The 142,841-nt window shown below is 44.0% G+C and overlaps 6 protein-coding genes and 1 long non-coding RNA gene across 7 annotated transcripts; 4 read left to right on the top strand and 3 right to left on the bottom strand.

The window, feature by feature from the left end:
- Positions 1-18,361: 18,361 nt before the first annotated feature.
- Positions 18,362-19,823, bottom strand: LOC126086316 (interferon lambda-3-like). The gene is made up of 5 exons (XM_049902468.1): positions 19,650-19,823; positions 19,151-19,228; positions 18,742-18,885; positions 18,554-18,637; positions 18,362-18,460 (listed from the first exon to the last, which is right to left on the bottom strand). Exons 1-5 carry the CDS (start codon positions 19,821-19,823, stop codon positions 18,362-18,364), a joined length of 579 nt encoding a protein of 192 aa, XP_049758425.1.
- A 42,440-nt stretch (positions 19,824-62,263) lies between these two features.
- On the bottom strand, positions 62,264-63,793 carry LOC126086315 (interferon lambda-3-like). Its single transcript, XM_049902467.1, has 5 exons — positions 63,500-63,793; positions 63,071-63,148; positions 62,649-62,792; positions 62,456-62,539; positions 62,264-62,362 (listed from the first exon to the last, which is right to left on the bottom strand). The coding sequence occupies exons 1-5, from the start codon at positions 63,791-63,793 to the stop codon at positions 62,264-62,266; spliced, it is 699 nt and encodes a 232-aa protein (XP_049758424.1).
- Positions 63,794-67,165: 3,372 nt separating this feature from the next.
- LOC126085802 (interferon lambda-4-like) lies at positions 67,166-68,789 on the bottom strand. Its single transcript, XM_049901491.1, has 5 exons — positions 68,622-68,789; positions 68,160-68,234; positions 67,940-68,083; positions 67,645-67,719; positions 67,166-67,486 (listed from the first exon to the last, which is right to left on the bottom strand). Exons 1-5 carry the CDS (start codon positions 68,787-68,789, stop codon positions 67,388-67,390), a joined length of 561 nt encoding a protein of 186 aa, XP_049757448.1. The 3' UTR covers positions 67,166-67,387.
- A 23-nt stretch (positions 68,790-68,812) lies between these two features.
- Positions 68,813-70,333, top strand: LOC126085803 (uncharacterized). Its single transcript, XR_007519351.1, has 3 exons — positions 68,813-68,861; positions 69,987-70,110; positions 70,202-70,333. It is a non-coding gene; the product is annotated as an uncharacterized LOC126085803 (long non-coding RNA).
- Positions 70,334-75,424: 5,091 nt separating this feature from the next.
- On the top strand, positions 75,425-78,868 carry LOC126085801 (interferon lambda-4-like). The gene is made up of 5 exons (XM_049901490.1): positions 75,425-75,592; positions 75,981-76,055; positions 76,132-76,275; positions 76,498-76,572; positions 76,731-78,868. The coding sequence occupies exons 1-5, from the start codon at positions 75,425-75,427 to the stop codon at positions 76,827-76,829; spliced, it is 561 nt and encodes a 186-aa protein (XP_049757447.1). The 3' UTR covers positions 76,830-78,868.
- A 465-nt stretch (positions 78,869-79,333) lies between these two features.
- LOC126085799 (interferon lambda-3-like) lies at positions 79,334-81,828 on the top strand. Its single transcript, XM_049901489.1, has 6 exons — positions 79,334-80,222; positions 80,345-80,526; positions 80,842-80,919; positions 81,198-81,341; positions 81,452-81,535; positions 81,629-81,828. The coding sequence occupies exons 1-6, from the start codon at positions 80,153-80,155 to the stop codon at positions 81,725-81,727; spliced, it is 657 nt and encodes a 218-aa protein (XP_049757446.1). The 5' UTR covers positions 79,334-80,152; the 3' UTR covers positions 81,728-81,828.
- A 7,875-nt stretch (positions 81,829-89,703) lies between these two features.
- Positions 89,704-142,188, top strand: LOC126086314 (interferon lambda-4-like). Its single transcript, XM_049902466.1, has 8 exons — positions 89,704-89,871; positions 90,257-90,328; positions 90,405-90,548; positions 90,769-90,843; positions 140,636-140,713; positions 141,668-141,811; positions 141,913-141,996; positions 142,090-142,188. The coding sequence occupies exons 1-8, from the start codon at positions 89,704-89,706 to the stop codon at positions 142,186-142,188; spliced, it is 864 nt and encodes a 287-aa protein (XP_049758423.1).
- Positions 142,189-142,841: the final 653 nt, after the last annotated feature.

The raw sequence follows: 142,841 nt of genomic DNA, 5'->3' as shown, positions 1-142,841 counted from the left end.
TGGAAGTCCTAGCCAGAGCAACTAGGCTAGATAAAGAAATAAAGGGCATCCAGATTGGCAAGGAACAAGTAAAAGTGTCTCTATTTGCAGATGACATGATCTTATACACAGAAAACCCTAAGGAATCCTCAAGAAAACTACTGAAACTACTAGAAGAGTTCAGCAATGTATCGGGATACAAGATAAACATACAAAAATCAGTTGGATTTCTCTACACCAACAAAAAGAACATCGAAGAGGAAATCACCAAATCAATGCCATTTACAGTAGCCCCCAAGAAGATAAAATACTTAGGAATAAATCTTATCAGAGATATAAAAGACTTATACAAAGAAAACTACAGTACACTTCTGCAAGAAACCAAAAGAGACTTACATAAGTGGAAGAACATCCTTGCTCATGGATAGGAAGACTTAACATTATGAAAATGTCTGTTCTACCAAAAGCGATCTATACATTCAATGCAATTCTGATCCAAATCCCAGCGACATTCTTTAATGAGATGGAGAAACAAATCACCAACTTCGTATGAAAGGGCAAGAGGCCCTGGATAAACAAGGCATTACTGAAAAAGAAGAATAAAGTGGGAGGCCTTACTTTACCTGATTTTAGAACCTATTATACTGCCACAGTAGTCAAAACAGCCTGGTACTAGTACAACAACAGATACATGGACCAATGGAACAGAATTGAGAATCCACACATAAATCCATCCACATATCAGCAGTTGATATTTGACAAAGGCCCCAAAACAGTTAAATGGGGAAAAGACAGTCTTTTTAACAAATGGTGCTGGCATAACTGGATATTCATCTGCAAAAAAAATGAAACAGGACCCATACATCACTGCATGCATAAAAACTAACTCAAAATGGATCAAAGACCTAAATATAAAATCTAAAACGATAAAGATCACGGAAGAAAAAAAGGACAAGGTTAGGAGCCCTAATACATGGCATAAACAGTATACAAAATATTATAAAGAATGTAGAAGAAAAACTAGATAACTGGGAGCTCCTAAAAATCAAACACTTATGCTCATCCAAAGACTTCACCAAAAGATTAAAGACTACCTACAGAGTGGGAAAAAGTTTTCAGCTATGACATTTCTGATCAGTGCCTGATTTCTAAAATCTACATGATACTGCAAAAACTCAACTGCAAAAAGACAAATAACCCAATTAAAAAATGGGCAAAAGATATGAATAAACACTTCACTAAAGAAGACATCTAGGTGGCTAACAGATACATGAGGAAATGTTCACGATCATTAGCCATTAGAGAAATGCAGATCAAAACTACAATGAGATTTCACCTCACTCCAACAAGGCTGGCATTAATCCAAAAAACACAAAATAATAAATGTTGGAGAGGCTGTGGAGAGATTGGAACACTTCTACACTGCTGGTGGGAATGTCAAACGGTACAACCACTTTGGAAATTGATTTGGCGCTTCCTTAAAAAGCTAGAAATACAACTACCATAGGATCCAGCAATCCCACTCCTTGGAATATATCGTAGAGAAATAGGAGCCTTTACACGAACAAACACATGCACACCCATGTTTATTGCAGCACTGTTTACAATAGCAAAAAGATGGAAGCAACCAAGGTGCCCATCAACGGATGAATGGATAAATAAATTATGGTATATTCACACAATGGAATACTATGCATCGATAACAAACAGTGATGAATCCATGAAACATTTCATAACATGGAAGAACCTGGAAGGCATTATGCTGAGTGAAATTAGTCAGTTGCAAAAGGACAAATATTGTACAAGACCACTATTATAAGAACTTGAGAAATAGTTTAAACCAAAAAGAAAACATTCTTTTGTGGTTACGAGAGGGAGGAGGGAGGGAGGGTGGGAGAGGGGCATTCACTAATTAGATAGTAGATAAGAACTACTTTAGGTGAAGGGAAAGACAGCGCACAATACAGGGGAGGTCAGCCTAACTGGACTAAACCAAAAGCAAAGAAGTTTCCTGAGTAAACTGAGTGCTTTGAAGGCCAGTGTAGCAGGGGCAGGGGTCTGGGGACCGTGGTATCAGGGGACATCTAAGTCAATTGGCATAATAAAATCTATTAAGAAAACATTCTGCACCCCACTTTAAAGAGTGGCATCTAGGGTCTTAAAAGCTAGCAAGCAGCCATGTAAGATGCATCAATTGGTCTCAACCTACCTGGATCAAATGAGAATGAAGAACAGCAAGGACACAAGGTGATTTTGAGCCCAAAAGACAGAAAGGGCTACATGAACCAGAGACTACATCATCCTGAGATCAGAAGACCTAGATGGTGCCCAGCTACAACCGATGATTGCCCTGACAGGAAACTCAACAGAGAACCCCTGAGGGGGCAAGAGAGCAGTGGGATGCAGACCCCAAATTCTCGTAAAAAGACCAGATTTAATGGTCGGACTGAGACTAGAAGGACCCCTGTGGTCATGGCCCCCAGACGTTCTGTTGGCCCAGGACAGGAACCATTCCTGAAGCCAACTCTTCAAACATGGATTGGACTGGATAATGGTGTGAAGAGGGATGCTGGTGAGGAGTGAGCTTGGATCAGGTGGACACTTGAGACTATGTTTGTGTCTCCTTTCTGGAGCAGAGATGAGAAGGGTGGAGGGGGTTAGAAGCTGGCGAAATGGACACGAAAAGAGAGAGTGGAGGGAGAGAGCGGGCTGTCTCATTAGGGGGAGAGTAATTGAGAGTGTGTAGCAAGGTGTATATGGGTTTTTGTGTGAGAGACTGACTTGATTTGTAAACTTTCACTTAAAGCAGAATAAAAATTAAAAAAAAAGAAAAGACTAGTAGAAGCAAAAAAAAAAAAAAGAGGTATGGAACATATCCTTTGGGCCCAGGATCCCTCTGCTGAGAAGCTCCTAGGCCAGGGGAAGATTGATGACAAAGACCTTCCTCCAGAGCCAACAGAGAGAGAAAGCCTTCCCCTTGGAGCTGGCATCCTGAGTTCAGACTTTTAGCCACCAAGACTGTGAGAGAATAAATTTCTCTTTGTTAAAACCATCCACTTGTGGTATTTCCGTTATAGCAGCACTGGATAACTGAGACACTGCCCTTAGAGTAGGACCTGGCCCTTGGTGGGTGTGATGTGAGCACATGCCACCATTATTATGAAAGCCCTTAGCACAGCGTTTGGCACATAGTGAGGGCTCAGCAAACCTAAACCATAGCAAAGACACAAGGATCGATCAGATTGTGTTGTTGCTATGGTCACACAGCTAACCTTACTCCCTACCTTCCCCCCAAACACTGTGTCTTCTGCCTTGGACAGGATAGTGCAGTGGTTAAGAGCCTGGAAACCCTCAGAAGTGGATTCAAATTCTGACTCTACCACCTGTTTGCTGATGGACTTTGGTCAAGCGAACTCACCTTTCGGAGCCTCAGTTTCTTCATAACTTCAGTGGGATAATATATATATGAGGTCACTATATGAAGTCATTTATAATTATTATAATAGAATGTGATTCATAAACATTATGAACAAGCCATATCAAAATTGTTATTTCTAAATATAAATATCAACATATAATATTGGATAGTGAAGAGGACTCGAAGCACTTACTGATGAAGACTGAAGACTACAGCCCTCAGTAGGGATTATACCTCAATGTAAAGAAAACCAGAAATCCTCACAACTGGACCAATAAGCAACATCATGATAAATGGATCCATTTTACTTGGATCCCCAATCAGCACCCGTGGAAGCAGCAGTCAAGAAATCAAAAGATGCATTGCATTGGGCAAATCTGCTGCAAAAGACCTCTTTAAAGTGTTGAAAAGATGTCACCTTGAGGACTAAGGTACTCCTGACCCCAGCCATGATATTTTCAATCACTTCATATGTATGTGAAAGCCGGACAATGAATAAGGAAGACAGAAAAAGAATTGAAACCTTTGAATTATGGCGTTGGCAAAGAATATTGAATATATGTTGGCAGAAGAATGAATAAATCTGTTTTGGGAGAAGTACAGCCAGAATGCTCCATAGAAGCAAGGACGTCAAAACTTTTCGTCTCACGTACTTTGGGCATGTTATGCGGAGGGACCAGTCCCTGGAGAAGGGCATCTTGCTTGGTAAGGTAAAGGGTCAGCCAAAAAGAGGAAGACCCTCAACGTGATGGATTGACACAGTGGCTGCAACAATGGGTTCAAACACAGCAATGATTGTGAGGATGGTGCAGGACCGGACAGTGTTTGATTCTGTTGTACATATAGTAGTATTAAATATATAAAGCATTAAGGACAATGCCTGACACATGGTTGATGCTCAATAAATGGGGTTATGATTATTCTTAAAGGACTCTGAGACCCTATTCCCTGGCCTGGCCCCGCCCCAGGCCAGACCTGGATCCTTCTCCTTCTTTCCCTTCTCGTGACCCCATGAAATCTAATCTCTAGCTGACAACTTCCCAGCAGACCTCCTTGACCTCTGGGACAGAGTCCACAACCCGCAGCTCTGCAAGGGCCTAGACACAGGGAAGGAGACATGTATGAAACACAGTCATGTATAGTCACTTAGAGTGCCACCCACCCAGGATGACCATGAGCCTCAGACAAGGGCGTGAAGAATCTGGTGGGAAGGCAGCACCAGGGACCCACTGGGCCACAGCATATGGACAGGAGACCCAGGACCGTGGATAGAGCTTCCACAGGCCAGGGCCACATGGGCAGGGAGCAAAGGACAACTCTTCACATAGTCAGCCACTGATGGCCACTAGTTCTCAGTGGTGAGTTCTAGAGAGCGGCAGGCATTGAGCTGGAAACCCTGGTGGTGTAGTGGCTAAGAGCTACGGCTGCTAACCAAACAGTTGGCAGTTCAAATCTACCAGGTGCTCCTTGGAGACTCTATGGGTCAGTTCTTCTCTGTCCTATAGGGTCATTATGAGTCAGAATTGACTCGATGGTAATGGGTTTGGTTTTTGGTTTTTTGGGAGGCGTTGAATGTGGACTTGTGCCAGAGAAAAACAGTCACAGTCACAGATTACTCTCCCCCAATCACACACCCACGATTACAGGCAAGTCCTCAGTCCTTGACTCTGGCACCCTACACCCCACACTATCTCACACGGGCAAAACCCCACACCAACACACACCTGACATGCCCATGCACACACGCACACTCGCACACAGCAGCCTCATCCGGAAATAAATTTCCTCACGGTTTATTAACACAAACTTGACAAATAGTAGAAAAATAAATGGCTCCGTATTTACACTCTATTTTTTCTTTAAATAGAAAAATGTTCTGCCCTTGAGGAACCTGAGGGACCTTGAGAAAGTCAGACGGTAAATCAATAATCGGAACACAATGTGAGAAGGGTTATAACAGGAGCACCGCAAAGGACTCTGGGAAAGCAGTGAGAAGAAAAACTGGATTTTTTTTTTTTTAATATCCACGGATACTTATAATAAGAAATCCTCTTTTCAGATCTCGCAACCTTGATTCCATATTTTTCACCAGACCATAAAAAAAGGAGATTGCTATACCCACAAAATTGTCACTATAAGAAAAAAAGAAATTATTTGTCTCAATCAGGGTGGTACCTGAACATAAACATTAGAGGTGGCACATAATTTAAATGAAAATGCTAAGTATGTTGCATACATACAGGAAAACATTCAGATCAGTCCTTAAGCTCACACGGGGTTGTCAGACTTACTGCAGTTGTGTAAGGACTCAGCGGCACCTAACAACAACACCACCACCACAACAATGATACATTACAGGAAAGGATTGTTATCTATATAACCTTTAAGGGTTAATATGCTCACCCCACCCCCAGGCAGTGATAACCACGTGGTTTGCCAGCAGTGCTTCTCCAAGTGTAGGCCCTGGGCCTACAGTATCAGCACCCCTTAGGAATTTGTCCCACCCCACACCTTAGGAATTCTGGTGGCATGAACAGTGAAGTGCATGGCTGCTAACTGAAAGGCTGGCGGTTTACCCACCAGTAACTCTGGGGGAGAAAGGACTGGCGATCTGCTTCCACAAAGATTATAGCCAAGAAAACTCTATGGGACAGTTCTACTCTGTCACACGGGGATGCTATCAGTCTAAAGCAACTCAAAGGCACCCAACAACAACCCCAGAACTACTGAATCAGAAACTAGGGGATAGACCCACTCATCTGATTTTAACAAACCCTCCTGGTGATTTGGAGCCCTGGTGGCACAGTGGTTAAGAGCTCAGTTGCTAACCAAAAGGTTGGCAGTTCAGATCCACCAGACGCTCCTTGGTAAACCTTATCGGGCAGTTCTATTCTGTCCTGTAGGGTTGTCCAGATTGACTCCATAGCAATGGGTTTGGTTTTGTTACCAATCGCCAATCTGACACAAAGGGTCCTTGTCTTTTCCCGAGTAAGAATACATGCGAAAGACAAACTTATCTTCAGCAAGCTTTATTTTGCTTGAGTCAAGCAGGAGTCAGGGGGGATCTAAGCCTCTCCAAAAGACTGACTCAAAAAGGGAAGCAAGGCTAGGGCTTATATGGGTTTGATGGAGACAATACAGTAATGAATATTTAGTGGGCTTCTTTCAAGGGGTGGGTACTTCTCAGAATGGTGGTGCATGTTAATTAGGTTGCCCGTGCATCTGGAATCCAAGATGGACCCCTCTGATGTTCAAGATGGAGTCCTCTGTGCAACCCTTGGCATCACTTATTGTGGGATATAGTGCAAGCGCACTGATCGTTGGCGCTACATCGCCATCTTTGGAGGGCTAAGGAAGGTTAAACAGCGGTCACACTTTGCTCTTCTGTGCGTGCTGGGACCTGTAAAGGGGGAAGGGACTAGAAAAACACTAAGAAGGAGATAGTAATTCACGGGTTGTTTCAACCTTAATCTCAACTTGACAGGGTGTGGTTCCTGTTTACCCAGCTTTTGGATGGTAATCTTTTAACAGCTCTTTTGTTCTGTGAGCACAGTTAACCTTATCCGTCCCAGTTTTTTTGTTTCCTGGTGATTCTGATTTATAGGGTCCCTATGAGTCAGGATTGACTAGACGGCACTGGGATTTTGGGGTTTGGTGATTCTGAGGCAGGCTCGAGTTTGAGAGCCATGGCGTTAGGGATTTGGATTAGGCTTCGTTTTTCACTGGTTGTTTATTACATCTAGAATTTTCTGTATTGATGCCTCTATTTGCTCAGCTTCTACAAAAGCTTATTTCATGTAATTTTCCTGATTGAAATAAAAATTCTATTAGCAATACAAGAAGGAACATTTCTTGGGGTTTCAGGTAGAGCCTCATAAGACAGTGCCTGGTAAACAAATGCCTGGAATTTGAATTTTGTCCAACGCAGATAAAAGATCAGCCATCATCTAACTTCAGGAAATGGTTGAAGACTATTTTTTCACGTACACCTGCCCCAGGTGAGGCGCCTTGCCTTGAAGGTTTCCTGGGTCTCATGCTGTCACTAGCTGTCGTTGAGTCTACCTGATTCGGTGCCGGTGCACAACGGAACTAAATGTGCCCAATCCTGGAATACCCCCATGATCGGCTGGAGATTGGATCTTTTGTGGTCCATAGGGTTTTCACTGGCTGCTTTTTGGAAGTAGATGGTCAGGCTTTCCTAGTCTGCGTTAGTCTGGAAACTCTGATAAGACGTGTTCACCATCATAGCATCACCCAAGCCTCCACTGAGAGATGGATGCTGGCTGTACATGAGGTGCACTGACTGGGAATGGAACCCCAGCTTCCTGCTTGGAAGGTGAGATCCATAGGCCCCTTGGTCCAGGCAGAGCTTCTCAATCTTTAATGTGCAGCGAAACCACCTGGGTGGGGAGGGTGTGTCTTATTAAAATACAGATTGCGATTAGCAGATCCGGGGTAGGGTGGGACTCGGAGCCCTGGTAGCGCAGTGGTTAAGAGCTCAGGCTGCTAATGAAAAGGTCGACAGTTCAAATCCACCAGCCATTCCTTGGAAACCCTCCGGGGCAATTCTACCCTGTCCTGTAGGATCGCTAAGAGCCGGAATCGACTGGACAGCTACCTGTTTGTTTTGGGGTGGGACTCGGGTACTGCATTTCCTACAAGCTCCCAGGTGATGCCAGGCAGCCTTTCCGTAGGCTATGGTTTCAGTAGGGCCGCTCTCCACAGAATGAATTCCAACTGAGACCGACAAAATAAGAATACAGCCCAAATTTGGTCCTTGCTTTTAGGAGAAAGGATTTTAGGAAAAGAGGTGAGCAAGGCCAGGAAAAAAAGGGCAAGTGGTTAAGACTGAAAGAAAAGCTCACATGAAATGTCAAAAGGAAGCCTACGGAAGAAGCTAAGTCTTAAACCCCTACGGGCTGGAACTACTTCAACCCTAGGGCCCCTGCGGGAGGGCTGCCGAAAACCCAAAACTAAATCAAGGAATGGGGCGGGGCTTCTCTAACAGCCAGACAGGGGGAGGGGGATCCTGGAAGCACTCACAAGGTGGCGCCATAGCGCAGAGATTGAGCAAACTGGCTCTAGCCATCATGAGACCTGGGTTCAAGTCCTGTCTCCACCAGCTATGTGCTCTGCTAACTTGGGTAAGTTACTCAGCCTCTCAAAGCTTCAGTTTGAATAATGATGCCCTCTTATTATAGTTTTGAGGCTTGTAGGGAGGTTCCCCTATTTAATTGCTTATATTGGTCACTGGTACATTCTCATTTTTTCTTTTATAGTTTTGGGATATAATTACAACCGCCTTATTAGTCTTTTCAAATTACTGGTAACTTGTTTTTCTTTAATTTGATCTCATTTCACTAACAGTAATAAATGCCGTTAGTGTCCATCGTTTATTATCTGGAGCCCTGGTGGCACAGTGGTTAAGAACTCGGCTGCTAACCAGAAGGGCAACAATTTGAATCCCCCAGCCGCTGCTTGGAAACCCTATGGGGCAGTTCTACTCTGTTCTCTGGGGTCGCTATGAGTTGGAATTGACTCGATGGCAACTGGCTTGGCGTGTATTATTTCTTTCGTTCCTTTTTTTAAATTCTCTTCTTTTCCTAACATTTGAGATAGATGTTAGCTCATTAATTTTCAGCCTTTTTTCTTTTCCCACGTTTGTATTTACGGCTTTGCATTTCCTTTGTAGTGCTGTTGTATGGTTTACATCAGAGAATAAGTGTGGCATGGTGAGATTGGTCAGGCAGAAACTGCCCAGTATAAACTATTCATGTCCTTTCATTATTGTTATTTCACTAGGAGCCTTAGAGACAGAGAAAGATTCAGGCAGGAGGTTAGTGGGTATACCTGTGAACATAATTTCATTTAGAAGTAAGGTTTTCTTTGTTATGTTAATGAGGCTAAATCAGTATAGGGTGTGTCCTAACCTAATCAATTCTGAGTGACATAAGGAGCAGCATAGACAGAGACAAAACCCAAACACATTCCCTTTGAGTCGATTCATAGTGACCCTACAGGAGAGAGTAGAACTGCCCCATAGAGTTTCCAAGGAGCACGTGGTAGATTCAAACTGCCTACCTTTTGGTTAGCAGCCATAGCTCTTAACCACTACACCACCAGGTTTCTGAGCAAACGCAAATGGGAAAGACACATATCATGTGGGGCTCACCAGAGAACCAAGAAATGCCAGGTGAAATGGACCAAGAAGAACCTTCCCCTAGAGCCACTTTCTGAATTTGAACTTCTAGCCCTCTAGACTGTGAGAAAATAAATTTCTATTTGTTAAATGCCACCTACTCATGGTCTTTCTGTTACAGCAGCACTGGGTAACTAAGACACACAGGAACATGTGTACTCTCACACATAAATTGCCAGGAACACACGCAGTCACTACACTCCAACTCATACACATAGAGTTATAGCTACTCAATAAAACAGCCCTTCATGCAAATTTCCACACACACAGAGGATTATTGTAGTGGTTTGTATAGTTACTAAGACTGTCATCCCAGCAAGTTTTCTAGTACATAGACCTTGCTTCCTTGGCCACTTGGTTAGGCACATGACATGAGCCTAGCCAATCAGAAAGTCCTCAGTTTTGTGGCAATATGATTGGTCGAAGGGAAGAACATATAAACCAGCAGAGCCAGTAAGAATCATGCCTACATTTATATCTGATATTTGCTAGAGCAGCTGTTTCCATTGGCAGGATTTCTGAGTGGCAAGCAACAGAGGCTTAAACTGACGGTTTAAACATAAAAGAAATAGATCGAAAGAATCTTGTTTTTTTTTTTTTTAATTTTGGTGAAAATACACACAGCAAAACCTACTCCCATCCTATGGTTTCTAGGCATAATGATCAGTGACATTGGTTGAATTCTTCACATTGTGTTAATATTCTCATTATTTCTGTTCTAGTAGTCTCACTTCATTGACCTACTCTCCCTGCCCCCCAACCTTTCCGTTCATGCTTTAAAATAGCTGTTGACCCTTTCTTTGGTCTTATGTAATTTTTTTTTTTTTTAGGTCTTGCAGTACTCAAGGGTGGCAATTTTTACTCATTCAGCTAAACTGTTACTTAGTTTAAAGCTGACTTCAGGGGATAGTTTCCATTCAAGATTTGAAGAGCAACTTGGGGTCATAGTCTGGGGATTCCTCCAGAGTCAACAGATTCACTAAGTCTGGGTTCTTTAAGAATTCCAAGTCCTGTTCCTCATTTTTCTATGTTGGGGTTTTTATTTGCTTGTATATACATAAAACATCACTGCTAAACAGGCCCTCTTGTGGCCTCTGCAATCATGGCATTTTGAGTTCACTATGACCACAACCAGAAGGCAATTCCTAGCCCTACTGTTTGAGTCACCAGCGCCAGATTCAAATTCTGGAGACCACGTCCCAGAGCTTTGTGAACAAGATATCTGCTCAGCCTAATCCAGTTTGTTAAAGCTACTCACTTTGAGGGGTATCGTGTGCCTGATGCAAGCCATGATATTTTCAATCACCTCATATGCATGCGAAAGTGAATTAAGAGGACCGAAGAATTGATGCTTTTGAATTATGTGTTGGCAGGGAATCCCGAATATACCATGGACTGCCAGAAGAACGAACAAACCCGTCGTGGAAGAAGTACAGCCAGAGCACACCTTGGAAGCGAAGATGGTGAGACTTTGTCTCAAGTATTTTGGACATGTTATCAGGAAGGACCGGTCCCTGGAGAAAGATATCATGCTTGGTAAAGTAGAAGGTCAGCAAAAAAGAGGAAGACCCTAATGAGATGGATTAACACAGTGGTTACAACAATGGGCTCAAGCATAACAACGATCATGAAGATGGCACAGGACTGGGCAGTGTTTCATTCTGTTGTACATATTGTCACTATGAGTCAGAACCGACTCGATGGCACCTAACAACAACAACAACAACAATCCATTTTGAGCTAAGCTGTAGTCATTTGCAAGCTATGGAGTCCTCCCTTCTACAGTCACAGACTTATACCCACCTCCAGTCTCATACTGGGACCCCAAAGTTACACAGTGCATTAGTTCAAGTTAAGCTGCTGCAGTAAGATACTGCCCCAAAATTAATGCCTCAAAGAAGGTAGAGTTTTATTTCTCTGTCACATCATAGGGAGCCCTGGTGGCACAGTGGTTAAGAGCTTGGCTGCTAACCAAACAGCCAAAGGACCGCCATTTGAATCCATCAGCTGGGTGAGGTGGGGCCAAGATGGCGGACTAGGTGGACGCTACCGTGGATCCCTCTTGCAACAAAGACTCGGAAAAACAAGTGAATCGATCACATACATAACAATCTACAAACCCTGAACAACAAACACAGATTTAGAGACGGAGAACGAACAAATACGGGGAGGCAGCGATTGTTTTCAGAGCCTGGAGCCAGCGTACCAGTCAGCGGATTTTCTGGAAAAACTAGTTTCCCAGTGATGGCTCGGAGACAGCAGTCCATATCAAACCACATAAAGAAGCAGACCATGACAGCTTCTCCAACCCCCCAAACAAAAGAATCAAAATCTTTCCCAAATGAAGATACAATCCTGGAATTATCAGATACAGAATATAAAAAACTAATTTACAGAATGCTTCAAGACATCACAAACGAAATAAGGCAAACTGCAGAAAAAGCCAAGGAACACACCGATAAAACCGTTGAGGAACTCAAAAAGATTATTCAAGAACATAGTGGAAAAATTAATAAGTTGCAAGAATCCATAGAGAGACAGCATGTAGAAATCCAAAAGATTAACAATAAAATTACAGAATTAGACAATGCAATAGGAAGTCAGAGGAGCAGACTCGAGCAATTAGAATGCAGACTGGGACATCTGGAGGACCAGGGAATCAACACCAACATAGCTGAAAAAAATCAGATAAAAGAATTAAAAAAAATGAAGAAACCCTAAAAATCATGTGGGACTCTATCAAGAAGGATAACTTGCGGGTGATTGGAGTCCCAGAACAGGGAGGGGGGACAGAAAACACAGAGAAAATAGTTGAAGAACTCCTGACACAAAACTTCCCTGACATCATGAAAGACGAAAGGATATCTATCCAAGATGCTCATCGAACCCCATTTAAGATTGATCCAAAAAGAAAAACACCAAGACATATTATCATCAAACTCGCCAAAACCAAAGGTAAACAGAAAATTTTAAAAGCAGCCAGGGAGAAAAGAAAGGTTTCCTTCAAGGGAGAATCAATAAGAATAAGTTCAGACTACTCAGCAGAAACCATGCAGGCAAGAAGGGAATGGGACGACATATACAGAGCACTGAAGGAGAAAAACTGCCAGCCAAGGATCATATATCCAGCAAAACTCTCTCGGAAATATGAAGGCGAAATTAAGATATTTACAGATAAACACAAGTTTAGAGAATTTGCAAAAACCAAACCAAAGCTACGAGAAGTACTAAAGGATATTGTTTGGTCAGAAAACCAATAATATCAGATACCAGCACAATACAAGGTCACAAAACAGAATGTCCTGATATCAACTCAAATAGGGAAATCACAAAAACAAATTAAGACTAATTGAAAAAAAATAATACACATAACAGGGAATCATGGAAGTCAATAGGTAAAAGATCACAATAATCAAAAAGAGGGACTAAATACAGGAGGCATTGAACTGTCAGATGGAGAGTGAATCCACCAGCTGCTGCTTGGAAACCCTATGGGGCAGTTCTACTCTGCCCTATAGTGCCACTGAGTTGGAATCCACTAAACAGCAACGGGTTTAGGTTTGTTACATAATAGTACCAAGCCTGCCAGGTGGCATGGGGGTGTCAAATGGAGCCAGTTGAGGGCCTTCTTTCCCACTGCGCCCCACTCTTAGGGAGTGACCTTATGTGCATGGTCAAAACCAGCCCAGTGACAACAACATAAATACAAACAACCCAATCAAGAAATGGGCAAAGGAATTGAAAAGACATTTCATTAAAGAGGATAAACAAATGTCCAACAAGCAGAGGAAAAGATGGTCTACATTATTAGTCATTATCCTAAACCAAATCAAATCAAATTCATTGCCATTGAGTCGATTCTGATTCATAATGATCCTATAGGACAGAGTAGAACTGTCCCATAGGGTTCCCAAGGAACAGCTGGTGGTTTTGAACTGCCAATCTTTTAGTTAACAGCTGCGCTCTTAACCACTGTGCCACTAGGGCTCCCATTAGCCATTAAACCAAAAAAAAACCAAACCCATTGCCATCGAGTCAATTCCGACTCATAACAACCCTATAGGACAGAGTAGAACTGCCCCATAGAGTTTCCAAGGAGCGCCTGGTGGACTCATACTGCCGGCCTTTTTGTTAGCAGCTGTAGCACTTAACCACTATGCCACCAGGGGTTCCCATTAGTCACACACACACACAAAAACCTGTTGCCATCAAATCGATTCCAACAACAGGGACCGTATTAGACAGAGTAGAACTGAACCATAGTGTTTCCAATGAGCACCTGGTGCATTTGAACTGCCGACCTTTTGGTTAGCAGCCATAGCTCTTAAGCACTATGGCACTAGGGTTTCTGATTAGTCATTAGGGAGACGCAAATCAAAACCACAATGAGATGCAACCTCACCCCTACCAAAATGGCTATGATTAAAAAAAAAAAAACCCTCAAAATAACAAATGTTGGGGAGGATGTAGAGAAATTGGAACCCTCATCCATTGCTGGTGAAAATGCAAAACGGTACAGACACTGTGGAAAACAGTTTGATGGTTCCTCAAAAAGTTGAAAATAGAACTACCGTATGACTTAGCAATTCCAGTCCTAGCTATGTACTCAGAAGAACTGAAAGACAGGAATGCAAATAGAAACCTGTAAGCTAATGCTCACCGCAGCACTGTTCACAATAGAAAAAGACAGAAACTACCTCGATGCCTATCGACAGATTAATGGATAAACCAAATGTGGCATATACACACAATGGAATATTGTTGTTGTTGTTAGCTGTGGCAGAGTCACTTCCAACTCACAGCGACCCTATTTACAACAGAACTAAACACTGCCCGGTTCTGCGCCATCCTCACAATCATTGTTACGCTTGAGCCCGTTGTTGCAGCCACTGTGTCAGTCCATCTCGTTGAGGGTCTTCTTCTTTTTCACTGACCCTCTACTTTACCAAACACAATGTCCTTCTCCAGGGACTGCTCCCTCCTGATAACGTGTCCAAAGTATGTCAGATGAAGTCTTGCCATCCTTGCTTCTAAGAAGCGTTCTGGCTGTACTTTTTCCAAGACAGATTTGTTTGTTCTTCTGGCATAGACCATAACTCAAAGGCATCAATTCCTCAGCCTTCCTTATTCATCATCCAGCTTTCACATGCATGAGTCGATTGAAAACACCATGGCTTGAGTCAGGAGCACCTTTGTCCTTAAAGTGACATCTTTGCTTTTCAACACTTTAAATCGATCTTTTCCAACAGATTTGCCCAATGCAATGCATCCTTTGATTTCTTGACTGCAGCTTCCATGGCTGTTGATTGTGAATCCAAGTAAAATGAAATCCTTGACAACTTCAATCTTTTCTCCGTTTATCATGATGCTGCTTATTGGTCCAGTTGTGAGGATTTTTGTTTTCTTTATGTTGAGGTGCAATCCATACTGAAGGCTGTGGTCTTTGATCTTCACCACAAGTGCTCCAAGTCCTCTTAGCTTTCAGCAAGCAAGGTTGTGTCATGTGCATACCACAGGTTGTTAATGAGTTCTCCTCCAATCCTGATGCCACATTCTTCTTCATATAGTCTAGCTTCTCAGATTATTTGCTCAGCATATAAATTGAATAAGTATGGTGAAAGGATACAAGCCTGACGCACACCTTTCTTGATTTTATCCCCTTTTTCTGTTCAAACGACTGCCTCTTGGTCTAAGTACAGGTTCCTCATGAGCACAATTAAGTGTTCTGAAATTCCCATTCTTCGTAATGTTATCCATAGTTTGTTATGATCCACATAGTCGAATGCCTTTGCAGAGTCAATAAAACATCTTTCTAGTATTCTTTGCTTTCCGCCAAGATCCATCCGACATCAGCAGTGATATCACCGGTTCCGTGTCCTTTTCTGAATCTGGGTTGGACTTCTGGCAGTTCCCTGTCCATGTACTGTTGCAGCCACTTTTGAATGATCTTCAGCAAAATCTTACTTTTGTTTGGTATTACTGATATTGTTAGATAATGTCCACATTCTGTTGGATAACCTTTCTTTGGAATGGGTACAAATATGGATCTCTTCCTGTTGGTTGTCCAGGTAGCTGTCTGGCAAATTTCTTGGCATAGGTAAGTGAGTGCTGCTGGTGTTGCATCCATTTGTTGAAACATGTCAAATGGTATTCCATCAATTCCTGGAGCCTCGTTTTTCCCCGGTGCCTTCAGTGCAGCTTGGACTTCTTCCTTCAGTACCATCAGTTCTTGATCATATGTTACCTCCTGAAATGATTGAATGTTGACCAATTCTTTTTGGTACAGTGACTCTGTATATTCCTTCCATCTTCTTTTGGTGCTTCCTGTGTTGTTTAATATTTTCCCCATAGAATCGTTCAGTATTGCAACTTAAGGCTTAAATTTTTTCTTCGGTTCTATTAGCTTGAGAAATGCCCAGTGTGTTCTTCCTTTTTTGTTTTCTAACTCTAGGTCTTTGCGTGTGTCATCACAATACTTCACTTGGCCTTCTCTAGCGCTTTGAAATTTTCTGTTCAGCTCTTTTATTTCATCATTTATTCCTTTTTCCTTAGATGCTCTATGTTCAAGAGCACCTTTCAGAGTCTCTTCTGACATCCATTTTGGCCTTTTCTTTCTTTACTGTCTTTTTAGTGACCTCTTGCTTTTTTCATGTATGACATCCTTGATGTCGTTCTACAACTTGTCTGGTCTTGAGTCTTTAGTATTCAATGTGTCAAATCTGTTCTTGAGATGGTCTCTTAATTCAGGTGGGATATACTCAAGGGATATACTGTGGCTCTCGTGGAATTATTCTAATCTTCTTCAACTTCAATTTGAATTTGCATAGGAGCAATTGATGGTCTGTCCCGCAGCTGGCCCTTGGCCTTATTCTGACTGATGATTTTGAGCTTTTCCATCATCTCTTCCCACAGATTCCTGTGTATTTCATCTGGTGAGGTCCACATGTATAGTCGCTATTTAAGTTGTTGAAAAAAGGTATTTCCAGTGAAGTCATTCATCTTGAAAAATTTTATCATGTGGTCTCTGGCATTGTTTCTATTACCTTGGCTGTATTTTCCAATTACTAATCCTTCTTTGTTTCCAACTTTTGCATTCCAGTCACCAGTAATTATGAATGCATCTCGATTGCATGTTTGATCAATTTTAGGCTACAGAAATTAGTAAAAATCTTCAATTTCTTCATCTTTGGCCTTAGTGGTTGGTGCATAAATATGAATAATGGTTGTATTAACTGGTATTCCTTGTAAGTGTATGGATGTTATCCTATCACTGACAGCATTGTGCTTCAGGATAGATCTTGAAATGTTCTTTTTGACTATGAACGTGAAGCCATTCCTCTTCAGTTTGTCATTCCCAGCATAGTAGACCATATGATTGTCTGATTCAAAATGGCCAATACCAGTTCATTTCAGTTCAGTAATGCCTAAGATTTGCAGTGAATAGGAATCAACTCGACAGCAATGGGTAATGTCTAGGTTATTGATGTTTATGTATTCCATTTCATTTTTGATGGCTTCCAATCTTCCTAGATTCATATTTCTTACATTCCACTTCCCAATTATTAATGGATGTTTGCAGCTGTTTCTTCTCATCTTGAGAAGACCACTCGTCTGTCAGTGTCATACTGTGGTGGCTTATGGGAAACCCTGGTTTCGTAGTGGTTAAGCGCTACAGCTGCCAATGAAAAGGTCGGCAGTTTAAATCCACCAGCCACTCCTTGGAAACCCTATGGGGCAATTCTACTCTGTCTTATAGGGTTGCTATGAGTTAGAATCAACTCAACGACAATGGGTTTAGTTTGGTGGCTTACGTGTTACTGTGATGCTGGAAGCTATGTCACTGGTATTCCAATACCAGCGGGGTTACCCATGATGGACAGGTTTCAGCTGAGCTTCCAGACTAAGACAGACTAGGAAGAAGGTCCTGGTAGACTAATTCCGTAAAAGATTGGCCAGTGAAAACCTTATGAATAGCAGTGGAACATTGTCTGGTATAGTGCCGGAAGATGAGCCCCTCAAGTTGAAAGGCACTCAAAATACAACTGGGGAAGAGCTGCCTCCTCAAAGGAGAGTCAACCTTAATGACATGGATGGGAAGTCCTGATACATGCTATGAAATGGATGAATCTTGAAAACATTATGTTGAGTGAAATAAGTCAGTCATAAAAGAACACGTGTTATATGATCTCACTTATATGAAATAAGCAGTGTGTAGAGATCAAAGCTGATTAGTGGTTAGTGGGGGTGGGAGGAAGGAGGAAAAGGGGATTCATTGCTTAAAGGACACTGGGTTTCCGTTAATGGGGGTAGAATAATTTGAAAATGGATAGTGGTAATGGTTGTACAACGTGATGAACGTAACCAACGTCACTGAACTATACATGTAATAAATGTTAAATTGGAAAATGTTTTGTTATACATATTTTTACTAAAATAAAACTTTAAGAAAAAAAACCAGCCCAGTGTCCTCATTCTGTACTGTAGAAAGAGGAGAGAGGAAGCAGAGCGTATGCAGCTTCCCTTTAGTCACAGAGCCACAATCACACACACACACTCGAGGACTCATCTGTCACAGAAGGTTTCAGTTCCTCACTGTTTATTTGTGAATATTGTACAAAAGTAGAAAAAAAAAATTTCTCCTGGGTCAGAGTCAGGGCTGCAGCCCCATAAATAGGGGGAAAGGGAAGAAAGAAATTAAGGCAAGGGTGGGGCTTGGTGCATAAATAAGGTCTGGGGTCTCAGGTGGGTCGGGGTGGGTCCAGTTCTCAGGCACACTGGTCTCTGCTGGCGACACATTTCAGGTCCCGTGTGAGGAGACGGAAGAGGTTGAATGTGACAGAGGCCTCGAGGCAGGTTCGGGACTCCTGTGGGGGAGATGAGTTGGTGGTCTCCCACTGCCCGGCATCTGCCTCCTCCCTTACGCAGGGCCCTGGCATCTGCCCCTTCCTGTCACATACCTTCTTTGTGGCCTCCTGGAGCCTGTGCAGCCAGCGGTGGAGGCGGCTCTGGGGTCCGGAACCTGCTGTGGGGTTAACTGGGACCTGTAGGCAGAGGAGAGGGGTGTGTGAGAAAGGGCCTGGGCAGAGGGGTGGGGTCCCGCAGGGCCAGGGCCCACAGAAGGGTCTTGGGTGCCCTGAGGACTCACACAGGCCCGGAGCTTGGCGTGGATGTGGTGCAGCGTGTGAAGGGGCTGGTCCAGGATGGCCCGCAGGGCTGAGTCGACCACGGTCTCCAGAACCTTCAAAGTCAGGGCCAGCTCAGCCTCCAAGGCCACAGGGCGCTCCCACACCTGAGGAGAGGAGACAGAAGACAGGTGAACATTGCACTTGAGAGAGAACAGGTGAGGTGGGGAGAGGAGTGGGGATAGAGAAAGGAGCAGGTGAGGGGGACAGGTGAGGGCATAGCTAGTGTGCGCAGGTGAGGGGAACAGGTAAGAGAGTACTGGGACAGGGGAAGAAGAGAGGGACAGATGAGGAGAGGTGAACGGGCCACATAAGGTGCAGGAGGAACAGGGCCAGGTGAGGGCAGGAGTGGCCCTGACTCTCCCAGCTCACCTGCAGCTGCTTCAGGTCCCAGGTCCTGGGGAAGAGACGGGAGCTGCAGCTCCCGTTCTTCAGCAAGAGTGACTCCTCCTAGAGAGCAAGAGTGGAGGTTAGCCTACAGCAAGAAGGTGAAGGTTAGACCACTCTGGGAGGACTGAAGGATGGTTAACAACAGGAGGAGTGGAGATTAACTCACAAAAGGATGGCAGGACACCTCTAGTGCAGTAGGACATGGGTTAGCCCACTGCAGTAAAAGCAGATCACCCAGTGAGGGAAGGGTGGAGGTTAACCCAGTAAAGGAACAGTGGAGGTTAGCCCAGTAAACACGGAGTGGAGGTTAGCCTAGTGAAGGAAGAGTGGAGGTTAGCACAGTGAAGTAGGGTGGAGATTAGCCTATTGAAAGGAGGGTGGAGGTTAGCTCGCTGAAGGAGGCAGCAGGGTGCTGCAGGGTTAACCCACAGAGGGAGGGGTGGAGGCTAGCCCACAGCAGAAGGGACAGAGGAAGACTCACAAAGGCATCCTTGGCCCTCTTGAAGGCCTGCAGCTCCTGTGGGGATAGAGACTTGAACTGGGCAATGTGGCAGCCCCTTGCATCCAGAGGGGCTCTGCTCGGTGTGGGGGTGGGAACTGTTTCTGTCATGGTCAGCATGGTGGCCATCAGCATCAGTACCAGCAGGCAACCCATGGACTTGTCTGTGTAATGGAGGGATGGAGAAATGAGGGGATGGAGAGATGGGGCAATGGAGAGATAAGGGGATGGAGAGATGAGGTGGTGGAGAGATGAGGGGATGGGGAGATGAGGGTATGGAGGGACGAGGGCATGGAGAGATGAGGGGACAGGAGACCAGGTGCTGAGCATGGGGACCAAGGGGAGCTGAGGGTCATGGGCAATAATAGAGTGGTGGGCTCACCCAGCTTCATTCCTCCTCTCCTCTCTGTCAGCAGCGTGGTGACCCAAGTTCTGCTCTGCAGCTCTGGCACCCGGGCTCCGTTACTTGGTCTTGTTCGAGGTCTCTGACTTCCGTCTGCTCCTCTAGGTCTTAGCCTACTTCTTTGTCTCCGGCTCTGTGACTGAACTTCCAGCTCTGTCTGCGATACAACTGCTGCTGGAGCCCCATGGTGCAGCTTTTAGCCTGAATAGACGGACAAACCAGGCTGAGGTAGGAAAAGTGAAAACAGCCTTAGGGTGACACCCGCCACGAGGGGAAGCCCCAGGCTGGGAACATCCAGAGCAGGGCGGGGCCAGGTGTGGTAGGTGACTCTGGAGCGAAAGAGAAACTGACACGGACTCTGTTCGCTCCACGATGGTGAGGTAAGGTTATGTTCAGGACCATTCTCATGGCTGGGGCAGCTTCAGCCGGAACAGGAGGGCCCTTAGGTCCTCCGATAGGGAAGGGGTGGGGTGGGGGTAGAGGCTTGTCTTCCTGCAGGCCACCCAAATGTGGGGAGGGAGGGTGAGGAGACGCCCAGGAGGTATCTCCATGAAGGGGCTGGAGACTCCTAGAGAGGAGGTGCTTAGGGGGAGGGACTGGAAAGACGACCCAGGGAGAGGGACAGTGTGGGGCGGGAAGAGAGAGGAAGTCAGAAAGGACAAGATACCCAAGTACCAGGAAAGGAGCAGACCGCCCCCGTCCTCCCTCGCCTGACACCAGTAGTGGGAGGGGAACTGAAGAGCCTGCTGAGAAATTCAGGTGCAGCTGAAGTCTTTGGAAGAACCAGATTGAGCAGGACCAGCCCATTCCTTTATTCATTCATTCATTAAATCAGCAAGTATTTAACGATCAGCTATTATGGGCTGGGCCCTGTTCTGGACACTGGGGTCCTGGTAGTGAACAGATCACAAAAACTCCTGCCCCTCATGGCATTTACATTCTTGTGGGAGGGTCAGACAATAGCAAAATAATAAATCGAATATATGTGACATCAGGTATTTAGAAGAGCTTTTGAAAAAAAGTAAACAGGGGATGGAGTCTACAGTGAGGTCAGAGGTGGCCTGTTAAACAAGACAGTTGGTGAAGGTGAGGTCTGAGTGAAGACTGAAGGAGAGGTGGGAGGGAACCATGAGGACGTCTGGGGTACAGCCTCCCAGGCAGTGGGAACAGCCAGTGCAAAGTGAGCACACTGACAGGTTCTCTCTTTGACATCTCCCTATTCTCTTAGATGCTATTGTAAATGGAGTGGTTTTCTTAATCTTTTCAGATTTCTCATCACTGGTGTATAGAAATTCGACTGATTTTTGTGTGTTGACCTTGTGTTCTGTAACTTTTTGAAATTCCTCTATTAACTCTAGAAGCCTTCTTGTGCAATCTTTGGGATTTTCGATGTCTAGTATCATGTCAATTGCAAATATAGTTTTACTTTTTCCTTTCCATCTTGAACACCCCTTATTTCTTTTTCTGACCTTATTACTCTGGTTAGGGCCTCCAGTACAATATTAAATAAAAGTGGTGATAGGGGGCATCCTTGTCTCATTCTCATTCTCAAGGAGAAGGCTCTCAGGCTTTCTGCATTGAGTATACTGTTGGCAGTTAGTTTTTCATATATGCTTTTAATTATGTTAAGAAATTTCCCTTCTCTTCTTCTCTTGCCGAGAGTTTTTATGAGGAAATGGTGTTGGATTTTATCAAATGCCATTTTTGCATCGATTACATGAGCATGTGGTTCTTTTCCTTTGTTTTATTAACATGGTGTATTACATTGATTTATTTTCTAATGTTAAACCATCCTTGATTTCCTGGAATAAATCCCACTTGGTTATGGTACATAATTTTCTTAATATGTTGAAACCTGCTTGATAGAGTTTTCCTGAGAATTTTTGCATCTATATTCATGAGGTTTCCACTGGCTAATTCTTTTCAGAAGTAGACCGCTGGGTCCTTCTTCCTAGCCTGTCTTAGTCTAGAAGCTTCGCTGAAACTTGTCCACCATGGATGGCCCTGCTGGTGTTTGAATACCAGAGGCGTAGCTTCCAGCATCACAGCAACACACAAGCCCCCACAGTACAAGAAACTGAAGATCATTCAAAAGCAGCCGCAGCAGTACATCGACAGGGAACGGCCAGACATTCAGGCTGGATTCAGAAGGGGACGCGGAACCAGGGATGTCATTGCTGATGTCAGATGGATCCTGGCTGAAAGCAGAGAATACCAGAAAGATGTTTATCTGTGTTTTATTGACTATGCGAAGGCATTCGACTGTGTGGGTCATAAAAAGTTATGGATAACATTACGAAGAATGGGAATTCCAGGACACTTAATTGTGCTCATGAGGAAACTGTACTTAGACCAAGAGGCAGTTGTTCCAACAGAACAAGTGGATACTGTGTGTTTTAAAGTCAGGAAAGGTGTGCATCAAGGTTGTATTCTTTCACCATACCTATTTAATCTGTATGTTGAACAAATAATCCGAGAAGCTGAACCATATGAAGAAGAATGCAGCATCAAGATTGGAGGAAGACTCATTAACAACCTGCGTTATGCCGATGACACAGTCTTGCTTGCTGAAAGTGAAGAGGACTTGAAGCACTTACTGATGAAGATCAAAGACCACAGCCTTCGGTATGGATTACACCTCAACATAAGGAAAACAAAAATCCTCACAACTGGACCAACAAGCAGCATCATAATAAATGGAGAAAAGATTGAAGTTGTCAAGGATTTCATTTTACTTGGATCCACAATCAACACCCATGCAAGCAGCAGTCTAGAAAACAAAAGATGACTTGCATTGTACAATCTGCTGCAAAAGGCCTCTTGAAAGTGTTGAAAAGCAAAGATGTCACCTTGAAGACTAAGGTGCGCCTGACCCAAGCCATGGTATTTTCAATCGCATCATATGCATGGGAAAGCTGGACAATGAATAAGGAAGAACTGACGCCTTTGAATTGTGGTGTTGGCGAAGAATATTGAATACACCATGGACTGCCAAGAGAACGAACAAATCTGTCTTGGAAGAAGTACAGCCAGAATGCTCCTTAGAGGCAAGAACAGCAAGACTGTGTCTCACATACTTTGGACGTTATCAGGAGGGGTCAGTTTCTGGAGAAGGATGTCCTGCCTGGTAGGGCAGAGGGTAGGGGAAGGGGAGGAGGACCCTCAGTTAGATGGACTGATACAGTGGCTGCAACAATGGGCTCAAGCACAGCAAGGTTTGTGAGAACGGCGCAGGACTGGGCAGTGTTTGGCTCTGTTGTACATGGGGTCTCTAGGAGTCGGAATCAGCTCTAGGGCATCTAACAACAGCATGTTCATGAGGAATGTTGGCTCTGATTTTCTTTTCTTGTCATGTCTTTGTCAGGCTTTGTTATTGGGGTGATGCTGTCTTCATAGAAGGCGTCAGGGAGTATTACTTCCTCTTCTATGTTTTGGAAGAGTTTGAGTAGAATTGGTGTCAATTCTTCTCTGAATATTTGGTAAAATTCCCCAGGGAAGTCATTTGGTCCTGGACTTTGTTTGTCTGTTGGGAGGTTTTTGTTGACTGGTTCAATTTCTTCTCTTGTCATGGGTCTGTTGAGATTTTCTACCTCTTGTTGTGTTGAGTTAGTTAAGTTATGTGTTTCTAAGAATTTGTCCATCTCATCTAAGTTTTCAAGTTTGTTGGAATACAATTTTGCTTAGTGTTCTGTATGATCCTCTTTCTCTCAGTGGAATCTGCTGTAATGTCTCCAAATTCGTTTCTTATTTTGGTTATTTGCATCTTCTCACTTTTTTTCTTTGTGAGCCCAGACAGTGGTTTGTCTATTTTACTGATCCTTTCTAAGAACCAATTTCTGGTCTTGTTGATTCTTCCTATTGTTTTTGACTTCTCTAATTCATTGATTTCTGCTCTAATCTTTATTATGTCTTTTTTCCTGATGGCTTTGGGCTCCTTTTTGCTTCCTTCTCTAGTTCCTCAAGTTGTAGAGTTAAGCTATTGATTCGAGATCTTCTTTTTTAATGTTGGCATTTGTTGCTATGAGTTTCCCTCTGAGCATTGCTTTTCCTGAGTTCCAAAGGTTTTGGTATGTTGTGTGTTCATTTCATTTGATTCTAAGTATTTTTTAATTTCTTTCTATACCTCATTGGTTTAAAAAACCAAAACACCAAACTCTTTGCCGTCGAGTCGATTCCAACTCATAGTGACCCTATAGGACAGAGTAAATCTTCTCCATAGAGTTTCCAAGGAGCGCCTGGCGGATTCGAACTACTGACCTTTTGGCTAGCAACCACAGCACTTAACCACGATGCCACCAGGGTTTCCAACTCATTGGTTTAGTAGAGTATTATTTAGTTCCCACGTTTTGTTTTGTTTTTTCCTTATTCTTCCTGTTGTTGATTTCTAGCTTCATGCCGTTATGGTCAGAGAAGATGCTTTGTAGGATTTCAATCTTGTAAAATTTATTGAGACTTGCTTTGTGTTCTAAAATATGGTCTATCCTGGAGAATGATCTATGTACATTGGAGAAGCATATATATTGTGCTGCTGTTGGGTGGAGTGTTCTACGTATGTGTTAGGTCCAGTTGGTTAATAGTGTCATTTAAGACTTCCGTGTCTTTACTGAGTTTCTTTCTAGTTGCTCTATCCATCACTGAAAGTGATGTATTAAAGTCTCCTACTTCTATTGTAGACCTGTTTCTCCCTTTAATTCTGTTATAGTTCGTTTTATAAATTTGGGGGCTCTGGATTAGGTGTGGAAACCCTGGTGGCATAGTGGTTAAGTGCTATCGCTGCTAACCTAAAAGTCGGCAGTTCAAATCCGCCAGGTGCTCCTTGAAAACTCTATGGCAGTTCTACCCTCTCCTATAGGGTCGCTGTGAGTCAGAATCGACTCGAGGGCAAAGGGTTTGGTTTTTGGTTTTTTGACATTAGGTGTGTAGATATTATAATACTTATATCCCCTTGATGAGTTAACACTTTTGTCATTATATAGTGTCTTTGTCTTTTATAATGGATTTTGACTTAAAGTCTATTTGTCAGACATTAATATTGCCACTCCTGCTCTCTTTTGGTTACTGTTTGCTTGGAATGAATTTTTTTCATCCTTTGACTTTTAACCTGTTTATTATGTCTTTGTACCTAAGGTGTGTCTCTTGTAGGCAACATATGGATGGGTCATTTTTTTTTTCAATCCATTTTACCACTCTCTGTCTCTTGACTGGAATGTTTAATACACTTACATTCACTGTAACTATCTATAGGGGAGAATTTACTTCAGCCATTTTATCATACTTTTTTTTGTGTGTGTGAGATTAATAGCTTCTTTGCTCCTCTTTACCTTCAGTGTTGAGCTCTTTTTATATAGAGATTTTTTTTTCCTTTTTTAACTATTATTATTATTATTTGATTATTGAGTCTTTTTATTTCCCTTCTTGTTTATTTTGATGAGTAGTTTTATTTGCTTTCTTTGTGCCTACCGTGAAGATTACATTTCAAATCCTGCATTTTAAACAACCTGTTATATCTTGAAACTGCCTTAACTTCCTCAACATATGAAAATGCTGTATCTACACCAATTATCCCCCCTTTTATTTTGATGTTATCAATTACATCTTTGTATCTCAATTTCCCTGTAATCTAAGTTTAAATTTATTTCACTGTTTTATGTATTTAGTTCCTATTTTCTCCTTTTAAAAAAAATTCTTCCCTATAATTTTTTCATTGTAAAGCATGAAGGACATGCCCTTTGTATTTATCAACCAAAAGTAACTTAGGTCTGATCTCTGTATTTTCAGTGGCTTCCCTTTAATGGCATTCCTTCCACAACCTCTCATACCCCTCTGCCCTGAGTATATATTATTACAGGTGACTGTCAAGTGTCATTATTTTCTTTCTGGAGTGCTTCCTTCAGTGTTTCTTACAGAGCCAGCTGGTAGTAACAAATTCGCTTAAGTTTTTTTTCTTTTCTTTTTTTATTTTACTTTAAATGAAAGTTTATAGAGCAAACTAACTTCTCATTAAAAAATTAATACACATATTGTTTTGTGACATTGGTTGCCAACCCCGTGACATGTCAACACTCTCCCCTTCTCGACCTTGGGTTCCCCATTACCAGCTTTCCTGTCCCCTCCTGCCTTCTAGTCCTTGCCCCTGGGCTGCTGTGCCCCTTTAGTCTCGTTTTTGTTTTTGTCTAATCTTTGGCTAAAGGGTGAACCTTAGGAGTGACTTCATTACTGAGCCCTAAGGGTGTCTAGGGACCATACTCTTGGGGTTTCTCCAGTCTCTATCAGACCAGTAATTCTGGCCTCTCTCTCTCTTTTTTGGGGGGGGTTAGAATTTTGTTCTACATTTTCCTACAGCTCTGTCCGGGACCCTCTATTATGATCCCTGTCAGAGCAGTCAGTGGTGGTAGCTGGGCACCATCTAGTTGTGCTGGACTCAGTCTGGTGGAGGCCGTGGTAGCTGTGGTCATTTAGTCCCTTGGACCAATCTTTCCCTTGTTTCTTTGGTTTCCTTCGTTTTCTCTTACACAAATTCTATTAATTTTTGTTTATCTAGGAATGACTTAATTTTGCTTCATTTTTAATGATAATTTTTCTGGATATATTATTCTTGGCTGACAATTCTTTTCTTTCAGCACTTTAAATATATCATCCCATTGTCTTCTTGCTTGTATGATTTCTGAAGAGAAGTCAGCACTTAATCTTATTGGGGACCCCTTGTATATGATACTTTGCTTTTCTTGTCCCACTTTCAAAATTTTCACTTTGTTCTTGGCTCTCAAGAGTTGGATTATGATATGCTTCAGTGAGTTTCTTTTAAAATTCATCCTGTATGGAGTTTGATGTACTTCTTGGATGGGAAAATTCCCATCTTTCATGATGTTTGGGAATTTTTCTGCCATTATTCATTGGGTGAAAAGGGAGGGGAAGGGGGAGTCATTGCTCAGGGGGCACTGAGTTTCTGTTAATGGCAGTGGAATAATTTGGAAAAGGATAGTGGTAATGGGTGATGGACGCAAAACATGATAGATGTAACCAATGTTCCTGAATTGTACACATAAAAATTGTTGAATTGGCAAATGTTTCGTTACATGTATTTTTACCACAATAAAAAATAAACAAATAAAAATTAAGTTATATAAACTTACTATTAAGAATTACATTAAAACAGAGTCAATACTCAAAAACATCACTTCCTAATTATTTTACTACATTGTACTATTACCTATGCTCTTGAGGTTATATAAAACTATAAAACTGCATATCTCTTCCCAATTCCATGCTCAGTGGCGTCATGTTGGTAACTTGAAATTGGCCATGTGGGAGCATTTACACCGTGGAAATTGGCAGACACTACAAATCAGAATTTTTCCTTTGAGAGAGACGAAACATTTAACGACACACTACTGCCAATGGCCATTTTCCTTGGGTAATTGTGCACTGATAAAGGTGACAGCCCAGACATTTTTGAGAATTCACAGACTCTGAATTAATATTGATGCTGGGGACATAGGTGCCAACAAGGTCCTCATGTTATAATAAGGGTCATGTAGAGGCAGTTAATAAATAGAGCCCTGGCCCAGGTCTGCCTCAGAGACCTACCATATTAGGGACAGGCCAAGCAGCAGCCTTCGAAACTGGTTTCTTCCCATCCCTGTCACTGTAGTAAAAGAAAAGAAAATTAACACAGGTTATGGAAGAGATTAGTGCCACCCTCACAGACTTACAGGATGCAGCCTATGACAGTTTCTGTCATATCCTCTATTAATCACCTGTCTGCCCCTTCAGATGAATCATGGTGGATGATAGAGGACTCTGAAAACTTAAGTAGTGGCCTTGTGCTGGGCCTTACAGCTATTGTGCTGGGTATGATCTTTGCTAGAGCAGATTAACACAGCCTCACTATGTGATATAGAGTGACTGACCTGATGAATGCAAGCTTTCCATCGCTACCAAAAAGGAGGATCATAAACAGTTTACATTTACTGTATTTTACACAAACACCATGCACCTTCTACATTTGCCAACCACACCCTCTCCTTCGCCCCACAAATTATTTTGTAAGTATGCAATGCCAAAATTTTTTTTTTTACAGCAACATGCAAAAAAAAAAAAAAATTGGCATAGCGGTGCTTAGGAAAATACCTCGTGGGGGAGAGGGCACAGTTGGCAAACAAACTTAGAAGACATGAATTATTTGTGTAAAAATACAGTACTTAGGATGGATAAGTTGAACACTTAGATTCTTCCACCACTGTTATGTTAGCCCTCTTGCCCTCCATCATAATATCGGCAGCAAGGACTTGAACCATCTAGATCTTGCACAGAACATCACATTTGATCCACTTGTCAGAATGAATGAGAAGAAGTAAAAAAAAAAAAAAAATACATTGAAAGACATAAGCTCCAGAGGGTAGGAGATAGATCCTTCAAGATTTCAGATGACTGACACATGAGTGAAGTGTTTAGGGGTCCAGTGGTCTGGGATATGTCAGGATATCCCCTTCAAAATCAAGTTATTGCTGTTCACACCTCCCAACACTAAGAAAAACACACATGCTTGTCAGGTATCTTTGGTTTCTGCAGACAGCGTATTCCATACTTGGGAGTAGTGCTCCAAACCATGCACATGGAAGAATGTCAACTTTGAATTGGGTTCAGAGAAGAAAAGCACTCTTCAGCAGATCCAGGCCGTGGTGCAAGCAGTTCTGTCACTTCAACCATATAATCCAACAGACCTTATGTAACTGGAGACATCTGTAGTAAGAAAAGATCCCCTGTGGAGTTTATGCAAACCTCAATAGGAGAGTCACAATGCAGTCCACTAGGGTTCTGGAACAAAATCAAGGTGTTTACAGCAAAGAAGTATACACCATTCATATGACTGTGCCTGGCGTGCTGTTGGTTCCTGGTAGAGATGGTGTGCTTGACTATGGGCCATCAAGAGACCATGTGGCCAGAGCTTCCCAATCATGAGATGTCTGACCCACAAAATCACAAGATCAGTGAGCCAAGCAGCAATTCTTTTTAAGATGGAAGTGGTACATCTAGGATCTAGCACAGCCAGGGCCAGAAGGCAAGTAAGCCACATAGCAGTTGGTCCAGGCTTCCATGTCATCCATCACTGTTTCATCAGTGACTATTCCTATGGCGGGGGTCCTTTATGACCAGCTAATGAAGAAAGAGGCTCTATTAGTTTCCGAGGGCTCCATAACAAAGTATCACAAACTGAGGGCTTAAAATAACAGAAATTTGCTTTCTTCCAGCTCTAGAGGCTAGAAATTTAAATTCAGAGTCAATTGGGACATGCTATTTCCAAAGTTTCTAGGAGAAGATCCTTCCTTGTCTCTTCCAGCTTCTGGTAGCCCCAGGCATCCTTTGGCTTGTGGAAGCATGACTCCCATTTTTGCCCTTGTCTTTTTTTTTTTTTTTGTACTTCCGATGAAGGTTTACAGAACAAAGTAGTTTCTCATTAAACAGTTAGTACACATTTTTTTAATGACATTGATTAACAATCCCATGACACATCAACGCTCTCCCTTTTCAACCTTGGGTTCCCTATTACCAGTTTTCCTGTCCCCTCCTGCCTTGTAGTCCTTGCCCCAGGGCTGATGTGCCCCTTTAGTCTCGTTTTATTTTATGGGCCTGTCCAATCTTTGGCCAAAGGGTGAACCTCAGGAGTGACTTCATTACTGAGGTGAAAGAGTGTCTGGGAGCCATACTCACAGTGTTTCTCCAGTCTGTCAGGCCAGCAAGTCTGGTCTCTCTCTTTTTGAGTTAGAATTTTGTTCTACATTTTTCTACAGCTCTGTCTGGGACCCTCTTTTGTAATCCTTGTCAGAGCAGTCAGTGGTGGTAGCCGGGCACCATCTAGTTGTACTGGACTCAATCTGGTGGAGTCCATGGTAGTCGTGGTGCATTAGTCCTTTGGACAAATCTTTCCCTTGTATGTACGGTTTTCTTCATTCTTCCTTGCTCCAGAAGAGGTAACACCAGTGGAATATCCTAGATGGCCACTCACAGACCTTTAAGACCCCAGATGCTACTCACCGAAGTAGGATGTAAAACATTTGCTTTATAAACTATGTTATGCCAGTTGAGATAGATACTCCCCAAGACCATGGTCCCCACAGACCTCAGCCCAGCAGTTCAGTCCCTCAGGGAGTTTGGATGTGTCTATGAAGCTTCCATGGCCTTCCTCTGTACAAGCTGCGCTGACTTTCCCAGTATTGTGTACTGCCTTACCCTTTACCAGTGTTACCACTTATCTATTGTATATTCAGTGTTTTTCCACCCCTACCTCTTCCCTCCCTAGTAACCATTAAAGAGGTAAACCTTTTCATGAGTTTTTATAGTAGTGGTCTCATGCAATATTTGTCCTTTTGTGATTGACTTAATTTCACTCAACATAATGCCTTCCAGGTTCATCCATGTTATGAGATGCTTCACAGATTCCTCGTTGTTCTTTATCATTGCGTAATACTTCATTGTGTGTATGTACCACAGTTTGTTTAACCATTTATCTGTTGATAGACATCTAGGTTGTTTCCATCTTTTTGCTATTGTGAACAATGCTGCAATGAACATGGGTGTGCCTATGTCTATTTGTGTGACGACTCTTATTTCTCTAGGATATAATCCTAGGAGTTGGATTGCTAGGTCATATGGTATTTCTATTTCTAGCTTTCTAAGGAAGCACCCTATCATTTTCCAAAATGGTTTTATCATTTTGCATTCCCACCAGCAGTGCGTAAGAGTTTCTGATCTCCCCGCAGCTTCTCCAACATTTGTTATTTCCTGTTTTTTTTTGATTCGTGCCAGTAATGTCAGGGTAAGATGGTATCTCGTTGTGGTTTTGATTTGCATTTCTCTAATGGTTAGTGATCGAATTTCCTCATGTGTCTGTTGGCCACTTGAATGTCTTTTTTGTTGAAGTGTCTTTTTAGTTCTTTACCCATTTTTTAATTGGATTATTTGTCTTTCTGTTTTAGAGGTGTTAGATTTTCTTGTAGATTCTAGAGGTTAGACCTTTGTCTGGTTTGTAATAGCCAAAAACTTTTTCCCAGTCTGTAGGTTCTCTTTTTGCTCTTTTGGTAAAGTCTTTTTTTTTTTTTTTAATTTTTACTGTGCTTTGAGTGAAAGTTTACAAATCAAGTCAGTCTCTCACACAAAAACCCATATACACCTTGCTACACACTCTCAATTACTCTCCCCCTAATGAGACAGCCTGCTCTCTCCCTCCACTCTCTCTTTTCGTGTCCATTTCACCAGCTTCTAACCCCCTCCACCCTCTCATCTCCCCTCCAGGCAGGAGATGCCAACATAGTCTCAAGTGTCCACCTGATCCAAGAAGCTCACTCCTCACCAGCATCCCTCTCCAACCCATTGTCCAGTCCAAACCATATCTGAAGAATTGGCTTCGGGAATGGTTCCTGTCCTGGGCCAACAGAAGGTCTGGGGGCCATGACCACCAGGGTCCTTCTAGTCTCAGTCAGACCACTAAGTGTGGTCTTTTTACGGGAATTTGGGGTCTGCATCCCACTGCTCTCCTGCTCCCTCAGGGGTTCTCTCTTGTGTTCCCTGTCAGGGCAGTCATCGGTTGTAGGCAGGCACCATCTAGTTCTTCTGGTCTCAGGATGATGTAGTCTCGGGTTCATGTGGCCCTTTCTGTCTCTTGGGCTGGTAAATACCTTGTGTCCTTGGTGTTCTTCATTCTCCTTTGATCCAGGTGGGTTGAAACCAATTGATGCATCTTACATGGCTGCTTAGATGCCACTCTTCCAAGTAGGATGCAGAATGTTTTCTTAATAGATTTTATTTGGCCAATTGACTTAGATGTCCCCTGAAACCATGGTCCCCAGACCACTGCCCCTGCTACACTGGCCTTCGAAGCACTCAGTTTACTCAGGAAACTTCTTTGCTTTTGGTTTAGTCCAGTTGTGCTGACCTCCCCTGTATTGTGTGCTGTCTTTCCCTTCATCTAACGTAGTTCTTATCTACTATCTAATTAGTGAATGCCCCCTCCCACCCTCCCTGCCTCCCCCTCTCGTAACCACGAAAGAATGTTTTCTGCTCAGTTCAAATTATTTCTCAAGTTTTTATAATAGTGGTCTTAGACAATATTTGTGGGATATACTCAAGGTCATATTTTGGCTCTTCAGGACTTGCTCTGATTTTCTTCAGTTTCAGCTTGAACTTGCATAGGAGTAATTGATGGTCTGTGCCACAGTCGGCCCCTGGTCTTGTTCTGACTGGTGATATTGAGCTTTTTCATCATCTCTTTCCACAGATGTAGTCAATTTGATTTCTGTGTGTTCCATCTGGCGAGGTCCATGTGTATAGTCACCATTTATGTTGGTGAAGGTATTTGCAATGAAGAAGTCGTTGGTCTTGCAAAATTCTATCATTCAATCTCTGGCATTCTTTCTATCACCAAGGCCATATTTTCCAACTACTGATCGTTTTTCTTTGCTCCTATGCAAGTTCAAGCTGAAACTGAAGAAAACCAGAGCAAGTCCACAAAAGCCAAAATATGACCTTGAGTATATCCCACCTGAATTTAGAGATCATCTCAAGAAAAGATTTTACGCATTGAACACTAGTGACTGAAGACCAGACGAGTTGTGGAATGACATCAAGAACACTATCCATGAAGAAAGCAAGAGGTCACTGAAAAGACAGGAAAGAAAGAAAAGACTAAGATGGATCTCAGAGGAGACTCTGAAACTTACTCTTGAGCGTCGAGGAGCTAAAGCAAAAGGAAGAATTGATGAAGTAAAAGAACTAAACAGAAGATTTCAAAGGGGTCTCGAGAAGACAAAGTAAAGTATTATAATGACATGTGCAAAGAGCTGGAGATGGAAAACCAAAAGGGAAGAACACGCTCGGCGTTTCTCAAGCTGAAAGAACTGAAGAAAAAATTCAAGCCTCGAGTTGCAATAGTGAAGGATTCCATGGGGAAAATATTAAATGATGCAGGAAGCATCAAAAGAAGATGGAAGGAATACACAGAGTCATTATATCGAAAAGAATTAGTTGATATTCAACCATTTCAAGAGGTGGCATATGATCAGGAACCGATGGTACTGAAGGAAGAAGTCCAAGCTGCTCTGAAGTCAGTGGCGGAAAACAAGATTCCAGGAATTGATGGAATATCAATTGAGATGTTTCAACAAAGAGATGCAGTGCTGGAGGTGCTCACTCGTCTATGTCAAGAAATATGGAAGACAGCTTCCTGGCCAACTGACTGGAAGAGATCCATATTTATGACTATTCCCAAGAAAGGTGATCCAACTGAATGTGGAAATTATAGAACAATATTATTAATGTCACACGCAAGCAAAATTTTGCTGAAGATCATTCAAAAATGGCTGCAGCACTATATCAACAGGGAACTGCCAGAAATTCAGGCCGGTTTCAGAAGAGGACGTAGAACCAGAGATATCATTGCTGATGTCAGATGGATCCTGGCTGAAAGGTGAGAACACGAGAAGGATGTTTACCTGTGTTTTATTGACTATGCAAAGGCATTCGACTGTGTGGATCATAACAAATTATGGATAACATTGTAAAGAATGGGAATTCCAGGACACTTAATTGTGCTTGTGAGGAACCTTTACATAGATCAAGAGGCAGTTGTTCCAACAGAACAAGGGGATACTGATTGGTTTAAAGTCAGGAAAGGTGTGTGTCAGGGTTGTATTCTTTCACCATACCTATTTAATCTGTATGCTGAACAGATAACACAAGAAGCTGGACTATATGAGGAAGAACGGGGCATCAGGATTGGAGGAAGACTCATTAACAACCTACGTTATGCAGATGACACAACCTTGCTTGCTGAAAGTGAAGAGGACTTGAAGCACTTACTAATGAAGATCAAAAACCACAGCCTTCAGTGTGGACTGCACCTCAAGATAAAGAAAACAAAAATCCTCACAACTGGACCAATGAGCAACATCATGTTAAATGGAGAAAAGATTGAAGTTGTGAAGGATTTCATTTTACTTGGATCCACAATCAACAGCCATGGAAGCAGCAGTCAAGAAATCAAAAGACGCATTGCATTGGGTAAATCTGCTGCAAAGGACCTCTTTAAAGTGTTGAACAGCAAAGATGTCACCTTGAAGACTAAGGTGCGCCTGACCCAAGCCATGGTATTTTCAATCGCATCATATGCATGTGAAAGCTGGACAATGAATGAGGAAGGCTGAAGAAGAGTTGACACCTTTGAATTGTGGTGTTGGCGAAGAATATTGAATATACCATGGACTGCCAAAAGAACGAACAGGTCTGTCTTGGAAGAAGTGGGGCCAGAATGCTCCTTAGAGGCAAGGATGGCGAGACTGCGTCTTACATACTTTGGACATGTTTCTAGGAGGGATCAGATCCTGGAGAAGGACATCATGCTTGGCAGAGTACAGGGCCAGTGGAAAAGAGGAAGACCCTCAACGAGGTGGATTGACACAGTGGCTACAACAACGAGCTCAAGCATAACAACAATTGTAAGGATGGCACAGGACTGGGCAGTGTTTCGTTCTGTTGTGCACAGGGTTGCTATGAGTCAGAACCGACTCAACGGCACCTAACAACAACAACACACAATATTTGTCCTTTTGCAACTGACTAATTTCACTCAGCATAATGCCTTCCAGGTTCCTCCACATTATGAAATGTTTCACAGATTCCTCACTGTTCGTTATCTACACGTAGTATTCCATTGTGTGAATATACCATAATTTATTTATCCATTCATCCATTGATGGGCACCTTGGTTGCTTCCTTCTTTTTGCTATTGTAAACAATGCTGCAATAAACATGGATGTGCATATATTTGTTCGTGTAAAGGCTCCTATTTCTCTAGGATATATTCCAAGGAGTGGGATTGCTGGAGCCTATGGTAGTTGTATTTCTAGCTTTTTAAGGAAGCGCCAAATCAATTTCCAAAGTGGTTGTACCATTTGACATTCCCACCAGCAGTGTAGAAGTGTTCAAATCTCTCCACAGCCTCTCCAACATTTATTATTTTGTGTTTTTTGGATTAATGCCAGCCTTGTTGAAGTGAGGTGAAATCTCATTGTAGTTTTGATCTGCATTTCTCTAATGGCTAATGATCGTGAACATTTCCTCATGTATCTGTTAGCCACCTAGATGTCTTCTTTAGTGAAGTGTCTATTCATATCTTTTGCCCATTTTTTAATTGGGTTATTTGTCTTTTTGCAGTTGAGTTTTTGCAGTATCATGTAGATTTTAGAGATCAGGTGCTGATCAGAAGTGTCATAGCTGAAAACTTTTTCCCACTCTGTAGGTAGTCTTTTTATTCTTTTGGTGAAGTCTTTGGATGAGTGTAGGTGTTTGATTTTTAGGAGCTCCCAGTTACCTAGTTTTTCTTCTGCATTGTTAGTAATGTTTTGTATAATGTTTATGCCATGTATTAGGGCTCCTAACGTTGTCCCTATTTTTTTCTTCCAAGATCTTTATCGTTTTAGATTTTATATTTAGGTCTTTGATCCATTTTGAGTTAGTTTTTGTGCATGGAGTGAGGTATGGGTCTTGTTTCATTTTTTTGCAGATGGATATCCAGTTATGCCAGCACCATCTGTTAAAAAGATTGTCTTTTCCCCATTTAACTGTTTTGGGGCCTTTGTCAAATATCAACTGCTCATATGTGGATAGATTTATGTGTGTATTCTCAATTCTGTTCCATTGGTCTATGTATCTGTTGTTGTACCAGTACCAGGCTATTTTGACTACTGTGGTGGTATAATAGGTTCTAAAATCAGGTAGAGTAAGGCCTCCCACTTTGTTCTTCTTCTTCAGTAATGCCTCATTTATCCGGGTCCTCTTTCCCTTCCATATGAACTTGTTGATTTGTTTCTCCATCTCATTAAAGAATGTCACTGGGATTTGGATCGGAATTGCATTAAATGTATAGATCGCTTTTGGTAGAATAGACATTTTTATAATGTTAAGTCTTCCTATCCACGAGCAAGGTATGTTCTTCCACTTATGTAAGTCTCTTTTGGTTTCTTGCAGAAGCGTACTGTAGTTTTCTTTGTAAAAGTCTTTTACATCTCTGATAAGATTTATTCCTAAGTATTTTATCTTCTTGGGACTACTGTAAATGGCATTGATTTGGTGATTTCCTCTTCAATGCTCTTTTTGTTGGTGTAGAGGAATCCAACTGATTTTTGTATGTTTATCTTGTATCCCAATACTCTGCTGAAGTATTAGTTTCAGTAGTTTTCTTGAGGATTCCTTAGGGTTTTCTGTGTATAAGATCATGTCATCTGCAAATAGAGATACTTTTACTCCTTCTTTGCCAATCTGGATGCCCTTTATTTCTTTATCTAGCCTAATTGCTCTGGCTAGGACTTCCAGCACAATGTTGAAAAAGAGTGTTGACAAAGGGTATCCTTGTCTGGTTCCCGATCTCAATGGGAATGTTTTCAGGGTCTCTCCATTTAGGGTGATGTTGGCTGTTGGCTTTGTATAAATACCCTTTACTATGTTGAGGAATTTTCCTTCTATTCCTATTTTGCTGAGAGTTTTTTTTTATCATGAATGGGTGTTGAACTTTGTCAAATGCCTTTTCTGCATCAGTTGATAAAATTGTGTGATTCTTGTCTTTTGTTTTATTTATGTGATAAAAAAAAAGGATTACATTAATTGTTTTTCTAATGTTGAGCCATCCCACTTGGTCATGGTGAATTATTTTTTTGATATGTTGTTGAATTCTATTGGCTAGGATTTTGTTGAGGATTTTTGCGTATACGTTCATGAGGGATACACTTCTGTAATTTTCTTTTCTTGTGGTGTCCTTACCCAGTTTTGGTATCAGGGATATGGTGGCTTCATAGAATGAGTTTGGTAGTATTCCATCCTTTTCTATGTTCTGAAATACCTTTAGTAGTAGTAGTGTTAACTCTTCTCTGAAAGTTTGGTAGAACTCTGCAGTGAAGCCGTCCGGACCAGGGCTTTTTTTTGTTGGGAGTTTTTTTGATTACCTTTTCAATCTCTTCTTTTGTTATGGGTCTATTTAGTTGTTCTACCTCTGTCTGTGTTAGTTTAGGTAGGTAGTGTGTTGCTAGGAATTCATCCATTTCTTCTAGGTATTCAAATTTGTTTGAGTACATTTTTTCATAGTAATCTGATATGATTCTTTTAATTTCAGTTGGGTCTGTTGTAATATCACCCATCTCATTTTTTATTTGGGTTATTTGCTTCCTCTCCTGTTTTTCTTTTGTCATTTTGGCCAGTAGTTTATCAATTTTGTTCATTTTTTCAAAAAACCAGCTTTTGGTCTTGTTAATTCTTTCAATTGTTTTTCTGTTTTCTATTTCATTTAGTTCAGCTCTAATTTTTATTATTTGTTTTCTTCTGGTGCCTGTGGGTTTCTTTTGTTGCTCTCTTTCTATTTGTTCAAGTTGTAGGGATCATTCTTTGATTTTGGCCCTTTCTTCTTTTTGGATGTGTGCATTTATTGATATAAATTGACCTCTGAGCACTGCTTTTGCTGGGTCCCAAAGGTTCTGATAGGAAGTGTTTTCATTCTCATTGGATTCTATGAATTTCTTTATTCCATCCTAAATGTCTTCTATAGTCTAGTCTTTTTTGAGCAGGGTATCTTTCAGTTTCCAAGTGTTTGATTTCTTTTCCCTGCTTTTCCTGTCATTGATTTCCACTTTTATGGCCTTATGGTCAGAGAAGATGCTTTGTAATATCTCAATGTTTTGGATTCTGCTAAGGCTTGCTTTATGACCTAATATGTGGTCTATTCTAGAGACTGTTCCATGTGCACTAGAAAAGAAAGTATACTTGGTTGCTGTTGGATGGAGTGTTCTGTATATGTCTACGAGGTCAAGTTGGTTGATTGTGCATTTAGATCTTCCATGTCTTTATTGAGCTTCTTTCTGGATGTCCTGTCCTTCACCAAAATTGGTGTGTTGAAGTCTCCTACTATTATTGTGGAGCTGTCTAGCTCACTTTTCAATGGTGGTAGAGTTTGTTTTATGTATCTTGTAGCCCTGTCATTGGGTGCATAAATATTTAATATGGTTATATCTTCTTGGTATATTGTCCCTTTAATTATTATATAGTGTCCTTCCTTATCCTTCCTGATGCATTTAAGTTTAAAGTCTATTTTGTCAGAAATTAATATTGCCACTCCTGGTCTTTTTTGATTGTTGTTTGCTTGATATATTTTTTTCCATCCTTTGAGTTTTAGTTTGTTTTTGTCTCTAAGTCTAAGGTGTGTCTCTTGTAGGCAGCATATAGACAGGTCTTGTTTTTTAATCCATTCTGCCACTCTCTGTCTCTTTATTGGTGCATTTAGTCCATTTACTTACATTCAGGGTAATTATGGATAGGCATGAATTTAGTGCCATCATTTTGATGTCTTTTTTTGTGTGTTGTTGTTAGTTTCTTTTTCCCACTTGATTTTATGTGCTGAGTAGATTTTCTTTATATATTGTCCTTTCCTCATATTTGTTGTTGTTGATTTTGTTTCTGCTGAGTCCGCAGTTTTTCCTTGTATTTTATTTTGATAAGTAGGATAGTTTGTCTCCTTTGTGATTACCTTATTATTTACCCCTATTTTTCTAAATTTAATACTAACTTTTATTTCTTTGTATCGCCGTATCTTCCTCTTCATATGGAAGGTGTATGACTACATTTCTTAGTCCCTCTTTATTATTTTAATGTTGTCTTCTTTTATATAATAGCATCACTGTTACCCAGTTTTGAGCTTTTTTTTTTTTTATATAATCTTGCTTTGTTTTTTTGGATTTCCATGTCTTGGTTGACTTCTGGTTGCTCTGCCCAGTGTTCTAGTCTTGGGTTGATATCTGATATTATTGATTTTCTAACCAAAGAACTCCCTTTAGTATTTCTTGTAGTTTTGGTTTGGTTTTTATGAATTCCCTAAACTTGTGTTTATCTGGGAATGTCTTAATTTCACTCTCATATTTAAGAGACAGTTTTGCTGGGTATATGATTCTTGGCAGGCAATTTTTTTCCTTCAATTTTTAAAATATGTCATCCCATTGCCTTCTTGCCTGCATGGTTTCTGCCAAGTAGTCCGAGCTTACTCTTATTGGCTTTCCTATGTAGGTGACTTTTCATTTATCCCTCGCTACTCTTATAATTCTCTCTTTGTCTTTGATTTTGGCAAGTTTGATTATAATATGTCTTGGTGACTTTCTTTTCAGACCTACCTTATGTGGAGTTCGATGAGCATCTTGGATAGGTATCTTCTCATCTTTCACAATATCAGGGAAGTTTTCTGCCAACAAATCTTCAAGAATTTTCTCTATATTTTCTGTTATCCCTCCCTGTTCTGGTACTCCAATCACTTGTAGGTTATTTCTCTTGATGGAGTCCCACATGATTCTTAAGGTTTCTTCATTTTTTTTAATTCTTTTATCTGATTTTTCTTCAAATATATTAGTGCCAAGTGATTTATCTTTGAGTTCAGAAATTCTAGCTTCTACTTGCTCATTTCTGCTCCTCTGACTTTCTATTGAGTTGTCTAATTCTGTAATTTTATTGTAAATCATCTGTATTTCTGATTACTGCCTGTCTATGGATTTTCCCAGCTTATTAAACTTTTCATTAGGTTTCTGAATAATCTTTCTAATTTCTTCAGTTGCTTTGTGTGTTCCTTGTCTTGTTCTGCATATTGCCTCATTTCCTTCCTGATGTCTAGAAGGGTTCTGTATATTAAACTTTTGTATTCTGCATCTGGTAATTCCACGAATGCACTTTCATCTAGAAGATCCCTGGATTCTTTGTTTTGAGAGCCTGTTGAGGTGATCATGGTCTGTTTCTTTATGTGACTTGATATTGACTGTTTTCTCTGAGCCAGCTATAAGTTATTGTATTAGTTTATCCTTGCTTACTGTGTTGTAGTTGCTTGCTTTGTTTTGTTTTGGTATACCCCTATGGGTTGCTTCAGTGAGCTAGCTTAATTATTTTTGCCTTTGGAGCTCTGGTGTCCTGTCCCCAGCTGGCTAGAGCTGTTATCAGGTATGAGTCTAGGAATCCATTCAGTTTTCTTTTATGAATTCAGCTCAGGTTTCCAGGTAGCTGATATCAAGTGTGTGGTACAGGCTCTGTCCTACAGTCCTAGAGGGGCAGGGGTGATTGGTGTATATACCAGTACCTGATTGCAGCAGGGGGTCACGCTCTGAACAAGGCAGGGGGCTGAGAACCGACCCCCAAGTGTCTCTGAGGAAAATGCGTCTCTGTTCCCTAGAGTGTGCAGGTGGGTGGGATCTGCAGAGGGACCATGGGCACCCAAAGTTTTTGGTTGTAAGGACTGGGAGGTACCAGTTATCTTTGGACCCGTGTCGCGGGTGGCTGGGTGACCTGAGTGGAGCTACCAGCCCTTAGGTCCCTGGTGTGGGTAGGTGAGGACCTTGTTTAACAGGCAAAGCAATGTCAAATGTCAAACCCCCACCTCTCCGCCACACAGCTGAAATGGTTGGAGTTTGCCAACAAGGGCCTATTCTCCCTCAATAGGCCCACAGAGGTCCATGCAGAAGGGAAAGGTGCTCAAGGTCCACAGATGGTTTATGCCTGGACAGGAGGCGCTTCTATCCTGAACTCCCCCGGTTAATGGAGCTAGCAAATTATCTTTTCCCCCCAATTGCAATTTTTTTCCTTCCCAAGGCCAGGAGGATGGCTCTGGGGGCTCACCAGGGTCTATCTCAGGTCCAGGGAATTCACCCGCTGAAGCTGGCTGGGGGTGAGGGGTCGCAGTAAAATTCATGCAAGTACTTAGCTTTTGCCGAGAGCACAGTTCTCCTCAGGCTCCGGAGGTGTGAGTGGGCTGTGTGGCTACTGCTTCTCCCTGAGGAAACTGTGGCCGAACGTTAGGACCAGCCCGCTGCTGCCCCGGGAGTGGTACCTGAGGGCTCTCCGCGATTCAGGTCCGGTAACTCCTCTCCACTTCTGAATGGTTTCTTCCTCCCCCTGCCCCTCAGTTCGCTGTCAAAGCTTGCCTTTGATGCTCAGGGCTCCCAGCTTGTTTTTTCAGGTCTTTGTTGTAAAGAGGGCTCACCGGAAGCATCCATCTATTCCGCCATCTTGGCTCCGCCTCCTGGTAAAGTCTTTTGATGAGCATAAGTGTTTAATTTTTAGAAGATCCCAGTTATCTAGCTTATCTCCTGGAGTTTGTGTGTTGTCGGTTCTGGTTTATATCCTGTTAATGCTGTGTATTAGGGCCTCTAGCGTTGATCCTATTTTTTCTTCTATGAACTTCATAGCTTTAGCCTTTATATTTAGGTCTTTGATCCATTTTGAATTAGTTTTTGATTATGGTGTGAGGTGTGGGTCCTGTTTCTTTTTTTTGCAGATGGACATCCAGTTTTGCCAGCACTGTTTGTTAAAAAGACTGTCTTTTCCCCATTTAATGGACTTTGGACCCTTGTCGGAGATCAGGTGACCATAGGTGGATGGATTTACATCTGGGTTCTTAGTTCTGTTCCATTAGTCAATGTGTCTATCATTGGACCAGTCCCAGGCTGTTTTTTTTTTTTAATTAATTTTTATTAAGCTTCAAGTGAACATTTACCATTCCAATCAGTCTGTCACATGTAAGTTTACATACATCTTACTCCCTACTCCCACTTGCTCTCCCCTATTGAGTCAGCCCTTTCAGTCTCTCGTTTCGTGCCAATTTTGCCGTCTTCCCTCTCTCTCTATCTTCCCATCCCCCCTCCAGTCAAGAGTTGCCAACACACTCTCCAGTGTCCACCTGATTTAATTAGCTCACCCTTCATCAGCCTCTCCCCCCCCCCCCCCCCCCGCTGACCAGTCCTTTTCATGCCTGATGAGTTGTCTTCGGGGATGGTTCCTGTCCTGTGCCATCAAAAGGTCTGGGGAGCATTGCCTCCGGGATTCCTCTAGTCGCAGTCATACCATTAAGTATGGTCTTTTTATGAGAATTTGGGGTCTGTATCCCATTGGTCTCCTGCTCCCTCAGGAGTTGTCTGTTGTGCTCCCTGACAGGGCAGACATCGATTGTGGCCAGGCACCAACGAGTTCTTCTGGTCTCAGGATAATGTAGGTCTCTGGTTCATGTGGTCCTTTCTGTCTCTTGGGTTCTTAGTTGTCGTGTGACCTTGGTGTTCTTCCTTTGCCTTTGCTCCAGGTGGGTTGAGACCAATTGATGTATCTTAGGTGGCTGCTTGTTGGCATTTAGGACCCCAGATGCCGCATTTCAAAGTGGGATGCAGAATGTTTTCATAATAGAATTGTTTTGCCCATTGACTTAGAAGTCCCCGCAAACCATGTTCCCCAGACCCCAGCCCCTGCTCCGCTGACCTTTGAAGCTTTCATTTTATCCCGGAAACTTCTTTGCTTTTAGTCCAGTCCAATTAGACTGACCTTCTTTGTATTGAGTGTTGTCTTTCCCTTCACCCAAAGCAGTTCTTATCTACTGATTGATCGATAAAAAACCCTCTCCCTCCCTCCCTCCCTCCCCCCTTTGTAACCACAAAAGTATGTGTTCTTCTCCGTTTTTTTCTATTTCTCAAGATCTTATAATAGTGGTCTTATACAATATTTGTCCTTTTGCCTCTGACTAATTTCGCTCAGCATAATGCCTTCCAGATTCCTCCATGTTATGAAATGTTTCACAGATTCGTCACTGTTCTTTATCGATGCATAGTATTCCATTGTGTGAATATACCACAATTTATTTACCCATTCATCCGTTGACGGACACCTTGGTTGCTTCCAGCTTTTTGCTATTGTAAACAGAGCTGCAATAAACATGGGTGTGCTATATCTGTTTGTGTGAAGGCTCTTGTATCTCTAGGGTATATTCCGAGGAGTGGGATTTCTGGATTGTATGGTAGTTCTATTTCTAACTGTTTAAGATAACGCCAGATGGATTTTCAAAGTGGTTGTACCATTTTACAATCCCACCAGCAGTGTATGAGAGTTCCAATCTCTCCGCAGCCTCTCCAACATTTATTATTTTGTGTTTTTTGGATTAATGCCAGTCTAGTTGGTGTGAGATGGAATCTCATCGTAGTTTTAATTTGCATTTCTCTAATGGCTAATGATCGAGAGCATTTTCTCATGTATCTGTTGGCTGCCTGAATATCTTCTTTAGTGAAATGTGTGTTCATATCCTTTGCCCACTTCTTGATTGGGTTGTTTGACTTTTTGTGGTTGAGTTTTGACAGAATCATGTAGATTTTAGAGATCAGGCGCTGGTCTGAGATGTCATAGCTGAATATTCTTTCCCAGTCTGTAGGTGGTCTTTTTACTCTTTTGGTGAAGTCTTTAGATGAGCATAGGTGTTTGATTTTTAGGAGCTCCCAGTTATCTGGTTTCTCTTCATCATTTTTGGTAATGTTTTGTATTCTGTTTATGCCCTGTATTAGGGCTCCTAGGGTTGTCCCTATTTTTTCTTCCATGATCTTTATCGTTTTAGTCTTTATGTTTAGGTCTTTGATCCACTTGGAGTTAGTTTTTGTGCATGGTGTGAGGTATGGGTCCTGTTTCATTCTTTTGCAAATGGATATCCAGTTATGCCAGCACCATTTGTTAAAAAGACTATCATTTCCCCAATTGACTGACACTGGTCCTTTGTCAAATATCAGCTGCTCATACATGGATGGATTTATATCTGGGTTCTCAATTCTGTTCCATTGGTCTATGTGCCTGTTGTTGTACCAGTACCAGGCTGTTTTGACTACTGTAGCTGTATAATAGGTTCTGAAATCAGGTAGAGTGAGGCCTCCCACTTTCTTCCTCTTTTTCAGTAATGCTTTGCTTATCCGGGGGTTCTTTCCCTTCCATATGAAATTAGTGATTTTTTTCTCTATCCCCTTAAAATATGACATTGGTATTTGGATCGGAAGTGCGTTATATGTATAGATGGCTTTTGGTAGAATAGACATTTTTACTATGTTAAGTCTTCCTATCCATGAGCAGGGTATGTTTTTCCACTTAAGTATGTCCTTTTGAATTTCTTGTAGCAGAGTTTTGTAGTTTTCTTTGTATAGGTCTTTTACATCCTTGGTAAGATTTATTCCTAAGTATTTTATCTTCTTGGGGGCTACTGTGAATGGTATTGATTTGGTTATTTCCTCTTCGGTGTTCTTTTTGTTGATGTAGAGGAATCCAAGTGATTTTTGTATGTTTATTTTATAACCTGAGACTCTTCCAAACTCTTCTATTAGTTTCAGTAGTTTTCTGGAGGATTCCTTAGGGTTTTCCATGTATATGATCATGTCATCTGCAAATAGTGATAGCTTTACTTCCTCCTTGTCAATCTGGATACCCTTTATTTCTTTGTCTAGCCTAATTGCCCTGGCTAGGACTTCAAGTACGATGTTGAATAAGAGCGGTGATAAAGGGCATCCTTGTCTGGTTCCCGTTCTCAAGGGAAATGCTTTCAGGTTCTCTCCATTTAGAGTGATATTGGCTGTTGGCTTTGCATAGGTGCCCTTTATTATGTTGAGGAATTTTCCTTCAATTCCTATTTTGGTAAGAGTTTTTATCATAAATGGGTGTTGAACTTTGTCAAATGCCTTTTCTGCATCTATTGATAAGATCATGTGGTTTTTATCTTTTGTTTTATTTATGTGATAGATTACATTAATGGTTTTTCTGATATTAAACCAGCCTTGCATACCTGGTATAAATCCCACTTGATCAGGGTGAATTATTTTTTTGATGTGTTGTTGGATTCTATTGGCTAGAATTTTGTTGAGGATTTTTGCATCTATGTTCATGAGGGATATAGGTCTATAATTTTCTTTTTTTGTAATGTCTTTACCTGGTTTTGGTATCAGGGAGATGGTGGCTTCATAGAATGAGTTGGGTAGTATTCCGTCTTTTTCTATGCTTTGAAATACCTTCAGTAGTAGTGGTGTTAAGTCTTCTCTGAAGGTTTGGTAGAACTCTGCAGTGAAGCCGTCTGGGCCAGGACTTTTTTTTTGTTGGAAGTTTTTCGATTACCGTTTCAATCTCTTTTTTTGTTATGGGTCTATTTACTTGTTCTACTTCTGAATGTGTTAGTTTAGGTAGGTAGTATTTTTCCAAGAATTTATCCATTTCTTCTAGGTTTTCAAATTTGTTAGAGTACAGTTTTTCATAGTACTCTGAAATGATTCTTTTAATTTCATTTGGCTCTGTTGTGATGTGGTCCTTCTCATTTCTTATTCGGGTTATTTGTTTCCTTTCCTGTTTTTCTTTAGTCAGTCTAGCCAATGGTTTATCAATTTTGTTAATTTTTTCAAAGAACCAGCTTTTGGCTTTGTTAATTCTTTCAATTGTTTTTCTGTTCTCTAATTCATTTAGTTCAGCTCTAATTTTTATTATTTGTTTTCTTCTGGTGCCTGATGGGTTCTTTTGTTGCTCACTTTCTATTTGTTCAAGTTGTAGGGACAGTTCTCTGATTTCTTCTTTTTGTATGTGTGCATTTATCGATATAAATTGGCCTCTGAGCACTGCTTTTGCTGTGTCCCCGAGGTTTTGATAGGAAGTATTTTCATTCTCGTTGCTTTCTAAGAATTTCCTTATTCCCTCCTTGATGTCTTCTATAACCCAGTCTTTTTTCAGGAGGGTATTGTTCATTTTCCAAGTATTTGATTTCTTTTCCCTAGTTTTTCTGTTATTGACTTCTAGCTTCATTGCCTTGTGGTCTGAGAAGATGCTTTGTAATATTTCGATGTTTTGGATTCTGCAAAGATTTGTTTTATGACCTAATATGTGGTCTATTCTAGAGAATGTTCCATGTGCACTAGAAAAAAAAAGTATATTTTGCAGCAGTTGGGTGGAGAGTTCTGTATAAGTCAATGAGGTCAAGTTGGTTGATTGTTGTAAGTAGGTCTTCCGTGTCTCTATTGAGCTTCTTACTGGATGTCCTGTCCTTCTCCAAAAGTGGTGTGTTGAAGTCTCCTACTATAAACGTGGAGGTGTCTATCTCACTTTTCAATTCTGTTAAAATTTGATTTATGTATCTTGCAGCCCTGTCATTGGGTGCATAAATATTTAATATGGTTATGTCTTCCTGATCAATTGTCCCTTTTATCATTATATAGTGTCCTTCTTTATCCTTTGTGGTGGATTTAAGTCTAAAGTCTATTTTGTCAGAAATTAATATTGCTACTCCTCTTTTTTTTGCTTATTATTTGCTTGATATATTTTTTTCCATCCTTTGAGTTTTAGTTTGTTTGTGTCTCTAAGTCTAAGGTGTGTCTCTTGTAGGCAGCATATAGATGGATCGTGTTTCTTTATCCAGTCCGTGACTCTCTGTCTCTTTATTGGTGCATTTAGTCCATTTACATTCAGCATAATTATAGATAAGTAAGTTTTTAGTGCTGTCATTTTGATGCCTTTTCATGTGGGTTGTTGGCCATTTCATTTTTCCACATACTTTTTTGTGCTGAGACATTTTTCTTAGTAGATTGTGAGATCCTCATTTTCATAATGTTTAACTTTATGTTAGTTGAGTCTTTACGTTTTTCTTGAGTTATGGAATTGATATTCCTTTTTGTGGTTACCTTATTATTTACCCCTATTTTTCTAAGTAAAAACCTAACTTGTATCGTTCTATATCGCCTTGTATCACTCTCCATCTGGCAGTTCAATGCCTCCTATATTTAGTCCCTCTTTTTGATTATTGTGATCGTTTATCTATTGTTTTCCATGATTCCCTGTTATGTGTATTATTTTGTTTATTTATTTATTTTTTAGAATTAATCTTAATTTGTTTGTTTTTGTGCTTTCCCTATTTGAGTTGCGTTGATATCAGGACGTTCTGTTTTGTGACCTTGTATTGTGCTGGTACCTGATATTATTGGTCATCAGGCTAAACAATCTCCTTTAGCATTTCTTGCAGTCTTGGTTTAGTTTTTGCAAATTCTCTAAACTTGTGTTTATCTGTAAATATCTTAATTTCTCCTTCATATTTCAGAGAGAGTTTTGTTGGATATATGATCCTTGGTTGGCAGTTTTTCTCCTTCAGTGCTCTGTATACGTCGTCCCATTCCCTTCTTGCCCACGTGGTTTCTGTTGAGTAGTCTGAACTTATTCTTATTGATTCTCCCTTGAAGGAAACCTTTCTTTTCTCCCTGGCTGCTTTTAAAATTTTCTGTTTGTCTTTGGTTTTGGCAAGTTTGATGATAATATGTCTTGGTGTTTTTCTTTTTGGATCAATCTTAAATGGGGTTCGATGAGCATCTTGGATAGATATCCTTTCGTCTTTCATGATGTCAGGGAAGTTTTGTGTCAGGAGTTCTTCAACTATTTTCTCTGTGTTTTCTGTCCCCCCTCCCTGTTCTGGGACTCCAATCACTCACAAGTTATCCTTCTTGATAGAGTCCCACATGATTCTTAGGGTTTCTTCATTTTTTTAAATTCTTTTATCTGATTTTTTTTCAGCTATGTTGGTGTTGATTCCCTGGTCCTCCAGAAGTCCCAGTCTACATTCTAATTGCTCGAGTCTGCTCCTCTGACTTCCTATTGCATTGTCTAATTCTGTAATTTTATTGTTAATCTTTTGGATTTCTACATGCTGTCTCTCTATGGATTCTTGCAACTTATTAATTTTTCCACTATGTTCTTGAATAATCTTTTTGAGTTCTTCAACGGTTTTATCGGTGTGTTCCTTGGCTTTTTCTGCAGTTAGCCTAATTTCATTTGTGATGTCTTGAAGCATTCCGTAAATTAGTTTTTTATATTCTGTATCTGATAATTCCAGGATTGTATCTTCATTTGGGAAAGATTTTGATTCTTTTGTTTGGGGGGTTGGAGAAGCTGTCATGGTCTGCTTCTTTATGTGGTTTGATATGGACTGCTGTCTGCGAGCCATCACTGGGAAACTAGTTTTTCCAGGTAATCAGCTAAAAAAAAATGCAGTCAGATCCCTATCTGAATTCTCCCTCTGGCTCTGGGTATTTGGATGTTAATGGAGCCGCCTGGGGAGGGTGGGGGAGGGATCAGAGAGCTAGAAGTGTAGCACCTCAGAATATAAAGCTGATTCCCGCGTTCACGCTCCGCCCACGCCTGCCAAAATCCCGGCGGGACGGCTCCCCGGCTGGGATGCTGCTTTCCCCGCTCCAAGACCAGTCACTTCCTCTCGGGGACTTCTCCCTCTGGCTCGCAGCTCCGCTCGCGAGAACTGGGTGGGCGTGCCTGCACTAACGGCTGGGCCCGCCCCCGGGGTCAATTCAGGGAAATATAACTGGTCTCTGCGCTCACGCCCCGCCTGCACCCGCGCCCACCACAATCCCAGCAGGATGGCTCCCCGGCTGGGACGCTGCTCTCCCCGCTCCGAGACCAATCACTTTCTCCCGGGGACTTCTCCCTCTGCTGCGCCGCACCGCTTGCGCGAACTGGGTGGGCGTCGCCCTCACGAACAGCTGGGCCCGCCCCCCGGGTCTATTCAGGGGAACGCGCTCACACCCCGCCCGTGCTCGCCAAAATCCCAGCGGGATGGCTCCCCGGCTAGGACGCTGCTCTCCCCGCTCCGAGACCAGTCACTTCCTCCCAGGGACTTCTCCCTCCGGTGCGCCGCACGGCTCGCGTGAACTGGGTGGGCGTCACCCGCACGAACGGCTGGGCCCGCTCCTGGGGTCGCTTTAGGGAAATACAGCTGATCCCCATGCTCGCGCCACGCCCGCTTCCCGCCAAACTCCCGGCGGGATGGCTCCCCGTCTGGGACGCTGCTCTTCCCGCTCCAAGATCAGTCACTGCCTCCCGGGTGCTTCTCCCACCGGCTGCGCCGCTACACCGCCCGCGCCAACCAGCTAGGCTCCCTCCCAGGATGAGTTAGGGGAGGTAGGGCTGGGCCCCTTGTCTGTGCCGTCTGCCCCCCTGGGCTCTGCCCCAGATCGGGCTCCGAAAGTCACCTGCCTGGTACGCTGGCTCCTGGTTCTGAAAACGATAGCTGTCTGCCCGTATTTGTTCGTTCTCCATCTCTAAGTCTGTGTTTGTTGTTCAGAGTTCATAGATTGTTACGTATGTGATCGATTCACTTGTTTTTCCAAGTCTTTGTTGCAAGAGGGATCCGCAGTAGCGTCCACCTAGTCCGCCATCTTGGCCCCGCCTCCTCTCCCAGGCAGTTTTGACAACCATAGCTGTATAGTAGGTTCTGAGGTCAGGTAGTACGAGTCCTCCTACTTTATTCTTCTTCAATAGTGCTTTAGTTATCTGGAGGTTCTTCCCGTTCCAGATGAAGTTGATGATTAGTTTTTCCATCTCTTTAAAGAATGCTGTTGGTATTTGGATTGGGATTGCATTGTACTTATAAAATGCTTTGAAGAGAATTGTCATTTTCACAATGTTGAGTCTACCTATCCATAAGCATGGTTTGTTTTTCCATTTAGGTAGATCTCTTTCGGTTTCTTGCAGTAGCGTTTTGCATTTTTCTTTGTATAGGTCTTTTACATCCCTGGTTAGATTTATGCCTAAGTATCTTATTTTTTTTAGAAGCTATTATAAATGATATTTTTTTCCTGATTTCCTTTTCATTGTTCTCTTTATTGGTGTATAGGAATCCAACTAATTTTTTTGTTTATCTTGTATCCTGCTAATCTGCTGAATCTTTCTATTAGTTCCAGTAGTTTTCTTATGGCGTCTTCTGGGTTTTTTTCTATGTATAGTATCATATCATCTACAAATAGGGACACTTTAACTTCTTCATTACCAATTTAGATGCTCTTTATTTCTTTTTCTTGCCTTACTGCTCTAGCTAGCGCTTCCAGCACAATGTTAAATAGGAGTGGTGATAAAGGGCATCCTTGTTTTGTTCTTGTCCTTAGGGGGAATGCTTTCAGCCTTTTTCTGTTAAGAAGGGTGTTGGCTCTTGGTTGTGCATAGATGCCCTTTATTATGTTGAAAATTTCCCTTCTATACCTATTTTATTGAGAGTTTTTATCAGGAATGGATGTTGGACTTTGTCAAATGCCTTTTCTTGGTCGATTGAGATGGTCATGTGATTTTTTTCTTTCATTTTATTTATGTGGTAGATTACATTGATTAATTTTCTAATGTTGAGCCATCCTTGTATACCTGGTATGAATCCTACTTGGTCATGGTGTCTTTTTTTTTTTTGATATGATGCTGAATTCTATTGGCTGGAATTTTGTTGAGAATTTTTGCATCTATATTCATGATAGATATTGGTCTGTAATTTTCTTTTTTTGTGGTGTCTTTGCCTGGTTTTGGTATCAGGGTTATGCTGGCTTCATAGAATGAATTCAGAAGTATCACTTCCTTTTCTATGTTCTGAAATAGTTTGAGTAGTACTGGTAGAAGCTCTTCTTTGAACATTTGGTAGAATTCTCCAGTAAAGCCACCTGGGCTGGGGCTTTTTTTGTTGGGTGTCTTGTTTTTTTTTTTTTTTACCTTTTCGTTTTCTTCTCTTGTTATGGATCTGTTCAGATTTTCAACATCATTTTGTGTTAGTTCGGATAGGTAGTGTGTTTCTAGAAATTTGTCCATTTCCTCTAGGTTTTCAAATTTGTTGGTGTATAGTTTTTCATAATACTGTCATGATCCTTTTTATTTCAGTTGAGTCTGTTGTAATGTCCCCCATTTCATTTCTTATTTTGGTTATTTGCATCCTCTTCTGTTTTTCTTTGGTCAATTTGGCCAGTGGTTTGTTGATTTTTTTGATCCTTTCAAAGGACCAACTTTTGATTTTGTTGATTCTATTGTTTTTCTATTCTCTATTTCATGTATTTCAGCTTTGATCTTTATTATTTCCTTTCTTCTGATGGCTGTGGGCTCCTTTTGCTGTTCTCTTTCTATTTGTTCAAGCTGTGTAGCTAATGTTTTGATTTTGTCCCTTTCTTCTTTTTTGATGTGTGCATCTATTGCTATAAATTGACCTCTGAGCCCTGCCTTTGCTGTGTCCCAGAAGTTTTGGTATGAAATGTGTTTATTCTCATTTGATTCTAGGAATATTTTTATTCCATCTCTGATTTCTTCTATTACCCAGTAGTTTTTAAGCAGGGTGTTATTCAGTTTCCACGTAATTGATTTTTTTTTTTTCCTTGCTCTTCCAGTTGTTAATTTCCACTTTGATGGCATTGTGGTCAGAGAAGATACTTTGTATTATTTCAATGTTTTGGATTTTGTTGAGATTTGCTCTGTGGCCTAAAATGTGGTCTATTCTGGAGAATGTTCCATGTGCTTTGGAAAAGAATGTGTACTTTGCAGCTTTTGGGTGGAGTGTTCTACATAGGTCTATGAGGTCAAGTTGGCTGATTGTGCCCTTTAGCTCTTCTGTATCTTTGTTGACTTTCTTTCCAGACGTTCTGCCCTTTATGAGTGGTATGCTGAAGTCTCCTACTATTATTGTGGAACTGTCAGTTTCTGTTTTCAGTGCCGTTAGAGATTGTTTTACTTATTTTTTAGCTCTGTCATTGGGTGCGTAGATGTTTATTATGGTTAAGGTTTCATGATGGATCATCCCTTAATCATTATATAGTGCCCTTCTTTGTCTCTTGTGGTGGATTTTAAGTCTATTTTATCTGAGATTAGTATTGCCATTCCTGCTCTTTTTTGGTAGTTATTTGCTTGATATACTTTTTCCATACATTGATTTTTAATAAATTAATGTCTTTGTTTCTAAGATGTGTCTCTTATAGACAGCATATTGATGGATCCTGTTTTTTTTTTTTTTAATTCATTCTTTCACTCTCTGTCTCTTTATGGGTGCATTTAAGCCATTTACATTCAGCATAATTATTGATAGGTGTGAGTTTATTGCTGTCATTTTGTAGTGCTTTTTTTGTGTGTGTGGTTCTGACATTTTCTTTGTTCCTCTTACTCTCCTGTGCTGAGTATCTTTTTTTTCTTCTTTTGTTTTTGTAGATTTTGTTTTTTACTGAGACTTTATGTTTTTCTTCTTTATTTTGATGAGAAGGTTTGTTAACTTTCTTTGTGGTTACCTTGAAATTTATCCTTATTTTCCTAGGTTTGAACCAGTCTATTATTACTTGGTATTGATTTACCTTCTCCTCTGCTAGAAAGTTCTATACCTCCATCCTTTGTTCCCTCTTTCATTGTTCTGATGTTGATGTCATTTACAGATTAACCTCTCTGGTTTCCTGTTGCAATTATTTTGGCTTTGGACAGTCCTTGAGAGTTCATTTCCTAGGTTGGTATCTGGCTGGTATAATCTCTCATCCTAGATTCAGGCTGTGGTCTGATGTTGTTTGTTCTCAGACTGAAGGACTCCCTTTAATAATTTTTGTAAATATGGTTTGGTTTTTACATATTCCCTTAATTTCTGTTTATCTGGAAAAGTCTTAATTTCACCATCATATTTGAAAAGGAGTTTTACGGGATATATTTATATTATTCTCAGTTGGCAATTTTTTCATTTTGGAGTTTTATATATGTCATTCCATTGCCTTCTTGCCTCCATGGTTTCTGCCTAATAATGTCTTTGGTTTTAGCAAGTGTGATTATGATATGCCATGGTGATTTTCTTTTGGGGTCTATCTTATATGGAGTTTGTTGAGTTTCTTGGATGGTCAACTTTTCATCTTTCATGATATTAGGGAAGTTTTCTGTCAGCAATTCTTCAGTGATCCTCTCTGTGTTTTCTGTTTTCTCCCCCTGTTCTGAAACTCTGATCACTCACAGAATTTTGCTTTTGATTGTATCCCACATAGTTCTCAGGGTTTCTTCATTTTTCTTTGTTTTCTTTTCTGATTTTTCCTCGAACAGAATTGTATCCACATATTTGTCTTCGGTTTTGCTGATCCTGTCTTCCATTGTTTCAAACCTGCTCCTCAGCCCTTCCATGACACTGTCCATTTCTGAAATCTTGTTTTTTATCTTTTGGATTTCTAAATTTTTTTTTTTGTATGATTTCTAGTTATTAATTTATTTTGGCTTTCTGTTCCTGTATTGTTTTCCTGAGTTCTTCCATTTTTTGGTCTGTATTTTCGATTAATTTGCCTGCCTTTTCTATAAATTTGTCAATTTTTTCCCCTCACTTTTGTCTGCTTTTTGTTTCAATTCTTGGATAGCTCTGAATGCTAGAGATTTGAATTCCCTGTCAGGTAGTTCTAGTGCCTTTTCTTCTACTGGAAAACAAACAAAACAAAACAGAATAAAGAAAAAAAAAAACCCTATGGATCCCACCAACATGGTGTTGCGGGCTGGTGGAGTGGTTCCCCAGTTGAAGGCACTTCACAGCCTTTCAAGAAGAAGCAAAGATGGCACACATAGCCAGGTATTTGAGAGAAGGGGGGTGGTGGGAGGCATGGAAGGAACCAAAAGAAATAGAAAGTAGCAGCATCAGCAACAGACAAATAGCACTCAGGGATCTGGCCAGTGTGGGCTGGGTGAATCCAAGCAGCCTGGGGCCATAACAGTTGCCTCCCAGCCAAGAGACTGTGACTAGCAGGAAGTAGAGTGGGCCCAAGGGAGGAGGAAGAAGAGGGGGGGTTAGGAAAGCATATATTGCTGGTTACCAGGTGCTCTGTCTCCTGCTAGGAACTTTGTGAGGCTGCTTTCCCATACTCCCTGTCCACCGATCTCTGATGTGGGTAGGGTGAATCCAAGCAGCACAGGCGCTGCACTTCCCGGCCTACCAAGCCACTGCTGCCAGCCAGGGAGCACAGACGTAGATTAGTGGGGAGAGAATGGGGGGTGGGAAAACGTGTATCACTGGTTACTCGTTGCTCTGTCTTCTGCTGGGATCTCCATGAAGTTGCTTTCCAATGCTCCCTGTCTGCCAATCTCTGACTGGAGTCCAAAATGGCAATTTTGTACTGCATTAGCTGATAGGGAACCTCTGCACGTATCTCTCCTTGCTCTCTGTTCTCTGTCAGCTTCTTATTCTATTCAGTGTTTGGCTGAGTTCTTTATCTCTTTATTTTACATTTTGGGTTCCAAGAATGTTTGTCTCCGTTTTACTTAGATTTTCTGGTCTTTGCTGTGGAGGGATGGCATGGCTCTTCTGTCTATGGCACTGTGTTGACCAGAAGTCTACCTTTGTCTTCACATGGCCATTTCCCTCTAAGTCTCTTCTCTTCTTATGAGGACATCAGTCACACTCCATTAAGGCTAACCCTACTCCAGTATGACCTCATGTTGACTTAACTAATTACATCTGAAAAGACTCTATTTCCAAATAAGGTCACATTCACAGGTAACAAGGGTAGGCTTCAACATATCTTTTTTGGGGACACAATTTAACCCATAATAGAGGCTAAGCTTGGTTCATGGATGGCCTAGCTCAGTATGTGGGTGTAAGAAGAAAATGGACATTTGTTTCACCACATTACAATTCAGGGGTCACTCAGAAAGACAGTGTGGAGGGAAAATCTTCCTAGTGGGTAGATCCCAACTGGCAAAGCTGATCATCCATATGTGTGTGGTAAGTAGTCCTAAGTAAGACGATAGAGGAACTCATGAACAATGGTAAACAGCCCTGATGCTTGGCCAGCAGCCTGAGATGTGAAAGATTAACTGATCATATATAAGGATATTTTGAATAGAGGCATATGATGGACATAAGAGGGTGGACATACACAACGAATGAAAATCCTTTTTTTTTTTTTTTTTTTTGGCATATTAATGGCCACCAGAGAGTATCTGCCACAGAAGTGACACTAATCAACCAAGTCAAAATAATGACTTGGTCAGATGACATCCACCAGCCATGTCCTAGCACAATGGGTATAATGGTGAAGTAGCCATGGTGGCAGGGTGAAGAGCAGGCATGAGACCCATAGCTTGAGCTCCCACTCTTCAGAGATGACCTAGCTATTACCCCTGCTGAGTGTTAAACCTTCCAGCTACAGGCACCAACCCCTGAGAAGACCAGCTGTCCACTTGGTAGCAGGTTGACAACATTGGACCACTTCTACCCCCGAAGGGGAAGTGATTCATCTTGACTGGAGTATTCCAGCCGTGGGTTTGGTTTTCCTGACTTCAGGGCTTTGGCCAGACCCACTATCTGAGGAATGACAGAACTTTGATCCACCCACAGAGGAGCCTGCACAACATCACCCCGAACCAAGGGACACCTTTTACAGCAAAGGAAGTGCAGCCATGGGCATATGAACCTGGGGTCTACTGTTCGTATTACAAACCCCGCCACCAGAAACTGCTGGTCTCACAGAGCAATGAAATGCCTCTTAAATATGCAGCTAAGGCCACATCTTGGAATTAAAATTCTGAGAGGATACAGTGTTACCCAGTACACATTTTACACCTTAAATCAACCTTCACTATATGGTGCTAGAGTACCAATAGGTAGAAAAAAGAGCCTGGGAGTCAAGGAGTGAAATCCAAAACAGCATTCCTTACTATCTTTCCCACTGATACAACTTAGCAATTGGTGTTTCCTGTTCCCAAAAGTCTAGGCAATCCTAGAGTTTCTGGGCCCCAGAGTGGGATTTTTTCCCTTGTGGTCACACCAAGACTACCAAGTGACTGCCACCAAGTCACTTTGTGTACTTCTGCCAAGAGACCAACACATAAGGAGAGGAGATAAGAGGTAACTGGCAGAGGTAATTGACCAAGGTCATCGGGAGGAGATAGGGCTTTCCCTCTACACAATCCTGCCTTGCACATTCTCTTACAGGTCTATCTCCTAAGAGTCCTCACAGTAAAACTTCTACTTAAGAGGGAGGAACAACTCAGAAAAGAAGGGTGAGGATGGTTGTACAACTCAAAGAATGTAGTCAATGTCACTAAACTGTACGTTGTCTTAGTAAGCTAGTGTTGCTGTAATAGAAATACCTCAAGTGTATGGCTTTATCAAACAGAAGTTCATGCTCTCACAGTTTAGGGGGCTAGAAGCCCTTAAAACCAGAGAGTTTTCTTCATCTGGAGGGAAAAGGAAAATGTGGCAGGAGAAGTCAGAGAGATTCCAAGGGTGAGAAGGATTTGATGTGTCGTTGCTGGCTCTGAGATGCAGGGACCCAAGTGCAAGGTCCAGAGAGAGGCCTCCAGCAGCTAAGGACAGCCCCCTGCTGACAGCCAGCCAGAAAATGGGACTTCAGCCCTACAACTGCAAGGAACAGAATTCTGCCAACAATCTGAATGAGCTTGGAAGCGATTCTTTCCAGAACCTACCAATAAGAGCCCAGGCAGCCAACACCTTATTTTGACCTTGTGAAACCTAGACAGTGAAACCAGCCAAGCTACCCCAAACTTCTCAACTATGGAACTCTGAGATAAAAAAATCTGTGTTGTTTTAAACTTCTAACTTTGTAGTAATTTGTTATGGCAGCAATAAAAGTAATGCACAGGGTGGGGGCTATACCTACAGCCATACTATGGGGGGGGAGGTTCTGATAGGAGCAGGCAGAGCTTCTTGGGGGTCGTTAGGAACATGACAGCCCCATCTTCTCCCCGTTACATTTGGCTGCAAAGCTTCTGAAAATTGCTACAGAAGCCCCTGCAGTGGACGGCTGCTCCCATAGTCTGCATGCTACCAGCCTCCTTGCACACTCCATAGTTCAGGCCTCTGAAACTAACAGGACAGACCTCCCTGGGGGTCAGTTTGGGTCAGTCTGCCCCCACTTTCAGTCAGTGCTGAGGGCTACTGTATTTTTACACAGTAATGCACAATTTCTACTTTTGTTTGCCAATACCTGTGATGTATTCTCATAAGCACCACTACGCCCATTTTTTTTTTTTACACGTTGCTATAAAAAATTAGTGTAGTGCACTGATGAAAATACCTTGTGGCGGGGAGGGCTCAGTGACCAAGCAAATGTAGGAGGAGAGTGTTATTTGCGTAAAAATACGATACTGACTGAGGCTGCTGGGTGCTAGGAAACAGGCATCTTGAGTGGAGGCTGCCCTAATAGCCAACATTCTACTGGGGAACTCTGATAGCTACAAGGTAGACCTCCCTAGGGGTCCAATCAGACAGCCATTCCCCACCCAGTCCCTGGCATCTGCCAGGCTGCTGTGAATTGCTGCAGAAGGTACCCTTAGTGAAGTCTGCTTTCATGGTCAGCACTCTGTCTCGCTGAGCATCCCATGGCTCAGGCATCGGATACCAACAGGGCATACCTCCCTGGAGATTATTTCAGGTCTGTCTGCTCCCCTTCCTGCTGATGCTAAGGACTGCTGACTGAGATTGCTGTGTGCTAGGAAACAGACATCTTGAGTGGAAGCTACAACCAAAACAAGCATTCTACTGGTGGGGGGCGGGGAGGGGGTTCCGATAGCATCAAGGCAGACCTACTTGAGGTTCTATCTGGAGAGTGACAGCCCCTCTCCCACCAGGTAACTGTCAGCTGCTGGACTGATACAGACTCCTACAGAAGGTTCCCTACAGGGGAGCCAGGTCACCTAAGTGGAGACTGCTCCTCCAACCACCACAGGACACGGGACCACTGGGGCTCTGAAACCAACAAGACAGATCTCTTGGAGGTCCTTCTGGGAAATGCTAGCCCCTCCTCCTCATGAAATGGAGGAAAGTCTGCCTGTGCTTCCCCTGAATGCCAGCTTAGATATAAGCAATCCCCACAGAGCAGGAAAGGAAGCTACTGGCAGGACTGGAGGGCAACACCCAGCTCCAAAAGGGGTTCACCGGGTATGAAATTTCTGACTGAAAATGTGTTTGCCGAAACAGAGAAGAGAAGGGAATAATAAACAGAGAGAGGTCTGCACCTCCTGGCGGACAGATAGATTAGTTTGCAGTATCTCATCTGAGTGGCAGTGCCTGCTGGTGTGTGGGCTGACTACAGTGTGTTCTTTGGTGTGCTTGGGAGATATAGAAAGTTGAAAACTGACATCTGGAACTTTTCAATCCTCATTAAACTAGGGAGGGAGAAGGAGCTATCACAGAGAGGGAGAAGAAATGGTAAGCAAAAGCTGAAGGCTCAGCCCACCTAAGGGATTTTCGCAGGAAGTAGTGTGGGCAAAAACACCAAATACTGGAGGGGAACTGAGAAGGCTAATATCTTCAAAAATTCCAGCACCCCAACAAAAAATCACAAAACAGACAAAGAAAAGAGAAAAAGTGGTCCATTCAAATGAACATGATGGAGGGGCCAAAAGCACACCTATGGAAGACCGAATAATTAAGAATGGAAGAATATACTACAAAAACGTTAAACATAATTAAAGAGTCGAGAGAAAACATAGACAAAGATCTAAAAGAAATAAGGGAAACCACGCAAGAACAAATTGAACATCTTTTTTAAAAAATGAGATAAAAAGAAACCAGATGGAAAGATTGCAACTGGATGGGACAATAACCAGAATGAGAAAAACAATGGAAGGATTTAACAACAGATTTAATCAGGCAGAAGAAAGAATCAGCAGGTTAGAGGATAAAATAGTTGAACTTACAGAGGCTGAAGAGCAACAAAAACAGAGGCTCAATAGGCCGAGTATGGTTTAATGGAATTACGGGACAGCATCAAGACACCTAATATGTGCATCGTGGGAATTCCAGAAGGTGAGCGAGAGAAAGGGACAGAAAGAATATTTGAAAAAATAATGGCAGAAAATTTCCCCAATCTGATGAAAGATATGAAGCTACAAATTCTAGAAGTTTGTAGAACCCCAGTCAGGATAAACTCAAAGAGATCTGCACTGAGGCACATCACAGTCGGGCTCTCAGAAAATAAGGATAAACCATCTAAGATACCACTATTTGTCTTTATTTGTCTGGAAGAAAACAGAAAGAAGGAAACACAAGAATCAGAGAAGGAACTGGACTACACAGATGACATGACCCTATATATAGAAAATTCCAAAGAGTCCGTAAGAAACCTTCTAAGTTAATAGAGAAATTAAGTAAAGTTGCAGGGTAGAAGATGAATAAATAAAACTCAGTTGGGTTTCTATACACTTGGATTGAGAAATCTGTAAGGGAAATTAGAGAAACTCTTTTATCTACAATAGCATCCAAGAGAATAAAATGCATAGGAATAAATTTAATCAGGGCTTTCATCTTGGGAAACTTTTTTGACTATCTAGTTGAAATTTACCCCAACTTGCAAAATTATATATTAAATAAACTTCAAAAAATTTCAAAAAAAAATTAGCCATGGATGTGAAAGACTTATACAATGAAAATTATAAAACACTGCTGAGAGAGATTAAAGAAGATTTTCAATAAGTGGAAAGATGTTCCATGTTCATGGATTGGAAGACTTAATATTACTAAGATGTCAATACTACCCAAAACAATTTATAGATGCAATGCAATTCCAATCAAAATTCCAACAGCCTTCTTTACAGAAATGGAAAAACCATTCCTCAACTTTTTGTGGAATGGCAAGAGGCCCTGAATAGCTAATGAAATTTGAAAAAGAACACAGTAGGAGGACTCACATTTACTGATTTTAAAGCATACTATACAGCTACAGTAATCAAAACAACCTGGTACTGGTATAACATTAGGCTTATACACCAACGAAATGGAATTGAAAGTCCAAAAATAAACCCACACATCTACGGTCAACTTATTTTTGACAAGGCTGCTAAGTCCATTTGATAGGGGAAAATTGAGTCTTTTCAATAAACGGTCCTGGGAAAATTGGATGTCCACATGTGGAAAAATGAAACAGGATCCATGCCTCACATCATACACAAGAACAAATTCAAAATGGATTAAAGACCTAAATGTGAAAACTAAAACTGTAAAATCCTTAGAAGAAAATGCAGGAGCAATGCCGTCAGGCCTAGCTTTCAACAATGAATTATCTAATATACCAACAAAAGCACAAACAGCAAAAGAAAAAAATAAATGGAACCTCATAAATATTAAAACCTTTTGTTCATCAAAAGACTACAAAAATTATGGAAAGACAAGCTACCCACTGGGAGGATATCTTTGGAAATGATATATCTGACAAGACCTAATAACCAAAATATATGTAAAAAGTTGACAACTCAACAACAAAAAGACAAATAACCAAATTATAAAATGGACAAAGGACTTGAATAGATATTTCACCAAAGAGAACGTTCAAATGGCCGCCGAAAGAATGAAAAGATGCTCAGCGTCGTTAGCCATCAGAGAGATGCAAATCAAAACCACAATGAGACACCATTTCACTTCCACTAGGATGGCTAAGATTTAAAAAAAAGAAAGAAAGAAAATAAATAAATACTGGCAAGGATGTGCAGAAATTCGAACCCTCATCCATTGCTGGTGGGAATGCAAAATGGTACAGCCACTGAGGAAAACAGTGTGGCAGTTCCTCCAAAAACCAACACTAGGACCACCATAGGACCCGGCAATGCCGTTCCTAGGTATATACCCCGAAGACTTGAAAGCCGAGATTCAGGCACTTGTACAGCAGTGTTCACTGCAGCACTATTTACAGTAGTCAAAAAGTGGAAACAATCTAAAGGCCCATTAATAGATGAATAGATAGACAAAGTATGCTATGTACATACAACGGGGTACTACTCAACCAGTATGAGAAACGAAGTGTTGATACATGCTTCCGTGTGAATGGAGCTTGAAGACCTTATGTTAAGTGAAATAAGTCAATCACAAAAGAACAAATACTCTGTGACCTCGCTTATATAAAAAGATGAGAACAGGCAAATGTATAGAGACCAAAGTTTCTTCTTAGTGGTTACCAGGCCTGGGGGGAAGGGGGAAGAGGGGTTATTGCTTATGGAGTACTGAGTTTCCATTTATGACAATGGCAAAATCACATTAAGAGTAGGGAAGATTAACGCAGTTGCTATAAAAAGTTGAATTGGCAAAAGTGTGATAGGTATGGTTACAACAACAACAACAAAAAGGGGGGCTGGTAAGGCTGTTTGTTGTTGTTGTTAGGTGTCTTCTAGTTGACTCAGACCTTTAACAAAAGAAAAAACACTGCCTGGTCCTGCGCCATTCTCACAATTCTTGCTGTTTTGAGCCCATTGTTGCAGCTACTGTGTCAATCCGTCTCACCGAGGGTTTCCTCTTTTTCTCTGACCCTCTACTTTAGCAAGCATGATATCCTTCTCCAGGCACTGGTCTCTCCTCATAGTACGTCCAAAGTATGTAAGATGAAGTCTCGCTGTCCCAGCATCTAAGGAGCACTCTGGCTGTACTTCTTCCACTACAGATTTGTTCGTTCTTCTGGCAGTCCACAGCGTATTCAATATTCTTCACCAACGCCATTATTCAAATGCATCAGTTCTTCTTCAGTCTTCTTTATTCATTGCTAAGCATGCATATGAGGCGACTGAAAACACCGTGGCTTGAGTTAGGCCCACCCTAGTCCTCAAAGACTGCTTATGTACAACCCAACATCTCATGGGATTTGGTCTCTTAGTTTGGAGTTTCAGGGTTATGGTTTCATGGGACATCCCAGTTAACTGGCCTAATAACATGTTTAGTGCTTCTGTTCTACCTCCTAGTTCATTGCATAGTGCCTTGGGTCTTAAAAGCTTGCAAGTGGCCATCCAAGTTACAATTGGCCTCTATTCACCTAAAGCAATAGAGGAAGAAGGAGAGTCAGGAATCAGGGAAGGAAATGGGATGCGTGGTTAAATGCCTTCATCAACAGCTGCCTCCTTGGCCATGAAACCAGAAGAACTGGGTGATGTTCAGATACCATTAAACATTTTGATCAAAGATTCTATAGAGGAAACCTGATCAAATGGGGGAAATGTGGAACAGAATTTCAAATTATCACGGAATTCATATTTCATGGATCCATGAAGGCTGGATGAACCCCTAGAACTATTGCCCTGAGATAATTTTAAACCTTAAACCAAAAGTATCCAAACCAAACAATAGTTTAGCTTAACTAGTAAAGAATATCCGCCTTGAGCACTTAAGAACTATCTACATGGGATCAAATTGACAACAGCAGCTCCAAAGATTAGACAGGAAACCTAGGGGGCAGTGATTTTATGTTAATGGTGGGGGAACAACTCAGAAAAGGAGGGTGAGAATGTTACACAACTCAAGGAATGTCATCAACGTCACTGAATTGTACATGTAGAAACTGTTGAATTAGTGTATGTTCTGCTGTGTATGTTCTCAGCAACAACCACAAAAATAAATTATTAAAAAAAATTAATGCACACAGAGTCCCACATCACTTTTCTCAGTGTCTATTTACACAATTTTAAAAAAAAAAGTAAAAAAATAAACATCTTGTGTGCTCAGAGTTTGGGTCTCTGCACACATACATAAATAGTGATCTGGTGGCAATAATTTAAGAACACTGGTCAGTGCATATATACAATGTCTGGGGTGCTGGGAGAGGGTGGATGGTGGGTCCAGTTCTCAGGCACACTGGTCCCCACTGGCGACACATTTCAGGTCCCGTGTGAGAAGGCGGAAGAGGTTGAACATGACGGAGGCCTCGAGGCAGCTTTGGGACTCCTGTGGGAGAGACGAGTCAGTGGTCTCTCACTGCCCGGCATCAGCCTCCTCCCTTATGCAAGACCCTGGCATCCACCCCTTCCTGTCACTTACCTTCTTCGTGGCCTTCTGGAGCCTGTGCAGCCAGCGGTGGAGGCGGCTCTGGGGTCTGGGACCTGATGTGGGCTGAGCGGAGACCTGTGAGCAGAGGGCAGGGATGTGTGAGACAGGGCCTGGGCAGAGAGGTGCGGTCTCACAGGGCCAGAGCCCACAGAAGGGTCTCGGGTGCCCCCCCCCGAGGACTCACACAGGCCCGGAGCTTGGAGTGGATGTGGTGCAGCGTGTGAAGGGGCTGGTCCAGGACGGCTCCCAGAGCTGAGTCAGACATGGTCCTCAGGACCTTCACTGTCAGGGCCAGCTCAGCCTCCAAGGCCACAGGGCGCTCCCACACCTGAGGAGAGGAGATAGAAGACAGGTGAGCATTGCACCTTAGAGAGAACAGGTGAGGTGTGGAGATGAGTGGGGATCAAGAAACAAACAGGTGAAGGTGACAGGTGAGGGACACAGGTGAGGGCACAGCTAGTGTGCTCAGGTGAAGAGAACAGGGAAGAGAGGACTAGGATGGGAGAAGAAGAGAGGGACAAGTGAGGAGAGGTGAAGAGGCCACATAAGGTACAGGATGAGCAGGACCAGGTGAGGGCAGGGGTGGCCCTGACTCTCCCAGCTCACCTGCAGCTGCCTCAGGTCCCAGGTCCTGGGGAAGAGAAGGGAGCTGCAGCTCCCATCCTTCAGCAAGAGTGACTCTTCCTAGAGAGCAAAGGTAAAGTTTAGCCCACAGGAGAAGGGATGAAGGTTAGACGAGTGCAGGACTGGAGGATGGTTAACAACAGGAGGAAGGGAGGTTAACCCACCAACAGATGGTAGAGAGGCCTCCATTGTGGAGGACACAGGTTAGCCCACTGCATTAAAAGCAGATCACCCATGAAGCAGGGTGGAGGTTAGCCCAGTGAAGGGAGGGTGCAAGTTAGCCCAGTGAAGTAGGTTGGAGGCAGCCCAGTGAAGTGGGTGGTGGAGGTAAGCTCAGTGAAGGAGGTAGCAGGGTGTAGCAAGTTTAGCCCAAGAGGAAAGGTTGGAGCAAAAGGGCAGAAGGAGACTCACAAAGGCGCCTTTGGCCCTCTGGAAGGCCTGCAGCTCGCGTGGGGACAGGGACTTGAACTGGTCGATGCGGCACCCCCTTGCATTCAGAGGGGTCCCACTGGGTATACAGATGGGAACTGCTCCTGTCGTGGTCAGCATTGTAGACATCAACATCAGTGCCAGCAGGCAGCACACAACTTTGTCTGTGTAATGGAGGGATGGAGAGATGAGGGGATAGGAAGATGAGGGGATGCGGAGTTGAAGGGCTGGGGAGACCTGTTGCTGATCATGGGGGCTGGGGGAGCTGAGGGTCATGGGCTATGACAGAGGCGAGGCTCACCCAGCTTCAATCCTGCTCTCCTCACTGTCAGTAGGAGGACAATCCAAGCGCTACTCTGCAACTCTGTCATCTGGGGTCTCTCACTCGGTTTTGTTCAAGGTCTCCGACTTCAGTCTGATTCTCTAGGTCTTAGCCTTCTTCTTTGCCACCGGCTCTGTATCTGAATTTCCAGCTCTGTCTGGGATACAACTGCTGCCGGAGCCCCATGGTGCAGCTTTTAGCCTGAACGGACAAACCAGGCTGATGTAGGAAAAGTGAAAACAGCCTTAGGGTGACACCAGCCACCAGGGGAAGCCCCAGGCTGGGGACGCCCAGAGCAGGGCAGAGCCAAATGAGGTAAGTGACTCTGGAGTGAAAGAGAAACTGACGTGGACTCTGAGGGTTCCCTGTTCACCCCCAGGAAGGCGAAGTCCTAAGCAAGGCAACCCACAGGGCTGGGCAGCTCAGCCCCATCACAAGGGTCCTGACGTTGCTGGAATTTGGACTGGATGGGGGAGGGATTTGTCTTTCCGCAAACTACTCCAAAAAGGGGAGGGAGCACAACAGCACATCTAGGAGGTGTTGCTGGAGCTTCTGAGAGGAGGGCTCTTTGAGAGAAGGGAAGATGCAGGGAGAGGGTTGCTGGGGGTGGGGAAAGAGAGTCAGAAAGGCAGGACACCCAAGGATTAAGAGGGGAGACCAGCTGTGCCCTACCTTTCTACACCTGGTGCTGAGAGAGAAGCATGCCTTAAAATATTCCTGAATTGTCCCAGCATAGAGGGACCCAGGAACCCGAGGCTCTGCTAAAGAATTGGCTCATGGCCAACTAGTTCAAGGGAAACCAATCAGTTTGAACAAACGGTTTCATTCATGTGCTCATTCAACACGTGTTTTTTGACAAATGGTTTCATTCATGTGCTCATTCAACACGTGTTTTTTCAGCCCCTGCCTTGTGCCCCGTACTGTTGAAAGTGTCAGGTATACCCCATTGCCCTCCAGTCATAGCGACCCTATTCGACAGAGTAGAACTGCCTCCATAGGATTTCCAAAGAGGGGCTGGTGGATTCCAACTGCCAACATTCTTGGTTAGCAGCCTGAGCTCTTAACCAATGCACCTGCTATGAAAAACAAAACACAACAGACAGGATCCCTCAAGGGGCTTATTTACTAGGGAGGAGGAACAGACAGTGCACGGGGAAAGTTAAGCAGGGCTTATACATTCATAATGTCAGGGAGCAAAGATAAAGCAGGAAGGAGCTTTCAGGAAGGAGTGTGCCTTAAATGGACTGGCCTCAGAAAATGGCATTTGAGGAAAGACCTGAAGGAGAGAGGGAGGGAGCCATGCCAGGATGAGAGGAAAGAACTTTCTAGGCAAAGGGAAGGGCCAGTGCCAAATGGAACCAGAGACACCCTCCCTTGATGGAGGGAACCCTTCTGCCCCTGCCCCGGTCCGGGAGCTTTGGCCACAATGTGTTGCCGAACATCCACAGTCACACCACGGCTCTACTGTGGTTTGCCTACATTTGAAGGAAGTACAAAACTGGAGGAGCTCAGAGAGATTAAGAGAGCTGCCTAAGGTCACACAGCAGATTAGTGGTAAGGATTTTCCCGAGTTTGTCTGACACTCAGACAGTAACCACTGCCTCTCTAGCCTCCTGTGCAGTGCAGCTAGATCTGGATCCAGAGACGATGAATTTCTTGGAGACAAGCATTTGCTGAGAGCTTTTTGACTCGAGTCCTACTCCAACCCTGTCTTTTCCTCACTCATGAAACCAGGGAGAGGCTGGACAGGAGTTCTGATAGTGCCTCAGTTATCTAGCGCTGCTATACCAGAAACACCGCAAGTGGGCGGCTTTAACAAACAGAAATGTATTTTTTCACAGTTTAGGGAGCTTGAGGTCGGAATTCAGGGCGCCGGATCTAGGGGTAGCTTTCTCTCTCTCTGTGTTGGTTCCGGAGGAAGGTCCCCGTCTCTCAGCTTCTGCTGCTGGGTGATCTTCACCTGGCTTGGCTTCTCTCTTCCCCCATCTCTGCTTCTTGTTTAATCTCCTTTATATCTGAAAAGAGATTGACTCAAGGCACAGCCTACACTAATCCTGCCTTGTTAACATAATAAAGACAACCCTTTCCCAAAAGGGCTTATAACCACAGGCAGTGGGGTTAGCATTTACAGGGCGTATTTCTGGGGCACACAATTCAGTCCACAACAGATACATGGTAATGTTTCATAACCAAGAGCAGGGATGTGCCCACAACACCTACCGGTATCTTCATCAGTGTCTGCCACGTGCAGAGGGGCCCTTAATTCAGGGGGGTGGGAGACTTTGCAAACCAAAACCAAACCCCTTGTCCATCCGGTGGATTCCGTGGAGTCCAACTCATAGCAACCCTATAGCACGGAGTAGAACTGCCCCATAGGGTTTCCAAGGCTGTATATGTCTATGGAAGCACACTGTCACTTCTTTCTCCCCCAGGGTGGCTGGTGAGTTTAAACCACCAGCCCCTCCCTTAGCAGCCCAGCTTCCCCACGGTGCCTCTATAGGGCTCCTGCAAGGAGACGTTGCACCAACTGTGAGTTCTGAATATCCTGACCAACCTTCCATGACAGGACACACTTCGCTATTTTCTTAGGAAAGAAGGTGGGCCAGTGGTTGAAAGCACTAGAATCAAAGGGTCTGGATTCTCAGGAGCTGGGTGACCTTGAGAAAGAGGCATGCAGTCATCAAAACAACTGTGCCCGCTTGCTAGCCCACCGATTTGGACAAGAAAAAGTAATATAAGTGCTTGCGTGTTTAAGTGTGTGTGATTATCTAATGGAGACCATTTATTAAGCCCCTACTATGCCCTGAGCTGACACCTTTAGACACAGGGCTTCCATGACATTACTCATTTACAGGGGAAGGAGAACAATGCCATTGTCTCGCTAAGGAAACTGAGGCTCAGAGAGAAGTAATTTACGGTTACTCTATGACTGAGTGGCGGGGTCTGAACTGAAATTCAGGTCAACTGAGTCCCTCGGTCCGCGTTTTTTGCTGAACAGTGTGCTTTAAAATGATCCCATGGCAAAAAATCAAGGCAAGAAATAACACCTGAAGGCATGATAGCACCGAGGCAAAAGACATTTAGAAATACAAACAACACATCAGTAACGGAATCCAAAACATAACTTGAGAACTTGTGGCCATTTAACTCCCAAACCTCCCAGGGAGTGCGGTCTCCCCAGGCGGAGGAATCCAGGAGTCACAGATTCGCAGACTCTCAGGCTGCTCCTTGCTCACGTGGACGGTCAGCAGCCGGGGGGGCGCAGGACCGAAGACACGCGAGTCAAATGTCCTGGTCCCGGGGACAGTGAGGCGAAGCACCCACGGCAATGTCGCCGCTTCGGGGCACAGCGTTCTCCCGCTCAGGGAAACACACGCCCCTCTCTGAGGCTCTCGTTGTACCCAGCGCCGGCGATCCAAGACTGACCAATGGTGACCGAGAGTGTCTTGCGCTTCCATCGCCCACTGGCCGACAAGGGGAGATCCAGGCCGCCCTCGCAGCCAGTGGCTGAGAAAGTTAGGCATCCCAGTCCAACCTGAGGCCGCAGGTCAGACGCAAGGCCCCGAAAGTGCCACCAGCCTGAGGTCCCACGTGAGCAGGCGCAGGAGATTGAAGATGACCGTGGGTTCGCGGCACTGAGGCGATTCCTGGAACCCGGGAAGGAGGCGGAGCGGGGCTGAGCCTGAGTCTTTCTTCCTGAGGGCCTCCCACCAGATGCTCAGCTTCTCCAACCTCGGCTCCCAGCCGGTTCTACCCAGCACGCTCCTCCCGGTAGTCTACCCACTCCACCTCCGGCCCCACTCACAGCTCTCCGTGCTTTGTGGCGCCTCCTTGGTGGTCGGAGGGACTTCCTGGACCAGCCCGGCCGAACCAGCTCCAGCTGCAGGTCGGACAGGGGCTCGAATGAAGAACCCGAAGGACCGAGCCTTCCCTCCTAATCCGCCCAAGACCCTCCCTGCCGCTGCCCAGTTCTGGATTGAGTGCACACTAAGACGGCGTGAATCCGGCTTGCCGGGATTTCCGTTAAGCGGGACGGATGCGCAAATCGGGTGGCTTTCGCCGGGAGGGGAAAGGGGGCAAGGGGCGCAGGCAGCACTCACGCAGGCCCCCACGTCGCGCCCTGCGGCCGCCAGCAGCTCCAGGGTCCGGCGGGTCCCAGGGAGCAGCTCCAGGCTGCGCAGGCTGCTCAGCACTGCCTGGGCGTCCGCGAGGCCGCGCGCCACCACACGGAGCCGCGCACAGGACTGCGGGGACAGGGCTGCTGTTAGAGAGGAAACTGTAGACGGGGTCGCGCCTCCCACCCAGGGACCGGGGCCTCACCGCGGGCCTGGGCGGCTCCCTTCTTCGGAGGCGGAAGGAGCAGTTGCGCGGCCCCCACCTCAGCGCCTCTTCCTCCTGCGGGACAAGGGCCAGGTGAGGCTGCGCCTCTGCAGCGCTGCCGAGTCTGGTGTTCCTGGACCGGCTACGGGACGGTTGGCGGACCGCTGTGCTTACTGCGCGCGGACCCGGGGCCCTCCGCCGGCGGGATTCAGGAGGAGCCGCACCGCGCTCTCCACTGCCCTGTCCCTGCGCCCCACGCCGCTGTCCGAGTCCTTCCAGTGGATTCTTTTGGGGCTTGGGGCAAAGGCTGGTGTGTGCTAACGGCGAGGGCGGCGGGAAGCTCTCCTAGTCAGAATTCCAGACGCTGAGATGCGAGATGCACCTGCTGGAAGCTAGGACGCCAGGTTCCCCCGGGACAGGGAAGGATGCCTGAAACCCCGGGCGTCCAGGGTCGTCACTCACGTAGCGGTCCCTCAGGGCCTTGACCGCCGCCAGCGCCCTGGGGTCCAGCGAGCGATAGTGTGACAGGAGGCAGGGTCGGGGCTCCTGCACGACTGGCTCCGCTGCCACGCCCACGGTCACCAAGACCCACAGCCCCACGGCCACCGCGGCACCGACGTTCGAGCCCATCCTTGCCCCTACAGGAGGAGGGATGTCAGGGAGGCCAAGGAGAAGGCGGACGAATCCAACCCTCTCCCCCTGGTTAGACTCACAGCGGGACTGCTGCTTGGAGTGCAGGAGAGGAGCGCACACAGGGGACAAACTTCCACCTTGAGCGACTCTCCCCTGTTCCTTACCTGCAGGGCACCCTCGTTGCCTCGGGCTGCAGCCGGGCCTGCCCATTCACTGCAGGCTTGGTGGTCTCCAGAGTGGTGTCCGCGTTCCGCAGCGGTGCCTGGACCCTCCATGGCCTCTTTTATGTGTTTGGGGGAGGAACGGCGGGGCTTTCCTGTCCTGGGTCAAGTTGCCCAACGTCAGCGCTGGCCAACAGCCCTGTGGGATCCCTGCCTGGCTAAAGGGCTTCACCTGCATCTGGGCCTGTGCCAGGGATGGCTCTGTCCCAGGCCTCTCTCTCAGCCAAATGCTTGCGTCTCTCTTGGACTTCTGTTTGTCTTTCCATGTCTGTCTCCCTCCTGTTCTCTAGGAATAGACTTTTCAGCTCACTTTTCAGACGTGTGTTTTTCTTCTGAACCCTAAGGGCTGGCGGTGGTACCCACCCAAGTGCCCTCTCTTGGGGAGTTCACCTGAGTTTCTCCTGCTCTTGCCTCCCATAGCTCTGTCTTGTCATTCCATCACTGTCTGTCTATTTATGTCCCTGTGTCATTCTTTCTTTGTCCTAGATGGACTCCTTTCCCTCCTCTCCACTTGGGTCTCTGAAGTCACTTTTCTGAGGAACTGTCTGGCTGCCATGTTTTAACCGCTATATTTATTATATTTATTCCTTTGCTAATTACAAAGCATTGTTAGTTTTCTGTTGGGAATTGGAAGTACAGACATGTTTTTCTCAGCCACTGATAATAATCTCAGCTAATTTAATGCCTAGTGAGCACTGCCCGTGGGCCAGGGCCCATCTAAGCTCTTTGGTATATTTCCTGCTTTATTTTCCCCAGCAACACTATGAGGTAGGTCCTGCTATTGGCTGAGGTTTTATAGATGAGGAAACTGAGGCACAGAGAGATTATGAGTCCTACTGAGGCTCACACAGATGCAGTGGTGCAGTTGAGGTTGGATCCCAGGCTCTCGGGACTATTTTTAGTGATGCTCTGCTCTCATCTACATTGACTGATCTGGGTGATGCAAATGGTTAACAATTTCTGGTACTAACAGGAAGGTTGGAGGTTCCAGTCCACCCCAAGGCACCTCAAGAGAAATTCTTGGCAGTCTTCTTCCAAAAAATCAGTTGGAGTGGACTCCATGGCCACTGGTTTTACCCATGTGCAAAATAGCTCAGGTATGTTTTGGGCAAGATGGACCAAGCTTCCTACATGTGATCACTTTTAATAAATGTACTTAAGTTCATTAATCAATATTTATAATTTTAGGTAGAGCTGAAATTGCTCACTCGTCTATGCCAAGAAACTTGGAAGACAGCTACCTGGCCAACCAAGTAGAAGAAATCTGTATTTGTGCCCATTTCAAAGAAAAGTGATCCAACAGAATGTGGAAATTATTGAACAATGTCCTTATCACACACAAGTAAAATTTTACTGAAGATCATTCAAAAGCAGCTGCAGCGGTACATCTACAGGGAACTGCCGGAAACTCATGGTGGATTCGGAAGAGGACATCGGATGAGGGATACCATTGCTGACGTCAGATGGATCATGACTGAAAGAGAGAATATCGGAAAGATGTTTACCTGTGTATTATTCACTATGCAAAGGCATTTGACTGTGTGGATCATAACAAATTACGGATACCATTATGAAAATGGGAATTCCAGAACAGTTAATTGTACTCATGTGCCAAGAGGCAGTCATTCGAACAGAACAAGGGGATACTGCATGGTTTAAAACTAGGAAAGATGTGGGTCAAGTTTCTATCCTTTCACCATACTTATTTAATCTGTATGCTGAGCAAATAATCAGAGAAACTGGACTATAAGGAGAAGAATGAGGCTTCAGGATTGGAGGAAGACTCATTAGCAGCCTTCAGTATGCAGATGACACAACCTTCCTTGCTAAAAGTGAAGAGGACTTGAAGCACTTACTGATGAAGATCAAAGACTACAGCCTTCAGTACGGATTAAATCTTAACATAAAACAAAAATCCTCACAACTGGATCAATAAGCAACACCATGAGAAGTGGAGAAAAGATCGAATTTGTAAAGGATTTCATTTTAGTTGGATCCACGATCAATACCCATGGAAGCAGCAGATAAGAGATCAAACAACACATTGCACTGGGCAAATCTGCTGCAAAAGACCTCTTTAAAGTGTTAAAAAGTAAAAACATCTCTTTAAGGACTAAAGGGCAACTGACCCAAGCCGTGGTATTTTCCATCACCTCCTATGCGTGTGAAAGTTGGAAAATGAGTAAAGAAGACCCAAGAAGAATTGATGCCTTTGAATTATGGTGAAGGCATAGAATATTGAGTATACCCTTGGAATTACAAAGAATGAACAGGTCTGTCTTGAAAGAAGTAAAACCAGAATTCTCCTTAAAGGATGGCAAGACTCTCACATACTTTGGACATGTTATCAGGAGGGACCAGTCCCTAGAGAAGGACATAATGCTTGGTAAAGTAGAGTGTCACTGAAAAAGAGGAAGACGCTCAACAAGATGGATTGACACAGTGGCTGCAAAAATGCGTTCAAACACGGCAAATGTCATGAGGATAGCACAGGATCAGGCTGCGTTTCGTTTGTACGTAGGGTTGCTATGAGTGAGAACTGACTTGAGGGCACCTAACAACAACAACAACAACGTGAGTTGGAACGGACTCAATAGCAACTGTTTTGGAGTCTCTCCCGTGGTACAAATGGTAAGTGCTGAAATACTAACCAAAACGTTGATGGTTCAAGTCCACCCAGAGTTGTCTCAAAGGAAGGGCCTGATGAAGTTCACAGCCTTTGAAAATCCTACGGAGCACGGTTCTACTCTGAAACACACGGGTTCACCATGAATAGGAATTGACTCATTGGCAACTGGTTTGGCTTTGGGGGTGTTTTTTGTATGTTTGTTTGTTTGTTTTGGTGCAAATGTAACGATCTTTGTTTAACCATTCCTCTGTCAAGGGACTTTAGGTCGTTTGTACTTTTTGCATTAAAAAAATTAAAAAGATGTCTAAAGTAACAATGCCAGGTGTTAGTAAGAAAGATTGGCACTCTTTTGTGGGTAGGTAAGAGTGGGAAGGAAACCCTGGTGGCATAGTGGTTAAGTGCTATGGCTGCTAACCAAAAGGTCGGCAGTTGAAATCCACCAGGTGCTCCCTGGAAATTCTACGGGGCAGTTCTACTCTGTCCTGTAGGGTCGCTATGACTCGGAATCCACTCAATGGCAATGGGTTTCATGTTTTTTGTGGGGGGGAGGGGAGTGGAAAGGGGATTGGTATAGCTATTTGGGAGGCAGGGGGTGATGTGTATCAGAACATGCCCAAGTGGTTTTGTCCCGGTGAAAGAAAACTGGTCCAAACTCACAACCAGTAAGAACCTCACCACTTCCCTGCTCTCAGGCTAAATATGGTGGATTTTCACGTGAAACCTCAGCTGCTTCTAAGGGCCACTTAGCCTTCATCTTCCTCTGAATTTAAGGAAAGTCGTTGTTGTTAGGTGCCCTTGAGTCTGTTCCAACTCCTAGCCACCCCATGTACAACAGAATGAAAAACTGCCCAGCCCTGCGCCATGCCCACAATCGTTATGATGCTTGAGCCCATTGTTGCAACCACTGTGTCAGTCCATCACTTTGAGGGTCTTCCTGTTTTTTGTTGACCATATACTTTACCAAGCATGATGTCTCTCTCCAGAGATTGATCCCTCCTGACAACATGTCCAAAGTAGGTAAGATATAGTCTCACCATCTTTGCTTCTAAGGAGCATTTTGGCTGTACTCCTTCCAAGACATTTATTCATTCTTTGGCAGTCCATGGCATATTCAGTATTCTTTGCCAACACCATAATTCAAAAGCATCAATTCTTCTTCGGTCTTCCTTATTCATTGTCCAACTTTCACACACATATGATGTGATTGAAAATACCACGGCTTGGGTCAGGCACAGCTTAATCTTCAAGGTGACATCTTTGCTCTTCAACACCTTAAAGAGGTCCTTTGCAGCAGATTTGCCCAATGCAATGCATAAAAGTAGTCGTACATAAAAATAAAAGCCTGGACCTTAGCTAAAGACTTCATTCATTTTGAAAATGAAATCATTTTGAAGAAAAAAAACTAGTAAAATTAATTGTTCACGTAAAATAAAATGATAAAAGAATCCTCTTCTTTCACTGGCAATTCCATTTCTTGGAATCTTAGGAAAACCATCAGCAATGCAGATAGACAAATGTGCACAAGGTTATCCATGGCTGAGCTACTTTAACCAAGATTTCTCAACCACAGTACGATTGACATTTTGGGCTGGATAATCTTTGTTATGGGCCACAGTCCTGTGCATTCTAGGATGTTAATAGCACCCTTGGCTTGTATTCACTAGATGCCAGTAGCTCTCCCCCCCTCCTAGGTGTCACAATCTAAAATGTCCCAACATTGTCAACATTCTCTGGGAGCCAGAATTGCTCCCCCACCTCCGCTGAGAATTATTGGTTTGACAGAATACTGGAAATAACATCGATGCTCATCAATAGGGTGTTGGTTATTAAACGAGCCTGTTAGAATGCATGCGAGTCTTCACAGTGGTGTGGGGGCATGTCTTCTATTTCCCCCTCTGGATCCACTCTCCTGGCTTCTCTGCCCTGCTCTGGTCCCTTGTGGGGAGCTAGCTTTGGGCCCCTGGTTTGGTGCAGCCAAGGGGAAGGCCAGTGGTAGTGTCGGGGGAGAGAGAGTGTGAGACCAGGATATTTATTCTCAGGCTTCCTCCCTGCAGGGGTCCCTGGGTGGTTGGAGATTTGAGACCACTCAGAGGCACCTCACATAAAAGGCCTAACGATGTACTTCGGAAAACTCAGCCACTGAAAACTCTGCGGAGGACAGTCCTGCTCTGACACACATGGGGTCACCATGAATCAGGGTCGAGTCAAGGGCAACTTGTCCTTCTTGTGGGGTCCCTACATCTGATCTGATTCCCAGACCTATATACTTGACTCTCAGTCCCAGGTCCAGTAACCACTCCAACCCTGACCCCCTGCTGCTGGCCCCTGGGCCCTGCACTAGCCCTTGTCATTACCCTCTATTCTCCAATCTCTTTGTAAATACTCCTGGCATCAAACCCACCTCAAATTATCCTAAATTGATTGGGCCATCTGTTTCCTGTTGGGGCCCTAACCATACTGCACAGTGAAAGATGTAGAGAGATGCAAATGAGAGATAATGATAAAACATAAAGTGCAGGGTGCCAAACTGTATACAGTGTGCTTCCAGTTGGGGTGAAATTGTTCAGAGAAAAGAAAAAAAACAAAGACAAGATCGCTACTAACCGGTAAAAGGGTTACTTCAGGGTGTGGAATGCAAGACTTACTTTAACTCTTAAGTTGTCTGTCTTTGTATTGACTGAATCTTTACACAGAATGTTTCTTTGATAATCAGAAAACATACACACAGATTATATAATTAACTATCAGCCATTGCTTTTCAGTGGATTCCGACTCATAGTGACCCACTAGGACAGAGTAGAACTCGCTCATAAGGTTTCCAAGGAGCAGCTGGTGGATTTGAACTGCCAGCCTTTTGGTTAGCACCTAAGCTCTTAACCACTGCACTACCAGGGCTCCTCACACAGATTAGTATATTTATAGTTTTTACATATTGGAAAACTGGTTCCAGGGGTGGGGTGAGGGATGAGAATTTAGGGGTAAAGGTATAGGGGCTTTTCTTCTCTTTATGCTTTTCTGTATTTCTTAAGCTTTCTCCAATGGACTTTCATTGCTTATATTATCAGAAAAAGAAGTAGTAGATTTTATCTCTAAACAAAAAGAGATAAAGACACACAGAGAGGAACAGAGTTAGAGAAAGACGGAGAGAGAGAGCTCCTGGCCTGATATTTGCTGGAAAAGAAGGGAGGAGAGACAGAGTGAGTCAGACAGAGGAAAAGACGCAGACAGGAACAGAGGGAAAAAGACAAAAAGAGAGGCACATGAAGAAGGGAAGAACAGGAAGGAAGACAGAGCTACAGGGAGGGAGGAACTGAATCAGATATTTAAGGGACAGAAAGAGAGATAGGGACAGGCATCAGATCTGGTGGCAGAGGCCTGGGGCACAGTCATTCCTGGCACGCGTCTCAGAGAGGCAGGTAAAGTCCTTTCTCCTCGCAGGGATTCCACGTGGCCACTGGCCAGAACTGACATTCCGTGACCTGGGACCCGAAAGCTTGGCCGCTCACCGACAGACACATAAAAGCTGCCATGAAGGGTCTGGGCACCGCTGCCGAAGGTGGTCACCACCCTGGAGACCACCAAGTGGACAGTGGAGGGCAGGCCCGGCTGCAGAAGGAGGCAGCGGGGGTGCCCTGCATGGAAGGAGCAGGGGAGAATCGCTAAGGGTAGGAGGGGTCCCAGTCATCCCTTTGTCCGGCTGGGAGTCTAACCAGGGGGAGAGGGTTGGACTTCCCCGCCTTATCCTTGGCCTCCCTGTCGCCCCTTCTCCTGCAGTAGCAGAGATGGGCTCGAACGTCGGTGCCGCGGTGGCCGTGGGGCTGTGGGTCTTGGTGACCGTGGGCGTGGCAGCGGAGCCAGTCGTGCAGGAGCCCCGACCCTGCCTCCTGTCACACTATCGCTCGCTGGACCCCAGGGCGCTGGCGGCGGTCAAGGCCCTGAGGGACCGCTACGTGAGTGACGACCCTGGACCCCCGGGGTTTCAGGCATCCTTCCCTGTCCCGGGGGAACCTGGCGTCCTAGCTTCCAGCAGGCGCATCTCTCCTTTCAGGGACCGGAATTCTGACCAGGAGAGCTTCCCGCCGCCCTCGCCGTTAGCACACACCAGCCTTTGCCCCAAGCCCCAAAAGGATCCCCTGGAAGGACTCGGACAGCGGCGCGGGGCGCAGGGACCCGCAAGTGGAGCGGACGGTGCACCTCAGCCCCATTCCTGCCCGCGGAGGGCTCCAGGGTCCGCGCACAGTAAGCACAGCGGTCCGCCACCCGTCCCGTAGCCGGTCCAGGAACACCAGACTCGGCAGCGCTGCAGAGGCGCAGCCTCACCTGGCCCTTGTCCCGCAGGAGGAAGAGGCGCTGAGGTGGGGGCCGCGCAACTGCTCCTTCCGCCTCCGAAGAAGGGAGCCGCCCAGGCCCGCGGTGAGGCCCTGGTTCCTGGGTGGGAGGCGCGACCCCGTCTACAGTTTCCTCTCTAACAGCAGCCCTGTCCCCGCAGTCCTGTGCGCGGCTCCGTGTGGTGGCGCGCGGCCTCGCGGACGCCCAGGCAGTGCTGAGCAGCCTGCGCAGCCTGGAGCTGCTCCCTGGGACCCGCCGGACCCTGGAGCTGCTGGCGGCCGCAGGGCGCGACGTGGGGGCCTGCGTGAGTGCCGCCTGCGCCCCTTGCCCCCTCTCCCCTCCCGGCGAAAGCCACCCGATTTGCGCATCCGTCCCGCTTAACGGAAATCCAGGTGCAAGCCGGATTCACGCCGTCTCAGTGTCCACTCAATCCAGAACTGGGCTGTGGCAGGGAGTGTCGTGGGCGGATTAGGAGGGAAGGCTCGGTCCTTCGGGTTCTTCATTCGAGCCCCTGTCCGACCTGCAGCTGGAGCTGGTTCGGCCGGGCTGGTCCAGGAAGTCCCTCCGACCACCGAGGGAGCGCCACAAAGCACGGAGAGCTGTGAGTGGGGCCGGAGGTGGAGTGGGTAGACTACAGGGAGGAGCGTGCTGGGTAGAACCGGCTGGGAGCCGAGGTTGGAGAAGCTGAGCATCTGGTGGGAGGCCCTCAGGAAGAAAGACCCAGGCTCAGCCCCGCTCCGCCTCCTTCCCGGGTTCCAGGAATCGCCTCAGTGCCGCGAACCCACGGTCATCTTCAATCTCCTGCGCCTGCTCACGTGGGACCTCAGGCTGGTGGCACTTTCGGGGCCTTGCGTCTGACCTGCGGCCTCAGGTTGGACTGGGATGCCTAACTTTCTCAGCCACTGGCTGCGAGGGCGGCCTGGATCTCCCCTTGTCGGCCAGTGGGCGATGGAAGCGCAAGACACTCTCGGTCACCATTGGTCAGTCTTGGATCGCCGGCGCTGGGTACAACGAGAGCCTCAGAGAGGGGCGTGTGTTTCCCTGAGCGGGAGAACGCTGTGCCCCGAAGCGGCGACATTGCCGTGGGTGCTTCGCCCCACTGTCCCCGGGACCAGGACATTTGACTCGCGTGTCTTCGGTCCTGCGCCCCCCCGGCTGCTGACCGTCCACGTGAGCAAGGAGCAGCCTGAGAGTCTGCGAATCTGTGACTCCTGGATTCCTCCGCCTGGGGAGACCGCACTCCCTGGGAGGTTTGGGAGTTAAATGGCCACAAGTTCTCAAGTTATGTTTTGGATTCCGTTACTGATGTGTTGTTTGTATTTCTAAATGTCTTTTGCCTCGGTGCTATCATGCCTTCAGGTGTTATTTCTTGCCTTGATTTTTTGCCATGGGATCATTTTAAAGCACACTGTTCAGCAAAAAACGCGGACCGAGGGACTCAGTTGACCTGAATTTCAGTTCAGACCCCGCCACTCAGTCATAGAGTAACCGTAAATTACTTCTCTCTGAGCCTCAGTTTCCTTAGCGAGACAATGGCATTGTTCTCCTTCCCCTGTAAATGAGTAATGTCATGGAAGCCCTGTGTCTAAAGGTGTCAGCTCAGGGCATAGTAGGGGCTTAATAAATGGTCTCCATTAGATAATCACACACACTTAAACACGCAAGCACTTATATTACTTTTTCTTGTCCAAATCGGTGGGCTAGCAAGCGGGCACAGTTGTTTTGATGACTGCATGCCTCTTTCTCAAGGTCACCCAGCTCCTGAGAATCCAGACCCTTTGATTCTAGTGCTTTCAACCACTGGCCCACCTTCTTTCCTAAGAAAATAGCGAAGTGTGTCCTGTCATGGAAGGTTGGTCAGGATATTCAGAACTCACAGTTGGTGCAACGTCTCCTTGCAGGAGCCCTATAGAGGCACCGTGGGGAAGCTGGGCTGCTAAGGGAGGGGCTGGTGGTTTAAACTCACCAGCCACCCTGGGGGAGAAAGAAGTGACAGTGTGCTTCCATAGACATATACAGCCTTGGAAACCCTATGGGGCAGTTCTACTCCGTGCTATAGGGTTGCTATGAGTTGGACTCCACGGAATCCACCGGATGGACAAGGGGTTTGGTTTTGGTTTGCAAAGTCTCCCACCCCCCTGAATTAAGGGCCCCTCTGCACGTGGCAGACACTGATGAAGATACCGGTAGGTGTTGTGGGCACATCCCTGCTCTTGGTTATGAAACATTACCATGTATCTGTTGTGGACTGAATTGTGTGCCCCAGAAATACGCCCTGTAAATGCTAACCCCACTGCCTGTGGTTATAAGCCCTTTTGGGAAAGGGTTGTCTTTATTATGTTAACAAGGCAGGATTAGTGTAGGCTGTGCCTTGAGTCAATCTCTTTTCAGATATAAAGGAGATTAAACAAGAAGCAGAGATGGGGGAAGAGAGAAGCCCAAGCCAGGTGAAGATCACCCAGCAGCAGAAGCTGAGAGACGGAGACCTTCCTCCGGAACCAACACAGAAAGAGAGAAAGCTACCCCTAGATCCGGCGCCCTGAATTCCGACCTCAAGCTCCCTAAACTGTGAAAAAATACATTTCTGTTTGTTAAAGCCGCCCACTTGTGGTGTTTCTGGTATAGCAGCGCTAGATAACTGAGGCACTATCAGAGCTCCTGTCCAGCCTCTCCCTGGTTTCATGAGTGAGGAAAAGACAGGGTTGGAGTAGGACTCGAGTCAAAAAGCTCTCAGCAAATGCTTGTCTCCAAGAAATTCATCGTCTCTGGATCCAGATCTAGCTGCACTGCACAGGAGGCTAGAGAGGCAGTGGTTACTGTCTGAGTGTCAGACAAACTCGGGAAAATCCTTACCACTAATCTGCTGTGTGACCTTAGGCAGCTCTCTTAATCTCTCTGAGCTCCTCCAGTTTTGTACTTCCTTCAAATGTAGGCAAACCACAGTAGAGCCGTGGTGTGATTGTGGATGTTCGGCAACACATTGTGGCCAAAGCTCCCTGACCGGGGCAGGGGCAGAAGGGTTCCCTCCATCAAGGGAGGGTGTCTCTGGTTCCATTTGGCACTGGCCCTTCCCTTTGCCTAGAAAGTTCTTCCCTCTCATCCTGGCATGGCTCCCTCCCTCTCTCCTTCAGGTCTTTCCTCAAATGCCATTTTCTGAGGCCAGTCCATTTAAGGCACACTCCTTCCTGAAAGCTCCTTCCTGCTTTATCTTTGCTCCCTGACATTATGAATGCATAAGCCCTGCTTAACTTTCCAGGGTACTGTCTGTTCCTCCTCCCTAGTAAATAAGCTCCATGAGGGATCCTGTCTGTCCTATTTTATTTTTCACAGCTGTATCCTGGCATTTTGAACACTGCCTGATACAACATAGGCGCTGGAAAAACACTTGTTGAATGAATGAATGAAAGCTTTTGTCACAAACCGACTTGGTTCCCTTGAAGTAGTTGGCCATGACCCAATTCCTTAACAAAGCCTCGTGTTCCTGGGTCCCTCTATGCTGGGACAGTAAAAGAAGGTTTTAAGACATGCTCCCCCCGCCCCAACCAGGTGTAGAAAGGTGAGGGACAGCTGATCTCTCTTAATGCTTGGCGTCTTGCTTTTCTGATTCTCTCTGTCCACCCTCAGCAACACTCTCCCTGCGTTTTTCCCTTGCGCCTAAACAGCCCTCCTCCCAGAAGCTCCCGCAAGCCTCCTAGATGTGCCCTTTCCCACCCTCTCTGTTTTGGAGTGGTTTGCAGAAAGACAAATCCGTCCCCTACCCAGTCCGGGGTCTGGCCACATCAGGATCCTCCTGGCCAAGCTGAATTCTCCCCAGCCCTTCGAGTTATCTTACTTAGGATCTCCCCTTCCTGGGGGCGAACACGGAATCCTGGGAGTCACTGTCAGTTTCTCTTCCACTCCTACTTACCTACGTCACCCGGGCCCGCCCTGCTCTGGAAGTCTCCAGCCTGGGGCTTCCCCTGGTGGCAGGTGTCATCCTGAGTCTCTTTTCACTTTTCCTACATCAGCTGGGATTGCCAGTCTGTTCAGGCTAAAAGCCGCACCATGGGGCTCTGGCAGCATTTGCATCCCAGACAGAGATGGAAATTCAGACTCAGAACGTGTAACAGAGAAGTGGGATATTACCCGGAGGAGCAGACTGAGATCAGAGACCTTGAAGAAAATCGAGTGAGAGACTCCAGATGACTGAGCTGCAGAGCAGAACTTGGATCACCATCCTGCTGACAGAAAGGAGGCCAGGAATGAAGCTGGGTGAGGCACCCCTCTGTCATTGCCCATGATCCTCAGCTCCCCCAGTCCCCATGCTCAGCACCTGGTCTCCCCATCCCCTCACTTCCCCATCCCCTCATCTCTTCATCCCCTCCTTTACACAGACAAGGCCTTGAGCTGCCTGATGGCGCTGATGATGGTGGCCACCACGCTGACCATGACAGGAGCAGTTCCCACCCCCACACCTAGCGGGGCCCTCCTGGATACACGGGGCTGCCACATGGCCCGGTTCCAGTCTCTGTCCCCATGGGAGCTGCAGGCCTTCAAGAGGGCTAAAGACACTTTTGTAAGTCTCCCCTGTCCCTTTTGCTGTGGGCTAACCCTGCTGCACCTTGCTACCTCCTTCATTCAGCTAACCTCCACCTTCTCTTCACTGGGCTAACCTCCAGCTTTCCTTCCCTGGGCTAATCTTCACTCTTTCTTCACTGGGTGATCTGCTTTTACTGCAGTGGGCTAACATGTGCCCTCCACACTAAAGGTCTCTCTACCATCTGTTGGTGGGTTAAGCTCCCTTCCTCCTGTTGTTAACCATCCTCCAGTCCTGCACTCGTCTAACCTTCATCCCTTCTCCTGTGGGCTAAACTTTACCTTTGCTCTCTAGGAAGAGTCGCTCTTGCTGAAGGACCGGAGCTGCAGCTCTCGTCTCTTCCCCAGGACCTGGGACCTGAAGCAGCTGCAGGTGAGCTGGGAGAGTCAGGGCCACCCCTGCCCTCACCTGGTCCTGCTCATCCTGTACCTTATGTGGCCTCTTCACCTCTCCTCACTTGTCCCTCTCTTCTTCTCCCATCCTAGTCCTCTCTTCCCTGTTCTCTTCACCTGAGCGCACTAGCTGTGCCCTCACCTGTGTCCCTCACCTGTCACCTTCACCTGTTCGTTTCTTGATCCCCACTCATCTCCACACCTCACCTGTTCTCTCTAAGGTGCAATGCTCACCTGTCCTCTATCTCCTCTCCTCAGGTGTGGGAGCGCCCTGTGGCCTTGGAGGCTGAGCTGGCCCTGACAGTGAAGGTCCTGAGGACCATGTCTGACTCAGCTCTGGGAGCCGTCCTGGACCAGCCCCTTCACACGCTGCACCACATCCACTCCAAGCTCCGGGCCTGTGTGAGTCCTCGGGGGGGGGGCACCCGAGACCCTTCTGTGGGCTCTGGCCCTGTGAGACCCCACCTCTCTGCCCAGGCCCTGTCTCACACATCCCTGCCCTCTGCTCACAGGTCTCCGCTCAGCCCACATCAGGTCCCAGACCACAGGGCCACCTCCACCGCTGGCTGCACAGGCTCCAGGAGGCCACGAAGAAGGTAAGTGACAGGAAGGGGTGGATGCCAGGGTCTTGCATAAGGGAGGAGGCTGATGCCGGGCAGTGAGAGACCACTGACTCGTCTCTCCCACAGGAGTCCCAAAGCTGCCTCGAGGCCTCTGTCATGTTCAACCTCTTCCGCCTTCTCACACGGGACCTGAAATGTGTCGCCAGTGGGGACCAGTGTGCCTGAGAACTGGACCCATCATCCACTCTCTCCCAGCACCCCAGACATTGTATATATGCACTGACCAGTGTTCTTAAATTATTGCCACCAGATCGCTATTTATGTATGTGTGCAGAGACCCAAACTCTGACCACACAAGATGTTTATTTTTCTACTTTTTATTAAAATAAACACTGAGAAAATAAGCTGTTTGTGATGTGGGACTGTGTATGTGCTTGTACGCATTAGTTTTTTGTTTTGGAATAATTTATTTTATTTTCGTAGTTGTTCCACAATTCCCACGTGTACAATTCAGTGACATCGATTACATCCTTCGAGTTGTTCAAGCATTCTCACCTCCTTTTCTGCGTTGTTCCTCCCCCATTAACATAAACTCACTGCCCCCAAAGTTTTCTATCTAATCTTTCCAGTTGCTTTTGTCAGTTTGATCTCATATAGATAGTTCTTAAAAGAGCCCAATGGTCAAGGCAAACATTCTTTACTAGTTCAGCTAAGCTACTGTTTGGTTTTAAAAAGACTCCAGGACGCATTTTCGGTTTAAAGTTTAAATACTATCTCTGGGCAAGACTTTTAGGGGTTCATCCAGGTTTCATGGCTCCAGAAAAATCTGGACTCCATGAGGATTCCATATTCTCTTCAGCATTTTCCCCCTTTTGATCAGAATTGAGAGAATGATCAAAATGTTTAGTACTACTACCCAGGCACCATCCAGTTCTCATGGCAAAAGAGGCAGTTGTTCATGACGGCAATTAGCCACACCTTCCAGAATATTTCCTTCTCTTACTCTTGATTCTCCATCTTCCTCTAAGGCTCCAGGCAAACAGAGAACTATTGCAGTACCTTGGATGATCGCTTGCAAGCTTTTAAGACCCCAGGCACTATACAATGAACTAGGAGATAAAAGAGGAGCACTAAACATGTTATTAGGCCAATTAGCTGGGATGTCCCATGAAACCATGACCCTAAACCTCCAAGCCAAGGAATCAAATTCCATAAGGTGTTCAATTCTGCACACTGAAGCTGTCAAGATTTTCACTTTACTTGGATCCACAATCAACACCCTCCGAAGCAGCTTTCAAGAAAATCAAATGACATATTGCATTGGGCATATCTGCTGCAAAAGACCACCAAAGTGTTAAAAAGCAAAGCTGTCACTATGAGGACTAAGGCAGCCTGACCCAAGCTTTGGTGTTTTCAATCCCCTCACATGCATGAGGAAGCTGGACAATAAATAAAGAAGACCAGAGAAGAGTGGATGCCTTTGAATTATGGCATTGGGGAAGAATATTAAATATACCATGGATTGCCAGAAGAATGAACAAATCTATCTTGGAAGAAGTATAGCTAGCATGCTCCTTAGAATCAAAGGTGGCGAGGCTTTGCCTCACATACTTTGGACATATTATCAGAAAAGACCAATCCCTGGAGAAAGACATCATGCTTGGTAAACTACAGGATCTGTGAAAAAACAGGAAGACCCTCAACGAGATGGTCTCTATACATTTGCCTATTCTTGTCTTTTCATATAAGTGAGGTCATATAATATTTGTTCTTTTGTGATTGACTTATTTCACTTAGCATAATGTCTTCAAGCTCCATCTCTACTGTTGCATATATCAAGACTTCATTTCTCGTACTGGCTAAGTAGCATTCCATTCTATGCATATATCACATTTTGTTTATCCATTTATCCAGTGGTGGGCATTTAGGTTGGTCCCACCTTTTGGTTATTGTGAATAGTAATGCAATGAACATTGGTGTACAAGTATCTCTTTGAGCCTCTGCTTTCAAGTCTTTTGGGTATATACCTAGGAATGGCATTGCTGGGCCTTGTGGAATTCTATTTTTAGTTTTTTTGGGAACCGGCACACTGTACTCCAAAGTGGTTATATCATTTTGCATTCCCACCAGGAATGCATGAGGATTCCAATTTCTGCAGTTCCTCTCCAACATTTATTTCCTGTTATTATTATTATTTTTTAATCTTAGCCTTCCTTGTGGAAGTGAATTGGTATCTCTTTGAGGCTTTGATTTGCATCTCTCTGATGGCTAAAAATGCTGAGCATCTTTTCATGTGTTTGGTGGCTATGTGGATGTCTTCTTTAGTGAAATATCTATTCAAGTCCATTGCCCATTTTATGATTGGGTAATTTGTCTTATTGTTGTTAAGTTGTCAAAGTTTTATATATGTTTTGGTTATTACGGTCTTGTCGCATATATGGTTTCCAAAGATACTCTCTGAGTCGGTAGCTCTTTTCACATTTTTAGCAAGTCTTTTGATGAACGTTTATTTATTTTGTACTTTGCTGTTTGTGCTTTTGTTATTATATTAGGTAATCCATTGTTAAAATCTAGGCCTGACACGGTTGCCCCTGCTATTTTTCCTTAGACTTTTATGGGGCGTCAGGATTGGAGGAAGACTCATTAACAACCTGCGTTATGCAGGTGACACAACCTTGCTTGCTGAAAGTGAAGAGGACTTGAAGCACTTATTAATGAAGATCAAAGACCACAGCCTTCAGTATGGATTACACCTCAACATAAAGAAAACAAAAATCCTCACAACTGGACCAATAAGCAGCATCATGATAAACAGAGAGAAGACTGAAGTTGTCAAGGATTTCATTTTACTTGGATCCACAACTAATACCCATGGAAGCAGCAGTTAAGAAATCAAAAGATAACTTGCATTGTACAAATCTGCTGCAAAAGGCCTCTTTAAAGTGTTGAAAAGCAAAGATGCCACCTTGAAGACTAAGGTGCACCTGACCCAAAACGTGGTGCTCTCAATCGCCTCCTATGCATGTGAAAGCTGAACAATGAATAAGGAAGACTGAAGAAGAATTGATGCGTTTGAATTGTGGTGTTGGCGAAGAATATTGACGATACCATGGACTGTCAGAAGAATGAACAAATCTGTCTTGGAAGAAAAATCAGAATGCTCCTTAGAAGCAAGGATGATGAGACTTCGTTTCACATACTTTGAACATGTCATCAGGAGGGATCAACCCCTGGAGAAGGGCATCATGCTTGGTAAATTAGAAGGCCATTGAAAAAGAGGACAGCCCTCAACAGGATGGACTGACACAGCAGTTGCAACAACGGGCTCAAGGATAACAACGATTGTGAGGATGGTGCGGGTGGGGCAGTGTTTGGATCTGTTATACATAGGGTCGAATTGAGCCAGAACTGACTTGACGCCACCTAAAACAACAACAGTTTCCACATTTAGGTCTTTAAGCTATTTTGAATTTGTTTTTGTGTATGGTGTGAGGCATGGATTCTGTTTCATTTTTCTGCATGTGGAAATCCAATTTTCCCAGCATCACTTAATGAGGAGACTCTTTATTCCCCCGTAAAATGAACTTAGTGCCCTTGTCAAAAATCAGTTGACCGTGGATGTGTGTGTTGATTTTTGTACTCTCAGTTCTATTCCATTGTTGTATGAGTCTATTGTTATACCAATATCAGGCTGTTTTGATTCCTGAAGCTGTATAACACGTTTTAAAATCATGAAGGATGAGTCCTCTTACTTTGGTTTCTCTTTCAATATTTCTTTTGCTATTCAGGGCCTCTTCTCATTCCATAAAGAGTTAAGGAATGTTTTTTTCCATTTCTGTAAAGAAGGCTATTGGAATTTTTGACTAGGATTGTGTTGAATCTACAGATTGCTTGGGCAGTATTGACATTTAACAATGTTAAGACAATTCATGAACACAGAACATCTTTCTAGTTATCAAAGTTTTCTTTAATCTCTCTCAGCCGTGTTTTATAATTTTCACTGTATAAGTCTTCCACATTTCTGGTTAATTTTTTTTTTTTTAGAAATTGATTGAAGACTATTTAATATACTATTTTGAAAATTGGGTGATATTTTAAATAGTCAAAAATGTTTCCCGAGATGAAAGGAAAGCCATGGTTAAATTTATTTCTACATATTTCATTCTCTTAAATGATATTGCCAGTAAAATAGTTTCCCTAATTTTCCTTTCAAATTTCTCATTGCTAGTGTATAGAAATCCCTCTGATTTTTGTTCATGGACCTTGTACCTTGAAACTTTGCCAAATTTCTCTATTAACTCCAGAAGCTTTTTGTGGACTGCATGGAATTTCCTATTATAGGATCATATCATCCATGAATAGAGATAATTTTACTTCTTCTTTTCCAATCTGGATAACTTTTTATTTGTTTTTTGTTTTGTTTTACTGCTCTGGCTAGGACTTACAATATTGAGTATGGGTCTGTAGTATTCTTTGTGATACAGTAATGTATGTGCTTCTTTATGAATGCATTAAATAACAAGATATAGCAACCCATCGAATAACTGCTATAATTTTGAGGAAGTATGGAGCATAAATCATTTTTCAAGATATATGCACCTGTGAAAACTTCACAGACACATCCAAAATCCCTGAGGGACCAAGTTACTGGGCTGAGAGCTGGGGACCAAGGTCTTGGGGACAGCTCAATTAGCATAACATAGTATATAAAGGAAATGTTCTACATCCAACTGTGGTGAGTAGCATCTGGGTTTTAAAAGCTTACGAGCAGCCATCTAAGATATATCTACTGGTCCCATCCTGGCTGGAGCAAAGGAGAATGAAGAAAACCAAAGACACAAGGGAAAGATAAGTCCAAAGAACTAATGGACCACAACTACCATAACCTCCACTAGACTGAACCCAGAACAAGTAGGTGCTGCCTGGTTACCACCACCGACTCCTCTGGCAGGGATCACAACAGACAGTCTCGGACAAAGTGGGAGAAAAATGTGGGAAAAAATTCAAATTAACAAAAGAAAAAAGACCAGGCTTGCTAGTCTGACAGAGACCAGAGAAACCCTGAGAGTATGGTCCCTGAGCAGCCTTTTAACTCAGTACTGAAGTCACTCCTGTGGTTCACCCTTCAGCCTCAAGTTTATAGAGCCAACAATAAAACACATGAGGAGCATACTTTACAGCTCAGTCACGTGTTTGAGACTAATGGACACACCAGCCTAAAAGCAGAGACGAGAAGGCACGAAGGGACAGGAAAACTGAGCAAATGGAAACAGGGATCCCAAGGTGGGGAAGAGGAGAGTGTTGATACATCGCAGGGTTGGCAACCAATGTCACAAAATGATTTGTGCATTAATGCTTTAATGAGAAACTAATTTGTTCTGCAAACTTTCACCTAAAGCACAATTAAAAAAGGAAGAGAAAAAAAAAGATATGCGGCTGTAATGTGCTTTTTGTGGCAAAGTCACAGGTTCTGCTAATGCTACCGGAGTTTGTTGCCTACAATCATAATGGAAAGAAATGCTAAATTTCAGTTAGAGCTTAAAACCAAAACCTAAACCCGCTGCTCTCCAGTCGATTTCAACTTATAATGATTCTACTGGATGGAGTAGAATTGCTCCATAGGGTTTCGAACTGCCAAACTTTTGGTTAGCAGCCGTAGCTTTTAACCACTGCACTAACAGTGTTTCCAGTTAGAGATTAGTCAAGGTGAAGATGCATTTTTTTTCCCTGTGCAAATTCAGGAATCCCTGAATTCTACTGGGGGTGGGGGACCACAAACTCTACGTTAAACTAGACCTGCAGCAGTTAAATAGAATGAGGGAGATCTAAATGTGTTGAGGGAAACCCTGGTGGGGCAGTGGTTAAGATCTATGGCTGCTTGACCAAAAGGTCGGCAGTTTGAATCTACCAGGCACTCCTTTAAAACCCTGTGGGGCAGTTCTACTCTGTCCTATAGGGCTGCTATTAGTCGGAATTGACTCGATGGCAATGGGTTTATATGTGTTAACATGGAAAAATCTTCAAGACATATAATAGGGTGAAAAAAAGTAAATTCTTGAACAATCCAGGTGGTGTAACACTATTTATGTTGAAAATATTCACACATGCAAAGCAGTTCCCTGGAGAAATAGACTCTTTTCAACCAATGGTGCTGGAGCAATTGAACAGCCATAAGCTAAATAAATAAATAAGTTCTAAACCTCATGCCTCATGCAAAATTATCACAAAATGGATCTCAACTTAAATGTAAAACATAAAACTATAAAAATTCTAAAAAGTTCATGAGAAAATCTTCATGATCCAAATCTAGGCAAAAAGTTTGTTTACTTGACAAACACCAAAAACATGATCCAAAAAGTAAAAATTGATAAATTGGACTTGATCAACAACTTTTGCTTTAGCTAATTATTAGGATGGAAACATGAGCTACAATTGGAAGAAAATATTTGCAAATCACATGTTTGACAAAGGACTAGTATCTAGATTATATAAAGAACTCTCAAAACTAAACAGGAAAACAGTCAAACAATCCATGTAGGAAATATACAAAGAACAAGAAAAAACATTTCATCAAAGAGGATTCAGGCTCTTAGTGACCCCACGTGACGGAGTAGACTTACCCACAGGGTTTTCCTGGCTGTAATACTTACTGAAGGAGATCACCAAGTCTTTCTCCTTCAGAGCTGTGGGGTGGGTTTGAACCATCCATCTTTTGTATGGCAGTGGAACACTTAACCAATGTGCCACCAGGTCTCTGCTACCTGTACTTACCTGTAATTATGAATATTTATTAATGAACTTAATTACACTTATTAGAAGTGATCACATGTAGGAAGCTTAGTCCATGTTGCTCAAAACGTACCTGAGCTATTCTGCATAGGGGTAAAGTCAGCCGCCATGGAGTCAGCTCCAACTCATAGTGACCCCTCATGTTTCAGAGTAGAACTGTGCTCCACAGGGTTTTCAATAGCTCATCTTTCCGAAACAGATCACCAGGAGTTTCTCGTGAGGTGCCTCGGGGAGGACTCCAACCTCCAACCTTTCAGTTAACAGCAGAACTTGTTAACCCTTTACATCAATGTAGATGAGAGCAGAGAATCACTAAAAATAGTCCCGAGAGGCTGGCATCCAACCCCAACTGCACCGCTGCAATCTGTGTGAGCCTCAATAGGACTCATAATCTCCCTGTGCCTCAGTTTCCTCATCTATAAAACCTCAGCCAGTAGCAGGACCTATCTCACAGTGTTGCTGAGGAAAATAAAGCAGGAAATATACCAAAGAGCTCAGAATGGGCCCTGGCCCACGGGCACTGCTCACTAGGCACTAGCTGTGATTATTATCAGTGGCTGAGAAAAACATGTCTGTACTTCCAATTCCCAACAGAAAACTAACAATGTTTTGTAATTAGCAAAGGAATAAATATAATAAATGTAGTGGTTAAAATATGGCAGCCAGACAGTTCCTCAGAGAAGTGGCTTCAGAGACCCAAGTGGAGAGGAGGGAAAGGAGTCCATCTAGGACAAAGAAAGAATGACACAGGGACATAAATAGACAGACAGTGATGGAATGACAAGACAGAGCTATGGGAGGCAAGAGCAGGAGAAACGCAGGTGAACTCCGCAAGGGCAGGAACTTATGTGGGTACCACTGCCAGCCTGTAGCCTCCAGAAGAAAAACACATGTCTGAAAAGTGAGCTGAAAAGTCCATTCCTATAGAGCAGGAGGGAGACAGACATGGAAAGACAAACAGATGTCCAAGAGAGAAACGGGCATTTGACTAAGGGAGAGGCCTGGGGCAAAGACATCCCTGGCACAGGCCCAGAGGCAGGTGAAGTCCTTTCGCCAACTATGGATCCCACGGGGCCGCTGGCCAGCGCTGACGTTGGGAGAGTTGGCCCGGGACAGGAAAGCCTGGGCCCTCCTCCCCCAGGCACATAAAAGCCATCATGGAGGGTCCAGGCGCTGCTGTCAAAGGTGGACACCGCTCCGGAGATCACCAAGTGGGCAGCAGAGGGCAGGCACTGCTGCAGCCCGAGGCAACGAGGGTGTCCTGCAGGTGAAGATCGTGGGGAGAGTCGCTCAGGGTAGGAGGGGTCCCAGTCACCCGTTTGTCCCACTGGGAGTCTAACCAGGGGGGGCAGGCTGGACTCGCGGGCCTTCTCCTTGGCCTCCCTGATGTCCCTCCTCCTGCAGGAGCAGAGATGGGCTTGAACGTCGGAGCCGCGGTGGCCGTGGGGCTGTGGGTCTTGGTGACCGTGGGTGTGGCAGCAGACCCGGTTGTGCAGGTGCCCCGACCCTGCCTCCTGTCACACTATCGCTCGCTGGACCCCAAGGTTCTGGCGGCGGTCAAGGCTCTGAGGGACCGCTACGTGAGTGAGGACCCTGAACGCCCATGGTTTCAGGCATTGGTCCCTGTCCCGGGGGAACCTGGCGTCCTAGCTTCCAGCAGGCGCATCTCGCATCTCCAGGTCCGGAATTACCACCAGGAGAGCTTCCCGCCGCCCTCGCTGTCAGCACACACCAGCCTTTGCCCCAAGCCCAAAAGGATCCCCTGGAAGGACTCGCCCAGGCGCCGGGAAGCAAGGACAGGCAAAGGGAGCGCGGGGTGCGGCTCCGCCCGATTCCCGCCGGCGAAGGGCTCCCGGGTCCGAGCGCAGTAAGCACAGCTGTCCGCCACCGTCCCATAGCCAGTCCAGGAATGCCAGACGCCTCAGCGGTGCAGAGGCGCACCCTCACCCAGCCCTTGTCCCGCAGGAGGAAGAGGCGCTGACCTGGAGGCCGCGCACCTGCTCCTTTCGCCTGCGGCGGGTGCCGCCCAAGCCCGCGGTGAGGCCCTGGTTCCTGGGTGGGAGGCGCGGCCCCGTCTACAGTTTCCTCTCTAACAGCAGCCCTGTCTCCGCAGTCCTGTGCGCGGCTCCGTGTGGTGGCGCGCGGCCTCGCGGACGCCCAGGCAGTGCTGAGCAGCCTGCGCAGCCTGGAGCTGCTCCCCGGGACCCGCCGGACCCTGGAGCTGCTGGCGGCCGCAGGGCGCGACGTGGGGGCCTGCGTGAGTGCCGCCTGCGCCCCTTGCCCCCTCTCCCCTCCCGGCGAAAGCCACCCGATTTGCGCATCCGTCCCGCTTAACGGAAATCCCGGCAAGCCGGATTCACGCCGTCTCAGTGTCCACTCAATCCGGAATTGGGCAGCGGCAGGGAGGGTCTTGGGCGGATTAGGAGGCGAAGCTCGGTCCCTCGGGTTCTTCATTTGAGCACCTTTCCGACCTGCAGCTGGAGCCGGTTCGGCCGGGCTGGTCCAGGAAGTCCCTCCGACCACCGAGGGAGCGCCACAAAGCACGGAGAGCTGTGAGTGGGGCCGGAGGTGGAGTGGGTAGACTACAGGGAGGAGCGTGCTGGGTAGAACCGGCTGGGAGCTGAGGCTGGAGAAGCTGAGCATCTGGTGGGGAGGTTCTCACGAAGGAAAACCCAGACTCAGCCCCACTCCGCCTCCTTCCCGGGTTCCAGGAATCGCTTCAGTGCCACGAAGCCAGGGTCATCTTCAATCTCCTGCGCCTGCTCACGTGGGACCTCAGGCTGGTGGCACTTTCGGGGCCTTGGGTCTGATCTGCCGCCTCAGCTCTGTCTGGGATGCAAAACTCTCTTCGCCATTGGCTGCTTTGTTCGGCCTGGGCACACTGTCAACCAGTCGGTGATCAAGGCTCAAGAAACTGTCAGCCACCATTGGTCGGTCTTGGGTCACTTGTGTTGGGTGCAACAGGCGCCTCAGAGAGGCGTGTGATTTCTCTGAGCAGGAGAATGCTGTCCCTGGAAGCGGCGATATTTCCAAGGATGCACTGCCTGACTTTCCCGGGGGCCAGGGCCTAGCTGGGGACAGTTGACTCACATATCCTGAGCTCTGGACCCACCCACCCTGGCTGCTGACCCTCCACGTAAGGACTAGTCTCTGTTTCTGAGGTTACCGGATCCCCAGATGATGACGAGATCCCTACCCCGGATTTCACCCCTCCTCACCCCAGTCTACTCTGTCGCCCCAGTCTACTCTGTCCTATAGGGTCGCTATGAGTCGGAATCGACTCGACGGCACTGGGTTTGGGTTGGGTCACCCCAGTCTGAGATTCTACTAATCTGTGGCTCTTGGATTCCTCCACCTTAGGAGGGCTCATTCTCTCAATAATTTGAAAGTTTTAAGTGCCAAAGTTTCAGGCAACTGTAATATTTTGTATTCCGTTACTTGCTTGTCCTGATATTTGTAAGCTTGCGTACCTGTGGTGTTATTGTGTTTCTCCTTGGTGTTAATTTATTTTCAGTTATTAAATGGTGTTACACTTACTGGTGGGAGCTTCCTATGTGACCATTTTGTAGTAGTGTGACCTGGCCGAAGCTTGTCTTTGGACCCAGACCTGAATCTGGTACCAAGATGGGGCACTTATTTGCCAATTGACCTTTGGGATTGTACTTGCCTGTTCCGGCCTTTAGTTTTCTTCAGATAAAAATGACCTAGTGCTCATATTTCCTGATGTCAAAACATACTATAAAGCCACAGTAATTAAAACAGCCTAGTACAATAACAGACATGTAGATCAGTTGAATAGACTTGAGAGTCCAGAAATAAATTCATGCAGCTATGGTCACTGATTTTCAAAAAGGGTGCTAAGTGCATTCAGTGGGGAAGGAAGAGTCTCTTCACCAAATGGTTCTGGAAAAATTGGATTTCCACCAACTTAAAATGAATCAAGGACCTAAATGTGAAAACTAAAACCATAAAATTCTTTTTTTAAAAAAAGTTTAGGGGTGAGGCTGTGGAATCCGGGTTTTAACGATGCATTATCAGATATGACAACAGAAGGACAAGCAGAAAAAGAGAAAATAGGTGGAACCTCATAAAAAATTAAACAGTTTTCTTCATCAAAGTACTTTATCCTAAAAGTGAAAAAAAAAAAAAAAACCAATAGATTGGGAGAAATTTTTCAGAAACCATATACCAGGGCTCCTTGTATACCCAGTAAGGATCTAATATCCAAAAAATATATAAAAATTCTACAACTTAACAAAAGACATACAACTAAATCAAAAAATGGGCAAAGGACTTGAACAGACAGGTCACCAAGGAAGACATTCGAATGGCCAACAACCACATGAAAAGATGTTCAAGGTCATGGGCCACTGGGGAGATGCAAATCAGAACTGCAATGAAATACCACTTCACCACTATTAGAATGGCAATGATAAAAAAGATTTTAAAAAAGGAAAACCATAGGTGTTAGCAAGGTTGTTGGAGAAACTGGAACTCTCATCCATTGCTGATAGGAATGTAAAATGGTACAACCACTGTGGAAAGCAGTCTGGTGGTTCCTCAAAAGTTGAACATAGAACTACCATATGACCCAGCAATCCCAACCCTAGGTATATACCCAGGTGAAGTGAAAGCAAGAACACAAACAAAACCTGTACACCAATGTTCATTACAGCACTATTCACAATAGCCGAAAGGTGGAAACAAACAAAAGGTCCATCAACAGATGAATGGACAAACAAAATATGGTATAGACATACAATGGAATGTTACTCAGCCATAAAGAGAAAAGAACTGTCAATGTTCAACCATTTCAGGAGGCAACATACGATCCAGAACCCATGGTACTGAAGGAAGATGTCCAAGCTACACTGAAGGCATTGGGAAAAGCAGAGAATACCAGAAAGAGTTTGCCTGTGTTATATTGACTCGGCAAAGGCATTCGACTGTGTGGATCATAACAAATTATGGACAGAAAATGAAAAATGGGAATTTCAGAACACTCCATTGTGCTCATGAGGAACCTGTACCTTAGACTAAGAGGCAGTCATTGGAACAGAACAAGCGGATACTATGTGGTTTAAAGGATCCAAGAATTGACGGAATACCAATTGAGATATTTCAACAAATGGTAACATCACTGAAGTGCTCACTCATCTATGCCAAGAAATTTGGAAGACAGCTACCTGGCCAACTGACTGGAAGAGACCGATATTTGTGCCCATTCCAATCAAAGGTGATCCAACCGAAAGCAGAAATTACTGAACAATATCATTAATATCACACACAAGCAAAATTTGGTGAAAATCATTCAAAAGGGGCTGCAGCAGTACACCCACAGGGAAATGCCAGAAATTCAAGCCAGATTTAGAAGAGGACATTGAACAAGGGACATCATTGCTTATGTCAGACAGATCTTGGCTGAAAGCAGAGAATACTAGAAAGAGTTTGCCTGTGTTATACTGACTGTGCAAAGGCATTCGACTGTGTGGATCATAACAAATTATGGATAACATTAGGAAAAATGGGAATTTCAAAACACCCAATCGTGCTCATGAGGAACCTGTACCTTAGACCAAGATGCAGTCATTGGAACAGAACAAGCAGATACTATGTGGTTTAAAGTCAGGAAAAGTGTGCATCAGGGTTGTATCCTTTCACCATACTTATTCACTCTGTATGCTGAGAAAATAATCTGAGAAGCTGGACTATAGAAAAAGTACTAAACATCAGGATTGGAGGAAGACTCATTAACAACCTGTGATATGCACATGACATGACCTTGCTTGCTGAAAGTGAAGAGGACTTGAAGCACTTACTGATGAAGATCAAGGACCACAGCCTTCAGTGTGGATTGCACCTCAACATAAAGAAAACAAAAATCCTCACAACTGGACCAATGAGCAACATCATGATAAACAGAGAGAAGATTGAAGTTGTCAAGGATCTCTTTTTACTCGGATCTACAATCAACGCCCATGGAAGCAGCAGTCAAGAAATCAAATGGTGCACTGCACTGAGCAAAACTGTTAGAAAAGACCTCTTTAAAGTGTTAAAAAGCAAAGTGTCACTTTAAGGGCTAAGAGGCACCTAACCCAAGCCATGGTGTTTTCAATTGCCTCGTATGCACACAAAAGCTGGACAATGAATAAGGAAGACTGAAGAATACTGAATATACCATGGACTGGCAGAAAACCAAAAAGCTGTCTTAGAAGAAGCACAACGAGAATGCTCCTTAGAAGCAAGGACGGCAAGAATTTGTCTCATATATTTTAGACATGTTATTAGCAAGGACCAGTCCCTGGACAAGGACATCATGCTTGGTAAAGTAGAGGGTTGGCGAAAAGGAGGAAGACCCTCAAGGACATGGACTGACACAGTGGCTGCAACAATGCGCTCAAGCATAACAATGATTGTGAGGATGGTGCAGGACTGGGCAGTATCTCATTCTGTTGTACACAGGGTCATTACAAGTTAGAACTGACTCGAACTTACCTAACAACATAAAGAGATGGAGTTCTGACACATGACACAACATGGGTGAACCTTAAAAACATCACGCTGGCTGAAATATGTCAGTCACAAAAGGACAAATATTGTATGATTTCACTCATATGAAATAAGCAAATACATAGAAACCAAAATTTATTATTCCCAAGGGCAGAAGGAGGGAGAAAGGGAGAATTTTTGCTTAGGAGGCATTGAGCCTATGTTAATGGTGGTAGAATGATTTGGAAAAGGATGGTGAGAATGGTTGCATGACTTGAAGAATATATTCGGTGTCACTGATTTGTGCATGTAGAAATTGCTGAGATGGAGTATGTTTTGTTAAAACACAAAATGAAAAAAAAACTTAGAGATACTCATTTTGATTGGTTCATTTATTCACCCATTCATTCATTTATCCACCCATGCAGTATTTCCTGAGTGCCTGTTACTTGCCAAGTACTGGGAATACAGAGTCGCAGGCCCTTGTCCTCATATTGCTTACAGACTAGAAAACCCTCTGCTCTCAAGTAGATTCCAACTCATAGTGACCCTATAGGTCAGAGCAGAACTGCCTCATAGGGTTTCCAAGGAGTGCCTGGTGGATTTGAACTGCTGACCCTTTTGGTTAGCAGCTGAGCTCTTAACCACTGCACCATCAAGGCTCCTTACAGATGAGGGAGGGAGCCAATCATTAAGATTTGAGGGAAAGAAAGGCGGCCAGTGTGCTGGAGTCTAGAGCTCCAGGGCGGGATGGCTGGGTTAGACAGATAGACCAGGTGCTTCGGTGCCTGTGAGATCTTTAAAGAGCTTGGATTTTCCTCGAGGATTCAGAGGGAGTCATTGCAGGGTTTTAAGCCAGGAGAGAGCTGCTCCAATTGATCATTATAAAAGTTCCAACTTCTAAAAGGAAAGTAGACTGGAGCGGGCGGGGTAATCAAGGTGTGAAGTGATGGTAAAATAGATTTCAACGGGGCAGAGAAGATGACAAGATGTGTTCATATCAAGACCTTCTTTTGAGATTAGAAACAAGATACACAAAGTAATTAGCATCTAACCTGATGTTGTTGTCAGGTGCCCTTGAGTCAATTCCAACTCATAGCGATCCTATGTACAACCAAATGAAACGCTGCCCAGTCCTGAGCCATCCTCACAATCTTTGCTATGTTTGAGCTCATTGTTGCAGCCACTGTATCAATCCACCTCCTTGAGGGTCTTCCTCTTTTTCACTGATTAGCTACTTTACCAATCATGATGTCCTTCTCCAGGTACTGGTCCCTCCTGAAAACATGTCCAAAGTATATGAGGTAAAGTCTTGCCATCCTGGCTTCTAAGGAGCATTGTAGCTGTACTTCTTCCAAGACAGATTGGTTCATTCTTCTGGCAGTCCATGGTATATTCAGTTTTCTTCGCTAACACCGTAATTCAAAGGCATCTATTCTTCTGCAGTCTTCCTTATACATCATTCAGTTTTCACATGCACACGAGGCGATTGAAAATACCGTGGCTTGGGTCACATGCATCTTAGTCCTTAAAGTGACATCTTTGGTTTTTAATACTTTAAAGAGATATTTTGCAGCAGATTTGCCCAATGCAAAACGTCATTTGATTTCCTGACTTCTGCTTCCATGGGCGTTGATTATGGATCCAAGTAAAATGAAATCCTTGATGTCAATCTTTTCTCAGTTTATCCGGATGTTGCTTATTAGTCCAGTTGTGAGGATTTTTGTTTTATGTTCAGGTGTAATCCATACTAAAGGCTGTGGTCTTTGATCTTCATCAATAAGTGCTTCAAGTCCTCTTCACTTTCAGCAGGCAAAGTTGTGTCATCTACATATCACAGGTTGTTAATGAGTCTTCCTCCAATCCTGATGCTTAGTTCTTTTTCACATAGTCCAGCATTTCAGATTATTTGGTCAGCATACAGATTGAATAATTATGGTGAAAGGACACAGCCCTGACACACACCCTTCCTGACTTTAAACCATGCAGTATCCCCTTGTTCTGTTCAAATGACTACCTCTTGGTCTGAGTACAATTTCCTCATGAGCACAATTAAGTGTTTTGGAATTCTCATTCTTTGCAATGTTATTCATAAATTTGTTATGATCCACACAGTCTTTGCATAGTCAGTAAAACACAGGTAAACATCTTTCCGGTATTCTTTGCTTTCAACCAGGATGCATCTGACATCAGTAATCTCATTCCACGTCATCTTCTGAATCTGGCTTGAATTTCCGGCAGTTCCCTGCCAATGTGTGCTGTAATGACTTTTGAATGATCTTCAGCAAAATTTTACTTGTGTGTTACATTAATGATATTGTTTGATAATTTCCAAATTCTGTTGGATCTCCTTTCTTTGGAATGGGCACAAATATGGATCTCTTCCAGTCGGTTAGCCAGGTAGCTGTCTTCCAAATTTCTTGGCATAAACAAGTGAGCGCTTCCAGTGCTGTATCAGTTTGTTGAAACATCTCAATTGGTATTCCATCAATTCCTGAATCTTTGTTTTTTGCTAATGCCTTTAGGGAATCTTGGACCTTTTCCTTCAGTACCATTGGTTCTTGATCATTTGCTACTTCCTGAAATGGTTGAACGTCGACCAATTCTTTTTGATATGGTGACTCTGTATATTCCTTCCATCTACTTTTGATGCTTCCTGCATCACTTAATATTTTCCCTGTGGAATCTTTCCATATTGCAACTCAAGGCTTGAATTTTTTTTTTTTTTTTTTTCAGTTCTTTCAGCTTGAGAAATGCTGAACATGTTCTTCCCGTTTGGTTTCCTATCTCCAGGTCTTGGCACATATCATTATAATACTTTGTCTTCTTGAGCTGCCTTTTGAAATCTTCTGTTCATCTCTTTTACTTCATCATTTCTTCTTTTAGCTTTAGCTACTCAATGTTCACAAGCAAGTTTCAGAGCCTCTTCTGCTTCCATTTTGTTCTTTTCTTTTTTTCCTGTTTTTTAAATGACCTCTTGCTATCTTCAGGTATGATGTCCTTGATGTCATTCCACAACTTGTCTGGTTTTCAGTCGTTAGTGTCAAAGCATCAAATCTCTTCTTGAGATGGTTGCTAAATTCAGATGATGTGTACCCAAGGTCATACTTTGGCTCTCGTGGACTTGTTCTAGTTTTCTTCACTATCAACCAGAACTTGCATATGAGTGATTGAGGGTTCAGCAGTCGGCCCCTAGCCTTGTTCTGACTGATGATATTGAGCTTCTCCATTGTCTCTTTCCACAGATATAGTCAATTTGATTCCTGTGTATTCCACGTAGTGAGGTCCACATGTATGGTCACTGTTTATGTTGTTGAAAAAAAGTATTTCCAATGAAGAAGCCACTGATCTTGCAAAATTCTATCATGCAATCTTCAGCATCGTTTCTATCACCAAGGCCATTTTTTCCAACTACCAATCCTTCTGTGTTTCCAACTTTCACATTCTAATTGCCAGTAATTATCAATGCCTAGTGGTTATCAATAATTAGCTATGACTTTTAGGATTTTCTGTCTCTACCATAATCCTGGGCCTCTGTGACACCTGCTTTGCTTTTTGTAGGACAGTCACCACTGGACCCTGAGAACCTGGTGAAGCTCGTAGGGGGTGCGGAGGGAGAGACAGTCCTGGCTGCCCACTGCTCAAGCTAACCTGGCTGCTTCTCCTGGGCTTCTGGCCTTAGAACTAACCTCTATGGCATTGTCTGAACAAACAGCTGCTGTGTCGGTCCTCGAGTCCTGTGGGTGTCCTTTCTCCTGGCGGGGCCACCCATCACTTCCAGGAAGTATGCTCAGTTGGCAGGTGACATGGATGAGTGTTGGCCCTGAGGACCCCCTGGGTTTGGGTGTGCACCCCCTACATCTCCCACACACAGGGGACACCCTGAGTGTGGGCTGTACAACCGCAGGAGATTGGGATCTCTGTATGGCGAATGTCACAGAGAGCACAGAAATAAAGGGCTTACTCTAGTGAAAACAAAAAAAACAGTACAGATCTGACCCGATAGGCAGAAGCATCTCAAGTACTATAACCAAAAAACCGAACCCGTAGCCATTGAGTTGATTCTGACTCACAGCAAACCTATAGGACAGAGCAGAACTGCCCCATAGGACTTCCAAGGAGCAGCTGGTGGATTCAAACTGCCAATCTTTGGGCTAGCAGCCGAGCTCTTAACCACTGTGCCACCAGAGCTCCTGGGTACTATAAAGGCTACAATATAGTTTAGTGGTTAAAAATGAGAGCTCTGAAGTCAGCTTCTGCTTACTTAATTATGTGACCTTAGACAAGCCACTTAAACTTTTAGTTTCTAGTCAGTAAAATAGTAGTAATAACCTTCCTCAGAGGAGCCCTGGTGGCACAGTGGTTAAGGCACGCAGCTGCTAATCAAAAGGTCACTGCTCTTCGGGAGAAAGATGTGGCAGTCTGCCTCCATAAAGATTTACAGCCTTGGAAACCCTAGAGGGTCGCTATGAGTCAGAATCAACTTGACGGCAACAGGCCTGGTTTCCACACCCCGCCCCCCCCGCCTGTATCCTTCCTGTTAAGGATATAATGAGAATTAACTGTGTTAAATCATGTCAAACGCTAAGGCATAAATTAAGAACTCGATTAACATTAAATCAATTTACCAACATTAAGAAATTTTTTTTTTTCTAACTTGCCAATTGTCGAATAAGAGAGGATGCTTTACCCAAGGGTCCTGCCTCTAAAGTGAACAAAGGAGACACAGTTGTTACCAACACAACAAAAAATTCTCCCAACTTTCTTTTGGGCAAAGCCTCTCCCCCACGTTACTCCTGGGTGAACTCTGATTGACCTAAACCCATCATAGGATTCCCATGAGATAGGTTTGGGCGTAAATATGTGTCTGTATTAGCCAGAATCCCTGCAGAAGACTGATGTCACCATCAAATGGAGTGAGGAATTTTTTTTATTGTTGTAAAAATATATATAACACAACATTTGCCAATTTGACATTTTTCACATGTACAATTCAGCGACACCATATTACATCAATCATACTGTGCAACCATCACCAATACCCATTGCCAAAGTTGGGTGAGGAACTTATTACAGCAACAATATACAGATGCAGAGCATGGTTAAGGGACACCAACAAGAGGAAGCGTCCTAGCTCCCGCCAGAAACTATTACCATTCCAAAGCCTGAAGAGAAGAAGTACAGCCAGAATGTTCCTTAGAAGCAAGGATGGCAAGACTTCATCTCACTTACCTTGGACATGTTATCAGAAGGGACCAGTCCCTGGAGAATGACTTCATGCTTGGTAGAGTAGAGGGTCAGCCAAAAAGAGGGAGACACTCAATGAGATGGATTGACACGGTGTCTGCAACAATGGGCTCAAGTATAACAACAATTGTGGGCATGGAGCAGGACCCGGCAATGTTTCATCTTTTTGTACATAGGGTCACTATGAGTCGGAACCGGTTCGAAGGCACCTAACGACAATAAGCCTGAGGGGGCATGAGAAGGAGTAGTTATATACATCAGAACCCTGAAGCACAGCTACTGCCAACCCAACACCCAGCAGGGAAGTAGTAGTTGTTGCTGTTAGGCACCTTCAAGTCAGTTCTGAGTCATAGCGAACCTATACAGAGTAGAACTGCCCGGTAGGGTTTCCAAGGAGAGGCTGGTGGATTTGAACTGCTGACCTTTTGGTTAGCAGCTGAGCTCTTGAGCACTATGCCACCAGGGCTCCACAGGGAAGTAGGAAGGAGAGTTAATTCCCCAAGGGCCCTCTTCTCCCTCCTTCCAAGTTTCTTCTAACGTCTCCCATTGGCTGAACCCACTAGGAAGGCAGGAGGGGAGAGAGTCCCGGTTGATGCAGTACAGGTTCCCGGGCCTGGAGCAGAATCGAGAGTGAAGCCAGAGAGGAAAAGAGAGAAAATGCTTCATGGGGGCCCAAGTCTGGCCAATGAGGAGGGGAATTCCCCTGGGGGGTGGAGGAGGAAGAGAGAAGAAAGCCCTCCAGGAAATGTTTTATGTTGGTACATGTGGTAGGCTGAAAAAATGGCCCCTCAAAAGATATCCATGTCATAGATACCCTGTAATTGTTACCTAATTTAGTATTCTTTGCAGGTGTGATTAAGTTTCAGATCCTGAGATGGGAGATGTAATGGGTTGAATTGTGTCCCCCAAAATATGTGTCACCTTGGCTAGGCCATGTGCGGGTGTCCTCCATTTTGTGATTTTCCTACGTGTTATAAATCATAGTCTCTGCCTGTGGTTAAAAAGGATTTGGGTAGGATTGTAACACCCTCACTAAGGTCACTGCCCTCATCCCATGTAAAGGGATTTTCCCTAGGGTGTGACCTGCACCGCCTTTTATCTTACAAGAGATAAAAGGAAAGGGAAGCAAGCAGAGAGTTGGGTACCTCATACCACCAATAAAGCAAGACCAGGAGCAGAGTGCATCCTTTGGACATGGGGTCCCTGCACCTGAGAAGCTCCTCGACCGTGGGAAGATTGATGGCAAGGAATCTTCCTCCAGAGCCGACAGAGAGAGAAAGCCTTCCCCTGGAGCTGATACCCTGAATTTGGACTTGTAATCTTCTAGACTGTGAGTGAATAAATTTCTCCTGTTAAAGCCATCCACTTGTGGTATTCCTGTTACAGCAGCACCAGATGACTAAGACAGGGGATTATCCTACATTATCTGGTGGGCCCTAAATGCCATCACAGTGTCCTTATAAGGAGAAAGACAGAGAGAGATCAAACATGGAGAAAAGAGGGGGATGCAATGTGACCACAGAAGCAGAGATTTAGAGAGACGCAGCCACAAATCAAGGAATGCTGACAGCTGCCAGAGGCTAGAAAAGGCAAGGAACATATTCTCCCTTAGAGCCTCTGGAGGCTTGATTTTGGCCTAGTGATATTGATTTCAGACTGCTGACCTCCAGAACTGTAAGAGAATCAATTTCTGATGTTTTCAGTCACCAAGTTTGTGGTAATTTGTTACAGCAAATATAGGAAATGAATACAGTTCATTACAGAGACCAGGACGAAATTTCTGCAGAAAGGTGTTTATTACAGGTTGCGATGGTTAAGATTGTGTGTCAGCTTGGCTGGGCCATGATTCTAAGTGGTTTGGCAGTCATATGATATTGTGATCACTTTCACGTTGAGAGCTGATATAATGTGGTCACCCCCATGATGGGATCTGCTGTGAGAGGCCAAATCAGTTGAAAGGGGGCTTCCTTGGGGGTGTGGCCTGCATCCAGTATCAGTGGACTCTAGCAAGGCTTGCAGGATTTTATTTGCTCTGGATCCTGCAGCTGGCTCCTGTTTGTCTGACCTCTGGTTCTTGGAACTTAAGCTAGTAGCTTGCCTGCCAATCTTGCAATTCGTCCATCTTTGCAGCCTGTGAGCAACTGCCCTTCTCTCTGACCTGCCAGTCTTGGGTTCGCCAGCCCCTGAAGCTACATGAATCAGGAGACACCTCCAGCCTGACCCACAGACTTGGGATGTTCCAGTCTCTACAACTGTGTGAGCCATTTTCTTGATATAAATCTCTCTCTATATATAGTTATACACTTTACTGGTTTTGCTTCTCTAGAGAAACCAGCCTAAAATACAGGGTGTCAAATGACTTACCAAATGGTCAGGAAGGTGAAGAAATAGATTCTGTGTTGACCATCAGGTACAACATCAAGAGCCAAACCATAGTACTTGCCCTCTAAAGGGACCACTTCCTTTCTGAGATCAGGATGCTGACTGCTTAATTGGAAATCAGCTTCCACTGCCATGATCAGGACAGCAGCACATCAAAAAATCATCACAATTATGGAAGAACTGTTGTTAGGTGCCATCGAGTCAGTTCCAACTCATAGCGACCCTATGAACAACTACTATCAGGAAACTGCTATGGTCAGAAGGACAACCACAGAAAAGCAGACTCTTCCATGATGATGGAGTCGGCAGAAGCATGGCCTTCACCCTATGTCCACCATTCAAATCTTGTGTGAGTGCATCTGATTGGAAGAATCCACACTTAAGATGAACCATAGCTGCACAGGAGCCTAAGAAATGTCATTTTTAGCTTTCCAGGCCCTGCAAGAGGAAGGCATATAACAGGGAAGTTGAACTGGATGCTGAGCACCAACCCACCATTTTTCTGACAGGTTTCCTGTTTGTTAATAGGAGATGAAAGGAGATCCTTTAATCCCTTTCTTACCCTGGCTGTTGTTGTATCTTCATTTAACCTCTGAAACTTCAGCAGTCATCTTGGATCATGTGAGGGTCTAAGAGCAAGCCAATCTTCTAAGGATAGCAGAGCAGAGAGATGGAAGAAATCTGAGCCCTCAGCACATCCTTGATCTTCTAAAATGTCCTATCCACTCTCTGGAGCCACCAATATTTAGACTCCTTGATTGTGACAAAGTCTCTGAGTGGTTCAAAAGGTTGGAGGTTTGAGTCCAAAGGTGCCTTGGAAGAAAGGCCTGGTGATCTAGTTCTGAAAAATCAGCCATTTTAAAAACCCTATGGAAAGAGGGATTCTGGGAAGATGGCAACATAAACAGACCATTGTTTCGAGCCTCCCCCAGAAATACAACAAAGAAATGGTGCTTGGGTTTGGAAGACTCTGAAATCGGGGAGCAGATGGAAGCAGTGGAGAACTGCAAACAGGCAAGAACCAAGAAATCAACAAGTTGCATACAGTAGGAAAATCATTCCTTGCACCGTCCCTGCCCCTCCCATCCAAACATGCAGGCCCCTGGCTGTTATGAACTGGGGAAGAGGCCCCAGAAAAGGAGGCTGCTCCTCAACCACCACAGCCCCTGCCTGTACAAAAAGATAGGACCCCAAGCTTCTGCTCTAAAATCAACGGGGCATACCTCCCTGGGGGTCTGTTTGGAGTGTGCCAATACTTCCTCCACCCAGACACTGCGAATTGATAGAGAAGGCCCGTGCAGTGGAGTCTGCTCTCATAGTCGACACTCTACCTGCCTTCCTGCTCACTCCATAGCTCAGGTCTTTGAAACCAACAGGATAGACCTCCCAGGGAGTCACAGCAAGTCTGCTCCCCCTTTCAGTTGGTGATGAAGACTGCTGACTGGGTCTGCTGTGTGCTAGGAATCAGGCACCTTTAGTGGAGGCTACACCCACAGCCAACATACTACAGGGGGGCTCTGGTAGTAACAAGGCAGACCTCCCTGGGGCCCATGACAACCCCTCCCCCACCCAGACACTGTTACCTGCAAGCTGGCTGCGAATTTCTACAGAAGACGTCTGCAGTGAGTCTGCTCCCGTAGTCAGTACTCTACCTGCCTCCCTGCATACCCCGTAGCTTTAACCTCTGAAATAAAAAGGACAAACCTTCCCAGGGGTCAATCAGGTTTAGTCTGCCCCCACTTCTGGTGGTGCTGAGGACTGTTGACTGAGACCGCTGTGTGCTAGAAAGCAAGACTCTTGAGTAGGGGCAGCATTCACAGCTAACATCCTACTGGGGGGACTCTGAAAGCAACAAGGCAGACCTCCACAGGGATCGGACCAGAGCATGACACCCCCGCCCCCACCTGGTGATGGCTGGTTGTCAGGGTGTTGCAAACTGCTGCAGAAGGCCCCCAAAGGGAAGACTGCTCCCATAGTCAGCACTCTACCTGCCTCCCTGTGTACCCCATAGCTCAGGTCTCTGAAACCAACAGAACAGACCTCCTTGGGTCTGACCACTCCCCCTTTCAGTCAGCACTAAGGCTGTTGTGTGCTAGGAAACAGCCATCTTTAGTGGAGGCTACATCCACAGCCAACATACTATGGGTTTGGGGCTCTGAGAGCAACAAAGCAGACCTTCTGGGGTCTGTTCAGAGTGTAGCAAGCCCTTCCTCAATTGGTAACTGTCAGCTGCTGGACTGATACAAACTCCTACAGAAAATTCCGTACAGTGGATTCAGCAGGTGAGTCACCTAAGTGGAGACTTTTCCCCCAACAACCACAGGGCCAGAAATCAACAACACAGATTTCTCTTTCTGGGGAGTGCCAGCCTGTCTTCCTCTTGAAATGGAGGAATGTCTGCCTGTGTTTCCCCCTGAATACCAGCTCAGATATAAGCAGCCCTCACAAAGCAGGGATGGAAGCCTTGGGCAAAACTGGAGGGTAACGCCCAGTCCTGAAGGGGGCTCACTGTGTGTGGGCTTTCCATTTAAAAATGTGGTTTCAGAAACAGAGGAAGGAAGGCAGTAATAACCAGAGAGAGAGGACCGTGCCCCTTGGCACCCAGATTGATTACTACATGACATCTGGCTTGAGTGGCAGTGCCCAAAGATGGACAGACTGACCACAGTGTGTTCTCTGGTGTGTTTGGGAGAGACTGAAAGTTGAAAATGAGATCTGGAACTTTCAAATCCTAATTAAACCAGGGAGGGAGGAGCTATCACAGAGAGGGAGAGGAAATATTAAGCAAAAGCTGAAGGCTCAGCCTACCTAAGAGTTTCTTGCAGAAAATAGTGTGCACAGAAAACAACAAATACTGGGGAGAACTGAGAAAATGAACACCCGTGAAAATTCCAATGCTCCAACAAAAAATCACAAGACACACAAAGAAAAGAGAAACGGTGGTCCATTCAAATGAAATGATGAAGGGATCAAAAGCACATCTATGGAAGACTGAGTAATGAAAAGAATGGAAGGTTATAACACAAAAATATTAAACATAATTAAAGGGTTGAGGGAAAATAGACAAAGATCTGGAACAAATAAGGGAAATAATGTAAGAACAAAATGAGGGTATAAAAAATGACATAAAAAGTAACCAAACAGAAACATTGCAACTGAAGGGACAATAACCAGAATGAGAAACACAATGTAAAGATTTAACAACAGATTTAATCAGGCAGAAGAAATAACAGCCCATTCAAATGAATATGACAAAGGGAGTGAAAGTGTATCTAAAAAAAACAACAAAAAAAGAATAAGACCAAACCCCTTGCCACTGAGTCGAATCCGACTCATAGCAACCCTATAGGACACAGTAGAACTGCCCCATGGTGTTTTCAAGGAGTGGCTGGTGCATTCAAACTGCCACCAGGGCAGAATGACTAAATAATAATAATCACCAAATGGAAGTCTATAATACAAAAACATTAAATGTAATTAAAGAACTAAGGGAAAACATAGACAAAGAGCTAAAAGAAATAAGAAAAACAATGCACAAACAAAATGAAGATCTAAAAAAGGAGATAACGCAACTGAAAGGGACAATAACTGAAATGAGAAACACAGTAGAAGGACTTACCAACAGATTTAGTCAGGCAGAAGAAACAATCAGCAAATTAGAGGATAAGACAGTTAAAATTACAGACATTGAAAAGCAACAAGAGCAGAGGCTCAAGAAGACTGAGCACAGTTTAATGGAATTATAGGACAACAACCAAAAAAAACACTGCTGTCGAGTCGATTCCGACTCACAGGACAACAAAAAAGAGATCTCATATATGTGTCATGGGAATTCCAGAAGGAGATGAGAGCATGAAATGGACAGAAAGAATTTTTGAAGAAATAATGACAGAAAATTTCCCCACTCTAATGAAGGACATGAATCTATAAACCCAAGAATCTCAAAGAACCCCAAGCAGGATAAACCCAAAGACATCTACACCAAAACACATCATAGTTAACCTGTTGCCATCGAGTCAGTTCTGACTCATAGTGACCCTACAGGACAGAGTAGAACTGCCCCTAGAGTTTCCAAGGAGCGGCTGGTGGATTTGAACTGCTGACCTTTCAGTTAGCAGCCATAGCACTTAACCACTACGCCACCAGGGTTTCCACATCATAGTTGGGCTCTCAAAAAGCAAAGATAAAGAGAGAATCCTGAAAGCAGTGAGAGGGAAGCAAACAGTCACATACAATGGATCCCCCATAAGATTAAGCGTGGATTTCTCCTCAGAAACATTGCAGGCCAGAAGGCAATGGAATAATATATTTAAAGTGCTGAAAGTAAAAAACTATCAACCAAGAATACTATACCCAGCCAAACATCTTTCAAGAATGAGGGCAAAATTCAACATTCCCAGACAAACAGAAGCTGGGATCGTTTATATCCGCCAAATCGACCCTATAAAAAATACTAACGAGAGTTCTGTAGATGGACAGGACATAAGTACTAGAAAGTAATTCAAAGCTATACATAAGAAAAAAAAAAATGATCCCTAATAAGAGGAAATGCATGGGCAAGTATAAGGGCTACTAATAAGGTATTCATGCTCGATAATTCTAAATGTTTTGGCCTTCATGTTTTTTAATACCAAATATATATAAAAATACAAGGATAAAATTATATTAGAGGGTACATAAAATATAAAAATGTAACTAATGGTAACAACGAAAGGGAGGGAGAGGAGTGGTAGAGATATAGAATTTTCTGTATGTTACTGAACTTAAGTTAGTACCAACTGACCCTACAGTGTTATAAACGCAAGCTCTTAGATCTAGTATTAGTGGTAACCACTAAGAAAATATATTAAAAACACACAAATGGAAGGAGAAGAGAACAAAAAAGGCTGAACCCCTGAGTATTAAACCAAAAATATCCCCTGAAGTTACCTTAAAACTAAACAACAGTTTAGCTTAGCTAGTAAGAAATGTCTCCCTTGAACATTTAAGGTCTTTTAAGAACTATCTATATGGGATCAAACTGACAACAGTAACTTGAAAGATTAGATAGGAACCTTAGGGAGCAGTGAATTTTTGTTAATGGAGAGGAAAAACTCAGAAAAAGACGGTGAGAATGGTTACACAACTCCAAGAATGTAATCAGTGTCAATAAATGGTACACACAGAAATTGTTGGATTGGTGTATGTTTTGCTGTGTATATCCTCAACAACAATAAAATAAATAAAAACAACAGTAAAAAAAAAAAGGAGACAAAAGAAAACCCTATAGAACACAGTTCTACTGCGGCACGTAAGGGGATACCATGAGTCAGAGTTGACTCAACTGCAATGGGACTGATTTAACTGTGATAAAATACATTCTCATAAATTTTGACATATGAATCCACCTGTGAAACCATCTCCATAATCAAGATAATAAACATATTCTTCGGCCCCTAAAGTTTGCTCATGCCCCTTTGTAATCCTCCCTCCTGCCCCTTCCTGATTCACCAACGTCTCACACAAGCCAGGAAAAAAAACTCACATATTCTATGCTTCCGTTTACATGCCTTCTAGAAAAGGTAGAACGTCAGGGACAAGGATCTGATCAGAATTCCAGGGGGTGTACAGGCGGGGCACATGTCCATTTTAAAATCAGGTGGTTTTTTTCCTTCTTATTCTATTGCCACCTTAAGAAATTACCGTAAATCTAGCAGCTTAAAACAGCACAAATTTATTACCTCACAGTTTCTGTAGATCAGAACCCTAGCAGGCTCAGCTGGGTTCTCTGTTCAGGGCCTCAAAGCCAAAATTAAGGTGTTGGCTTATCAGAGGCTTTGGGGAAGAACCCACTTCCAAGCTTATCCAAAATTCCTGGTTGGTGCAAACTATTTGCACTCTGCGGGGAACCAAAAGGTTGGCTGTTCATATCCACCCAACGGCACAGCAGAAGAAACAGGCCTGGTGATCTGCTTCGGTAAAGATTACAGCCAAGAAAATCCTATGGAGCGGTTCTACTCTGTAACTCATGGACCTCCAAAGTCACGAACCAACAACAAAACAAAATCAACTACAAGCTCGTTCAGGCTGTTGGCGGAATTCAGTTCCTCAGACGGAGGTCTCGGTTTCCGTGCTGGCTGTCAGCTGGGGCTGGGTCTTCACTCCCAGAGGCTGTCCACATTCCCTGTCTGCTTTTCATCTGCCTTCTTCCAGGAATGACAAGTCAATTTCCTCTCATGCTTTGATCTCGCTGACTTCTCCTTCATCACGTCTTTTGAACTCCAGCCATTTTCTTAACAGTGTCTTTCAAAGAGAAGTTTTTAATTCTGATCAAGTCCAGTCCATCAAGATTTTCTTTTGCGGTTTGTGCTTGTTGTGCCCTATAGAAGAAACGTCTGCCTAACCCAATGTCACAAGACTTTCTCCTGTATTTTTTCCTAGAAGTTTCATAGCGTTAGATTTTATATTTAGTCTATGATTCGTTTTGAGTTGTTATATATAGTGTGAGGTAGGTATGAAGTTTTCTTTGTTTTGTTTTTGCTGTTTGCACATGGGTGTCCAATTACTTCAGCACCTTTAGTTTTCTATTAAATTACTCTGGCACATTTTGCAAAAGCAATTGATCATATATGTGTGGATCTATTTCTAGACTTGATTCTTGTTCCAATGATCTATATATGTTTGTCTTTCAGCAATACTACACCACTGTCTTAATTTCTCTAACATTATAGTAAGTCTAGAAATTAGTGTGGTTCCCCCAACTTTATTTATTTACTTATTTTGCTTATCCATATGGACTTAGGTATTTGCTTGCCATTTTTTTTTTAACTCTTTCTTTGATTTTGATTGGGGTTGCATTGAATCCATAGGTTAATTTAGCAAGAACTGATGTCTTGAACAATACTGAATCTTCCAATCCATGAAAATGGTATATCTCTCCATTTATTTAGGTTTTCTTTGATTTCTCTCACCAACGTTTTTTCATTTTCAGCAAACAATCTTGCACATATTTTGTTAGACTTATCACCAAGCATTTCACAGTTTCATGCTATTGTAAATTGAACAGAAGATTTCAAAGGGCCTCTCAAGAAGACAAAGTAAAGTATTATAATGACGTGTGCAAAGAGCTGGAGATGGAAAACCAAAAGGGAAGAACACACTCTCAAGCTGAAAGACCTGAAGAAAAAATTCAAGCCTCGAGTTGCAATAGTGAAGGATTCAGTGGGGAAATCATGTCATCTGTGAATAAAACCAATTTTATTTCTTCCTTTCCTTTTATTTCTTTTTCTTGCCTTATAGCACTGACTAGAACCTTCAGTACAATGTTGAATAGGAGTGGTGAGAATGAACATTCTAGTCTTATTGTTATGTGAGAAAAAAAATCCCTATTTTGGGATATTCTGATTTGCAGTGCAGTGAATTACTTAATATGGCCCTTTTAGCCATGCATGGTCTTGTAACTCCCAAAATGATTGTGTGGGACTATGCAAATAAGGTGTTTGTGGTCCACCTAGGGGATTGGACAGCCTGCTAATAATGCAAATAAGGTGCATGGAATCCTTGCAGGAGTGGGACCATGCAAAAAAGATGTATAGAACCCTAATGAGGGTTTGGTCAGTTTTGCCATCCTGCTAGGCTTAAAAGACAGCCAATCCCAAAGCAGAGGAGGGACCTCACTACCACCAAGAAAGAAGAGGTGAGAGTGGAGTACACCCATTGGACCTAGGGTCCCTGCCCTGAGAATCTTTTAGACACAGGAGACAGAGAGGGAGCTGTAACACCAGGGACAGTGAGAAGCAGTGGTGGAGAAACAGCAACAGCAGAACCAGGAGACTGATGTGAGATGGCACAGTGGGTTTCCTGGCCCACTGAGCAGCAAAGTGGCTACACTGGGTGAGCCAACTCACCGAGTGAGAGAGCTGAGCACTTATGGGCACTTGCTGGCAGAGTAGGATGCCCCCAGGCACTTACTGATGGAGCTAAAGAGCTTTGTAATACTAGCCCAAGCAGGGCAGAGGCTGGGCAGGGGAGCCTGCATGACGGTACAGCTGAGAACCTGTCCTGACTGATGAAGAACTGTATCCTGAGTTGTTCCTGATCCTGAATTGTAACTAGGTACTCCCCTAGCAAACCCCATAACTGTGAGCACAGTCTGTGAGTTCCATGAGGTCATTGCAATGAATTATTAAACCCAGAAGAGAATAGAGAATGCCAAGGGAGGGACGGCTGGTGTCAGAGCTGGTAAAAAGGTTGGAGGGTGGAGGTGTGTCTGAATCCATCTCATGGCAATCAGCCTTGGGCTGTCGATGCTGACGGTGATTCTCTCTCCTCCCCCTCCTGAAGTTAGAGGAGGTCAGACATTCCCATGCCATTATTACATGTTTCCTGCAGTCAAAGAAATTTCTAAATGATATAGTTATTGTTATGGATTAGATTATGTGCCCTAAAAATATGTGTGTTAACTAGTCCATGACTCCCAGCATTGTATGATTGTCCATCATTTTGTCACCTGAAGTGATTTTCCTATGTGTTGTAAATCCTACCTCTATGATGTTAATGAGGTGGGATTTGTGCCACTTATGTTAATGAAGCAGGAGTCAATCTATGAGATTAGGCTGTGTTGATCTCTTTTAAAATATAAAAGACAGAAGCAAGCAGAGAGACATGGGGACCTCACACCACCAAGAAACAAGAGCCAGGAGTATAGCACGTCCTTTGGACCCGGGGACCTTGTTCTGAGAAGGTCCTACACCAGGGGCAATTTGGTGACAAGGACTTTCCCCCAAACCTGACAGAGAGAGAAAGGCTTTCCCTGGAGCTGGCACCCTGAATTCAGACTTCCAGCCTCCTAGACTGTGAGAGAATAAATTCTTCTTTGTTAAAGCTGTCTACTTGGTATTTCTGTTATAGAAGGTCTAGATAACTAAGACAGTCATTGATTGCCTAAGACAGGTAGAGGGCATACAGAAGGCAGATAATTTAAGGCTGACCAGATGGCCAGCCTCAGGTGACTCTTTAAAATTCACAGTGTTTCTGACAGCATTAATAGAATGTTAATAAGACATTAAAAAATAAAAATTTCAACCAGTATATTCTGGCTACTCATGTATTGTTTACTTTGGGGGAACTGCAGGGCTAACTGACCCCTCTGCCCAGTCTCAGTGGAGGCAGGGCACCTTATGAAGACAATCACATACTTTTGTCTTCTCATCCATCCAGCAATTTTATCAGGCCCTATTGTGTCTTCCACTCAACCTGCATTTGTTTAAACTTACCACAGCCTCTCAGTCACCTACGCTCACCCCAATCCTTTGCTCAGGTCCTACAACCTGGCACCCAGCCCACCAGCACACTAAGACTGCAGAAGGGTAAAGCTGTGGGTGGCTTTTGCTTGAAGTGGTAGGGAGGAATAATTGGTGAAGTAGCATCTTTTCCAATTTCCTTCTACTTAACTGCAGAAACTGGAAAAACATCATTTCCCAGACTACCTTGCAACTGGGTTATGAATGAACATTAGGTCAAACGTAGAGATTTAGAAGGGAGAAGTGAAGTGTAGACCATCTTCCCACTAGTTTGGTTTTGTTCTGCAGCAACATTCCAGCCAATTCCTATGATGAGATGTACAGGTACGAGGAAGATGTGGGACAACTTCGTAATCACCGAGTCCAAATTATAAGGTGTGTTCTTGAAGGCTGCAGATACATTGATAACCACCTGATCCTCCATTTTTTCCTAGTAGTGGCATAGGTATCTGTTATGGATTAAATTGTGTCCCCAAAAAATATGTCAACTTTGGCTAGGCCATGATTTCCAGTATTGTGTGATTGTCCATCATTTTGTCATCTGATGTGATTTTCCTATGTGCTGTAAATCCTATCTCTATGAAGTTAATGAGGCAAGATTAGAAGTGATTATGTTAATGAGGCAGGACTTAATCTACATGATTAGGTTGTGTCTTGAGTCAATCTCTTTTGAGATATAAAAGAGAGAAGCAAGCAAACAGACAGGGGAACCTCCTACCACCAAGAAAGCAGAGCTGGGAGCAGAACATATTCTTTGGAACCGGGGTCCCTGTGCTAAGAAGCTCCTAGACCAGGAGAAGATTGATGACAAGGACATTCCCCCAGAACTGACAGAGAGAGAAAGCCTTCCCCTGTAGCTCACTCCCGGAATTCAGACTTCTAGGCTCCTAAAGTGTGAGAGAATAAATATCTGTTTGTTAAAGCCATCCACTTGTGGTATTTCTGTTATAGCAGCACTAGATAGCTAAAAGAGTATCAGTCAGGGGTTCAGTCAGAAAAATGGAACAACCCTGTTGTTGTTAGGTGCTGTTGAGTCAGTTTCAACTCACAGCGACCCTGTGTACAATAGAATGAAACACTGCCCAGTCCTGCACCATCCTCACAATCATTGTTATGCTTCAGCCCATTGTTGCAGCCACTGTGTCAATCCATCTCGTTGAGCGCCTTCCTCTTTTCACTGACCCTCTGCTTTACCAAGCATGATGTCCTTCTCCAGGGACTGGTCCCTCCTGATAACATGTCCAAAGTATGTAAGACATAGTCTCACCATCCTTGCTTCTAAGGAGCATTCTGGTGGTACTTCTTCCGAGACAGATTTGTTCATTCTTTGGACAGTCCATGGTCCACTCTAAGTATCTGAAAGAAAGAAAGAAGGAAGGAAGGAAGGGAGGGAGGGAGGGAGGAAGGAAGGAAGGAAGGAAGGAAGAAACCCATTGCCATCTTGTGACTCACAGTGACTCTGTAAGGACAGAGTAGAATGGCCCTAGAGGGTTTCCAAGACTGTAAATCTTTATAGAAGCAGGCTGCCTCATCTTTCCCCCAAAGAGCAGCTGGTGGGTTCAAACCATTGAACTTTTGGTTAACAGCTGAGCATTTTAACCACTGCACCACCAGGGCTCCTGGTATTTCAACTAGCAGGGGTCTAATTCAGAGACTCAGTTCCAAACACACATGTGTTTGAAAGGATAAATGAGAAAAAAAGAGACATCAAAGTAACTCAAATATTAATAATGGGATAAATCAGCTACCATCCTTAGGAATGAAAGAACAAAAGGAGAGGGGTAGTGTCCCCAGAACCCAGGATCCTGGAGGAGGGGCCCCAACTTGTGGGTTCTCAGCCTACAGGACCTGGTGCTGGAATCTGTGTAGAAGCACTGAAGCAGCCCGTGCTGCCAACTGTGGAAGGAGTTCTCTGAGCAGATGCCCAGCTCTTGAGTGGAGAACTGCGTAGCTGATTCTCTGATCACAAAAGGTCAGTTCTCTGTAGCTAGTTCCTTGTCCAAATGTGCATGGTACACTGGCTGCTGGTGTACCTTAGAGGGAACAGAGCAGCTAGTGATGGGAATGCTGTAAGAAGCTGGAGCTAGAGCTACCCACTGTACTAAGTCATCCAGCTACCCATTAGGAGTGAAGAACTTACTTATCCAGGTGCTGAGATTGTTGCTGGATGTCTTAGTTATATAGTCATTGATTCGTATAAGGATAATCAATGGATGTTAAAACTTTTGGGTGCAAAGTTGTTGGGAACAGGATGTTCACACAGTCTCAATTATCACCCCATATGACTTGTTAATTACAAGGGAAGAAAGAAACCTTTGCAATAGAGAAATCTGACAGAATGCCCCTTAACCCAATAATGAAATTTAACATCATCAAAGAGGAAACAAATTGACCTCGTGTTCCTTCTGATGTGATATACTGAGAAAGGCACAATATCACCTATGAGTTACTCTTGTCAAAAATGCTCAAGCTGATTTTAAATGATGGGGAAAACCATGAGAAAAATCCAAGTGGAAATATTCTACAAAACAATTAGATTGGACTCTTCAAAAATGTCAATGTCATGAGACAGAGAGAGGGGAAGAAGTGGTCTGGAACATCACAGGGGAGTAAACAGACATGACTCCATCATTTACTATGCATAACCCTCCATGGGATCAGAGCTTAGATTTGAACACATATACATATCTGTAAAGAACAAAGCTATTTTGGGTACAACTGGGTAAATTTGAATAAGGAGTGCATATGAGATAACTTATTGTTAATACTGCTAATAAAATTGTTAAAATTTTGGAGTACTCTGGCTTATGTAGGAGACACCTTTTGTTTTTAGGAGATAAACGTGAAGTATTTAGGTGTGAAATATTATAATGTCTGCAACTTACTTTCAAGTGGAGGAGAAGAAAAAAGAGAGGCAAAATGTTAACCACTGATGAATCTAGGTGAAAGCTTGTTATGGATTGAATTGTGCCCCCCCAAAACGTGTGTTGAAACCCTAACCTCCGTACCTGTAAATATAACCCTATTCGGAATTGGGTTTCTTTTGTTATGTTAATGAGGTTATAACAGTATAGGGTGGGTCCTAAACCTAATCACTTCTGAGTTATAGAAAGAGAAGAATAGATACATACACACACACCTGGGGAAGATAGACACCATGTGAAGATCATCTACAAGGAAAAGAATGCCAGTGGTCATGAGAAACTAGGAGACAGGCCCATAGAAGGAAAGAGTCGAGACCTTGATTTGGAGTTGTAGTCTTCAGAACTGTGATAAAATAAATGTTTTTCTTTAAAGCCACCCACTTGTGGTATTTCTGTTGTGGCAACACTTGGTAACTAAGACAAGGGCATGCGGGTGTTCACTGTACTACTGTTATAATTTTATTGAAGGGGTAAATTTTTCAAAATAAAAAATTGGGGAAAAATCAACATGGTAGTTTTTAAATCTCTACTACCTTTCAAACAGTTGTAAGTTTCTTCCTACTCCTTTGAATGTTAACCAAGGGCACTTTCATTCAACAGACACTCATTGAGTGTCTATTGTGTGTTAGGCATTGTTCTAGATACTGCAGTCCAGTTCCTTCTCTGATTCCTGGGTATTTTTCTTCCTCTGCTGCTCCAGGTAAATAGAGACCCATTGTTATAACTTGGATGGCCATAGCCCATTCCCTTAACCACTAAACTACACTGCCTCACAAACAAGGGAGAGTCCTGGGGCAGTGAGGTGGGCTTACATGGGTTGATAAACCACATTTCCCAGAATTCAAGCCCTTGTGTGATTCCCTCCACATTGACTGTGGCTTGGCCATGTGACTGGCTTTGACCAATGGGGCATGTCTTAGTTATCTAGTGCTGCTATAACAGAAACACCACAAATGGATGACTTTAACAATGAGAAATTTATTTTCTCACAGTCTAGTCCCCCGTGTGTCTGTCAGTTTGTTGTACTGTGGGGGCTTGAGTGTTGCTGTGATGCTGGAAGCTATGCCACCAGTATTCAGATACCAGCAGGGTCACCCATGGAGGACAGGTTTCAGCTGAGCTTCCAGACTAAGACAGACTAGGAAGAAGAACCCGGCAGTCTGCTTCTGAAAAGCATTAGCCAGTGAAAACCTTATGAATAGCAGCAGAACATTGTCTGATATAGTGCTGGAAGATGAGCCCCCCAGGTTGGAAGGCACTCAAAAGATGACTGGGGAAGAGCTGCCTCCTCAAAGTAGAGTTGACCTGAATGACGTGAGTGGAGTAAAGCTTTCGGGACCTTCATTTGCTGTTGTGGCACGACTCAAAATGAGAAGAAACAGCTGCAAACATCCATTAATAATCGGAACCTGGAATGTACAAAGTATGAATCTAGGAAAATTGGAAATTGTCAAAGATGAAATGGAATGTATAAACATCAATATCCTAGGCATTAGTGAGCTGAAATGGACTGATATTGGCCATTTTGAATCGGACAACCATATGGTCTACTATGCTGGGAATGACAACTTGAAGAGGAATGGTGTTGCATTCATTGTCAAAAAGAACATTTCAAGATCTATCCTGAAGTACAACGCTGTCAGCGATAGGATAATATCCATACGACTACAAGGAAAACCAGTTAATACGACTATTATTCAAATTTACGCACCAACCATTAGGGCCAAAGATGAAGAAATAGAAGATTTTTATCAGCTGCTGTAGTCTGAAATTGATCAAACATGCAATCAAGATGCATTGATAATTACTGGCGATTGGAATGTGAAAGTTGGAAACAAAGAAGAAGGATCAGTAGCTGGAAACTATGGCCTTGGTGATAGAAACAATGCCTGAGATCGAATGATAGAATTTTGCAATACCAACGACTTCTTCATTGGAAATACCTTCTTTCACCAACATAAACGGTGACTATACACATGGACCTTGCCAGATGGAACACACAGAAATCAAATTGACTACATCTGTGGAAAGAGATGATGGAAAAGCTCAATATCATCAGTCAGAACAAGGCCACGGGCCGACTGTGGAACAGACCATCAATTGCTCATATGCAAGTTCAAGCTGAAACTGAAGAAAATCAGAGCAGGTCCATGAGAGCCAAAATATGACCTTGAGTATATCCCACCTGAATTTAGAGACCATCTCAAGAATAGATTTGATGCATCGAACACTAGTGGCCAAAGACCAGACGAGTTGTTGAATGACATCAAGGCCAACATCCATGAAGAAAGCAAGAGGTCACTGAAAAGACAGGAAAAAAAGAAAAGGCCAAGGTGGATGTCAGAGGAGACTCTGAAACTTGCTCGTGAGCATCGAGCAGCTAAAGCAAAAGGAAGAATTGATGAAGTAAAAGAAATGAACAGAAGATTTCAAAGGGCCTCTCGAGAAGACAAAATAAAGTATTATAATGACATGTGCAAAGAGCTGGAGATGGAAAACCAAAAGGGAAGAACACGCTCGGCGTTTCTCAAGCTGAAAGACCTGAAGAAAAAATTCAAGCCTCGAGTTGCAATAGTGAAGGATTCTATGGGGAAAATATTAAATGATGCACAAAGCATCAAAAGAAGATGGAAGGAATACACAGAGTCATTATACCAAAAAGAATTAGTCAATATTCAACCATTTCAAGAAGTGGCATATGGTCAGGAACCGATGGTACTGAAGGAAGAAGTCCAAGCTGCTGGAAGGCATTGGTGAAAAACAAGCCTCCAGGAATTGATGGAATATCAATTGAGATGTTTCAACAAAGAGATGCAGCACTGGAGCTGTTCACTCATCTATGTCAAGAAATATGGAAGACAGCTTCCTGGCCAACTGACTGGAAGAGATCCATATTTATGCCTATTCCCAAGAAAGGTGATCCAACTGAATGTGGAAATTATAGAACAATATCATTAATATCACACGCAAGCAAAATTCTGCTGAAGATCATTCAAAAACGGCTGCAGCAGTATATCAACAGAGAACTGCCAGAAATTCAGGTCGGTTTCAGAAGAAGACATGGAACCAGGGATATCATTGCTGATGTCAGATGGATCCTGGCTAAAACCAGAGAATACCAAAAGGATGTTTACCTGTGTTTTATTGATTATGCAAAGGCATTTGACTGTGTGGATCGTAACAAACTATGGATAACACTGCGAAGAATGGGGATTCCAGAACACTTAATTGTGCTCATGAGGAACCTTCACATAGATCAAGAGGCAGTTGTTTGGACAGAACAAGGGGATACTGAATGGTTTAAAGTCAGGAAAGGTGTGTGTCAGGGTTGTATTCTTTCTCCATACCTATTCAACCTGTATGCTGAGCAAATAATCCGAGAAGCTGGACTATATGAAGAACAGGGCATCAGCACTGGAGGAAGACTCGTTAACAACCTGCGTTATGCAGATGACACAACCTTGCTTGCTGAAAGTGAGGAGGACTTGAAGCACTTACTGATGAAGATCAAAGACCACAGCCTTCAGTATGGGTTACACTTCAACATAAAAAAAAAGGAAACAAAAAATCCTCACAACTGGACCAATGAGCAACACCACGATAAACAGAGAAAAGGCTGAAGTTGTCAAGGATTTCATTTTACTTGGATCCCCAATCAACAGCCATGGAAGCAGCAGTCAAGAAATCAAAAAACGCATTGCATTGGGCAAATCTGCTGCAAAGGACCTCTTGAAAGTGTTGAAGAGCAAAGATGTCACCTTGAAGACTAAGGTGCGCCTGACCCAAGCCATGGTATTTTCAATCACATCATATGCATGTGAAAGCTGGACAATGAATAAGGAAGACCAAAGAAGAGTGGACGCCTTTGAATTGCGGTGTTGGCAGAGAATGTTGAATATACCATAGACTGCCAAAAGAATGAACAAATCTGTCTTAGAAGAAGTACAACCAGAATGCTCCTTAGAAGCAAGGATGGCGAGACTGCGTCTTACATATTTTGGACATGTTGTCAGGAGGGATCAGTCACTGGAGAAGGACATCACGCTTGTCGAAGTACAGGGTCAGCAGAAAAGAGGAAGACCCTCAATGAGGTGGATTGACACAGTGGCTGCAACAATGAGCTGAAGCATAACAACGATTGTGAGGATGGTGCAGGACTGGGCAGTGTTTCGTTCTGTTGTGCATAGGGTCGCTATGAGTCGGAACCGACTCGACGGCACCTAACAACAACAACACAGTCTAGTAGGCTAGAAGTCCAAATTCAGGTCATCATCTTCAGGGGAAGGCTTTTTCTCTCTCTTGGCTCTGGAGGAAGGTCCTTCTCATCAATATTCCCCTGGACTAGGAGCTTCTCTGCACAGGAACCCCAGGTACAAAGGACATGCTCTGCTCCTGGCACTGCTTTCTTGTTGCTATGAGGTCCCCTTGTCTCTGCTCGCTTCTCTCTTTTATATCTCAAAAGAGATAGGATCAAGACACAATCCAATCTTATAGATTGATTCCTGCCTCATTAGCATAACTGCTGCCTACCCCACCTCATTAACATCATAAAAATAAAAAAATAGAGCTAGGATTTACAACACATAGGAAAATCACGACAGATGACAAAATGGTGGACAATCACACAATACTGGGAATCATGGGCTGGCAAAATAGATACACATATTTTGGGGTACACAATTCAATCCATGACAGGGCATTAACACAGAGATTTGATAAGTGCGTGCATATTGAAGCTTGCTGTTTTGGAAATGCTTTCTGCACTATGCAAGGAAGCCCAGGCTAGACTACCAAATGATGAAAGACTGCATGGAAAGAGATGCCCAGCCACAACAGCATCCCAGCTGAACCCAACACCCAGCTAGCCTACTACGTGACTACAGGCTCATGAGTGTGCACAGGTGAGACCAGTAGAAGAAGCACCTGATAAGCTCTCAGAGTCTTGAGAAGTAATAAATCACTGTTGTTTTTATCTACCAAGCTGTGGGGTATTTGTCACCCATCAATAGATAACTGAAATGGGCAGACAGAGATGTAGAAAGTGACCAAAGCAGACACACAGAGAAGACATGATTAAATCCCATAACCATGTATTGAAGTCCCAAGTCTTACAGATCCCTGGGGAAGCTGGGCAGGGGAAAGAAAAAAATTAGGCAAGGGATCAGATAGTCCCTGCCCTCAAGGAGCTGACATTCTGTGATCTCAGAAGATTTTCTCACATGGGAGACGCTGTAGATTTGTTACTCGACTCACGAGTCTGCCAGATGTGGTTTTGCATCTTGGCATCATCAGTTCCTGGTTGCGTGGATGGTGGCAAGTTATTTCACTTCCTTGTACACCATTCATCATCCACAAATACCTATTACAAAATCCTAGGAAATGCAAACTAACCTCTAATGACAGAAAGAAGATCCCACCTGGTCTGGGGGATAAAGTAGAGGGAAGGTCTAAAGTGGTTCAAGGAGAATATGGTATCCAGACACCATTTTAGCTCAGTAATGAAGTCACTCCTGAGGTTCACCCTTCAGCCAAAGATTAGCCAAGCTCATAAAACAAAATGAGACTAAAGGGGCACGCCAGCGTTATGATCCAGCAATCTCACTTCTAGGTATATACCATAGAGATCTAACTGTAACAACATGAACAGACATATGCACACCTATGTTCCTTGCAGCACTATTCACAATAGCAAAAAGGTGGAAACAGCCTAAGTGCCCATCAACGAATGAGTGGATAAACAAAATGATGTGCGTTCATACAATGGAATACTACTCAGCCATAAAGAATAAAGCTGAGTTCTTGAAACATATTATAACACGAATTTAATCTGGAAGACATTATGTTGAGTGAAGTAAGTCAATCACAAAAGGACAAATACCGTATAATGTTACTTTTATAAGAAGACAAGAATAGGTATATAAACAGAGACCAACATTCATTAGTGGTTACCAGGGATGGCGGGGGGAAGAGGGGGAATCACTGTCTAGATAGTAAAAAGACACCTTTTATTTTTTCTTTCTTTTTTTTTGTGGAGGGGAGGTGGGATGGAAAAGGTAGCACTGAATGTGGGTGAAGAGTGCACAGGTTGGCCAAGGTCAATGATGTCACCAAAAAGTACACGAGAAAAAAGGGCATTTTTGATAAAGTATATGACACATTTAATCTTGCAACAACACCAGCAACAGCCAAAAAATATGTGTGTGGTTACATATACATGTATATATGCATACATGAGTATGGGTATGTATGTGTGTATATATAGATGTGGCTATAAGCATTACATATACATGTATGTGTGTGCACACTTGTATATTCATATACATAATAAACCACATAGGGTGTACAGTCATAGATACTTCTTAGACATCACCAAACACCTCATGGGATTGATTTTTCTGGGTTTGAAGGTTTCAGATTATAGTCTCGTGGTATACCTTGGTCAATTGGCATAATATAGTTTATAAAGTTTATGTTCTACACCCTAGTTTGATGAGTAGTGTCTGGGGTCTGAAAAGCTTGCGAGTGGCCATCTTAGTTACAACTATTGGTCTCTTCTCATCCAGAGCTAAAGAGAAAGAAGGAAACAAAAGACTCAGAGAAGAAACTAGTCTGTAGAAGAATTAGATGGTGCCTAGTACTACTAATGGCTGTTCTGATTAGGGTCAAAGAGATAGATCCTGATAGAATGGAAGAAAAATGCGGAACAGAATCAAATTCTTAAAAAGCCCAGACTTTACTGGACCAATGAAGATTAGAGGACTCCCCAAGACTATCGTCCTGAGATACTCCTTAAACTGAAACGACCTCTTGAAGTCACCTTTTAGCTAAATAATAGATTGGCTCCTAAAATATGGTACCCGTGAGTACTGCACACCTTTAAAAAATCACCTGCATGAGACCACATGGCCAACAATTATTCTAAAGCAAAGACAAAAGGGTAAGGGACAGGGGAAACCAGATTACTGAAAATGAAACATCCAGAATGAATTAATGAGAATGTTGATGCATTGTTAAAAACGTAACCAATATCGCTGAACAATTTGCATAGTAATCGTTAAATAGGAATCTAATTTGCTGTGTAAACTTTCACTGAAAACACAATAAAATATTATTTAAAAAAATGAACAATTGATGAATTTGACATCTATATACACCTGTGAAACCATCACGACAATCATGAGCATTTCTATCATTCCCCATAGTTTCCTTGGACTACTTTATTTTATTTATTTATTTCTAAAATCTTTTAGGTAAAGGTTTACAGAACGAACTAGCTTCTCATTAAGCAGTTAGTACACATATTGTTTTATGACATTGGTTACCAACCCCACGACATGTCAACACTCTCCCTTCTCGACCTTGCGTTCCCTAGTACCAGCTTTCCTGTCCGCTCCTCCCTTCCAGTCCTGCCCCAGGGCCATTACAATGAATTATCGAACCCAGAAGAAAAGTAGAGAGTGCTGTGGGAGGGACGGCTGGTGTCAGAATTGGTTAAAAAAAAAAAAAAAGATTTGTGTGACCTCCACCTCTTGGGAATCAGCTTTGGGCTGACCCTGGTCATTATCCACCCTGAAGTTAGACATGTTTTGATGCTACTACTACGGCCATTTCACACTGCAGCTTTAGCAGTAGTGAGGTGATTTCTCGTTGTAGTTTTGATTTGCATCTCTAGTGGCTAATGACCATGAACATCTTTTCTTGCGTTTGTTGGCCGCTTGAATGTCCTCTTCGGTGAAGTGTCTTTTCATGTCTTTTGCTCATTTTTTAATCAGGTTGTTTGTCTTTTTGTTGTTGAATTGAAGTTTTCTAAATACTTAGAGATTAGACCCTTATCAAATATGTTGTTCCCAAAGATTTTTTCCCAGTCTGTGGGTTGTCTTTTTACTCTTTTGATAAAGACTTTGATGAGCATAAGTATTTAATTTCCATGAGGTCCCAGTTATCAATTTTTTCTTCTGCTGTTCTTGCATTTATAGTTGTGTTTGATAATCTATCATTAAAAAAAAAAAAAAAAAACTAGGTCCCATAGTTTCGCCCCTATGTTTTCTTCCAAGAACTTTATGGTTTTAGCTTTACCATTTAGGTCTTTGATCTATTTTGCGTTAGTTTTTGTGTCTGGCGTGACGTATAGGTCCTGTTTCATTTTTTTGTTTGTGGTTATCCAGTTTTGCCAGCAAAATTTGTTGAAGAAACTGTTCCTTCCCCATTGTGTGGACTTTGACCTTTTGTCAAAAATCAGTTGTCCATAGAAGGATGTATTTATGTCTGGGTTCTCAATTCCATTCCACTGGTCTATGTGTCTGTCATTAAAACAGTACAAGGCTGTTTTGATTACTGTAGTTGTATACCCTGTATTGAGGTCGAGAAGTGTGAGCCCTCCTACTTTGCTCCTCTTCTTCAATATTGTTTTGGCTATTTGGGCCTCTTTCCTTTCCAGATAAAGTTGGTGATTAGTTTTTCCATTTCAGTAAAGAATGGTGTTGGAATTTAGATCAGGATTGCATTGTACCTGTAGATCGCTTTGGGTAGTTATGGACTGAATTGTGTCCCCTCCCCCCCCCAAAATATGTGTTGTAAATCCTAACCTCTATGCCTGTGGCTATAATGCCATTTGGAAGTGAGTTGTCTTTGTTACATCAATGGGACTGGATTAGTGTAAGGTGTGTCCTGAGTCAATCTCTTACAAAATATAAAAGAAGGAGATTAAGGAAGCAGAGATGAGGGAACAAAGCTACCAACCATATGAAAATTGCCCAGAAGCAGAAGCTCAGAAGAAACAAGGACCTTTCACTCGAGCCAGCACCCTAAATTCGGACTTCTGGCCTCCTAAACTGTGAGAAAATGAATTTCTATTTGTTAAAGCCATCCACTTGTGGTATTTCTATTACAGTGGCACTAGATAACTAAGACCAAATTAGGTACTGAGAAATGGAGGTGCTGCTCTAACAAATCCCTATAATGTGGAAGTGGTTTTAGAATTGGGTTATGGGTAGAGGCAACGAGTTGGTTTTTTTTTTTTTTTAAGCAGTAAAAGCCTAGATTGCCTTGAACCAACTGTTGGTAGAATTATGGATGTCAAAGGCAATTCTGGTAAGGGATCAGAAGGAGGCGAGGAGAGCCATAGAGAAAGTCTGCATCATCTTAGAAAATAGATATGGCACCAGTAACACAATGTTGCTAGAAGTGTGGATGTTAAATGTGCTTCTGGTGAGACTTCAAAAGAAAATGATGAATGTGTGATTGGAAAATGCAGGAAGGGTTATGTTTTTACACAGTGGCAAAGAACTTGTCTGAATTATGTTCAAATGTTTGGTGGAAGGTAGAACCTGTAAGTGATGAACTTGGATATTTGGTTGAGGATATTTCTAAGCAATATCTTAAATGGCTCACATGGTTTCTCCTTGCCAGTTATAGTAAAACCAGAGAGGAAAGACATGGACTTAAACTGTGCAAAGTGAAAACAAAACAAAGATTTGGAAAAGCCTGTTGTACAAACTAAGGACACATGTCCTAGAATGTTTACCAAGGACGTGGTTACACAATCTTTCGTTAAAGAGATAAAGCCTATGACTGATGGATCTAACTAACTACCACAACTGAAAACTCGTTAGCTTAGACTGAAGGGGACAGAGATATAACAAAAGGAAAGAATGCTGCCTGCCTCTTGGAATTCTACAGGTAGGAAGCAGGCCAAAGGATCCAAATCTGTTGTCCTTCAAGAAAAGAAAAGAACCATACCTAGAACAGCTTGGAGATCACAAGAATTGTTGGAAGGAGCACAGGAAACAGGGCTGCCTGGATTTCTAAGGGTGGAACCATGGCCTACCAGGTTTCAAAGGGTGGGGCCATAGCCTCCCAGGTTTCAAAGAGACAGATCTCTACCAACTCAGATCCACAGTGTGGGGCTGCTGTTCATGAGTGCCAGGGGGATGGAACAGCTGCTCAACGCTGAGGGGGTAGGGCTGCCATGTCCAAGGGGCAGAAGAACAGGGCCTACCTTGGCCAAGGGAGTGGGGTCGCCACTCAGATAGACTAGGAGAATGGGGCCACCCAAAGCCAAGAGAGCCAAGTTGCCATTCCAGTGGACTTGGAAGTCAGACCTGAAGCCCAGGGCTGAAGGGCCTCCACCCAGAATTCAGAGGGCATGGCCAACACCCAGAGTCTGGGGGGCAGGGCCATTGCCCAGATGGTCTCAGAAAAGGCAGGATTATTTTCAAGCCTTGAGAGCTAATGTAAATTATCTTGCTGGGTTTTGAACTTGCTTGGTGCCCTTTATCCCTTCTTTCCCTCCAATTTCTCTCATCTGTAATGGAAATGTCTACTTGTGCCTGTCCCGCCATTGTACCTCGGAGGCAGATAACTTGTAGTCCAGATTTCACAAGTTCACAGATGAAGAGGAGTTTTTGCCCTAGGATGGAATACACCTAAAAACCCGCCCATATTTGATTTAGATGATTCAGAAGATGAGATTTTGGACCTGGAGTTGATTTAAGACTTTTGGGAGGTGATGTGATGGGGTGAATATGATGTGACGGAGTGAATGTGCTTTGCATGTGGCGAGGACATGAATTTTTGCAATGCTGTGGATTGAATTGTGTTCCCAAAAAATGTGTGCTATAAATCCTAACCTTTATGCCTGTGGTTATAATCTCATTTGGGAACGAGTTGTCTTTGTTATGTTAATGAGACAGAATTAGTGTGTGTGTCTTTGAGTCAATCTCTTACAAACTATAAAAGGAGCAGATTGAGGCAGAGATGAGGAAAGAGAGATGCCAAGCAACATGAAGGTCGTCCAGAATCAGAAGCTTAGAGGAGACAAGGACCTTTCTCCAGAGCCAATACAGAGAGAAAGCCTTTCCCCAGATCTGGCACCCTGAATTCGGACTTTCTGTTTCTTAAAGCCATTCACTTGTGATATTTCTGTTATAGCAGCACGAGATGACTAAGACAGGTAGTACTGACATTCAGTTATACATTTTTAATGTGTGTAAATTATACTTTGATAAAGCTGTAAAAAAAAAAGTTTTAAAAATCTACACAGAAGTGGAAAAATAACTATCAGTTTCTGTTGAAATAAAATTTTAAATTGTGAGTTAAAAACATTTATTAAGCCATTACTACGTCCCAGGCAGGGTTCCATGTTCTGAGGATTCAACATAGACAAGATTGGCAGAGTTTCTGTCTCACAGAGCTCTTATTCTAATGGGGGGAGAAACAATAAATGAATAAACAGACAAATAAAATAATGGCATGTACTGAATAGTGCTACAGAGAAAAATAAAGCAAGGTAAAGGGATAGAGAGTAGTGAATGCACTCGTTTAGACATGTGAACAGAGAACGAAGTGAGGAGGCAAGTCGTGCAAGTCTGGGGAAAAAGCATTTCAGCCAGCGGGAACTGCAAGTGCAAAGGCCCTGGGGTGGCATCTTAGAGGACCACCTCTGTTGTTATGTTTCTGACCAACATGTATTGATCGCTATATCAGTCTGAGTCCAAACAGGACGGAGAGGCCACACAGCAATCTAAGCAGGGGAAGCTTAATATAAAGAGTTATTAAGCAATGATAGAAAAAAACCCTGTTGCCGTCAAGTCGATTCCGACTCATAGTCGCCCTACAGGACAGAGTAGAACTGCCCCATAGGGCTTCCAAGGAGTGCCTGGTGGATTCAAACTGCCGACCTTTTGGTTAGCAGCCGAGATCTTAACCACTGCGCCACCGGGGCTCCAACGACAGAAGAGTATATATATGGAAAGAGAACTCTTAACGGGTCTCCTAGGGCTGAGGGAGAATACTCAAGAAAGGATAAACGTGGAAGGAGGTTCAGACCTCCACCACGAGGTGGTGGAGATGTTTGCTGGGTTGCAGGGGCCAAAGCTGGTCCACAGTCACCAGGAAAGCAGAAGTGATGCTCTGGGTGCATACAAACCAAGGCTGATGGGGTGGTGCACAGAGAGTTGGGGTGCTGCTAAGGGCTCTGCTGGAACTGGGAGCTGAAGAAGACAGCCTCTGCAAGAGTCTAGCACACTTCTGTGTGTGGCTTGGGCCAAGCAGCTCCAGGCCAGTCGCACAGGATGAAGATTGGACCATCAGCTCACTAGACAGCCAGCCCCATGGGGCCCCAGTGTGCACGCATATGGGATTGTGTAGAGGGTGTAAAAGCAGTGATCTGGCAGGGACACAGGCCCAGGCCATCTGAGACTCCTGGATACCCTGATGCTGCCCAAGTGAAGAGCTGGAGAAAGCATACGGTGGCCACATGCTGGAAAAAGCTGCTCCCTGCAGCAAAGTAGCCCCAGGGAAACCACATGGGACCAAGCAGTGGAGAGAAGAGCATAGTCAACTGGCAAGGGAGTCACAATGGCACCAGGAAGGAAAGCCTTTCTCCTCCAGTGTCCCTCTGACGCCCCCTACTGGCCAGGCTTAATTAACAGCTTTGTGGCTGGCAAAGGAGAAATAGGTGAAAGACCTAGCTTTATCAAAGGGCGGGCAAAAAGAGTGAATTTGGAGCCAAGAAGCAATAAACCAATAATCTGCACAAACGCCCTCACCTTTGGATATTTTGCCACATTACGAGACCCATCCTGCTTCAGGTAGAAGCCAAAAAAATTCGTACTCCCAGACTACCTTGCACCTAGGGAAGCATCGCAGACGTGGGGCTTGGTTCCACCAGTCAGATGCGCCCACACGAGCTAGGGTTCAAAAGTGAGCCACGATACCCAAGAGGAATGAAAACGTGTGTCCACGCAAAAACTTGTCCTAGAATATTTGTAGCAGCATTATTCATAAAAGCCAAAAAAGGAAATGGAAACAACCCATATGCCCATCAACCGATAAATGGAAAAACAAAATGTGGTCTGTTCAGACAGTGGAATGTTACTTGGCGATGAAAAGGAATGAAATACTGATACAGTCTACAAAATGGGTGAACCTTGAACACATTCTGCTGAGTGAAAGAGCTCAAGTGCAAAAAAGCTGCGTATCATAATGACCCCGTTTCTGTGAAACATCCAAAAATGGGTAAATCCATAAAGACAGAAAGTAGATTAGTGATTCCCTAGAACTGGGAGAGGGACTGGGAGGAAACGGGAGCGGGGGAGGCAACTGCTAAGGGGTATGGGGATTCTTTCCGGGGTGGTGGAAATGTTCGAAAATTCATTGTTGATGGTTGCACAACGATGTGACTATACTAAAAAACATTGAATTATACATTTTAAATGGATGAATTGAGAGGTATGTGAATGATACGTCAGTAAAGTTGTTATGGAGCCCTGGTGGCACAGTGGTTAAGAGCTCAGCTGCTAACCAAAAGGTCGATAGTTCGAATTCACCAGCCACTCCTTGGAAACCGCATGGGTAGTTCTACTCTGTCCGGTAGGGTCGCTATGAGTTGGAATTGACTCGACAGCAACAGGTTTTGGGTTTGGAAAGTTATTAAAAAAAAAGAAGTGTACTATAATGTCAGGTAGGGACAAACCAAAAAAAAGCCAAATCCATTGCCGTTCATTCTGTCTCTTAAGAACCATATAGGAAAGAGTAGAACTGCCCCATAAGGTTTCCAAGGAGCGGCTGGTGGATTTGAACTGCCAACGTTTTCTGTAGCGGCCAAGCTCTTAAGCACTGCGCCACCAGGGCACTGTCATGTAGGGATAAGAAGTAAAAAATATGTTAAGACAGACTTTTGAGTATGAAGCCTAGCTTCGCAACTTACCTCGAATGTGTTGCTTCAACTCGTTGATCCTCAATTTCCTCATCTATAAAATGGGAATAATGATAATATCTACTTCACAGGGTGATTATGAGAGTTAAAGGAAGTGAATAACAATACCTGGGACATAACATGTGCTCAATAAATGTTGGTTTTTGTCGTTTTAAAAAAGTAAGTCCTGAGAGGAGGGGCCTACAAAAGTGGAAAACAATCACCTGACAGCCACTTCAGTAGGAGACTTGATTCTCCGGGGGGGGGGGGGGGGTGCTGTGAAGGAGGATCCTGGAATCCAGTCCTGACCACCAGAGGTTCTAAGCATCAAGTACAGGGTTTTCACCACAGAGGGGCCCTCGTGGTGTGGCTGGGGATTATTCCAGGTTGTTCACTTCATAATGTGCCTCTCTGTTCTCCGTTATAATCTATGCACTTCTGTCTTAGCCATCTAGTGCTGCTATAACAGAAATACCACAAGTAGATGGCTTTAACAAAGAGAAATTTATTCTCTCACAGTCTAGGAAGCCAGAAGTCCGAATTCAGGACATCAGCTCCAGGGGAAAGCTTTCTGTCTCAGCTCTGGAGGAAGGTCCTTCTCATCAATCTTCCCCTGGTCTAGGAGCTTCTCTGCACAGGAACCTTGAGTCCAAAGGACATGCTCTGCTCCTGGCTCTGCCTTCTTGGTGGTATGATGTCCCCAACTCTCTGCTCACTTCTCTCTCCTTTTATTTCTTGTAAGATAAAAGGTGATGCAGGCCCCGCTCCAGGGAAACTCCCTTTACATTGGATCAGCGATGTGACCTGAGTAAGAGTGTCACATTCCACCCCAACCTCTTCAACATAACCCAATCCTGCTTCCTTAACCGCAGGAAGAGATTAGGATTTACAACACATAGGAAAATTACATCAATCACAAAATGGAGGACAACCACACAAGTATGGGAATCGTGGCCTAACCAAGGTGACATATATTTTTGGGGGACACAATTCAATCCATAACAGGGAGTAAAGAAGGAGATGAAGTTAGGTCTGGAAGGCACAGGTCACGAAGAGCTTTGAAAAGCATGGCAGGGCATTCAGGATTTATTCTGAGTGAAATGGGAGCCATGAGAGTGTGTGTTGCATAGGGAGGGGCACAATCTTTAGCTTTGTGGGACGTGCTCTGCTGTGCGTGAGGCGGGAGTAGGGAGACCAGGGAGGGGGTTGCTGTGATGGTCCAAGCAAGAGGTGACAGTGGACAGGACCAGGATGGGGGACGCACAGGAAATGAGAAGTGGGTGAATTTGGAAATACTTTGAAAGTACAGTCAGCAGGATTTGCTGATGAATTGAAAATGGTGTGTGTTTGGGGGCTGGGGGAAGAAGAGTCAAGGATGACTCAATTGATGGTTACAGTGAGGCCTCAATTTCATCATCTAAAAAAAAGGAGAACAAAACACCCTTACTGTATCGGGTTGACATAGGTTGTCTTAGTTATCTAGAGCTGCTATAACAGAAATACCACAAGTAGATGGCTTTAACAAAGAGAAATTTATTTTCTCACAGGCTAGTTTTTCTGGGAGTAGGTTACAAGTCCAAATTCAGGGCGTCAGCTCCAGGCGAAGGTGTTCTGCCTCTGTCTGCTCTGGAGGAAGGTACCTGTCCTCAATCTTCCCCTGGTCAAGGAGCTTCTCAGGCACAGGGACCCCGTGTCCAAAGGACACGCTCTGCTCCTGGTGCTGCTTTCTTGGTGTTATGAGGTCCCCCTGTCTCTCTGCTTGCTTCTTGCTTGTATATCTCAAGAGATTGCCTCAAGACACAATCCAATCCTGTAGGTTGAGTCCTGCCTCACTAACACAACTGCCACCCAGCCTCCCTCATTAACATCATAGAGGCAGGATTTACAACATATAGGAAAATCATACAATACTGGGAATCAGGGCCCAGTCCAATAGATACACACGTTTTTGGGGGGACACAATTCAATCCATGACATGGGTCTATACAATTGTAAGTATAAAGCACTTGGCACATTTCATGAAACACAGTTAACACTGTAAATTTCAACTGTCATTATTTATTATGGGGTGTGTATGTATTATTTTTTTTTATGTATTATATATATAATATGTTACCAAACCCACTGTCATCAAGTCAATTCCGACTTATAGTGATCCTATAGGACAGAACAGAGTTGCCCCATAGGGTTTCCAAGGAGTGGTTGGTGGATTTGAACTGCTGACCTTTTGGTTAGCACCTTTACACTTAACCAATGTACCATCAGGGCTCCATATAATATATGTATGTGTGTGTATATATGTATGTATATATATATATATATACACACACACAAAATGAGATATATTATGGGGTCTTCCAAACCCATCATCTTCCTTCTGTGATCCCCCAACACCCTACCTGTGCCACCATAAGATTCCAAGAAAGGCTTCCACCATGCCCCAATTTCTTCAATAACACCTGTCCCCTTACTTTGCACCCCACACCATCCCCAGAAAATGAAAGTGATTTGAGATAACTTCCTCTTACCACTGCATGAGCTTCGAGAATTTGCCAGTTCAGGGAACTTTTCGCAGAATTGCAGGCTCCCTGCTCTAGCCTCCTTTCTGTTTCTCTTTCAAGTTCAGTGTCTTATCTGTCCTCTCCTAGCCTCCGCCCACCCGGGCTTCCCCAGCCTTGCCCTAACCCTGGTGGCAAATTCCAAACTCAGGTGGTATATTCAGTTTTCCTACATAAACAGGGATTTTCCCTCTGGCCAGTCCAGAGGTTCAGGTTAAGATCACCTAGGGAGCGCTGAAAATACCAATGTTACATCTCAAACTTTAACACGCATCAAAATTCGCTGGAGGTCTTGCTAAAACATAGATTGCTAGACACTACTCACCCCCCGCCCCCAGAATTTCTGGTTCAGTAGATCAGATAATTTGGGGGCCCTGGTGGCTTAGCGGTTAAGCGTTGGCTGCTAACCGAGAGGTTGGCAGTTCAAATCCACCAGCCACTCCTTGGAAGCCCTATGGGGCAGTTCTACTCTGTCCTATAGGCTACAGGGTTGCTACAAGTCAGAATCTACTTGATGGCAATGGGTTTAGTTTTGTTGTTGTTGTTTTTTACCCCCAGAATTTCTGGTTCAGTAGATCAGATAATTTGCATTTCTAACAAGTTCCCAGGTAAAGCTGATGCTGCTGGTCCAAGGACCACACTTGGAGAACCACTGACCTGTACCAAGAGGCAGTAACATGTAATGGCTAAAGTTCTCGCTCTTCAAAGTAGGATCCACGGACCAGCAGCACTGGCATCCCCTTGGGACAGTGTTAGAAATGCAGGCTCTCCTGCCCCATTCTAGACTTACCGAACCGGAAATGTACATTTTAAAGAGATCCCCGGGTGATTCTTACACTTGTTAAAGTTTGAAAAGCACTGGGTTCAATCCCAATTCTGCCTATTATTAACTGGGATTTGGAGGAAATTGCCCATCTTCTTGGAAGTCTCAGTTTTCTCATCTGTAAAATAGAAGACGTACAGCCAGAATGCTCCTTAGAAGCAAGGATGGCAAGACTTCATCTCATATACCTTGGACATGTTATCAGGAGGGGCCAGTCCCTGGAAAAGGACATCATGCTTGGTAAAGCAGAGGGTCAGTGAAAAAGAGGAAGACCCTCAATGAGATGGATTGACACAGCGGCTGCAACAGTGGGCTCAAGCATAACAATTGTGAGGATGGCACAGGACTGGGCAGTGTTTTATTCTGTTGTACGTAGGGTCACTATGAGTCAGAACCAACTCAAAGGCACCTAACAACAACAACATGCAATCATATTTGAAACGAGTTTCTGTTAGACAACCATTTGGTTTTTTAACCTGTTCTGCCCATCTCTGTCTTTTATTTGTTAACTATAGACTACTTACATTTAACACAATTGTTGCTATGTTAGGACTTACTTCTACCATTTTATTTCATTCCTGCTCATTTTGTCTTTCATTTTTGTTTCCTTTTTCGTGCCTTCCTGTGGATGACTTGAACATTTTTTTAGTCTTCTATTTTGATTTATCTATAGTGTGTTTTAGTACATCTCTTTGTAGAGATTTTTAGTAGTTGCTGTAGGGATTACTATATATATGTATTTATATATAGTTTATCACAATCTACTAGTGTCTTAGTCATCTAGTACTGCTATAACAGAAATACCACAAGTGGATGGCTTTAACAAAGAGAAGTTTATTTCCTCACAGTAAAGTAGGCTAAACGTCCAAATTCTGGGTGTCAGCTCCAGGGGAAGGCTTTCTGTCTTTGTTGGTCTTCTCATTAATCTTCCCCCAGACTGGGAGCTTCTCTGCTCAGGGACCCCGGGTCCAAAGGATGTGGTCTGCCCCAGCACTGCTTTCTTGGTGGTATGAGGTCCCCCCTCTCTGCCAGCTTCAGTTTCCTTTTATCTCTTGAGAGATAAAAAGTGGTGTAGGCCACGCCCCAAGGAAACTCCCTTTACATTGGATCAGGGATGTGACCTGGTAAGGGTATTCCAATCCCACCCTAACCCTCTTTAACATAAAATTACAATCACAAAATGGAGGACAACCACACAATATTGGGAATGATGGCCTAACCAAGTTGACACATAGTTTTGGGGGGACACAATTCAATCCATGACAACTAGGATAGATATTTTGCCATTCAAGTGAAATGTAGGAGCCTTATCATTATTTAGGTCTTTTTGCCCTCCCTGCTTCATTAAAAAAAAAAAAAAAATTGCTTTCAAACATCTAACATTATTTCAAAAGCCCAAGAGGATGCTAATCTATTGCATTTACCTATATGTTTATTCATTCCATAGGTCTTTATTCATCCCTAATATTCCAAGTTTCCTTTGGTTGTCATTTCCTTTCTGTTGAAGAACTTCCTTCAGCAATTCTTTAAGGTAGGTCTGCTGGTAACAAACTTAGTTTTCTTCATCTAAAAATATCTTTATTTCACCTTTGTTCCTAAAGTGTATTTTTACTGCATAAAAATGACTGGGTCAACAATTCTTTTCTTCCCACACTTGAAAAATGTGGTGCCATTTTGCACTGGTCTCCATGGTTTCAAAAGAGAAATCTGCTATCCATCAAATTATTGTTCCCCTATAAAAGGTAATGCATTGTTTCTCTCTAGTTTCTTTCAAGATTCTTTCTTTGTCCTTAGTTTTCAGAAGTTTGATTATTGTCTTAGTCATCTGGTGCTGCTATAACAGGAACACCATAAGTGGATGACTTTAACAAAGAGAATTTATTCTCTCACAGTTTAGGAGGCTAGAAGTCCAAATTCAGGGCAACAGCTCCAGGGGAAGGCTTTCTCTCTCTGTTGCTCTGGGGGAAGGTCCTTATCTCTTTTCAGCTTCTGTTTCTTGGTTCCTTGGACATCTCATGTGGCGTGACGTCTCTCTTCCTCCATCTGTGCTTACTTGCTTCATCTGCTCTTTTATATCTCAAAAGAGATTGACCGAAGACACGCCCTACACTAATACTGCCTCATTAACATTAACAAAGAAAACCCGCTCCCAAATAGAATTATAACCACTATAGGGGTTAGGATTTACAGCACATATTTTTGAGGGACACAATTCAATCAATAACATTTGATGATATGTCTGGGTGTGAATTTCTTTGTATTTATTCTGTTTGGGATTCACTCAGCTTCTTCAATCTGTAGGTTTCTGTACTTTGCCAAGTTGAGTACATTTTCAGCCATTATGTCTTAAAATACTCTTTTAGACCCACCTTCTTTATGCCCTTCTGGAACTTTGATGATATGAATGTTAGATCTTTTTTAATTGTTCAAAAGGTCTCTGAGACACTGTTCATTTTTGTTCAGACTTCAATCAATTTTCTCTCTTTTGTCCAGAATGGACAATTTCTGTTGATCTACTTCAAGTTCACTGATTCTTTTCTGTCATCTCCATTCTGCTATTTAACCTTTCCAGTGAGTTTTACTTCAGTTATTACATTTTTCAATTCTAAAATTTCCATTTGGTTCTTTATATCTTCTATTTCTTCACTGAGACTTTCTATTTTTTAATTTGTTTCAAGAGTGTTCATAATTGCTTGAAGCATTTTTGCAATAAAACCCAGAAACCAAACCAAGTGCTGTCGAGTCGATTCCAACTCATAGCAACCCTATAGAACAGAGTAGAACTGCCCCATAAGGTTCCAAAGGAGTGCCTCACGGATCCGAACTGCTGACCCTTTGGTTAGCAGCCGTAGCACTTAACCACTATGCCATGGTTTTTGCAATAGTTACTTTAAAATCCTTGTTAGAATTAATTTCATTATCTGCATAATCTTGGTGGTCTGCACTGTCCATTATGATAACCACTAGCCACACGTAACTATTTAAATTTAGATTAATGGTTTTTCCCATTCTAGTTGAGATTTTACTGGTTCTTAAGATGACAAGTTATTTTCTTTTATACCCTGAACATTTGTGGTATTATGTTATAAAACTCCAGTATCTACTTAAATTTCATTATTGCTCGGCACTGTGCACAGTAGCCAAATCACAATTTTTTGGAGTTTTGGGTAATTCGTTCCACAGCAGTCATAACTGGATAAACACACACAGTAAGTCCATTTGTCTATGAAAGAAGAGATTATGTGTGTATGCATATATAATTCCTTTGTTCCCTGGCCCTAGAGGGTATGGGAACTCTGTAGGTCCTTGCTGGGTTGGGAATTTGAGGTGATAGAGCCCCGACCACAGTTCAGGGGATCTGAGAGCTGAGCTGGACATCCAAAATGGGTCATTCACATGGCTGGCAGTTCATACCAAATGGAAGTGGGAGCGTGAAGGTCTCAGGATAGACTTCTGACATGGCTGCTGGCCTCCCCCAGAATGAGACTCTAAGTAGAACAAGCAGAAGCTGCCTGACCTTTTCGAACTTAGCCTTGGAAGTCACACAGTACCTGTGGTTATACATGAGATTCAAGGGGAGGGGACGGAGCCACTTCTCTACGGGAGGGAGGTCAAGGAATTTTAATGTACGTTTTATAATTGCCACAGTCTGCCCTCTGGTCACAAATTATTTACATTCCTTGTGCATTAAAAACACACTCATCTTCTCTCACAACATCAAAAGTCTCATGTATTATACATCAGGCTTAGACTCAAGGTGCAGGATCTCATCATCTAAGTATCAGACCCAGGTGTTGAGGAATTTGCACTATTGTGGGGCTATAGGAACTCTCAAGTACTTCCCAAGGGAGGCAAGAAGGTGCAGCTACTTGGTAGGGCAATATATGAGCATTTAGGACTGCACTGTCCATTATGACAGCCACTAGCCACCACGTATCTGTCAGTTTCTGGTACCGTGATGGCTTGTGTTTTGCTGTGATACTGGAAGATTTGCAGCTGGTGTTTCAAATACCAGCAGGGTCGTCCTTGGTGGACAGGTTTCACCTGAGCTTCTAGAATAGGACAGACTAGGAAGAAAGACCTGGCAGCCTACTTCTGAAAAAACTGGCCAGTGAAAACCTATGAATAGCAGCAGAACATCATCTGGTATAGTGCCGGAAGATGAGCCCCTCAGGTTGGAAGTCACTCAAAACACGACTGGGGAAGAGCTGCCTCCTCAAAGTAGAGTTGGCCTTAGTGATGAGGATGGAGTCAAGCTTTCGGGACCTTCATTTGCTGATGTGGCAAGACTCAAAATGAGAGGAAACAGCTGCAAATTAGCCACCTGTGACTATTTAAGTTTAAATTAAGTAAAATTAAAATTTAATTCCTCTGTTGCCATAGCCAAATTTTAAGTGCTCAGCAGCCCCATGCGGCTAACAACTACCACGCTGGACGGCACAGATACGGAAAATTCTATTGAACAGTGCTGATGAGACAATGTAAATATGGGCACCCATTGTGACTAGCAGTCTTACTCCAGAGTAAGTCTTAGTTTGGGTTTTCCCAAAAGTAGACCCTGGGCCAAGGATAACCCAACCCATTTCATCGAGTTGATTCCAACTCATAGCAACCCTATAGGACAGAGTAGAACTGCCCCAAAAGGTTTCCAAGGCTGTAAATCTTTACAGAAGCAGACTGCCACATCCTTCTCCTGCAGAGTGACTGGTGGGTTCGAACCACTGACCTATCAGTTAACAGCCGAGTGCTTAACCACTGTGCCCCCAGGGCTCCTGAGCCAAGGATCCAAAAAACCAAACCAAATCTATTGCTGTCAAGTTGAGTCCAACTCATAGCAACCCTATAGGACAGAGTAGAGCTGTCCCATAGGGTTTCCAAGGAGTGACTGGTGGATTCAAACTGCTGACCTTTTGGTGAGCAGTCGTAGCTCTTAACCACTGCATCAGCCAAGGATTCAGGTGACTTATTTGGGAGCATGACTAAGTGGAAGAAGTGAGACTGGAAGAGAAAAAATAAAGGGTGCAGGATCTGGACTAGGGTGAGGCAAGTGAGGCACCAAGGGTGCAAAATTTAAGGAGGCACTCACAGGGTCTGCACTTGTCCTAACCTGATAGCGAGTGCCTCCTTAAATTTTGCACCTTAGGCACCTGGCTTGTCTCATTCTAGTCCTGGCCCTGAAAGGATTATTTCTGCAAGCACCCAGAGCTCCTTTGCACTGGGGACCCCCTGCAGTAGTAAGAATTTTGTAGAATTCACCTTAGAATTGACTCACTGAGGAAAAGGGAGGCTGAAGTATTCATTCACTGGCTCATGACCTTCATTGATTGAGGATTTTCCCTGGGAGAATTAAATCCTGGTATTTCCAGTCTGTTCTGCTTGCAGACAGGAGAAAGACCTCAGAGAGAGAAGCAGAAAGATACAAATGGGCATATGAGGTGGGATGCTGTCAGCATAGGGGAACTGCCCACCACATCTGCAGGTGTGCACAGAAGAAATGAGCAGAGGAGAATTAGTGTGGGCCATTGTGTTCCTCAGGATTCTCCAGAGAAACAGAGCCTGTAGGCTAGATTGAGATAGAGATGATAGAGATAAAGAAAGGCTTTAAAGAATAGGCTCATGAGATTGTAGGGGCTGGCAAGTCGAAACTCCATAGGGCAGGCAGTAAGCTAGAAACTCAGCAGAATATCTATGTTATAGCCTCAAGCCAGAATTCCCTCTTTCTTCCAGAAATCTGTTTTTTTTTTTTTTTTCTCTCTTAAGGCCTTCAACTGATTGGGCAAGGCCCATCCACATTAAACCCAAACCAAACCCAGTGCCGATTCCGACTCACAGCAACCCTATCGGGAGGGTAAATCTGCTTTACTTAAAGTTAACTGATTACAAATGTTAATCGTATCTAAGTACCTTCATAAAAAAAACCTTCATAGCAGCATCTAAACCAGTGTTTGTCCAAACAGCTGGGCACCAGAGCCTAGCCACGTTGACAAATAAACTTAACCATCACAGGCATCAAGAGGCATTTGACAGTGTATCTGAACAAACCTCTCACAGAGAGGTCATGTGTGAGCATGATGGCAGTGGGGAGCTGAAGAAAACCTAAGTGTCCATCACTGGGGGAAAAAAAAATAGATAAGTAAAATCGTTGTGTGCACACCGTAGAATACAAGGTTACAGTTAAAAACAGCAAACTTGACGTACATGCAGCTATATGGAGCGAGCTCAGGAACATAACATTAAAGTGAAAGAAAAAGAAAAACTAATGAAATTTATAGCACAATACCATTTACGTAAATTGGAGACACAAAATCACAAACACTAAAGGGATACATCTTTCAGCTATTATATCAAGTGCATTACAGTGGATGCCTGGGGGGGAGGGATGGGAGCGGGGAGTGGAGGAAAAAACCTCAGAGGGTCTTTCATGGACCAATTGCGATACTGTGTTATTACCTGAGGAGTATAATTAATAACTTTCTGTGCCTAAGGGCCAAGGAAAAAAAATAAAGGAATGGAAAATACGAAGTGCTTGCACATCAGAGCAATTGCCTACCTGCTACACAATTATTTAAAAAATTGTTAAAAAGCAAAGATGTCACTTTGAGGACAAAGGTGTGACTGACCCAAGCCATGGTATTTTCAATTGCCTTATGTGCATTCAAAAGCTGGACAATGAATAAGGAAGACTGAAAAAGAATTGGTGCCTTTGAATTATGGTGTTCGTGAAGAATACTGAATATACTGTGGGCTGCCAGAAAAATGAACAAATCTGTCTTGAAAGACACACAGCCTTGGAACAGAGGATGGCAAGGCTTCATCTCATGTACTTTGGACATGTTATCAGGAGGGACCAGCTCCTGGAGAAGGACATCATGCTTGATAAAGTAGAGAATCAGCGAAAAAAAGGAAAACCCTCAATGAGACGGACTGACACAGTGGCTGCGACGATGGGCTTAAGCATAGCAACGACTGTGAGGATGGCGCAGGACCAGGTGGTGTCTAGCCCTGTTGTACATAGGGCCGCCATGAGTCAGAACCGACTCGACGGCACCTAACAACAACACAATTATTATTACTCCAGGGGGTGATGATAACAGATCAGCTCTGCTCACAGCCTGTGTTCTGGAAGCCCTCCTCCCCACCTTCTCCCCAGTCTCCAACAAGTGCTCTTATTCCAGAGAATAAGGAGTTCCCTACCCCTTCCATGCTACCCAGGGGGAGAGAAAGGAGAGTTGGATGCCTGTTACTCCTAGAGGCTCCCATTGTACACCTTGCCCGAGTGTACATAGGGCGACAGTGCGTGGGACTCTACAAACCCCAGCTCCGCCATTAACCAGCTGTGGACCTTAGGCAAGCCACTTTGCCTTCCTGTGTCTTGGTTATCTGTCAAAAGAAGCCTCGTCAATAATACAATTATCTATTAAAAAATAAAATAAAATAAAAAATTATCTATTAGATGAGGTTTATTCAAGCAGAAGATTCGAGACTCGGCTAGCACCAAACCACACGTGCAAAAGTTATCAGCAGTGACTGGCTCTTTATTGAAAAATGCTCGGAAGCAAAGAAGCTCTCTTCTGATTGGCTTGTACATTTACGGTTGACCCACCGTCAGGATTTCATTGGTCAGCGGGGTGCAAGCACGTCAGAATCTCATTGGTCAACGAGGGTGGCCTCGCTTACAGAAAGGCTAGGCTGATGTCTGCCCCACTTCCGGTGCTGTTTTGTCAATCGCGGGGCTCCGCTTGTCTTTCATTTAGCATAATCACCTGTAAAATGGGGATGATTATAAAAATAGATAAATCCTCATGAGGATGTTAAAAAACCAGAAGATCCGCTGCCGTGGAGTTGATTCCAACTCATAGAGACCCTATAGGACAGAGCAGAACTGCCCCATAGTGTTTCCAAAGAGCGCCTGGTGGATTTGAACTGCTGACCTTTTGGTTAGCAGCCAAAGCACTTAAGCACTACGCCACCAGGGTTTCCTATGAGGACGTTAGGAGGATTAAAAGAATAGCAGGCGAAACATGCTTAAATCAATGGGGGAAGCCCCGCCTCTGCCGCTCAGGCAGCCTCACCCACACACTCCTGCCCCTCTGTGAGAGTCTTTAAGCCAGCTCACCATCCCTCCACCTGCCTCGGCCTCAGTCAGCAGCTCTCCAAAGTCAGCTAGCTGAAGGCTGTTTTTGCAGTCCTCAACTGGAGATTCTCCAGTTCGACTACTAGCCCAAAGTTTGGTGGTTTGAACCCAAGCAGAGGCTCCTCGGAAAACAGGCCTGGCGATCTGCCTCCAAAAGGACTAACAACAACAGCAAGGGACGCATATCCACTAACAAGGGATTTATCAGAAACAAGGCTCCCTGCTGGAATTGAAGTTCAGTTTCTCTTTCCTTCTCAGCTCACCTGTCTCCACCCACACTTGTGAGCTCACTTTGGTCTCACCTGGCCCCACCCACACCTGTGAGCCACCTGGTTAACATCTGACCCCACCCATTCACGCCTTTTCAGTCTAAATGGAGATTCTAAAAGTTCCTTTTGCCTTTTTTACGTTACACTCATCAGTTAAAATTCCCCATCCAGCCCAGCTAAAAAGCTGAGCCATGCAGCTGGGGAGGCAGCTTCGATTTGACCATGATTGCAACATGGGGCCTGATATTGGTGACTGTAGTGCTGGGCTTGACTGGCGCAAGCCCTGTCCGCACTTCCAAACCTGCCACAACCAGGAGGGGCTGCCACATTGGCAGGTTCAAATCTCTGTCTCCACGGGAGCTGGATGCCTTCAAAAAGGCCAAAGATGCACTGGTGAGTCTCTCTTGTTGTGGACTAACCTCCACCCCTTCTAGAGTGGGCCAAACTCTATCTCTTCTGCTATGGGCTAGCCTCCATCCCTCCTGGGGTGGGCTAGCCTCCAGCCTTCCAGTGGTGACTAACCTCTGCCCTTGCTCTCTAGGAAAAGCGGCTCAGGTTGAAGAAATGGAGATGCAGCTCCTATATCTTCCCCAGCACCTGGGACCTGAGGGACCTTCAGGTGAGCTGTGAGTCACTTGGCCTCACCTGGCTCCTTTCCCATGGTTCCTTAAGTGAGCCCTTTACATACTTTAGCTCACCTTCTTCCCCTCTCTCTGATCTCCCCTAACCTGTCCTGTGTTCTTGTCACTCCTCAACTGCTTCCTTGACCCTGCCCCTCCCCTGGTCCCTTTTATCGTCTCCCTGCCCGTCCCCACTTCCCTATCTCCCTCACCTGTCCCTCTCACCTATTACCTCTTTCCCACCTCTCCTCTTCTCTCTCACGTGTCCTCAGTCTATCCCTGCCTGAGCCCCTCACCTTGTCAGCTTTCCCTGTGTACTGTCAACACTGACCTACTCTTCCCCTCTCACCTGTTCTCCTCACCACTGACACCCACCTGTGTCCTTCATCATCTTTCTTTCATTGATTTCCTTCTTCCAGTGTGAACTCTTCCTTCCTCCTTCCCTCCCACCTCCCTCTGTTCCTCTCTTACCTACCTCCCTAACCTGTTCCCTTCTCACCTAACTCCATCCCTAACTAACTCCATCCCCCGTCCCTTCAGCCTCTGTGACCCCGGTGATTCCCCTTCCATCTTTCTCCATTTTACTTGTCCCCTCACTGTCTCTTCCCTTCCCTTTCTACCCCACCTGTATTCCTCCATCTGCATCCTTCCTCATGTTTCCCCCTCTTCTCGCTCCCACCTGACCCGCACTTGTCCTATCACTAGTCTCCCCCTCACCTCTCCTCATCATCTATCCCCATCACCTGTCTCATATAACCTGCCTTCCGTCCCTGTATTCCCTGCCTGTCCCCACTTACCTATGCCCTCTTGCCTATCCTTGCTCTCCTTCCCAACTCACCTGTACCCTCACCTGTCCCCCTCACCTGTTCCTTTCTCTATCCCCACTCATCTGCCCACCTCACCTGTTCTCTCTTAGGTGCAGTGCTCACCTGTCTTCTGTCTCCTCACCTCAGGTATGGGAGCGCCCTGTGGCTTTGAAGGCTGAGCTGGCCATGACGCTGAAGGTCCTGGGGACCGTGGCTAACTCAGCTCTTGGGGCCATCCTGGACCAGCCCCTTCACACACTGCACCACATCCACTCCAAGCTCTGGGCCTGTGTGAGTCCTCGGGGCACCCAAGACCCTGAGGGCTCTGGCCCTGTGGGACCCCACCCCTCTGCCCAGGCCCTGTCTCACACACCCCTCTCCTCTGCTTACAGGTCCCGGTTAACCCCACAGCAGGTCCCAGACCCTGGGGCCGCCTCCACCGCAGGTTGCACAGGCTCCAGGAGGCCACGAAGAAGGTAAGTGCCAGGAAGGGGCAGATCCCAGGGCCCTGCGTAAGGGAGGATGCCGATGCCAGGCAGTGGGAGACCACTGACTCGTCTCCCGCACAGGAGTCCCGAAGGTGTCTCCAGGCCTCTGTCATGTTCAACATCTTCCGCCTCCTCACACGGGACCTGAAATGTGTCGCCAGCGGAGACCAGTGTGCCTGAGAACTGGACCCACCCCGACCCACCTGAGACCCCAGACCTTATTTATGCACCAAGCCCCACCCTTGCCTTAATTTCTTTCTTCCTTTTCCCCCTATTTATGGGCCTGCACCCCTGACTCGGACCCGTGAGAATTTTTTTTTCTACTTTTTTACAATATGCACAAATAAACAGTGAGGAACTGAAACCTTCTGTGACAGATGAGTCCTCGAGTGTGTGTGTGTGATTGTGGCTTTGTGACTGAGTGTTGGTTGGATGTCTGTGTAGTACATGTAAAATTGGGGCTGGTTATGTTAATTTTGTGTTTGCCTGACAATCTGTGACTACGCATGTATCCTGGTGAGTGTCTGCCCATACCTGAGTTTAACTAAAGATGCAAACCTGTGCACATTCATGTGACACCCTGTGTGGCCTGCATATCTGTTTCCATGTGTACCTAGGACAGGTGGGGGTCTTTATCAGTTGGGATGTTTTAGGCTGCAAGTAAGCAGAAAACCTAACTCAAATGGCTAAAACAATAATGAGTTTATTGTCACACATAACAAACAGTCAGTTGGCAGGGCAGTTCTAGGGCTGGTTAACTTATTCACTCCATAATATCATTGGGGACTGTTACGGATTGAACTGTGTTCCCCAGAAAGATACATGAAAGTCCT

The sequence above is a fragment of the Elephas maximus genome, chromosome 11 (assembly GCF_024166365.1).
Source record: "Elephas maximus indicus isolate mEleMax1 chromosome 11, mEleMax1 primary haplotype, whole genome shotgun sequence".
Taxonomy (NCBI): Eukaryota; Metazoa; Chordata; class Mammalia; order Proboscidea; family Elephantidae; genus Elephas; species Elephas maximus.
Note: the sequence above shows the minus strand (reverse complement) of the source record. Positions and strands in the feature narration are given on the sequence as shown.

Coding starts and splice junctions, on each gene's coding strand:
- LOC126086316 (XM_049902468.1), bottom strand. CDS start 19,823: ATGGGTTGCCTGCTGGTACTGATGCTGATGGCCACCATGCTGACCATG. Junction 18,638..18,741: donor ACGCCAAGCTCCGGGCCTGT/GTGAGTCCTCAG, acceptor CTCTGCCTACAG/GTCCCAGTTAACCCCACAGC. Junction 18,461..18,553: donor TCCAGGAGGCCACAAAGAAG/GTATGTGACAGG, acceptor TCTCCCCCACAG/GAGTCCCGAACCTGCCTCGA.
- LOC126086315 (XM_049902467.1), bottom strand. CDS start 63,793: ATGACCCTCAGCTCCCCCAGCCCCCATGATCAGCAACAGGTCTCCCCA. Junction 63,149..63,499: donor AGAGGGCCAAAGGCGCCTTT/GTGAGTCTCCTT, acceptor TTTGCTCTCTAG/GAAGAGTCACTCTTGCTGAA. Junction 62,540..62,648: donor ACTCCAAGCTCCGGGCCTGT/GTGAGTCCTCGG, acceptor CTCTGCTCACAG/GTCTCCGCTCAGCCCACATC.
- LOC126085802 (XM_049901491.1), bottom strand. CDS start 68,789: ATGGGCTCGAACGTCGGTGCCGCGGTGGCCGTGGGGCTGTGGGTCTTG. Junction 68,235..68,621: donor AGGCCCTGAGGGACCGCTAC/GTGAGTGACGAC, acceptor CTTGTCCCGCAG/GAGGAAGAGGCGCTGAGGTG. Junction 67,487..67,644: donor GCCACAAAGCACGGAGAGCT/GTGAGTGGGGCC, acceptor CCCGGGTTCCAG/GAATCGCCTCAGTGCCGCGA.
- LOC126085801 (XM_049901490.1), top strand. CDS start 75,425: ATGGGCTCGAACGTCGGTGCCGCGGTGGCCGTGGGGCTGTGGGTCTTG. Junction 75,593..75,980: donor AGGCCCTGAGGGACCGCTAC/GTGAGTGACGAC, acceptor CTTGTCCCGCAG/GAGGAAGAGGCGCTGAGGTG. Junction 76,573..76,730: donor GCCACAAAGCACGGAGAGCT/GTGAGTGGGGCC, acceptor CCCGGGTTCCAG/GAATCGCCTCAGTGCCGCGA.
- LOC126085799 (XM_049901489.1), top strand. CDS start 80,153: ATGACTGAGCTGCAGAGCAGAACTTGGATCACCATCCTGCTGACAGAA. Junction 80,223..80,344: donor GAGGCCAGGAATGAAGCTGG/GTGAGGCACCCC, acceptor TCCTTTACACAG/ACAAGGCCTTGAGCTGCCTG. Junction 81,536..81,628: donor TCCAGGAGGCCACGAAGAAG/GTAAGTGACAGG, acceptor TCTCTCCCACAG/GAGTCCCAAAGCTGCCTCGA.
- LOC126086314 (XM_049902466.1), top strand. CDS start 89,704: ATGGGCTTGAACGTCGGAGCCGCGGTGGCCGTGGGGCTGTGGGTCTTG. Junction 90,549..90,768: donor GGCGCGACGTGGGGGCCTGC/GTGAGTGCCGCC, acceptor TCCGACCTGCAG/CTGGAGCCGGTTCGGCCGGG. Junction 90,844..140,635: donor GCCACAAAGCACGGAGAGCT/GTGAGTGGGGCC, acceptor CTTGCTCTCTAG/GAAAAGCGGCTCAGGTTGAA.